Here is a 144,179-nt window from a genome sequence, read left to right on the forward strand (position 1 = left end):
TCTCAACTATACGCGTATTCACAGGGATTTCTCCATCAACATCAGTAGGGATTTCTCCCTCAACAATCTCATCACTACCCTATCCAGACTCTACATCTTCCCTTTAATTACTAGCAACATCCTCTTCCTTAACCTCTTCTCTCTCTCTACCCTCCCCAGTACCTTCAGCATCATCCCCCACATCACCCTCGTTACCCTCTGGTTCTTCATCCTCCACTCGCTACTCACCCTCCTCCTCAGACACTCTTTCTTCATTCTCCCCTCCTTCACTACCATGACTTCCCTTCTCATCCTCCTTATCATCCCCTTCTGCCTCCTCCATTTTTTCCTTGAGGGGGCTACCCACCTCGTCTGCATGTGGCAGAAAAAGGGCAGGGGTAGATGTAATGGTCTGGATTTCGGCATGGATTGCCGAGGAAGGGGATCTGTAACATGGCTAGGGTTTCGGTTAAGTTTTGGGTGTTTTCTTGGTGGAAAGATAGGGCTTGGGCTGTTGGTGTTTCTTGAAAAGTAGACTGTCGGGGTGGAATTTCAAGCGGGGTCAGGACGGTTTCCTCTCCTTTACATACCTCCGCCAAGCGAGCATAGATTGCACTTGCCTTTGCTCCACTGCCAAACTTTTGTAAGAACTCCTGAATGATTTGTTCCGGATCGGGCTCCTCAATCGGCTCTGTGGTGGCAACTGCGGCAGTAGTCGGTAGAGCGGTTGAAATCACCGGCGTTGGTTCTAGCCGTACTGCAGTTGGTTCTGGTCGTACTGAAGAAGTCGCCACCGCGTCTGGTTGAGGGACGACGGATGGCTCCTTGCTGGTGGGTTTGTCGGTGGCTTCGCCGAGGTTTCACCGGTTTTTGCTTTAGTGGGTTGGAGGTTTTTCCTTCTGGAGTTGTGTTTGGGTGGCTGATTCTTCATGACTTCGTGATCGGAAATTCGCGGTGGTTGGTGGCGGTTCCGTCGGGAACTGACTCAGAGAAAGTTAAGAATGGTGAGGTTAGGGTTTTCGAAAATTAAATGTGTGAGTTGTGAGAGAAAATAATTGTGAGGGAGAAGTTTTAATAAGGTGAGGGGACTTATTTTAGGAAATTTTAAAAGAAGGGAAGCAAAATAAAATAAGGAAATAAGGAATAAAAAATAAAAATAAAAGGAAAGGGGAGAGGGACTGTTGCATGATAATGCAAGCAACAGTATGCCTCCTCCTTAGAGGTTTGAATTTTGAATTTCAAAATCTGAAACTCCCCCCCCTATTTTGCCCGAAAATTTCACCCCCTCACATAACCGATGTTATCAAGTTTCCTTTCACAAAACAACACTTAAGAAAATTAGACAAAAAAAATGAGATACCAAACTCCCCGGTCAAGGGGATTTAAATCAGAAACAATTTCAATATCAATTGGTTTCCCGGGGTCGCTTGATGTTTGGATTTTTTTAGATTCATGAAACATATTCACATATTTACAAAAAGTGTTCAAGTATTCTTGGGAGTACCCTGGTTTAGTCCTCAGATTCAAAACTTCATGCCTATCTACCTGACCCAAGAATTCCCGAAGAATACCTGAACAATCTGACCAGATATGCGATAGTGGGGAGCTTGCGTAGTGGAATTTCTTCCACCACACACAGCTCTGAACTATCCCTAAACACCTTAACTCTGTGACCATTAACAAGGAAAGGGATAAAGTTAGAAGCGTTTCCCGGAATTTCCACAGCTCCGTTTGCTCTGAGGCCAACGATCGTGTAGGGTCCGATCCACTTAGACTTCAGCTTTCCGGGCATCAGCTTCAACCGTGATTGGAACAGGAGCACTTTCTAACCAACCTGCAACTCCTTGACCTGGAGGTTTTTGTCGTGCCACAACTTGGTTATTTCCTTGGTGAGGTTAGGGTTTTCGAAAATTATATGTGTGAGTTGTGAGAGAAAATAATTGTGAGGGAGAAGTTTTAATAAGGTGAGGGAACTTATTTTAGGAAATTTTAAAAGAAAGAAAGCAAAATAAAATAAGGAAATAAAGAATAAAAAATAAAAATAAAAGGAAAGGGGAGAGGGACGGTTGCATGATGATGCAAGCAACCGTACGCCTCCTCCTTAGAGGTTTGAATTTTGAATTTCAAAATCTGAGACTTCCTCTCCTATTTTGCCCGAAAATTTCTCCCCCTCACATAACCGTTGTTTTCAAGTTTCCTTTCACAAAACAACACTTAAGAAAATTAGACAAAAAAATGAGACACCAAACTCCCCGGTCAAGGGGATTTAAATCAGAAACATTTTCAATATCAATTGGTTTCCCGGGGTCGCTTGGTGTTTGGATTTTTTTAGATTCAAGAAACATATTCACATATTTACAAAAAGTGTTTAAGTATTCTTGAGAAGACCCTGGTTTAGTCCTCAGATTCAAAACTTCATGCATATCTACCTGACCTAAGAATTCCCGAAGAATACCTGAACAATCTGACCAGTTAGGCGATAGTGGGGAGCTTGCGTAGTGGAATTTCTTCCACCACACACAGCTCTCAACTATCCCTAAACACCTTAACTCTGTGACCATTAACAAGGAAAGGGATAAAGTTAGAAGCGTTTCCCTGAATTTCCACAGCTCCGTTTGCTCTGAGGCCAACGATCGTGTAGGGTCCGATCCACTTAGACTACAGCTTTCCGGGCATCAGCTTCAACCGTGATTGGAACAGGAGCACTTTCTAACCAACCTACAACTCCTTGACCCGGAGGTTTTTGTCGTGCCACAACTTGGTTATTTCCTTGGTGAGGTTAGGGTTTTTGAAAATTAAATGTGTGAGTTGTGAGAGAAAATAATTGTGAGGGAGAAGTTTTAATAAGGTGAGGGAACTTATTTTAGGAAAATTTAAAAGAAGGAAAGCAAAATAAAATAAGGAAATAAGGAATAAAAAATAAAAATAAAAAGAAAGGGGGAGAGGGACGGTTGCATGATGATGCAAGCAACCGTACGCATCCTCCTTAGAGGTTTTAATTTTGAATTTCAAAATCTGAAACTCCCCCCCCCCCTATTTTGCCCGAAAATTTCTCCCCCTCACATAACCGATGTTTTCAAGTTTCCTTTCACAAAACAATACTTAAGAAAATTAGACTAAAAAAATGAGACACCAAACACCCCGGTCAAGGGGATTTAAATCAGAAACATTTTCAATATCAATTGGTTTCCCGGGGTCGCTTGGTGTTTGGATTTTTTTAGATTCAAGAAACATATTCACATATTTACAAAAAGTGTTTAAGTGTTCTTGGGAAGACCCTGGTTTAGTCCTAAAATTCAAAACTTCATGCGTATCTACCTGACCCAAGAATTCCCGAAGAATACCTGAACAATCTGACCAGTTAGGCGATAGTGGGGAGCTTGCGTAGTGGAATTTCTTCCACCACACACAGCTCTGAACTATCCCTAAACACCTTAACTCTGTGACCATTAACAAGGAAAGGGATAAAGTTAGAAGTGTTTCCCTGAATTTCTACAGCTCCGTTTGCTCTGAGGCCAACGATCGTGTAGGGTCCGATCCACTTAGACTTCAGCTTTCCGGGCATCAGCTTCAACCGTGATTGGAACAGGAGCACTTTCTAACCAACCTGCAACTCCTTGACCTGGAGGTTTTTGTCATGCCACAACTTGGTTATTTCCATGGTGAGGTTAGGGTTTTCGAAAATTAAATGTGTGAGTTATGAGAGAAAATAATTGTGAGGGAGAAGTTTTAATAAGGTGAGGGAACTTATTTTAGGAATTTTTAAAAGAAGGAAAGCAAAATAAAATAAGGAAATAAGGAATAAAAAATAAAAATAAAAGGAAAGGGGAGAGGGACGGTTGCATGATGATGCAAGCAATCGTACGCCTCCTCCTTAGAGGTTTGAATTTTGAATTTCAAAATGTGAAACTTCCCCCCCTATTTTGCTCGATAATTTCTCCCCCTCACATAACCGATGTTTTCAAGTTTCCTTTCACAAAACAACACTTAAGAAAATTAGACAAAAAAATGAGACACCAAACTCCCCGGTCAAGGGGATTTAAATCAGAAATATTTTCAATATCAATTGTTTTCCCGGGGTAGCTTGGTGTTTGGATTTTTTTAGATTCAAGAAACATATTCACATATTTACAAAAAGTGTTTAAGTATTCTTGGGAAGACCCTGGTTTAGTCCTCAGATTCAAAACTTCATGCCTAACTACCTGACCCAAGAATTCCCGAAGAATACCTGAACAATCTGACCAGTTAGGCGATAGTGGGGAGCATGCGTAGTGGAATTTCTTCCACCACACACAGCTCTGAACTATCCCTAAACACCTTAACTATGTGACCATTAACAAGGAAAGGGATAAAGTTAGAAGCGCTTCCGTGAATTTCCACAGCTCCGTTTGCTCTGAGGCCAACGATCGTGTAGGGTCCGATCCACTTAGACTTCAGCTTTCCGGGCATCAGCTTCAACCGTGATCGGAACAGGAGCACTTTCTAACCAACCTGCAACTCCTTGACCCAGAGGTTTTTGTCGTGCCACAACTTGGTTATTTCCTTGGTGAGGTTAGGGTTTTAGAAAATTAAATGTTTGAGTTGTGAGAGAAAATAATTGTGAGGGAGAAGTTTTATTAAGGTGAGGGAACTTATTTTAGGAATTTTTAAAAGAAGGAAAGCAAAATAAAATAAGGAAATAAGGAATAAAAAATAAAAATAAAAGGAAAGGGGAGAGGAGAGGGACGGTTGCATGATGAGGCAAGCAACCGTACGCCTCCTCCTTAGAGGTTTGAATTTTGAATTTCAAAATCTGAAACTTCCCCCCCCCCCCCTATTTTGCCCGAAAATTTCTCCCCCTCACATAACTAATGTTTTCAAGTTTCCTTTCACAAAACAACACTTAAGAAATTAGACTAAAATAATGAGACACCAAACACCCCGGTCAAGGGGATTTAAATCAGAAACATTTTCAATATCAATTGGTTTCCCGGGGTCGCTTGGTGTTTGGATTTTTTTAGATTCAAGAAACATATTCACATATTTACAAAAAGTGTTTAAGTGTTCTTGGGAATACCCTGGTTTAGTCCTCAGATTCAAAACTTCATGCCTATCTACCTGAACCAAGAATTCCCGAAGAATACATGAACAATCTGACCAGTTAGGCGATAGTGGGGAGCATGCGTAGTGGAATTTCATCCACCACACACTGCTCTGAACTATCCCTAAACACCTTAACTCTGTGACCATTAACAAGGAAAGGGATAGAGTTAGAAGCGCTTCCCTGAATATCCACATCTCCGTTTGCTCTGAGGCCAACAATCGTGTAGGGTTCGATCCACTTAGACTTTAGCTTTCTGGGCATCAGCTTCAACCGTGATTGGAACAGGAGCACTTTCTAACCAACCTGCAACTCCTTGACCTGGAGGTTTTTGTCGTGCCACAACTTGGTTATTTCTTTGATGAGGTTAGGGTTTTCGAAAATTAAATGTGTGAGTTGTGAGAGAAAATAATTGTGAGGGAGAAGTTTTAATAAGGTGAGGGAACTTATTTTAAGAAATTTTAAAAGAAGGAAAGCAAAATAAAATAAGTAAATAAGGAATAAAAAATAAAAATAAAAGGAAAGGGGAGAGGGACGGTTTCATGATGATGCAAGCAACCGTACGCCTCCTCCTTAGAGGTTTGAATTTTGAATTTCAAAATCTGAAACTCCCCCCCACCCCTATTTTGCCCGAAAATTTCTCCCCCTCACATAACCGATGTTTTCAAGTTTCCTTTCACAAAACAACACTTAAGAAAATTAGACTAAAAATATGAGACACCAAACACCCCGGTCAAGGGGATTTAAATCAGAAACATTTTCAATATCAATTGGTTTCCCGGGGTCGCTTGGTGTTTGGATTTTTTTAGATTCAAGAAACATATTCACATATTTACAAAAAGTGTTTAAGCGTTCTTGGGAATACCCTGGTTTAGTCCTCAGATTCAAACTTCATGCCTATCTACCTGACTCAAGAATTCCCGAAGAATACCTGAACAATCTGACCAGTTAGCCGATAGTGGGGAGCATGCGTAGTGGAATTTCTTCCACCACACATAGCTCTGAACTATCCCTAAACCCCTTAACTCTGTGACCATTAACAAGGAAATGGATAGAGTTAGAAGCGCTTCCCTAAATTTCCACAGCTCCGTTTGCTTTGAGGCCAACGATCGTGTAGGGTCCGGTCCACTTAGACTTCAGCTTTCCGGGCATCAGCTTCAACCGTGATTGGAACAGGAGCACTTTCTATCCTACCTGCAACTCCTTGACCCGAAGGTTTTTGTCGTGCCACAACTTGGTTATTTCCTTGGTGAGGTTAGGGTTTTCGAAAATTAAATGTGTGAGTTGTGAGAGAAAATAATTGGGAGAGAAAAGTTTGAATAAGGTGGGGGAACTTATTTTAGGAAATTTTAAAAGAAGGAAAGAAAAATAAAATAAGGAAATAAGGAACTAAAAATAAAAATAAAAGGAAAGGGGAGAGGGAGAGGGACGGTTGCATGATGATGCAAGCAACCGTACGCCTCCTCCTTAGAGGTTTGAATTTTGAATTTCAAAATCTGAAACTTCACCCCCTATTTTGCCCAAAAATTTCTCCCCCTCACATAACCGAAGTTTTCAAATTTCCTTTCACAAAACAACACTTTAGAAAATTAGACTAAAAAAATGAGACACCAAACTCCCCGGTCAAGGGGATTTAAATCAGAAACATTTTCAATATCAATTGGTTTCGCGGGGTCGCTTGGTGTTTGGATTTTTTTAGATTCAAGAAACATAATCACATATTTACAAAAAGTGTTTACGTATTCTTGGGAATACCCTGGTTTAGTCCTCAGCTTCAAAACTTCATGCCTATCTACCTGACCCAAGAATTCCCGAAGAATACATGAACAATCTGACCAGTTAGGCGATAGTGGGGAGCATGCGTAGTGGAATTTCTTCCACCACACACAGCTCTGAACTATCCCTAAACACCTTAACTCTGTGACCATTAACAAGGAAAGGGATAGAGTTAGAAGCGCTTCCCTGAATTTCCACATCTCCGTTTGCTCTGAGGCCAACAATCGTGTAGGGTTCGATCCACTTAGACTTCAGCTTTCTGGGCATCAGCTTCAACCGTGATTGGAACAGGAGCACTTTCTAACCAACCTGCAACTCCTTGACCCGGAGGTTTTTATCGTGCCACAACTTGGTTATTTCCTTGGTGAGGTTAGGGTTTTCGAAAATTAAATGTGTGAGTTGTGAGAGAAAATAATTGTAAGGGAGAGGTTTTAATAAGGTGGGGGAACTTTTTTTAGGAAATTTTAAAAGAAGGAAAGCAAAATAAAATAAGGAAATAAGGAATAAAAAATAAAAATAAAAGGAAAGGGGAGAGGGACGGTTGCGTGATGATGCAAGCAACCGTACGCCTCCTCCTTAGAGGTTTGAATTTTGAATTTCAAAATCTGAAACTTCCCCCCCCCTATTTTGCCCGAAAATTTCTCCCCCTCACATAACCGATGTTTTCAAATTTCCTTTCACAAAACAACACTTAAGAAAATTAGACTAAAAAAATGAGACACCAAACACCCCGTTCAAGGGGATTTAAATCAGAAACATATTCAATATCAATTGGTTTCCCGGGGTCGCTTGGTGTTTGGATTTTTTTGGATTCAAGAAACATATTCACATATTTACAAAAAGTGTTCAAGTGTTCTTGGGAATACCCTGGTTTAGTCCTCAGATTCAAAACTTCATGCTTATCTACCTGACCCAAGAATTCCCGAAGAATACCTGAACAATCTAACCAGTTAGGCGATAGTGGGGAGCATGCGTAGTGAAATTTCTTCCACCACACATAGCTCTGAACTATCCCTAAACCCCTTAACTCTACGACCATTAACAAGGAAAGGGATAGAGTTAGAAGCGCTTCCCTGAATTTCCACAGCTCCGTTTGCTCTGAGGCCAACGATCGTGTAGGGTTTGGTCCACTTAGACTTCAGCTTTCCGGGCATCAGCTTCAACCGTGATTGGAACAGGAGCACTTTCTAACCAACCTGCAACTCCTTGACCCGGAGGTTTTTGTCGTGCCACAAATTGGTTATTTCCTTGGTGAGGTTAGGGTTTTCGAAAATTAAATGTGTGAGTTGTGAGAGAAAATAATTGTGAGAGAGAAGTTTTAATAAGGTGGGGGAACTTATTTTAGGAAATTTTAAAAGAAGGAAAGCAAAATAAAATAAGAAAATAAGGAATAAAAAATAAAAATAAAAGGAAAGGGGAGAGGGACGGTTGCATGATGATGCAAGCAACCGTACGCCTCCTCCTTAGAGGTTTGAATTATTAATTTCAAAATCTGAAACTTCCCTCCCCCCCTATTTTGCCCGAAAATTTCTCCCCCTCACATAACCGATGTTTTCTAGTTTCCTTTCACAAAACAATACTTAAGAAAATTAGACTAAACAAATGAGACACCAAACACCCCGGTCAAGGGGATTTAAATCAAAAACATTTTCAATATCAATTGGTTTCCCGGGGTCGCTTGGTGTTTGGATTTTTTTAGATTCAAGAAACATATTCACATATTTACAAAAAGTGTTTAAGTGTTTTTGGGAATACCCTGGTTTAGTCCTCAGATTCAAAACTTCATGCCTAACTACCTGACCCAAGAATTCCCGAAGAATACCTGAACAATCTGACCAGTTAGGCGATAGTGGGGAGCATGCGTAGTGGAATTTCTTCCACTACACACAGCTCTGAACTATCCCTAAACCCCTTAACTCTGTGACCATTAACAAGGAAATGGATAGAGTTAGAAGCGCTTCCCTGAATTTCCACAGCTCCATTTGCTCTGAGGCCAACTATCGTGTAGGGTTCGGTCCACTTAGACTTCAGCTTTCCGGGCATCAGCTTCAACCGTGATTGGAACAGGAGCACTTTCTAACCAACCTGCAACTCCTTGACCCGGAGGTTTTTGTCGTGCCACAACTTGGTTATTTCCTTGGTGAGGTTAGGGTTTTCGAAAATTAAATGTGCGAGTTGTGAGAGAAAATAATTGTGAGGGAGAAGTTTTAATAAGGTGGGGGAACTTATTATAGGAAATTTTAAAAGAAGGAAAACAAAATAAAATAAGGAAATAAGGAATAAAAAATAAAAATAAAAGGAAAGGGGAGAGGGACGGTTGCATGATGATGCAAGCAATCGTACGCCTCCTCCTTAGAGGTTTGAATTTTGAATTTCAAAATTTGAAACTTCCCCCCCTATTTTGCTCGAAAATGTCTCCTCCTCACATAACCGATGTTTTCAAGTTTCCTTTCACAAAACAACACTTAAGAAAATTAGACAAAAAAATGAGACACCAAACTCCCCGGTCAAGGTGATTTAAATCAGAAATATTTTCAATATCCATTGGTTTCCCGGGGTCGCTTGGTGTTTGGATTTTTTTAGATTCAAGAAACATATTCACATATTTACAAAAAGTGTTTAAGTATTCTTGGGAAGACCCTGGTTTAGTCCTCAGATTCAAAACTTCATGCCTATCTACCTGACCCAAGAATTCCCGAAGAATACCTGAACAATCTGACCAGTTAGGCGATAGTGGGGAGCATGCGTAGTGGAATTTCTTCCACCACACACAGCTCTGAACTATCCCTAAACCCCTTAACACTGTGACCATTAACAAGGAAAGGGATAGAGTTAGAAGCGCTTCCCTGAATTTCCACAGCTCCATTTGCTCTGAGGCCAACGATCGTGTAGGGTTCGGTCGACTTAGACTTCAGCTTTCCGGGCATCAGCTTCAACCGTGATTGGAACAGGAGCACTTTCTAACCAACCTGCAACTCCTTGACCCGGAGGTTTTTGTCGTGCCACAACTTGGTTATTTCCTTGGTGAGGTTAGGGTTTTCGAAAATTAAATGTGCGAGTTGTGAGAGAAAATAATTGTGAGGGAGAAGTTTTAATAAGGTGGGGGAACTTATTATAGGAAATTTTAAAAGAAGGAAAGCAAAATAAAATAAGGAAATAAGGAATAAAAAATAAAAATAAAAGGAAAGGGGAGAGGGACGGTTGCATGATGATGCAAGCAACCGTACGCCTCCTCCTTAGAGGTTTGAATTTTGAATTTCAAAATTTGAAACTTCCCCCCCTATTTTGCTCGAAAATTTCTCCCCGTCACATAACCGATGTTTTCAAGTTTCCTTTCACAAAACAACACTTAAGAAAATTAGACAAAAAAATGAGACACCAAACTCCCTGGTCAAGGGGATTTAAATCAGAAATATTTTCAATATCAATTAGTTTCCCGGGGTCGCTTGGTGTTTGGATTTTTTTAGATTCAAGAAACATATTCACATATTTACAAAAAGTGTTTAAGTATTGTTGGGAAGACCCTAGTTTAGTCCTCAGATTCAAAACTTCATGCCTAACTACCTGACCCAAGAATTCCCGAAGAATACCTGAACAATCCGACCAGTTAGGCGATAGTGGGGAGCATGCGTAGTGGAATTTCTTCCACCACACACAGCTCTGAACTATCCCTAAACACCTTAACTATGTGACCATTAACAAGGAATGGGATAGAGTTAGAAGCGCTTCCCTGAATTTCCACAGCTCCGTTTGCTCTGAGGCCAACGATCGTGTAGGGTCCGATCCACTTAGACTTCAGCTTTCCGGGCATCAGCTTTAACCGTGATTGGAACAGGAGCACTTTCTCACTAACCTGCAACTCCTTGACCTGGAGGTTTTTGTCGTGCAACAACTTGGTTATTTCCTTGGTGAGGTTAGGGTTTTCGAAAATTAAATGTGCGAGTTGTGAGAGAAAATAATTGTGAGGGAGAAGTTTTAATAAGGTGGGGGAACTTATTTTAGGAAATTTTAAAAGAAGGAAAGCAAAATAAAATAAAGAAATAAGGAATAAAAAATAAAAATAAAAGGAAAGGGGAGAGGGACGGTTGCATGATGATGCAAGCAACCGTACGCCTCCTCCTTAGAGGTTTGAATTTTGAATTTCAAAATTTGAAACTTCCCCCCCTATTTTGCTCGAAAATTTCTCCCCGTCACATAACCGATGTTTTCAAGTTTCCTTTCACAAAACAACACTTAAGAAAATTAGACAAAAAAATGAGACACCAAACTCCCCGGTCAAGGGGATTTAAATCAGAAATATTTTCAATATCAATTAGTTTCCCGGGGTCGCTTGGTGTTTGGATTTTTTTAGATTCAAGAAACATATTCACATATTTACAAAAAGTGTTTAAGTGTTTTTGGGAATACCCTGGTTTAGTCCTCAGATTCAAAACTTCATGCCTAACTACCTGACCCAAGAATTCCCGAAGAATACCTGAACAATCTGACCAGTTAGGCGATAGTGGGGAGCATGCGTAGTGGAATTTCTTCCACCACACACAGCTCTGAACTATCCCTAAACCCCTTAACTCTGTGACCATTAACAAGGAAAGGGATAGAGTTAGAAGCGCTTCCCTGAATTTCCACAGCTCCATTTGCTCTGAGGCCAACGATCGTGTAGGGTTCGGTCCACTTAGACTTCAGCTTTCCGGGCATCAGCTTCAACCGTGATTGGAACAGGAGCACTTTCTAACCAACCTGCAACTCCTTGACCCGGAGGTTTTTGTCGTGCCACAACTTGGTTATTTCCTTGGTGAGGTTAGGGTTTTCGAAAATTAAATGTGCGAGTTGTGAGAGAAAATAATTGTGAGGGAGAAGTTTTAATAAGGTGGGGGAACTTATTATAGGAAATTTTAAAAGAAGGAAAACAAAATAAAATAAGGAAATAAGGAATAAAAAATAAAAATAAAAGGAAAGGGGAGAGGGACGGTTGCATGATGATGCAAGCAACCGTACGCCTCCTCCTTAGAGGTTTGAATTTTGAATTTCAAAATTTGAAACTTCCCCCCCTATTTTGCTCGAAAATGTCTCCTCCTCACATAACCGATGTTTTCAAGTTTCCTTTCACAAAACAACACTTAAGAAAATTAGACAAAAAAATGAGACACCAAACTCCCCGGTCAAGGGGATTTAAATCAGAAATATTTTCAATATCAATTGGTTTCCCGGGGTCGCTTGGTGTTTGGATTTTTTTAGATTCAAGAAACATATTCACATATTTACAAAAAGTGTTTAAGTATTCTTGGGAAGACCCTGGTTTAGTCCTCAGATTCAAAACTTCATGCCTATCTACCTGACCCAAGAATTCCCGAAGAATACCTGAACAATCTGACCAGTTAGGCGATAGTGGGGAGCATGCGTAGTGGAATTTCTTCCACCACACACAGCTCTGAACTATCCCTAAACCCCTTAACACTGTGACCATTAACAAGGAAAGGGATAGAGTTAGAAGCGCTTCCCTGAATTTCCACAGCTCCATTTGCTCTGAGGCCAACGATCGTGTAGGGTTCGGTTGACTTAGACTTCAGCTTTCCGGGCATCAGCTTCAACCGTGATTGGAACAGGAGCACTTTCTAACCAACCTGCAACTCCTTGACCCGGAGGTTTTTGTCGTGCCACAACTTGGTTATTTCCTTGGTGAGGTTAGGGTTTTCGAAAATTAAATGTGCGAGTTGTGAGAGAAAATAATTGTGAGGGAGAAGTTTTAATAAGGTGGGGGAACTTATTATAGGAAATTTTAAAAGAAGGAAAGCAAAATAAAATAAGGAAATAAGGAATAAAAAATAAAAATAAAAGGAAAGGGGAGAGGGACGGTTGCATGATGATGCAAGCAACCGTACGCCTCCTCCTTAGAGGTTTGAATTTTGAATTTCAAAATTTGAAACTTCCCCCCCTATTTTGCTCGAAAATTTCTCCCCGTCACATAACCGATGTTTTCAAGTTTCCTTTCACAAAACAACACTTAAGAAAATTAGACAAAAAAATGAGACACCAAACTCCCTGGTCAAGGGGATTTAAATCAGAAATATTTTCAATATCAATTAGTTTCCCGGGGTCGCTTGGTGTTTGGATTTTTTTAGATTCAAGAAACATATTCACATATTTACAAAAAGTGTTTAAGTATTGTTGGGAAGACCCTAGTTTAGTCCTCAGATTCAAAACTTCATGCCTAACTACCTGACCCAAGAATTCCCGAAGAATACCTGAACAATCCGACCAGTTAGGCGATAGTGGGGAGCATGCGTAGTGGAATTTCTTCCACCACACACAGCTCTGAACTATCCCTAAACACCTTAACTATGTGACCATTAACAAGGAATGGGATAGAGTTAGAAGCGCTTCCCTGAATTTCCACAGCTCCGTTTGCTCTGAGGCCAACGATCGTGTAGGGTCCGATCCACTTAGACTTCAGCTTTCCGGGCATCAGCTTTAACCGTGATTGGAACAGGAGCACTTTCTCACTAACCTGCAACTCCTTGACCTGGAGGTTTTTGTCGTGCAACAACTTGGTTATTTCCTTGGTGAGGTTAGGGTTTTCGAAAATTAAATGTGCGAGTTGTGAGAGAAAATAATTGTGAGGGAGAAGTTTTAATAAGGTGGGGGAACTTATTTTAGGAAATTTTAAAAGAAGGAAAGCAAAATAAAATAAAGAAATAAGGAATAAAAAATAAAAATAAAAGGAAAGGGGAGAGGGACGGTTGCATGATGATGCAAGCAACCGTACGCCTCCTCCTTAGAGGTTTGAATTTTGAATTTCAAAATTTGAAACTTCCCCCCCTATTTTGCTCGAAAATTTCTCCCCGTCACATAACCGATGTTTTCAAGTTTCCTTTCACAAAACAACACTTAAGAAAATTAGACAAAAAAATGAGACACCAAACTCCCCGGTCAAGGGGATTTAAATCAGAAATATTTTCAATATCAATTAGTTTCCCGGGGTCGCTTGGTGTTTGGATTTTTTTAGATTCAAGAAACATATTCACATATTTACAAAAAGTGTTTAAGTATTCTTGGGAAGACCCTAGTTTAGTCCTCAGATTCAAAACTTCATGCCTAACTACCTGACCCAAGAATTCCCGAAGAATACCTGAACAATCTGACCAGTTAGGCGATAGTGGGGAGCATGCGTAGTGGAATTTCTTCCACCACACACAGCTCTGAACTATCCCTAAACCCCTTAAATCTGTGACCATTAACAAGGAAAGGGATAGAGTTAGAAGCGCTTCCCTGAATTTCCACAGCTCCATTTGCTCTGAGGCCAACGATCGTGTAGGGTTCGGTCCACTTAGACTTCAGCTTTCCGGGCATCAGCTTCAACCGTGATTGGAACAGGAGCACTTTCTAACCAACCTGCAACTCCTTGACCCGGAGGTTTTTGTCGTGCAACAACTTGGTTATTTCCTTGGTGAGGTTAGGGTTTTCGAAAATTAAATGTGCGAGTTGTGAGAGAAAATAATTGTGAGGGAGAAGTTTTAATAAGGTGGGGGAACTTATTTTAGGAAATTTTAAAAGAAGGAAAGCAAAATAAAATAAGAAAATAAGGAATAAAAAATAAAAATAAAAGGAAAGGGGAGAGGGAAGGTTGCATGATGATGCAAGCAACCGTACACCTCCTCCTTAGAGGTCTGAATTTTGAATTTCCAAATCTGAAACTTCCCCCCTATTTTGCCCAAAAATTTCTTCCCCTCACATAACCGATGTTTTCAAGTCCTTTCACAAAACAACACTTAAGAAAATTAGACTAAAAAAATGAGACACCAAACTCCCCGGTCAAGGGGATTTAAATCAGAAACATTTTCAATATCAATTGGTTTCTTGGGGTCGGTTTGTGTTTGAATTTTTTTAGATTCAAGAAATATATTCACATATTTACAAAAAGTGTTTAAGTATTCTTGGGAATACCCTGGTTTAGTCTTCAGATTCAAAACTTCATGCCTATCTACCTGACCCAAGAATTCCCGAAGAATACATGAACAATCTGGCCAGTTAGGCGATAGTGGGGAGCATGCGTAGTGGAATTTCTTCCACCACACACAGCTCTGAACTATCCCTAAACCCCTTAACTCTGTGACCATTAACAAGGAAAGGGATAGAGTTAGAAGCGCTTCCCTGAATTTCCACAGCTCCATTTGCTCTGAGGCCAACGATCGTGTAGGGTTCGGTTGACTTAGACTTCAGCTTTCCGGGCATCAGCTTCAACCGTGATTGGAACAGGAGCACTTTCTAACCAACCTGCAACTCCTTGACCCGGAGGTTTTTGTCGTGCCACAACTTGGTTATTTCCTTGGTGAGGTTAGGGTTTTCGAAAATTAAATGTGCGAGTTGTGAGAGAAAATAATTGTGAGGGAGAAGTTTTAATAAGGTGGGGGAACTTATTATAGGAAATTTTAAAAGAAGGAAAGCAAAATAAAATAAGGAAATAAGGAATAAAAAATAAAAATAAAAGGAAAGGGGAGAGGGACGGTTGCATGATGATGCAAGCAACCGTACGCCTCCTCCTTAGAGGTTTGAATTTTGAATTTCAAAATTTGAAACTTCCCCCCCTATTTTGCTCGAAAATTTCTCCCCGTCACATAACCGATGTTTTCAAGTTTCCTTTCACAAAACAACACTTAAGAAAATTAGACAAAAAAATGAGACACCAAACTCCCTGGTCAAGGGGATTTAAATCAGAAATATTTTCAATATCAATTAGTTTCCCGGGGTCGCTTGGTGTTTGGATTTTTTTAGATTCAAGAAACATATTCACATATTTACAAAAAGTGTTTAAGTATTGTTGGGAAGACCCTAGTTTAGTCCTCAGATTCAAAACTTCATGCCTAACTACCTGACCCAAGAATTCCCGAAGAATACCTGAACAATCCGACCAGTTAGGCGATAGTGGGGAGCATGCGTAGTGGAATTTCTTCCACCACACACAGCTCTGAACTATCCCTAAACACCTTAACTATGTGACCATTAACAAGGAATGGGATAGAGTTAGAAGCGCTTCCCTGAATTTCCACAGCTCCGTTTGCTCTGAGGCCAACGATCGTGTAGGGTCCGATCCACTTAGACTTCAGCTTTCCGGGCATCAGCTTTAACCGTGATTGGAACAGGAGCACTTTCTCACTAACCTGCAACTCCTTGACCTGGAGGTTTTTGTCGTGCAACAACTTGGTTATTTCCTTGGTGAGGTTAGGGTTTTCGAAAATTAAATGTGCGAGTTGTGAGAGAAAATAATTGTGAGGGAGAAGTTTTAATAAGGTGGGGGAACTTATTTTAGGAAATTTTAAAAGAAGGAAAGCAAAATAAAATAAAGAAATAAGGAATAAAAAATAAAAATAAAAGGAAAGGGGAGAGGGACGGTTGCATGATGATGCAAGCAACCGTACGCCTCCTCCTTAGAGGTTTGAATTTTGAATTTCAAAATTTGAAACTTCCCCCCCTATTTTGCTCGAAAATTTCTCCCCGTCACATAACCGATGTTTTCAAGTTTCCTTTCACAAAACAACACTTAAGAAAATTAGACAAAAAAATGAGACACCAAACTCCCCGGTCAAGGGGATTTAAATCAGAAATATTTTCAATATCAATTAGTTTCCCGGGGTCGCTTGGTGTTTGGATTTTTTTAGATTCAAGAAACATATTCACATATTTACAAAAAGTGTTTAAGTATTCTTGGGAAGACCCTAGTTTAGTCCTCAGATTCAAAACTTCATGCCTAACTACCTGACCCAAGAATTCCCGAAGAATACCTGAACAATCTGACCAGTTAGGCGATAGTGGGGAGCATGCGTAGTGGAATTTCTTCCACCACACACAGCTCTGAACTATCCCTAAACCCCTTAAATCTGTGACCATTAACAAGGAAAGGGATAGAGTTAGAAGCGCTTCCCTGAATTTCCACAGCTCCATTTGCTCTGAGGCCAACGATCGTGTAGGGTTCGGTCCACTTAGACTTCAGCTTTCCGGGCATCAGCTTCAACCGTGATTGGAACAGGAGCACTTTCTAACCAACCTGCAACTCCTTGACCCGGAGGTTTTTGTCGTGCAACAACTTGGTTATTTCCTTGGTGAGGTTAGGGTTTTCGAAAATTAAATGTGCGAGTTGTGAGAGAAAATAATTGTGAGGGAGAAGTTTTAATAAGGTGGGGGAACTTATTTTAGGAAATTTTAAAAGAAGGAAAGCAAAATAAAATAAGAAAATAAGGAATAAAAAATAAAAATAAAAGGAAAGGGGAGAGGGAAGGTTGCATGATGATGCAAGCAACCGTACACCTCCTCCTTAGAGGTCTGAATTTTGAATTTCCAAATCTGAAACTTCCCCCCTATTTTGCCCAAAAATTTCTTCCCCTCACATAACCGATGTTTTCAAGTCCTTTCACAAAACAACACTTAAGAAAATTAGACTAAAAAAATGAGACACCAAACTCCCCGGTCAAGGGGATTTAAATCAGAAACATTTTCAATATCAATTGGTTTCTTGGGGTCGGTTTGTGTTTGAATTTTTTTAGATTCAAGAAATATATTCACATATTTACAAAAAGTGTTTAAGTATTCTTGGGAATACCCTGGTTTAGTCTTCAGATTCAAAACTTCATGCCTATCTACCTGACCCAAGAATTCCCGAAGAATACATGAACAATCTGGCCAGTTAGGCGATAGTGGGGAGCATGCGTAGTGGAATTTCTTCCACCACACACAGCTCTGAACTATCCCTAAACCCCTTAACTCTGTGACCATTAACAAGGAAAGGGATAGAGTTAGAAGCGCTTCCCTGAATTTCCACAGCTCCATTTGCTCTGAGGCCAACGATCGTGTAGGGTTCGGTCCACTTAGACTTCAGCTTTCCGGGCATCAGCTTCAACCGTGATTGGAACAGGAGCACTTTCTAACCAACCTGCAACTCCTTGACCCGGAGGTTTTTGTCGTGCAACAACTTGGTTATTTCCTTGGTGAGGTTAGGGTTTTCGAAAATTAAATGTGCGAGTTGTGAGAGAAAATAATTGTGAGGGAGAAGTTTTAATAAGGTGGGGGAACTTATTTTAGGAAATTTTAAAAGAAGGAAAGCAAAATAAAATAAGAAAATAAGGAATAAAAAATAAAAATAAAAGGAAAGGGGAGAGGGAAGGTTGCATGATGATGCAAGCAACCGTACACCTCCTCCTTAGAGGTCTGAATTTTGAATTTCCAAATCTGAAACTTCCCCCCTATTTTGCCCAAAAATTTCTTCCCCTCACATAACCGATGTTTTCAAGTCCTTTCACAAAACAACACTTAAGAAAATTAGACTAAAAAAATGAGACACCAAACTCCCCGGTCAAGGGGATTTAAATCAGAAACATTTTCAATATCAATTGGTTTCCTGTGGTCGGTTTGTGTTTCGATTTTTTTAGATTCAAGAAATATATTCACATATTTACAAAAAGTGTTTAAGTATTCTTGGGAATACCCTGGTTTAGTCTTCGGATTCAAAACTTCATGCCTATCTACCTGACCCAAGAATTCCCGAAGAATACATGAACAATCTGACCAGTTAGGCGATAGTGGGGAGCATGCGTAGTGGAATTTCTTCCACCACACACAGCTCTGAACTATCCCTAAACCCCTTAACTCTGTGACCATTAACAAGGAAAGGGATAGAGTTAGAAGCGCTTCCCTGAATTTCCACAGCTCCATTTGCTCTGAGGCCAACGATCGTGTAGGGTTCGGTCCACTTAGACTTCAGCTTTCCGGGCATCAGCTTCAACCGTGATTGGAACAGGAGCACTTTCTAACCAACCTGCAACTCCTTGACCCGGAGGTTTTTGTCGTGCAACAACTTGGTTATTTCCTTGGTGAGGTTAGGGTTTTCGAAAATTAAATGTGCGAGTTGTGAGAGAAAATAATTGTGAGGGAGAAGTTTTAATAAGGTGGGGGAACTTATTTTAGGAAATTTTAAAAGAAGGAACGCAAAATAAAATAAGAAAATAAGAAATAAAAAATAAAAATAAAAGGAAAGGGGAGAGGGAAGGTTGCATGATGATGCAAGCAACCATACGCCTCCTCCTTAGAGGTCTGAATTTTGAATTTCCAAATCTGAAACTTCCCCCTCATTTTGCCCAAAAATTTCTTCCCCTCACATAACCGATGTTTTCAAGTCCTTTCACAAAACAACACTTAAGAAAATTAGACTAAAAAAATGAGACACCAAACTCCCCGGTCAAGGGGATTTAAATCAGAAACATTTTCAATATCAATTGGTTTCCTGTGGTCGGTTTGTGTTTGGATTTTTTTAGATTCAAGAAATATATTCACATATTTACAAAAAGTGTTTAAGTATTCTTGGGAATACCCTGGTTTAGTCTTCAGATTCAAAACTTCATGCCTATCTACCTGACCCAAGAATTCCCGAAGAATACATGAACAATCTGACCAGTTAGGCGATAGTGGGGAGCATGCGTAGTGGAATTTCTTCCACCACACACAGCTCTGAACTATCCCTAAACCCCTTAACTCTGTGACCATTAACAAGGAAAGGGATAGAGTTAGAAGCGCTTCCCTGAATTTCCACAGCTCCATTTGCTCTGAGGCCAACGATCGTGTAGGGTTCGGTCCACTTAGACTTCAGCTTTCCGGGCATCAGCTTCAACCGTGATTGGAACAGGAGCACTTTCTAAACAACCTGCAACTCCTTGACCCGGAGGTTTTTGTCGTGCAACAACTTGGTTATTTCCTTGGTGAGGTTAGGGTTTTCGAAAATTAAATGTGCGAGTTGTGAGAGAAAATAATTGTGAGGGAGAAGTTTTAATAAGGTGGGGGAACTTATTTTAGGAAATTTTAAAAGAAGGAAAGCAAAATAAAATAAGAAAATAAGAAATAAAAAATAAAAATAAAAGGAAAGGGGAGAGGGAAGGTTGCATGATGATGCAAGCAACCGTACGCCTCCTCCTTAGAGGTTTGAATTTTGAATTTCCAAATCTGTAACTTCCCCCCTATTTTGCCCAAAAATTTCTTCCCCTCACATAACCGATGTTTTCAAGTCCTTTCACAAAACAACACTTAAGAAAATTAGACTAAAAAAATGAGACACCAAACTCCCCGGTCAAGGGGATTTAAATCAGAAACATTTTCAATATCAATTGGTTTCCTGTGGTCGGTTTGTGTTTGGATTTTTTTAGATTCAAGAAATATATTCACATATTTACAAAAAGTGTTTAAGTATTCTTGGGAATACCCTGGTTTAGTCTTCAGATTCAAAACTTCATGCCTATCTACCTGACCCAAGAATTCCCGAAGAATACATGAACAATCTGACCAGTTAGGCGATAGTGGGGAGCATGCGTAGTGGAATTTCTTCCACCACACACAGCTCTGAACTATCCCTAAACCCCTTAACTCTGTGACCATTAACAAGGAAAGGGATAGAGTTAGAAGCGCTTCCCTGAATTTCCACAGCTCCATTTGCTCTGAGGCCAACGATCGTGTAGGGTTCGGTCCACTTAGACTTCAGCTTTCCGGGCATCAGCTTCAACCGTGATTGGAACAGGAGCACTTTCTAACCAACCTGCAACTCCTTGACCCGGAGGTTTTTGTCGTGCAACAACTTGGTTATTTCCTTGGTGAGGTTAGGGTTTTCGAAAATTAAATGTGCGAGTTGTGAGAGAAAATAATTGTGAGGGAGAAGTTTTAATAAGGTGGGGGAACTTATTTTAGGAAATTTTAAAAGAAGGAAAGCAAAATAAAATAAGAAAATAAGAAATAAAAAATAAAAATAAAAGGAAAGGGGAGAGAGAAGGTTGCATGATGATGCAAGCAACCGTACGCCTCCTCCTTAGAGGTTGGAATTTTGAATTTCCAAATCTGAAACTTCCCCCCTATTTTGCCCAAAAATTTCTTCCTCTCACATAACCGATGTTTTCAAGTCCTTTCACAAAACAACACTTAAGAAAATTAGACTAAAAAAATGAGACACCAAATTCCCCGGTCAAGGGGATTTAAATCAGAAACATTTTCAATATCAATTGGTTTCCTGGGGTCGGTTTGTGTTTGGATTTTTTTAGATTCAAGAAATATATTCACATATTTACAAAAAGTGTTTAAGTATTCTTGGGAATACCCTGGTTTAGTCTTCAGATTCAAAACTTCATGCCTATCTACCTGACCCAAGAATTCCCGAAGAATACATGAACAATCTGACCAGTTAGGCGATAGTGGGGAGCATGCGTAGTGGAATTTCTTCCACCACACACAGCTCTGAACTATCCCTAAACCCCTTAACTCTGTGACCATTAACAAGGAAAGGGATAGAGTTAGAAGCGCTTCCCTGAATTTCCACAGCTCCATTTGCTCTGAGGCCAACGATCGTGTAGGGTTCGGTCCACTTAGACTTCAGCTTTCCGGGCATCAGCTTCAACCGTGATTGGAACAGGAGCACTTTCTAACCAACCTGCAACTCCTTGACCCGGAGGTTTTTGTCGTGCAACAACTTGGTTATTTCCTTGGTGAGGTTAGGGTTTTCGAAAATTAAATGTGCGAGTTGTGAGAGAATAATAATTGTGAGGGAGAAGTTTTAATAAGGTGGGGGAACTTATTTTAGGAAATTTTAAAAGAAGGAAAGCAAAATAAAATAAGAAAATAAGAAATAAAAAATAAAAATAAAAGGAAAGGGGAGAGGGAAGGTTGCATGATGATGCAAGCAACCGTACGCCTCCTCCTTAGAGGTTTGAATTTTGAATTTCCAAATCTGTAACTTCCCCCCTATTTTGCCCAAAAATTTCTTCCCCTCACATAACCGATGTTTTCAAGTCCTTTCACAAAACAACACTTAAGAAAATTAGACTAAAAAAATGAGACACCAAACTCCCCGGTCAAGGGGATTTAAATCAGAAACATTTTCAATATCAATTGGTTTCCTGTGGTCGGTTTGTGTTTGGATTTTTTTAGATTCAAGAAATATATTCACATATTTACAAAAAGTGTTTAAGTATTCTTGGGAATACCCTGGTTTAGTCTTCAGATTCAAAACTTCATGCCTATCTACCTGACCCAAGAATTCCCGAAGAATACATGAACAATCTGACCAGTTAGGCGATAGTGGGGAGCATGCGTAGTGGAATTTCTTCCACCACACACAGCTCTGAACTATCCCTAAACCCCTTAACTCTGTGACCATTAACAAGGAAAGGGATAGAGTTAGAAGCGCTTCCCTGAATTTCCACAGCTCCATTTGCTCTGAGGCCAACGATCGTGTAGGGTTCGGTCCACTTAGACTTCAGCTTTCCGGGCATCAGCTTCAACCGTGATTGGAACAGGAGCACTTTCTAACCAACCTGCAACTCCTTGACCCGGAGGTTTTTGTCGTGCAACAACTTGGTTATTTCCTTGGTGAGGTTAGGGTTTTCGAAAATTAAATGTGCGAGTTGTGAGAGAAAATAATTGTGAGGGAGAAGTTTTAATAAGGTGGGGGAACTTATTTTAGGAAATTTTAAAAGAAGGAAAGCAAAATAAAATAAGAAAATAAGAAATAAAAAATAAAAATAAAAGGAAAGGGGAGAGAGAAGGTTGCATGATGATGCAAGCAACCGTACGCCTCCTCCTTAGAGGTTTGAATTTTGAATTTCCAAATCTGAAACTTCCCCCCTATTTTGCCCAAAAATTTCTTCCTCTCACATAACCGATGTTTTCAAGTCCTTTCACAAAACAACACTTAAGAAAATTAGACTAAAAAAATGAGACACCAAATTCCCCGGTCAAGGGGATTTAAATCAGAAACATTTTCAATATCAATTGGTTTCCTGGGGTCGGTTTGTGTTTTGATTTTTTTAGATTCAAGAAATATATTCACATATTTACAAAAAGTGTTTAAGTATTCTTGGGAATACCCTGGTTTAGTCTTCAGATTCAAAACTTCATGCCTATCTACCTGACCCAAGAATTCCCGAAGAATACATGAACAATCTGACCAGTTAGGCGATAGTGGGGAGCATGCGTAGTGGAATTTCTTCCACCACACACAGCTCTGAACTATCCCTAAACCCCTTAACTCTGTGACCATTAACAAGGAAAGGGATAGAGTTAGAAGCGCTTCCCTGAATTTCCACAGCTCCATTTGCTCTGAGGCCAACGATCGTGTAGGGTTCGGTCCACTTAGACTTCAGCTTTCCGGGCATCAGCTTCAACCGTGATTGGAACAGGAGCACTTTCTAACCAACCTGCAACTCCTTGACCCGGAGGTTTTTGTCGTGCAACAACTTGGTTATTTCCTTGGTGAGGTTAGGGTTTTCGAAAATTAAATGTGCGAGTTGTGAGAGAAAATAATTGTGAGGGAGAAGTTTTAATAAGGTGGGGGAACTTATTTTAGGAAATTTTAAAAGAAGGAAAGCAAAATAAAATAAGAAAATAAGAAATAAAAAATAAAAATAAAAGGAAAGGGGAGAGGGAAGGTTGCATGATGATGCAAGCAACCATACGCCTCCTCCTTAGAGGTCTGAATTTTGAATTTCCAAATCTGAAACTTCCCCCTCATTTTGCCCAAAAATTTCTTCCCCTCACATAACCGATGTTTTCAAGTCCTTTCACAAAACAACACTTAAGAAAATTAGACTAAAAAAATGAGACACCAAACTCCCCGGTCAAGGGGATTTAAATCAGAAACATTTTCAATATCAATTGGTTTCCTGTGGTCGGTTTGTGTTTGGATTTTTTTAGATTCAAGAAATATATTCACATATTTACAAAAAGTGTTTAAGTATTCTTGGGAATACCCTGGTTTAGTCTTCAGATTCAAAACTTCATGCCTATCTACCTGACCCAAGAATTCCCGAAGAATACATGAACAATCTGACCAGTTAGGCGATAGTGGGGAGCATGCGTAGTGGAATTTCTTCCACCACACACAGCTCTGAACTATCCCTAAACCCCTTAACTCTGTGACCATTAACAAGGAAAGGGATAGAGTTAGAAGCGCTTCCCTGAATTTCCACAGCTCCATTTGCTCTGAGGCCAACGATCGTGTAGGGTTCGGTCCACTTAGACTTCAGCTTTCCGGGCATCAGCTTCAACCGTGATTGGAACAGGAGCACTTTCTAACCAACCTGCAACTCCTTGACCCGGAGGTTTTTGTCGTGCAACAACTTGGTTATTTCCTTGGTGAGGTTAGGGTTTTCGAAAATTAAATGTGCGAGTTGTGAGAGAAAATAATTGTGAGGGAGAAGTTTTAATAAGGTGGGGGAACTTATTTTAGGAAATTTTAAAAGAAGGAAAGCAAAATAAAATAAGAAAATAAGAAATAAAAAATAAAAATAAAAGGAAAGGGGAGAGGGAAGGTTGCATGATGATGCAAGCAACCATACGCCTCCTCCTTAGAGGTCTGAATTTTGAATTTCCAAATCTGAAACTTCCCCCTCATTTTGCCCAAAAATTTCTTCCCCTCACATAACCGATGTTTTCAAGTCCTTTCACAAAACAACACTTAAGAAAATTAGACTAAAAAAATGAGACACCAAACTCCCCGGTCAAGGGGATTTAAATCAGAAACATTTTCAATATCAATTGGTTTCCTGTGGTCGGTTTGTGTTTGGATTTTTTTAGATTCAAGAAATATATTCACATATTTACAAAAAGTGTTTAAGTATTCTTGGGAATACCCTGGTTTAGTCTTCAGATTCAAAACTTCATGCCTATCTACCTGACCCAAGAATTCCCGAAGAATACATGAACAATCTGACCAGTTAGGCGATAGTGGGGAGCATGCGTAGTGGAATTTCTTCCACCACACACAGCTCTGAACTATCCCTAAACCCCTTAACTCTGTGACCATTAACAAGGAAAGGGATAGAGTTAGAAGCGCTTCCCTGAATTTCCACAGCTCCATTTGCTCTGAGGCCAACGATCGTGTAGGGTTCGGTCCACTTAGACTTCAGCTTTCCGGGCATCAGCTTCAACCGTGATTGGAACAGGAGCACTTTCTAACCAACCTGCAACTCCTTGACCCGGAGGTTTTTGTCGTGCAACAACTTGGTTATTTCCTTGGTGAGGTTAGGGTTTTCGAAAATTAAATGTGCGAGTTGTGAGAGAAAATAATTGTGAGGGAGAAGTTTTAATAAGGTGGGGGAACTTATTTTAGGAAATTTTAAAAGAAGGAAAGCAAAATAAAATAAGAAAATAAGAAATAAAAAATAAAAATAAAAGGAAAGGGGAGAGGGAAGGTTGCATGATGATGCAAGCAACCGTACGCCTCCTCCTTAGAGGTTTGAATTTTGAATTTCCAAATCTGTAACTTCCCCCCTATTTTGCCCAAAAATTTCTTCCCCTCACATAACCGATGTTTTCAAGTCCTTTCACAAAACAACACTTAAGAAAATTAGACTAAAAAAATGAGACACCAAACTCCCCGGTCAAGGGGATTTAAATCAGAAACATTTTCAATATCAATTGGTTTCCTGTGGTCGGTTTGTGTTTGGATTTTTTTAGATTCAAGAAATATATTCACATATTTACAAAAAGTGTTTAAGTATTCTTGGGAATACCCTGGTTTAGTCTTCAGATTCAAAACTTCATGCCTATCTACCTGACCCAAGAATTCCCGAAGAATACATGAACAATCTGACCAGTTAGGCGATAGTGGGGAGCATGCGTAGTGGAATTTCTTCCACCACACACAGCTCTGAACTATCCCTAAACCCCTTAACTCTGTGACCATTAACAAGGAAAGGGATAGAGTTAGAAGCGCTTCCCTGAATTTCCACAGCTCCATTTGCTCTGAGGCCAACGATCGTGTAGGGTTCGGTCCACTTAGACTTCAGCTTTCCGGGCATCAGCTTCAACCGTGATTGGAACAGGAGCACTTTCTAACCAACCTGCAACTCCTTGACCCGGAGGTTTTTGTCGTGCAACAACTTGGTTATTTCCTTGGTGAGGTTAGGGTTTTCGAAAATTAAATGTGCGAGTTGTGAGAGAAAATAATTGTGAGGGAGAAGTTTTAATAAGGTGGGGGAACTTATTTTAGGAAATTTTAAAAGAAGGAAAGCAAAATAAAATAAGAAAATAAGAAATAAAAAATAAAAATAAAAGGAAAGGGGAGAGAGAAGGTTGCATGATGATGCAAGCAACCGTACGCCTCCTCCTTAGAGGTTTGAATTTTGAATTTCCAAATCTGAAACTTCCCCCCTATTTTGCCCAAAAATTTCTTCCTCTCACATAACCGATGTTTTCAAGTCCTTTCACAAAACAACACTTAAGAAAATTAGACTAAAAAAATGAGACACCAAATTCCCCGGTCAAGGGGATTTAAATCAGAAACATTTTCAATATCAATTGGTTTCCTGGGGTCGGTTTGTGTTTGGATTTTTTTAGATTCAAGAAATATATTCACATATTTACAAAAAGTGTTTAAGTATTCTTGGGAATACCCTGGTTTAGTCCTCAGATTCAAAACTTCATGCCTATCTACCTGACCCAAGAATTCCCGAAGAATACATGAACAATCTGACCAGTTAGGCGATAGTGGGGAGCATGCGTAGTGGAATTTCTTCCACCACACACAGCTCTGAACTATCCCTAAACCCCTTAACTCTGTGACCATTAACAAGGAAAGGGATAGAGTTAGAAGCGCTTCCCTGAATTTCCACAGCTCCATTTGCTCTGAGGCCAACGATCGTGTAGGGTTCGGTCCACTTAGACTTCAGCTTTCCGGGCATCAGCTTCAACCGTGATTGGAACAGGAGCACTTTCTAACCAACCTGCAACTCCTTGACCCGGAGGTTTTTGTCGTGCCACAACTTGGTTATTTCCTTGGTGAGGTTAGGGTTTTCGAAAATTAAATGTGCGAGTTGTGAGAGAAAATAATTGTGAGGGAGAAGTTTTAATAAGGTGGGGGAACTTATTATAGGAAATTTTAAAAGAAGGAAAGCAAAATAAAATAAGGAAATAAGGAATAAAAAATAAAAATAAAAGGAAAGGGGAGAGGGACGGTTGCATGATGATGCAAGCAACCGTACGCATCCTCCTTAGAGGTTTGAATTTTGAATTTCAAAATCTGAAACTAACCCCTCTATTTTGCTCGAAAATTTCTCCCCCTCACATAACCGATGTTTTCAAGTTTCCTTTCACAAAACAACACTTAAGAAAATTAGACAAAAAAATGAGACACCAAATTCCCCGGTCAAGGGGATTTAAATCAGAAATATTTTCAATATCAATTGGTTTCCCGGGGTCGCTTGGTGTTTGGATTTTTTTAGATTCAAGAAACATATTCACATATTTACAAAAAGTGTTTAAGTATTCTTGGGAAGACCCTGGTTTAGTCCTCAGATTCAAAACTTCATGCCTAACTACCTGACCCAAGAATTCCCGAAGAATACCTGAACAATCTGACCAGTTAGGCGATAGTGGGGAGCATGCGTAGTGGAATTTCTTCCACCACACACAGCTCTGAACTATCCCTAAACCCCTTAACTCTGTGACCATTAACAAGGAAAGGGATAGAGTTAGAAGCGCTTCCCTGAATTTCCACAGCTCCATTTGCTCTGAGGCCAACGATCGTGTAGGGTTCGGTCGACTTAGACTTCAGCTTTCCGGGCATCAGCTTCAACCGTGATTGGAACAGGAGCACTTTCTAACCAACCTGCAACTCCTTAACCCGGAGGTTTTTGTCGTGCAACAACTTGGTTATTTCCTTGGTGAGGTTAGGGTTTTCGAAAATTAAATGTGCGAGTTGTGAGAGAAAATAATTGTGAGGGAGAAGTTTTAATAAGGTGGGGGAACTTATTTTAGGAAATTTTAAAAGAAGGAAAGCAAAATAAAATAAGAAAATAAGAAATAAAAAATAAAAGGAAAGGGGAGAGGGAAGGTTGCATGATGATGCAAGCAACCGTACGCCTCCTCCTTAGAGGTCTGAATTTTGAATTTCCAAATCTGAAACTTCCCCCTCATTTTGCCCAAAAATTTCTTCCCCTCACATAACCGATGTTTTCAAGTCCTTTCACAAAACAACACTTAAGAAAATTAGACTAAAAAAATGAGACACCAAACTCCCCGGTCAAGGGGATTTAAATCAGAAACATTTTCAATATCAATTGGTTTCCTGTGGTCGGTTTGTGTTTGGATTTTTTTAGATTCAAGAAATATATTCACATATTTACAAAAAGTGTTTAAGTATTCTTGGGAATACCCTGGTTTAGTCTTCAGATTCAAAACTTCATGCCTATCTACCTGACCCAAGAATTCCCGAAGAATACATGAACAATCTGACCAGTTAGGCGATAGTGGGGAGCAAGCGTAGTGGAATTTCTTCCACCACACACAGCTCTGAACTATCCCTAAACCCCTTAACTCTGTGACCATTAACAAGGAAAGGGATAGAGTTAGAAGCGCTTCCCTGAATTTCCACAGCTCCATTTGCTCTGAGGCCAACGATCGTGTAGGGTTCGGTCCACTTAGACTTCAGCTTTCCGGGCATCAGCTTCAACCGTGATTGGAACAGGAGCACTTTCTAACCAACCTGCAACTCCTTGACCCGGAGGTTTTTGTCGTGCAACAACTTGGTTATTTCCTTGGTGAGGTTAGGGTTTTCGAAAATTAAATGTGCGAGTTGTGAGAGAAAATAATTGTGAGGGAGAAGTTTTAATAAGGTGGGGGAACTTATTTTAGGAAATTTTAAAAGAAGGAAAGCAAAATAAAATAAGAAAAAAAGAAATAAAAAATAAAAATAAAAGGAAAGGGGAGAGGGAAGGTTGCATGATGATGCAAGCAACCGTATGCCTCCTCCTTAGAGGTTTGAATTTTGAATTTCCAAATCTGAAACTTCCCCCCTATTTTGCCCAAAAATTTCGTCCCCTCACATAACCGATGTTTTCAAGTCCTTTCACAAAACAACACTTAAGAAAATTAGACTAAAAAAATGAGACACCAAATTCCCCGGTCAAGGGGATTTAAATCAGAAACATTTTCAATATCAATTGGTTTCCTGGGGTCGGTTTGTGTTTGGATTTTTTTAGATTCAAGAAATATATTCACATATTTACAAAAAGTGTTTAAGTATTCTTGGGAATACCCTGGTTTAGTCCTCAGATTCAAAACTTCATGCCTATCTACCTGACCCAAGAATTCCCGAAGAATACATGAACAATCTGACCAGTTAGGCGATAGTGGGGAGCATGCGTAGTGGAATTTCTTCCACCACACACAGCTCTGAACTATCCCTAAACCCCTTAACTCTGTGACCATTAACAAGGAAAGGGATAGAGTTAGAAGCGCTTCCCTGAATTTCCACAGCTCCATTTGCTCTTAGGCCAACGATCGTGTAGGGTTCGGTCCACTTAGACTTCAGCTTTCCGGGCATCAGCTTCAACCGTGATTGGAACAGGAGCACTTTCTAACCAACCTGCAACTCCTTGACCCGGAGGTTTTTGTCGTGCCACAACTTGGTTATTTCCTTGGTGAGGTTAGGGTTTTCGAAAATTAAATGTGCGAGTTGTGAGAGAAAATAATTGTGAGGGAGAAGTTTTAATAAGGTGGGGGAACTTATTATAGGAAATTTTAAAAGAAGGAAAGCAAAATAAAATAAGGAAATAAGGAATAAAAAATAAAAATAAAAGGAAAGGGGAGAGGGACGGTTGCATGATGATGCAAGCAACCGTACGCATCCTCCTTAGAGGTTTGAATTTTGAATTTCAAAATCTGAAACTAACCCCCCTATTTTGCTCGAAAATTTCTCCCCCTCACATAAGCGATGTTTTCAAGGTTCCTTTCACAAAACAACACTTAAGAAAATTAGATAAAAAAATGAGACACCAAACTCCCCGGTCAAGGGGATTTAAATCAGAAATATTTCAATATCAATTGGTTTCCCGGGGTCGCTTGGTTTTTGGATTTTTTTAGATTCAAGAAACATATTCACATATTTACAAAAAGTGTTTAAGTATTCTTGGGAAGACCCTGGTTTAGTCCTCAGATTCAAAACTTCATGCCTAACTACCTGACCCAAGAATTCCCGAAGAATACCTGAACAATCTGACCAGTTAGGCGATAGTGGGGAGCATGCGTAGTGGAATTTCTTCCACCACACACAGCTCTGAACTATCCCTAAACCCCTTAACTCTGTGACCATTAACAAGGAAAGGAATAGAGTTAGAAGAGCTTCCCTGAATTTCCACAGCTCCATTTGCTCTGAGGCCAACGATCGTGTAGGGTTCGGTCCACTTAGACTTCAGCTTTCCGGGCATCAGCTTCAACCGTGATTGGAACAGGAGCACTTTCTAACCAACCTGCAACTCCTTGACCCGGAGGTTTTTGTCGTGCAACAATTTGGTTATTTCCTTGGTGAGGTTAGGGTTTTCGAAAATTAAATGTGCGAGTTGTGAGAGAAAATAATTGTGAGGGAGAAGTTTTAATAAGGTGGGGGAACTTATTTTAGGAAATTTTAAAAGAAGGAAAGCAAAATAAAATAAGAAAATAAGAAATAAAAAATAAAAATAAAAGGAAAGGGGAGAGGGAAGGTTGCATGATGATGCAAGCAACCGTACGCCTCCTCCTTAGATGTTTGAATTTTGAATTTCCAAATCTGAAACTTCCCCCCTATTTTGCCCAAAAATTTCTTCCCCTCACATAACCGATGTTTTCAAGTCCTTTCACAAAACAACACTTAAGAAAATTAGACTAAAAAAATGAGACACCAAACTCCCCGGTCAAGGGGATTTAAATCAGAAACATTTTCAATATCAATTGGTTTCCCGGGGTCGGTTTGTGTTTGGATTTTTTTAGATTCAAGAAATATATTCACATATTTACAAAAAGTGTTTAAGTATTTTTGGGAATACCCTGGTTTAGTCCTCAGATTCAAAACTTCATGCCTATCTACCTGACACAAGAATTCCCGAAGAATACATGAACAATCTAACCAGTTAGGCGATAGTGGGGAGCATGCGTAGTGGAATTTCTTCCACCACACACAGCTCTGAACTATCCCTAAACCCCTTAACTCTGTGACCATTAACAAGGAAAGGGATAGAGTTAGAAGCGCTTCCCTGAATTTCCACAGCTCCATTTGCTCTGAGGCCAACGATCGTGTAGGGTTCGGTCCACTTAGACTTCAGCTTTCCGGGCATCAGCTTCAACCGTGATTGGAACATGAGCACTTTCTAACCAACCTGCAACTCCTTGACCCGGAGGTTTTTGTCGTGCAACAACTTGGTTATTTCCTTGGTGAGGTTAGGGTTTTCGAAAATTAAATGTGCGAGTTGTGAGAGAAAATAATTGTGAGGGAGAAGTTTTAATAAGGTGGGGGAACTTATTTTAGGAAATTTTAAAAGAAGGAAAGCAAAATAAAATAAGAAAATAAGGAATAAAAAATAAAAATAAAAGGAAAGGGGAGAGGGAAGGTTGCATGATGATGCAAGCAACCGTACACCTCCTCCTTAGAGGTCTGAATTTTGAATTTCCAAATCTGAAACTTCCCCCCTATTTTGCCCAAAAATTTCTTCCCCTCACATAACCGATGTTTTCAAGTCCTTTCACAAAACAACACTTAAGAAAATTAGACTAAAAAAATGAGACACCAAACTCCCCGGTCAAGGGGATTTAAATCAGAAACATTTTCAATATCAATTGGTTTCTTGGGGTCGGTTTGTGTTTGGATTTTTTTAGATTCAAGAAATATATTCACATATTTACAAAAAAGTGTTTAAGTATTCTTGGGAATACCCTGGTTTAGTCCTCAGATTCAAAACTTCATGCCTATCTACCTGACCCAAGAATTCCCGAAGAATACATGAACAATCTGACCAGTTAGGCGATAGTGGGGAGCATGCGTAGTGGAATTTCTTCCACCACACACAGCTCTGAACTATCCCTAAACCCCTTAACTCTGTGACCATTAACAAGGAAAGGGATAGAGTTAGAAGCGCTTCCCTGAATTTCCACAGCTCCATTTGCTCTGAGGCCAACGATCGTGTAGGGTTCGGTCCACTTAGACTTCAGCTTTCCGGGCATCAGCTTCAACCGTGATTGGAACAGGAGCACTTTCTAACCGACCTGCAACTCCTTGACCCGGAGGTTTTTGTCGTGCCACAACTTGGTTATTTCCTTGGTGAGGTTAGGGTTTTCGAAAATTAAATATGCGAGTTGTGAGAGAAAATAATTGTGAGGGAGAAGTTTTAATAAGGTGGGGGAACTTATTATAGGAAATTTTAAAAGAAGGAAAGCAAAATAAAATAAGGAAATAAGGAATAAAAAATAAAAATAAAAGGAAAGGGGAGAGGGACGGTTGCATTATGATGCAAGCAACCGTACGCATCCTCCTTAGAGGTTTGAATTTTGAATTTCAAAATCTGAAACTAACCCCCCTATTTTGCTCGAAAATTTCTCCCCCTCACATAACCGATGTTTTCAAGTTTCATTTCACAAAACAACACTTAAGAAAATTAGACAAAAAAATGAGACACCAAACTCCCCGGTCAAGGGGATTTAAATCAGAAGTATTTTCAATATCAATTGGTTTCCCGGGGTCGCTTGGTGTTTGGATTTTTTTAGATTCAAGAAACATATTCACATATTTACAAAAAGTGTTTAAGTATTCTTGGGAAGACCCTGGTTTAGTCCTCAGATTCAAAACTTCATGCCTAACTACCTGACCCAAGAATTCCCGAAGAATACCTGAACAATCTGACCAGTTAGGCGATAGTGGGGAGCATGCGTAGTGGAATTTCTTCCACCACACACAGCTCTGAACTATCCCTAAACCCCTTAACTCTGTGACCATTAACAAGGAAAGGGATAGAGTTAGAAGCGCTTCCCTGAATTTCCACAGCTCCATTTGCTCTGAGGCCAACGATCGTGTAGGGTTCGGTCCACTTAGACTTTAGCTTTCCGGGCATCAGCTTCAACCGTGATTGGAACAGGAGCACTTTCTAACCAACCTGCAACTCCTTGACCCGGAGGTTTTTGTCGTGCAACAACTTGGTTATTTCCTTGGTGAGGTTAGGGTTTTCAAAAATTAAATGTGCGAGTTGTGAGAGAAAATAATTGTGAGGGAGAAATTTTAATAAGGTGGGGGAACTTATTTTAGGAAATTTTAAAAGAAGGAAAGCAAAATAAAATAAGAAAATAAGGAATAAAAAATAAAAATAAAAGGAAAGGGGAGAGGGAAGGTTGCATGATGATGCAAGCAACCGTACGCCTCCTCCTTAGAGGTTTGAATTTTGAATTTCCAAATCTGAAACTTCCCCCCTATTTTGCCCAAAAATTTCTTCCCCTCACATAACCGATGTTTTCAAGTCCTTTCACAAAACAACACATAAGAAAATTAGACTAAAAAAATGAGACACCAAACTCCCCGGTCAAGGGGATTTAAATCAGAAACATTTTCAATATCAATTGGTTTCCCGGGGTCGGTTTGTGTTTGGATTTTTTTAGATTCAAGAAACATATTCACATATTTACAAAAAGTGTTTAAGTATTCTTGGGAATACCCTGGTTTAGTCCTCAGATTCAAAACTTCATGCCTATCTACCTGACACAAGAATTCCCGAAGAATACATGAACAATCTGACCAGTTAGGCGATAGTGGGGAGCATGCGTAGTGGAATTTCTTCCACCACACACAGCTCTGAACTATTCCTAAACCCCTTAACTCTGTGACCATTAACAAGGAAAGGGATAGAGTTAGAAGCGCTTCCCTGAATTTCCACAGCTCCATTTGCTCTGAGGCCAACGATCGTGTAGGGTTCGGTCCACTTAGACTTCAGCTTTCCGGGCATCAGCTTCAACCGTGATTGGAACAGGAGCACTTTCTAACCAACCTGCAACTCCTTGACTCGGAGGTTTTTGTCGTGCAACAACTTGGTTATTTCCTTGGTGAGGTTAGGGTTTTCGAAAATTAAATGTGCGAGTTGTGAGAGAAAATAATTGTGAGGGAGAAGTTTTAATAAGGTGGAGGAACTTATTTTAGGAAATTTTAAAAGAAGGAAAGCAAAATAAAATAAGGAAATAAGGAATAAAAAATAAAAATAAAAGGAAAGGGGAGAGGGAAGGTTGCATGATGATGCAAGCAACCGTACGCCTCCTCCTTTGAGGTTTGAATTTTGAATTTCCAAATCTGAAACTTCCCCCCTATTTTGCTCAAAAATTTCTTCCCCTCACATAACCGATGTTTTCAAGTCCTTTCACAAAACAACACTTAAGAAAATTAGACTAAAAAATGAGACACCAAACTCCCCGGTCAAGGGGATTTAAATTATAATCATTTTCAATATCAATTGGTTTCCCGGGGTCGGTTTGTGTTTGGATTTTTTTCGATTCAAGAAACATATTCACATATTTACAAAAAGTGTTTAAGTATTCTTGGGAATACCCTGGTTTAGTCCTCAGATTCAAAACTTCATGCCTATCTACCTGACCCAAGAATTCCCGAAGAATACATGAACAATCTGACCAGTTAGGCGATAGTGGGGAGCATGCGTAGTGGAATTTCTTCCACCACACACAGCTCTGAACTATCCCTAAACCCCTTAACTCTGTGACCATTAACAAGGAAAGGGATAGAGTTAGAAGCGCTTCCCTGAATTTCCACAGCTCCATTTGCTCTGACGCCAACGATCGTGTAGGGTTCGGTCCACTTAAACTTCAGCTTTCCGGGCATCAGCTTCAACCGTGATTGGAACAGGAGCACTTTCTAACCAACCTGCAACTCCTTGACCCGGAGGTTTTTGTCGTGCCACAACTTGGTTATTCCTTGGTGAGGTTAGGGTTTTCGAAAATTAAATGTGCGAGTTGTGAGAGAAAATAATTGTGAGGGAGAAGTTTTAATAAGGTGTGGGAACTTATTATAGGAAATTTTAAAAGAAGGAAAGCAAAATAAAATAAGGAAATAAGGAATAAAAAATAAAAATAAAAGGAAAGGGGAGAGGGACGGTTGCATGATGATGCAAGCAACCGTACGCCTCCTCCTTAGAGGTTTGAATTTTGTATTTCAAAATCTGAAACTAACCCCCCTATTTTGCTCGAAAATTTCTCCCCCTTACATAACCGATGTTTTCAAGTTTCCTTTCACAAAACAACACTTAAGAAAATTAGACAAAAAAATGAGACACCAAACTCCCCGGTCAAGGGGATTTAAATCAGAAATATTTTCAATATCAATTGGTTTCCCGGGGTCGCTTGGTGTTTGGATTTTTTTAGATTCAAGAAACATATTCACATATTTACAAAAAGTGTTTAAGTATTCTTGGGAAGACCCTGGTTTAGTCCTCAGATTCAAAACTTCATGCCTAACTACCTGACCCAAGAATTCCCGAAGAATACCTGAACAATTTGACCAGTTAGGCGATAGTAGGGAGCATGCGTAGTGGAATTTCTTCCACCACACACAGCTCTGAACTATCCCTAAACACCTTAACTCTGTGACCATTAACAAGGAAAGGGATAGAGTTAGAAGCGCTTCCTTGAATTTCCACAGCTCCGTTTGCTCTGAGGCCAACGATCGTGTAGGGTCCGATCCACTTAGACTTCAGCTTTCCGGGCATCAGCTTTAACCGTGATTGGAACAGGAGCACTTTCTAACTAACCTGCAACTCCTTGACCTGGAGGTTTTTGTCGTGCAACAACTTGGTTATTTCCTTGGTGAGGTTAGGGTTTTCGAAAATTAAATGTGCGAGTTGTGAGAGAAAATAATTGTGAGGAAGAAATTTTAATAAGGTGGGGGAACTTATTTTAGGAAATTTTAAAAGAAGGAAAGCAAAATAAAATAAGGAAATAAGGAATAAAAATAAAAATAAAAGGAAAGGGGAGAGGAACGGTTGCATGATGATGCAAGCAACCGTACGCCTCCTCCTTAGAGGTTTGAATTTTGAATTTCAAAATCTGAAACTTCCCCCCCTATTTTGCCCAAAAATTTCTCCCCCTCACATAACCGATGTTTTCAAGTTCCCTTTCACAAAACAACACTTAAGAAAATTAGACAAAAAAAATGAGACACCAAACTCCCCGGTCAAGGGGATTTAAATCAGAAACATTTTCAATATCAATTGGTTTCCCGGGGTCGCTTGGTGTTTGGATTTTTTTAGATTCAAGAAACATATTCACATATTTACAAAAAGTGTTTGAGTATTCTTGGGAATACCCTGGTTTAGTCCTCAGATTCAAAACTTCATGCCTATCTACCTGACCCAAGAATTCCCGTAGAATACCTGAACAATCTGACCAGTTAGGCGATAGTGGGGAGCATGCGTAGTGGAATTTCTTCCACCACACACAGCTCTGAACTATCCCTAAACACCTTAACTCTGTGACCATTAACTAGGAAAGGGATAGAGTTAGAAGCGCTTCCCTGAATTTCCACGTCTCCGTTTGCTCTGAGGCCAACGATCGTGTAGGGTCCGATCCACTTAGACTTCAGCTTTCCGGGCATCAGCTTTAACCGTGATAAGAACAGGAGCACTTTCTAACCAACCTGCAACTCCTTGACCCGGAGGTTTATGTCGTGCCACAACTTGGTTATTTCCTTCTACCACACCGCAGCATCTTATGACTCAAGCCTGAATTCCTCCAGCTCTTGCAGTTGGAGCTTCCTCTCCTCCTCACAGGTCTGGGGCTTCATATTCATCTCCCTGACTGCCCAGTACGCCTTATGTTCTACACCGACCGGGAGATAGCACATCTTGCCAAAAACTAGCCTGTAGGGCGACATTCCAATGGGAGTTTTAAACGCAGTCTGGTAGGCCCAGAGTGCATCATCCAACCGTCTGCTCCAAACTTTCCTCAACGGGTTAACTGTTTTTTCCTGAATACTTTTTATCTCCCGGCTGGAAACTTCTGCCTGCTCGTTGCTTTGTGGGTGATACGGAGTAGAAAGTCGGTGGTGTACTCCGTATTTTTTCTTAAGGGCCTCCATGGTTCGGTTACAGAAATGTATTACCTGGTCTGAAATGACTGCCCCCGACACTCTATGGAAAAAGAAAAGACTTAAACTCCTAGACCTAGACGCAAAAACACTTTGACATGAAAACAGAACAGACACACAAGAACAAACAAGACACAGAAAACAGAAACAAACACAGTTGTATAAAGTGGTTCAAGTTCTAGCAGTCGTCCCCACAAGTTTAAGGTCAATCCAATCGTCTACAGTCTCAGATTCCTCCCCCTCCCTTCTTCCATCGGGACAGTTTGTCAGTTCGTCAAGACATCCTCTATTTTCACTAAGTTGTTGGATTCACTTGGTCACTCATTCATCACCAGAAACGTTAGGACCATTCACTCATTTATTTTTGTCATACCACTGATGCCTTGTTCTATTGACACAGGTAAAGTTCCTTAAGGTCTTTGCATTTGGTTGTAACGGGGCTAGGGGATTGTTGTGTAAGTAGGTGGGAATCCTAAGGGGTCTAAATTCTGAATTTGGAAGTTAAAGCATATGAAGGACATGTGAACTCAGGGACAAAAAGATGGAAATAACCTCCCTTGTTACAATCTAAACTTCCCAACTTGGAGCTGTTCCCTGGCCATTTTGGCCTTATTCCTCTATCCCTTTCATCTATCGGGTCAGGTTATAAAATTTTCCTACCCTGAAATTTTCCTAACACTTTTTCCCTTTTTTTCTTAGGTCAGGTTACAACTTTTCCTGCCCATTTTTCTTTTCTTTTTTTTTCGGGTCAGGTTACAGAATTTTCCTGCCCATTTCCTTTTCTACTTCCTACTATTCCCTTGTTCACAACCTATTCCCTACCCCAATTTCGGGAGCTGCCCCACTCCTGCCCTCTTGTTCACATGGTATGCAAGATGAGGTTTCAACAGGAAGGTCAATACCACAAAGGTTCAACTTTGCTAACTAAGGGGTGCCCTTACAATGAGGCTGGTCCAGCAAGTTCGAAAGAAATAAGCTCAACTGGTTTCTCCTATTGCCTTTAGTCCTTACACCCCTATGTCATTTCTCCCTAAGCATCAAGTGGCAGCCTCTCTTTTTTTTAGTAGAAAGTGTTCTACTCTTAAGCTTTTAACTCACTTTATAAAGGGTTTCACAACAAGATCAAATTAAGTCCTTTCTATCGTTCTTACTTCACTCAAACTGATTTTGATTTATTAAGGAAAGAGGTCTCAAAATTGACATGTATCATCTCTTCAATTACTCTCACTAAGGGAATCTTGCCTTCTATTTCGCCAGTTTATACTTAACACAAAAATCCTAAAAAAAACTGACTCCTAGACCTGGCAAAATATATACATGCTCGACACTAATTGCACTAACTGCTCTCCCCCTCCCACTTCCCTCATGCTTGTCCCTAAGCAGTCCTGATGAAATCGAAACATGGCAGTTGGTGAACACATGAACAACAGAGACCAACTTAAACACAGGTAACATAATCTTCTCACACTTAGACCGAGAATTGGGCTAAGTGGGTGAGAACACAAAACAATAAAACCAACAGAGCGCAGAAAACAACAAATACCAACACATGCCATATTAACATAAACTTCTCACACTTAGACCAAGGATTGGGCTAAGTGGGAGAAGCACACAAAACACATATACAAAGACACGGCAAACATGCAGACATAGACACTCAATAAAAGAAAATAAAAACTCAAATGTAAAATTACTTGGTCACTGGGGGTTGAATTCTGTTTCTGGCTCCCTTGGGAGCCAGGATTCTGGGACACTTGCTTCGGACGGGCGGTCTTCACTTTCTTAGGAATCGATGGTGTGGGTTCCTCTGCTTCATTCACTGCTGGCTTCGGTATGGGTTTGTTCACTGACACGGTTGTTGTGGGCTTGGTAGTTCTCTCCTTTCTCTTCTTAGATGGGGTAGCAGTAGGATTAACTGGCGCTTGCTTACTGGAGGGTTTTCCTGGGGGCTGAGGGTCTGATCTCTCCACTGGACCCAGGAGGAATAAACTGTTGGGCCTGCGAATTCCTCTGTTTGACTGAGGCAACCATCCGCATCATCAGGGTAAGGGCCTCAGTCATCTTCTCTGTATGCACCTCTAGTGATTCCTTCAGTCCCAGTACGACAGATGTTTTCATGCCCATTCCACCCCTGATTTCTCTGATCTCGCTCCTAACATCCCCCATCTCCTTCGCCATTCCACCGTCGCAGCATTTGTCACTCTACCGCCTTCTATTTTCACAGTCGCCTCGATCTTCCCCACTTCATAAAAGAAGACCCCTCCATCCACCATGTGCAGAAGACCCTTGTTGAAGAAAAAGTCGAGGTTGAACTGCTCTGGAGGATCGTACATTCCAAGGGTAGGCACCGATTTCGCTATCTTCATAATTACATTACTCTGGAGGTAGGCGCCAAGGAGGTGACAAGTGTAGAGGTGGCGGGATGTGTGGGTAGTCATCAAGTGGCAAGCTTGGGCCAGCAAGTATTCGAGGTGGACTTTCACACCCTTCAGCATACACCATGTGAAGTAGAGTTCTGGTGTAGTGATGGTGGAGCTTACCTGACCCATGAGGTTATATCCGATAAAGACCTGGGCAAAGCGGAGGAGGTGGTTGGTGATGTGGACTCCCTTTGAGAGGCTTGTCTTGAAGTTCCCACCACGCTTGTGGGTGATGAGCTCCCAAGCTTCTGAGTGTCAAACCCAGGGGTTTTCCTCGTGGGTCCGATTACTCTCTCATTTGGAGGGTTTTGGGAGGGGTTGGCTGCTACCACCCAACAAGTGGGTCAAGAATTTTAAACTATTGGGTCATAAGAATTAAAAGCGCTTTAAGTACTAGACCTAAGAACAAAGAAACACAAACGCATTCATGATTCGAAACTTGAAATTGACTGCAGAGGGTTTATCAAACTACTGGATCAAGTAAAAAAGTTTCCTAAAACAGTGAGACAACAAAGCAAGAAAAAACAACATAACAGATTTCCCGAATTAGCTAGCAACAGAAAAGTTGCAAAAAGCAAACAAACAACGGATTTGGGTCTAACTACCAACGATCTTCATCTTCTTCAGCAAATAAACATGAACGTGAACAAAACAGAGCATCAAAAGCAGAGTAAACATGGATCAGATTTCAGACATTATGATTAAACAGAAAACTATCAGATCTAAGCTACCAGGTCAAGTAAATCGAAAGCAACAGACATAGTCATGCAGATCCAACAAGTATGTATCAGATTCATCTCTCGAAACCACAATCTACTCCAGATCCAACCGATCCAAACTCAACAACATTCAGATTCATCTCCTTCAACTCCGATTCAAACAATTCCTCAACAAACAAACTCAGATTCAACCAATCTCAACTCCAATTCAACAGTCAATTGCGAAAAGCATCCTAAATCAGTAAAACCTACATCAAACATCAGAAATCAAAGTAAAATAGAAAATAGAAATTGCCATAACCACAGAAATAAGGTTCAAACACAAAAGCAGTCGCCGATCTTCCGGCAAAGAAATTCATGGCGAGAAATAAATGACAGAAATTAAAAAAATGTCACGACCGCCCTTACTAAGGATAGTAAAGACGGGGAAATCGTGACACGCCCCCTCACGTTTGGGCTGGAATGACACATCGGACTCCCATCACGTGGGTAGTCAGAGAGAAGAGATAAAGAGATAAACTCCATCATCGACTTGAGCCTGCTCTGATACCATATGGATTTTATCTCTTTATCTCTTCTCTCTGCCTACCCACGTGATGGAACTCCGATGTGTTATTCCAGCCCACACGTGAGGGGCGTGTTAAAAACTCTTAAATCTTGTCCCATATCGACTCGGTGATATCCTAGCTTCTCTATATAAGTGTGGATAACCCTCCCCTTATAAGGCCTTTTAAGGGTGAGTGACTCATTTCTAATATAGCTAGTAGTTTAAAAACCAATTTCAAAGTTAAAAATGCCAAATTGTAGTTTCAAAAACCAATTTCAAAGTTTAAAATGCCAAATTTAAGAGAGAGTTTTTTATTTTTGGAGTCAAAATTCCTTTTAATAACCAATTTTGTAGTTTACTAAAGATACCGAGTAGTTCCCTAAATTCATGATATTAACAAGAAATGAATTGTTCGTTTTTCTTTCTTTTTTGAGAAAGATTCTGTATACACTTTGTCGAATTTGAAGTCCAAATAATACTTTAATTTCAGTGAGAATTAAATGCCTCGATTGGATTAAACTCTTAGTTAGATTAATTAAACACAATAATTCTCGCAATTAAATGACCCCTTAGAGCATCAACAATGGCGGACGTCCACGCGGAATTCCCACCGGCGTGCGGGAATTCCATGGCGGACGTCCGCCATTGCGCGTCCCAGGCACGGATACGGAATTCCGCTAAGGAACTCGAAGTTTCGTGGTGTTCCACGGAATTCCGTGTGGACGTCCTCCATTGCATTGACGCCCGCGGAATTTTGTTTTTTTCATTAAATGTTTTTTTTCCGGTTCCTATATATAAATCCTGTTGAACTTCATTTCATTTGCACCACTTGTATAAACAAGTATCTCTCTCTCTCTAAAAAATACTTTTCTTTCGAATCAACAATGGAGCACAACGAGAGCGATTCCCCCGCCTCGAGCGAGTCACTGGCGCCCCATTTTCCCATCGGCGGGAGTACGCCGATGTCTGCTGCGATGCCTCAAATGCCGGGGATGATGCCCCAAATGCATGGGTCGCCTGTCGCTGCGAGGGGGAGTAGGGAGGGGGTCCCCCAATCGCCGGTGGACAACGTACCTCCCACATAATTTCTGAAACATAATGTCCCCCACTCTCACGTACACAGCCTCTTATCAATCATCATTCACCCCTCCTAGTCAGTAGAGTACCATCTTAAATTCTTGCCTAGTTAGAATCTCAACTCAAAGCGTGGTAGCTAACCAACCCTTCCAGAATATCACCTCAATTACCAAAGCGCATTCATCTCTGTGGGATTCGACCCTTACATCCATTATACTAGTCAGTAGAAATGGGTTGAGGAATTATTGATAGCTAATTAGCTGGGATTTTCTATCCTGATCAGTAGGATACATCCCTTGCTTGACGCGACACCTGCACAAACCTGCTCTTTCAAATGGCGCCTTTGCCGGGGATGAATGTCGTTATTAACTGTTATTGTGTGTGATACTTTGGCGTATATATTGTTCATAACTTTTTCCCTTTCTTTTTCTTTCAGTTTATGAGAAGCAGCTCGGCTCCTGACCATTGGAGACCGAAAATACTCCAACGAGGGACTATACTTGTGACCACTCGCTTTGGCCTGTCGACGGCCCTGTCTGACCTAGGCACGAGTAGTGACAAAGAGCAAGCCACCATAGAAGGAGAAACACCAGAACAGGTGCTACAGTTGGAGGGTAACCCAAGGAGAATGGCTGCCCAATGAGATGATGATCCAGAGATCGGGACGCTGAACGCGCATACTGAAGGAGAACCACCACAAGCTATAGTAGTCACCCCGGGGCAGACAGCTGGTGATGTGAAGCCCCATGTTATTGCTATTCTGCCCAAGTACTGCGGGAAAAGCTATGAAGGCCCCTACGAATTCCTTCATGAGTTATGTAAGATTTGTAGGGCACAGAGATGGCCAACAGGGGCGACAGAGGATGACTACAGATTGAAGGCTTTTCCGTTCGTTCTAAAAGGGGAGGCTAACACCTGGTTCACGCGATTGCCCCCCAATTCCATTGAGAGTTGGACAGATTTCAAGTCAGCCTTTTTAGGCGAATTTTTTCCGTCATCTAAGACGAGTGCACTGAAGAGAGAGATAACCAGTGTGAAGCAAGGTTACGATGAACCCTTGAGTGATTATTGGGCAAAGTATATGAGCCTTTTGGATGCATGTCCGAACCATCGTATGGCGGATATAGAAATACATCACACCTTTTATGAGGGGATGAACAAGGAGACAAAGGATCTGGCAAACTCCTCGTCAGGAGGAAGTTTCACGCAGTTAAGGGTCAGTGAAGCTAAGAGGGTCCTAGGGAAACTCTTGAGTGCAAAGAAGGAGTACGACAATTCAAGAGATGGTTACAGCAGAGAAAGGATTGCAAGTGCCTTGTCTACTGACCAGGAGCATAAGATAGAGCAGAAGATGGATTTGAAGATGGACGAATTGAAGAAGACACTCCTGAGCGCGATCGAGAAGAACGCACCACCAACTTCCCCAGCTGGGAACTACAAGGGTGCGGAACAGGGAAACCAAGGACCGAACTATGATCAGCCTAATAACTTCGAGAATATGGAGCAAGTCAATGCTGCCGGGTACTACAATTCTAGTGGGCATTGGATCCAGGGGAGACAACGGGACGCACCATGGAGGGACCATCCGAATTTTCGATGGGGAGATGGGGACCAAAATCAAAACCAAGGTCCAGGTCAGAATCAATACCACCCTCACTCAAACCAAAATTTCAACCGTGGCCCAGAAAATCCCAACAACCAGTTCAACTGGTCAGGAAGAAACCAACAACCCCACAGTCAACAACCTCAAAACCAACCCCCACAAAACCAGAACCCAAACCCTGTCTATGTACCACCCCACCAGAGAAACTTCTAACATTACCCGAATCAGCCTAATCAAGGTTCCCAACATAAGCAGAACCAGAACCAGTTCCAAAACCAGGCCCAGTATCAAAACCAAAACCAAAATCAATATCACCAAGACCAGTACAACACTCATGGCCAGTATAACCATTACACACATAACCAGAACCAGCAAAACTTCCAAAATTTCCAGCCCAACCAGAACCCCCAGTATAACCAGCACCAAGGGCCAAATCAGTCCCAATATCCTAACAGGTCAAGACGATCTATGGAGGACATGATGGGAGAACTGCTCGCTTCACAGCAGAGTATCAAGGGTGAATTGCAATCCAACAATGAAGTGGTGCAGGGGATGCAGAGTGCCCAGAAGGAACATAAGGCGAATATTGATATGATGAATAGGCAGTTGGCCCAGCTGGCCAGTTCGATGGGTGAAATGAAAGGGAATTCCAGGAAACTCCCATCTACAGTCCATGTACCTGAAAAGGCAAACGTGAGCAAGGTCACATTACGGTCCGGTACAACCTATGAAGGACCCCAACCGAAGAAGTCCAGTGGAGAACCTAGTGGGACGAAGGTGCTGAGAAACGTTGTCTCGGAAGAAGAGCTACGCAGACCTCTACCCCAAATACAGGATCCATTTTTCTTGGATGAGGAACCAGCGAGAAACGGTGAAACCGGAGGCATGCAGCCCAAGGTGGACTCGCCTAAGGAAAAGGGACCGACGAGACTCCAGCCCAGAATGTACCCAAGGAAAACTCCGGAAAGGCTGTTGAAGGACTGGTTGAAGAGGAGAAAGGAAAGAAACCGTTCCCTTACCGTTTCGTGACCAAAAGGAAGAAAGAGAACCCAGTGGATTATATGCCGATTTTCAGGAAGCTGGATGTTACCATACCATTCCTCTAGGCCGTGAAGCTACCCCCACTTGGGAAATTCATTAAAGAGTTCATAGCCGGGAAAGCCCAGGAGGGGGGAAAGATCATGGTGGAAGGGATAGCATCAGCAATTGTGCAGGAAAGCTACCACCCAAGAGAGTCGATCCAGGTATGTTTACTTTGCCTATAACTATAGGAGATGTAAAAGTCGAGCATGCAATGTGTAACCTGGGAGCTTCTATTAATGTTATGCCTTTGTCAATCTATAACCGGCTGAAGGGAGTGACGTTGTCAAACACTAGGGTGTTGATCCAACTGGCTGATAGATCATGCATAAGTCCTGAGGGTGTATTAGAAAATGTGTTGGTGAGAGTACATGATTTTACTTATCCTGCTGACTTTTACGTGATCAAGATGGGTGAGTCTGAAGCTAGGGAGTCAAGCGGTATATTGTTAGGAAGGCCATTTCTTAGGACAGCCAAGACGATTGTAGATATGGCTGAGGGAACAATTTGCATTGATTTTCATGGAGAGAAGTTTACCTTTGATATCAATGAGGCCATGAAAAAGCCTATCGATTCTGAAAATCTATGCTATGTTGATGTAATTGACCTCTTAGTCCAAGATTTTCTTGAGACTGAATTATTGCAGGAGAAACTCCAAGCTTTAGATGTATATAGGCAGACTGATGTGGAAGCGGCTGCATGGTGCGATCTGATCAGTAGCCAAGGGTTAACTGACGAAGAGATAGAAGGAACAATTAAGGATTTTTGCCAGAAATCGGAATTTATTGGAGCCGCAGGGGCTCAGCTACCAGTCAGTACAGATGAAGTTTCAGATGAAGAGTTGGAAAATGAGGGGGATGCTACAAGAAGCATTTTGCTGGCTGACATACTTACCCAACAAGTTGAATTGAAGAAGCTGCCGCCGAATCTGAAGTATGCCTTCCTAGGGGACGAAAACTCGTACCCGGTGATCATTAGCAGCAGCCTGACGAAAGAACAAGAAGCAAGGCTACTGACCGTCCTAGGCAGGAACAAAAAAGCAATTGGATGGAGCCTTACAGATTTGGTGGGAATAAGCCCCGACGTCTGCATGCATAATATTAGGCTAGAAGAGGGGGCGAAAGCACATCGTGACTCGCAGAGGAAGGTGAATCCCAACATGCGGGAGGAAATATTAAAGGAAATCTTAAAGTTGCTGTCATTGGGGATTATCTACTCGGTGCCCAATAGCGAGTGGGTCAGCCCTGTACACATGGTTCCCAAGAAGTCCGGGATTCAGGTGGTTCAAAATGAGAGGAATGAGCTGAACGCCGCAACCAGGAAAGACCACTTCCCCCTACCGTTCCCTACCGTTCATCGATCAGATGTTGGAGCGACTGGCTGGGAAGAAGTACTTTTGTTTTTTGGATGGGTACAGCGGGTATTTTCATATCTACGTGGACCCTGAAGACCAGGATAAAACTACCTTCACCTGCCCATTTGGAACCTATGCGTACAGACGCATGCCGTTCGGTCTTTGCAACGCTCCGGGAACATTTCACAGATGCATGATGAGCATATTCTCCGATCTAATTGAGGAGTGCATAGAGATATTCATGGAAGACTTCACAGTCTACGGGGACTCTTTTGACTCATGCCTTCATCATTTGGATATAGTCTTTGAGATGTGTCAAGCGAAGAGCCTAGTCTTGAATTTTGAGAAGTGTCATTTTATGGTCACGGAAGGGATCGTCCTAGGACACGTGGTGTCAGAGAGAGGTATCCAGGTGGATCAAGACAAGGTGGTCGTCATTTCCAAACTGCCTTTCCCTACTGACCAGAAGGGGATAAGGGGTTTCTGGGGCATGCAGGATTTTATCGACGATTTATAAAAGACTTCCCTAAAATCGCCCAGCCCCTTACCAGACTTCTTCAAAACGAAGTGGAATTCAATTTTGATGAACAGTGCAAGACTGCTTTCAACCTCTTCAAAGAGAAGCTGGTATCTGCACCAATTATTCGGGCTCCTGACTGGGATCATCCGTTCGAAGTGATGTGTGATGCCAGCGATTACGCGGTGGGAGCTGTGCTGGGTCAGAAGATCGAGGGAAAAAGGTATGTGATCTTTTATGCATCAAAGACATTGAATCAAGCTCAAAGGAATTATGATACCACGGAGAAGGAGATGCTAGTCGTGGTATATTCATTCGAGAAGTTTCGGCAGTACTTGTTGGGATCCAAGGTCATCGTGTATACTGACCATGCGGCCATTAAGTACCTGATTTCCAAGAAAGAATCAAAACTCCGCTTGATCCGATGGGTACTCCTGTTGCAAGAGTTCGATTGGGAGGTGGAAGACAAGAAAGGGGTTGAGAATAAAGTTGTGGATCATTTGAGCAGGATAATGCAGGATGGGAATAGCGAGGAGGTGTGAGATCAATTCCCGGAATAGCACTTGTGTGAAGTGATTTTCGCCGCCAGAAAAATTGACTGGGAAGAAGTGATGAAGCTTACTGGCCAGGATGTGACAGAGAAAGGAAAGGAAAAAGTAGGGCAGGAGCCATGGTATGCGGACCTAGCCAACTACTTAGTTTGGAGGAGAGCTTCCAGAAGTTCCGAACGTCACTAAGGCTCAAAGAATGAAGATCAAGAGTGAGGCAAAATACTACTTTTGGAATGACCCGTATCTCTGGAGGGTAGGAGCAGATCAAGTGATACGAAGGTGCGTTCCTGACTGAGAGCAGAGAGACGTATTGACACATTGCCACTCTTTGGCATGTGGAGGACACTTCGGTCCCAAGAAAATGGCAAGAAAGATTCTGGATAGCGGATTTTATTGGCCAACCCTCAACAAAGATGCCTACGAGTTTTGTAGAAGTTGTGAGCGTTGTCAACTGACCGGTGGAATATCAGCACGAGATGAAATGCCACAAGTCTCGATCATTGTTTGTGAGTTGTTCGACATATGGGGGATGGATTTCATGGGGCCTTTTTGTAACACCCCACTTTTTGAACCCTAATTTTCGAACCCTAAAGCACTTGCATTTAATGCTTTTAATGCTGCGAAGTCCGTGGATTAATTGTCAAGTGGAATTGTTGTTGGATACTTTTCATCACCTAATTTTGAGTTGGAATTTTGACTGAATCAGTTTTGTTGAAATTGTGATGTGACTGCTTTGAATAATTGATGTGGGGTGAAATTAAATGTTTGTGAATAATTGAAAATTTATTATTAGAGCTAGAAATTGTGAAGTAAATCACAATGCGAATTTAAATAATTCCTTTCCGTGAGGAATATTTATTGGACTCAATCCGCGAGTTGGATCGAATAAATTGAATAAATAATATAAAAATTCAGTCCGTGACAAATAAATTGTGGAGTGCACAATTTAAATAAAATACAAAGGACCTTGAATTAAACTAATCTAATTAATTTCGACATGTTGACTTGGTCACTAAGCTGCATTAATTCAGGTTTTAATTAAAGTTTCTGTAGAGATTTTCCTCCTCCGTAATGAGATTTTTCTCCTCCGTAATCTGCAAATAAAATACAAATAAATCCAAATTAAATTAAAATCACATAAAAAAAGGGGGATGGAAATTCGAATTTCCTCCTATTTCCCATGACTCAAAACCGTTTCTCCCCTCTCTCCCATGATTCTCTCCCCACTCCTTAAATCTCTCCCACACCGAAACCAAATCTTCTCATCTCTATAACATACGTTTTCACCAACCATTTTTTTTTCTCACGGCAGACTTCGAAGGCTTCGAAGGGTGCCGAATTCTTAATTCAGTCCTAACTGTGGTAACAATTTCTCTATCAATTTGTATTTAAATTGCTCCTATTTCAGAACCTAACATCAGCAATTGCTATCAACAGAAATGAAATTCTTCAGCTTCAAGAACCTCCTTTTTCAGCCTTGTAAACTCCACAATCAAGTCCTACTCACAGAGGTATAAATTTTTACTCAATTCTAAAGCATGAAATTTTAGCAATTGTTTTACAACATATCATCATACACCACCAATAGAACTCCCCTCTAATCTTACAAACTTAAAACGCAAAAAAAAGTTGGATTTCGATTTGGACACAGAAACGAAACTGAACTGAAATTCGTAAAACTTACCTTGGGTGTTCGGGTTGGTTTTGTGGCTGCGTGGTGTCGTTTCGGGGCTAGTTTCAGGGACTACGGCGGTGTGTGCGGGCGATGAATTGGAGCCGAGGTGCTGCGTGACAGAGAGAGAAAAACCGAGGAGGTATGACGCCGACGGGATTAGAGATTTCATAGCGAGACATGATTTAATTTTGGGAATCTCATTTTCGATGTTTTGTGAGAGAATGGGGCCGACAAGAGCTTGAGGGAGGGAGCTCTAATTTCTGTTCAGTTTTTGTGTTTTGATTTTTGATCAATTTTTGTGTTTTGATTTTTGAGAGGGCCGATAAATTTCTGTATGATTGAGTTCAATTTGAGTGTTCTTGAAGAAATGCGACGGAGGAGAAAGGAAACGGTAGGTGTAAATAAATCTGGGAATGGGAGTTTTTAGGTGTAAATAAAGTGAAGTGGAGGGTGCACGTGTTGTTTTGAAATAGGAATATAAAAATGTTTTTTTTTTTTTTTTAAATTTCTTGTTTTTAAATAAAGACTTGGGGTCTTTAATTATTTTGTTTTGGGCCTACGGGGATTTCAAGTATTTGGGGAAAGGAATGGAGCTAATTAAATTCTAGTGGATCGTTTTATCTCTTCGCAAGATCTGTTGGGGGACGTGAGCGGCCGCCGTTGTCGGCGCGACGTTTTGGGCGACCGAAATTAATCGAAACAACCAAGTTTCTAATTGGGAAAAAATCATAATCTTGACCGAGAAAATAACTTCGCTTAGGATGCATGCATTTTTTTTTATTTATTGGAAAAGTGTGTTGATTTATGTATTATCTAAATGTTAAAGGTGAATCATCGCAAGTGAAACGTGATACTAAGGGGAAGAAAGTGCTTGTGAATTAAGCAGTCGAGGTGGGCTTTCTTTTAAATACGGACAACGTCCTAAATATTTTATCGATGAGAATGAAACTGTATTTATCATGCCGTGATTTGATTTTTAGCGTGCCTATCTGATGTGGCTTTATGCCATTATTATATAAATCGAATTCGGGTCCTCGTAGGGCCGCAAACCCTACTTGGATTAGTGTACACCTATGGTAGATCGTGTGCTAGCGTACGGGCTGGCCGGTCTAGTGGCTTGGTCTGTGGCCACATTCCAAGTCATGTATTGGCAGATATGGCGAACGTCTATGGGAAAATGACTGATCAGTCGACTTTTACAATGGGAAATGATTTTGAGTGCCTCGGGCCTTTCTAAAGCTAAACCCCGATGGATACTTATGTATGGCATGATAAATAATATTTTTATTGAAAATGTTTCCGGCAAGAGCCCACTGAGTATATTTTATAGTACTCAGCCCTGCATGTGTTTTCCCTATGTGCAGGTTGAGCGGCGACGAGCAATTGGTGGTGTTGAGCAATCTAAAATTGAAGTATTGTTTGGTTAGTTGTGAACTACGAGTGTCGTTGTGTCTCCATACATGACGTCACTCTTTCTCTTGAACGCTTCCGCTGAGACATTGTTTTTACTCATCATTCATTTAGCTTTGAACCTAATTATTTGGATAATGTCAACCTCTTGGCCTTTTTTATTTAAATATTAATTGTTGGTCAAACTCTTTATTGAAACCCTAGTTCCCTTCGTCTGTTTATTAATTCCTTTTAATCACGATCGCCCGTATTTATTAACCCTAAAGGGCGGTCGTGACACTTTTCCTTCGTCGTATGGGAACTTGTATATCTTAGTTGCAATTGACTACGTCTCCAAGTGGGTAGAAGCCAAGGCCACAAGTACGTGTGAGGCGAAGGAGGTAGCCAAGTTTCTCAAGTGTAACATTTTCAGTCGGTTTGGAGTACCAAGGGCCATCATATCCGATCAGGGAACCCATTTCTGTAACCGCACTATCGAAGCCTTAATGAAAAAGTACGGTGTGCACCATAGGTTATCTAGCCCCTACCACCCGCAAGCAAACGGTCAAGCGGAGATCTCTAACCGAGAGATAAAGAAGATTCTGGAGAAAACGGTCAACCCTTCTAGGAAGGACTGGAGCATGAGGTTAGAGGATGCTCTATGGGCATATCGGACAGCCTATAAAACTCCAATAGGAATGTCATAAAGAATCGTTTTTGGAAAGATGTGCCACTTACCCGTTGGAATTGAGCACCGAGCATACTGGGCAGTACAGCAAGTAATGTGGATGCTACAGCCTGTGAAGAGGAAAGAAAGCTGCAGTTGCAGGAGTTAGAGGGACTTAGATTGGAGTCGTTCGACTCAGCCATGTGGTACAAAGAGAGAACTAAATTATGGCACGACAGAAATCTGAGGACCAAGGATCTCCATGTTGGCCAGAAAGTACTACTCTTCCAGTCAAGATTGAAGCTCATGCCTGGAAAACTCAAGTCGAAGTGGACAGGGCCTTATGTCATCATTGCACTCCGTTCTAATGGAGCAGTGGAGATTTCAGGGAGTCTTCCTAACTCTGAACCTTTTATCGTTAATGGACATAGGCTAAAAGTATTTAGGGACAACAGTGATGTGGCTGTGGTGGATGAGATTCCACTGCAACCACATACTCAGGTTTAATACTGACCGGTAGGATAGGGATTGGAATTCCACTAGGCTAGCTCCTTTTAGTGTGATTTACATATGCAGGCACAGTAGAATTCCAATTTTCCTAAAGGAGATGTAAATATGGTAAATATGTGGTAGTTAATTAATTTAAACCGTTGCATGCAAGTTAATTTTAAGAAAACCCAAAAATATTTTCCGGACCTCAAATATTAATTGAGAGTACGTACTGACCACCAACATACCCATTTGGTGAAACTCTCAATTTTATTTAAGTGTTTATTTCACTTTGTTTCTAATCTAGGAAAATATAGGGGGAAATCATTAAGGGACGAAGTTTGAATTTGGGGGTTTGTTGCAGCTTTGCAGGGGGGCAGCGACTAGGAAGGCGCGTGTGCAGAGAAAGAGAGACGACGTCCAATCAGGGGGCAGAGCTCTCAACCGTCTCCCATAAGAATCGGCGTGACCTGGAAAATGCCTGCAGCCGGTTACAAACCCTCAACTGCCTTTTCCACCCTCATAATCAAACCGTCTCTCCCATTTCACTTAACAAACCCTTACCTCCATCCCTCTCTCCAGAAATTTCCACCATTCTCTCCACAAAAGCCAACACCCGCATTACCACCAGAAATTCACCGAATTAAGACATGGGAAAGAAGAAATGGGCAAAGAAAATAACCAGCGAGAAACCTACTTCAAACCGTAGAGAAGAAACCCCAGAATCGCAGCCGACAATGGAAGAGCATCAACCGAACCCGCAACCACCGGAGCCGACTCCTCAGGCTCCGACGATGGTTTCTTTGGACGTAATGACGGAGTTCCTTCGACAGCAGGACCCAAGTCGAGATTGGGCGGCTGAGTTGGCCAGTTTTAGCCGAATCGGGGCAAATGGAGCATGACCGGAGAAACCCCAGCAGTACATGCATCAGAACCGAATGTGCAACCCACAGCACAACCACCCACTTCCATTCCGACTTCATCAACAATTGCGCCAGAAAGGGAACCTCCCTCGGCGACCGAACCCTCAGAATCTACCCAAACTCCCCAACGAAGCGACTCAATGGATGTTGACCCCATCTCTGCCTATTACGACTCCGAACCAGAGGAAAGGGAGGCGAGAAGAAGAAAGGAGGAGAAGAGCCAGAAGGGAGGCGATGAACCAGAGAAAACGCCGACAGCGGAGCCCATTCCTCAAGAAACGGTGGGGGAAGAGATAGATTTAAATGAGACTGCTAGAAAGCAGGGCCTAATGACTGATGAAGAATTTCAGGCTCTTCTGGATGAGGTAAATCGGATGGAAGATGGTACCGCCACGATGGCTGAGGGTCTAGACCTCACATCAAGGGCAGTAGAAAAGGGTGAGAAAGGCGATGGAGAGAACAACTCAGAAGGCCTAGCCGAACGGCCAGTAGACGAAGTGGTGGGAGGCCAGACTAGAGAAGAAGGGACAGAGTCAACAACTCCCCAGACAGAGGCGAGGAAGAGTGATGTGCATATTGAGGAGGAGGAAACAGTAGCAAGAATAGAGGTACCCGGACCAGTGGCACCGCCAGTGATAAAACCAAAGGCTATCAAGAGGAAGTTGGTGTTGAAGGGCGACCCTAGGGCAGAACAGCTGAAGCTGAAGAGGGTGTCGCAAAGATACTTAGGGAAGTGGGCATCAAGTAAAGCAAAGGTAAACACGGCGGCAGATCCGGTGGAGATTTTAAGTGAAGAGGAAGGGACCACTCCCACAAAACCTGGGGAGGGATCCTTACCCACTACTGATTTGGAGGATACTGCGGTGGCAACCGAAGCGGTCTCCCAAACGCCGATTGACCAGGGCGAAGAGACGACGCAGATGGTTGAGGGCTCGGACCTCACATCTGCACCAGCCGGTCACGTCGAGCTGAGAACTGAAGGTACTCGTATCAGTACTGAGACCCGACCCTCTGCCCTAGACCAGCTTTCAACACACGCTGAGAAGGAACCGGAAGACGAGCAAGATAGTGATGAGGACAGACACCGTGCAGAGAGAAAACGGAAGAGGAAGGCCCCTATGAAGAAGAAGCCCAGCAACAAGAAGCCACGTACAGTGAACACTGGCATAGTCATTACTGAGTCAGTTCAGCGAGCCCAAGAACACCGGAGGGAACAGAGTGATAGCGAATACGCTATCAGTGAAGAGTCAGAATCGGACAGCGACATTTCCCTGGAGAATGAGGAGTACAGTGAGCAACAGCTCACGCACGATCATCGGGAGCTAGTACATCCCCCGGTAGAGAGACTGAGATACCGGCGCTGGACAGTGGACCTTACTGATGATCTGGTGGAGGAGATAAAGTTATTCGACTCTAAGAAGCTACAAAAGGTTTTCGATAGCAAGGATGAAGGGAGTAAGCAAGTGAAGAGCGGAAAGGTACTTCATATTCCTTCTTTAGATAAGTTGGGTGCCCGCGAGCAGTTTCTCTCTTATTTGCATACGTTAGGATTCGAATGGTTATTGGAGAATGGGAACCCGAATATCAGTGTTAGGCTAGCAAGGGAGTTCTTTACTACATTCAGATTTAGGGTCACCACAGATTTGGACGAGGTTTCTATTAGCTTTCGGTTGTTTGGAGGGGAGATAAGCATGAATCTGATTGAATAGACAGTACGTTTGGGGATGTGTAGTCTGGAGGAGGCAATAGGATCGGAGTGGCGGAGCAGAGAATGGGAAATTCCCCGTAGACTTCGAGCCCCAGGAGGCATGGGAGGAATTAACTCACCCGGCCGCTGGGAAGTTTGCATCCACTCTCTCTCGCTCCATCCATTTCAATAACCCAATCCTACGCCTAGTACAACTCCACTTGGACTTCAATTTGCTGGGCAGTCGAACTCCACTGTACGAACGTCAATGACAGAGTTATACCTTCTTTGGTGCGCCAAGCGCGGAAGGAAGTTACATCTGGGTTTTTGGACTGTTTACCAATGCCATCTGATTGCCACCTATCCAGCGAGAAATCTCACCCTCTGCCATATCTTGGGAGTGTTCGTCAGAAACAACATCATCATCACAGAGGCTGAAGGCTTATCCCCCCAAATCATGGTAGATCCCCCTGGGTTGTTTGATACCTCATTCTTCGTCCGAATGAATGCTGTTTACATGAGGCAAGGAGTACCGCGTTTTTACGCGATGGGTGAGGAAGATATACCGACTGGGAGAACTACAGCAAGCCAGGGAACACAAGATCAAGAACAGAGGCATGAGAGATTAGAGAAGGCAATGGAAGAGTTGGCGGAAGAGAATCGGCAAGCTAGGACGGAGTTAGCTCGCCTGACAAATGTGATGGAAGGGATTCTGAAAGAATTAGCGGAAGGAAAGTTAGTACGAGAAGCTGGACCAAGTGGCCATGAAGGCCAGGATGATGAACCCTGGGTGCCGGAGACAGAGGTAGCAGAACGAGAGGAAGAACCATCCGGGAATGAGGAAGAGGATCTGGCAGAGCCACCTACACCAAGCCATGCTCCGCGGAGGAGTAGGAGGAACATGTGACCACCACCCCCCTTGACAAGTTAGTTTTTCTTTTCCTTTTTCAGTTTTAGTTTTTCGTATTTCGTATTTTATGTGTTTTTTTAGGTAGTATAATTTGTGTAGTATGTGAGCAAACCCCTTTCATAACACTTAGCCTATACAATAGTCTAAGTGTGAGAAGTAAAGGGTTTGCTATTTTTGGCGCATGTGTTTCTGTTTATGTGTTTTTATTTTTGGGTGCATGTTAGCTCACACTTAGTCCACTGCGTAGCCTGAGTGTGAGGAGTTTTTGTATATATGTGCGTGTGTTTGTTGGGTTCTGTTTAGGTTTTAAAATTCTCCCACTTAGCCTATTATATAGTCTAAGTGTGAGAAGTTTTTAGTAGAAGCATGTGTTGCTTGTTTGGTATGTCTGTGTGTCAGCCATACTTGCCATTACCTTTTTCCACTTCACAGCCTTATCTGAGGGCAGACACTTGTGGAGCGGGAGTGGGGATGCAATGGCTATGACATGTATATATGTGTGGTCTGTGTTATTGTTTGTCTAGGTCTAGTTTTTTTTATATACGTGTTGATTGGGCTTAAAACTCAACTGCCTCGAACTGACGGTGAGGGGAATTGAGGGAGATAAGACATGCTGGACAATGGAAACCACCCCCCTTAGTATCTCCTAGTCACTGTAGATGATGCAAGTATGAGAGAAAAACCCATCATTAGAGTCGAACACAAAAGCCCTCTTAAATGTGAGTTAAAAGCCTAAAGTGGAACCACTTTCCACTCATCCAGAAAAGAAAAGAGTGGCTGCCACAAGATGCCTAGGGTAAAGTGACCGCGTGTAGCATACACCGAAGGCAGTAGGAAACCCCCCCAAAAAAACCCTTAGAACCCCACTTTCGAGCCATATATACCCAGATATAACCCATCAGCAACTGGGACTGTGTGGGTGCAAGGCATAAGGCAAGGAGGCAACTGGCCAGAAGGACATGCAAGAAAGAAACCAACTGGAGCGAGAAATGGAGAAGCAAGGAGAAAATCGACCAGGAAGTCATTCCAGGTCCCAAAAAAATAATAAGGAATAAGGGTGGCGAAGCCACAAAAAGGAAAGAAGAAGAATGTGAAGAAAATGGTCAAAAATACTTGACCACAAAAAAATTGAGAAGGAACAAGGGTGTCGAAGCCACAAGACGCTACTGACCAGTTGGGAAGCAACATTAGAAAAGGTCCAGCCAAGCAGAGTTAACAGCCAAGAGCCTGAGCCCACACAGTTTCCCCACATCGAAATAAATTAGAGATTTTTTAGCCTAGAGCCTCAGGAACAACCAACCCAAACACTACAAGCAAATAGCCCTGTTACAAGCTTTAAAGATCTTCGGTAGCCGCACGTGAGATCTAAGTCCAAAGCATCTGTGGTTCAGCGCTATGAGAGAATACAGTCCTAATATCCCCGGTGAGGAATGAGTGACTGAGCGAATCTGGTGTTTGGCCGAGAGTTTGGGTGATCTTGACGAGCGGATATACTGACTGGAAGGAAAAGGGGGGCGGCGGAAGTTCAAGGCTGTCTAAGGCTGGATTGCACCTGACCCAAAGGGGAGGGATGGTTGAAAATATAGCTCGATTGACGTGTTTAAGTGTTTCTTTTGTCTTTTATGTGTGTTTGTCTTGTTTATGTGTTTTTCTTTGAATCATAGTTTAGAGTCTAGGTTAGGATAGAGTCGGTCAGGGGTGTAACCAGGCTAGAATTCGACTTATTGCTTTTTGTTTGTTCTTCACGCTTGAGTACAAGCATGTGGTAAGTGTGAGCAGTTTGATAAGTCGTATTCTAGGCATTGGTTACTGGTCAGTATAATGTGCATAATTGGAATATATCTGCAAAACAGTTGCTAAAGTGTGCAGGGAAAGTGTTCTAGCCAGTATGGGAATTTTCGGATAATTCATGTGAAAAGGGCGTCAGTAGGGTGCAATACTGACCAGGATGCATGCCAAAAAGGCTCGAGATGGAGAAGGAGGATAGCTAGGAAGATCAGCCGCAAGCAAGGGGCAAAAGAGTCATTTCATGAAGAGAGTCTACCCTAAAAATCAAGGGAGGCCTCCCTATAAAAGGAAGCCACTTGGAGAGAGAATGATGATCAATTAGTTCAAAACCTTCACACTTAGTTAGAATTCTCTCTCTGTAGATCAATTCCTACAGCCTCGTCCTTCATATGCTCATTCCTCGCCACAGCCATGGTCACCTGAAGCTCATCAGTTCGCCAGAGTTCCACATCATTTCGTTCCAGTCAACGTGTTTCGTAGTGTTAACAGTTTCATTGCCCGGAGTAGCAAAACAATCTTTAATTGCTTTCTTAGTTAATCGCACTTTGTTTTCTTACGTTGGATATGTAGCATTTTCAATATTTGCTTATTTTGAAGTCTTGGTTGTGATCCAAACGTTTATGATATGAAGTTGTTTTTATGCATCGGTTCCTGTTTGATTCTGTTTCTTTCTGCCTAGATAGCTTAGATCTAGTTGTTACGGTAATTTCCAAGTATTGCGAGCATGTTTTCATTTCCGAATTGATAGATCTGAGTTCATGAGTTTAGATAGCTGTTAGATTTTAGATCTGAAATGGTTAGGTGTGAAAACCTAGTTTACGTGATTTCTGCCAACTTGCATGTCACCCAATAAGAGTAATTTCAGTTTCGTTAGTTTAATCTTTTGATTTGGAGTTTAGATTGTAGATCTGTTCTTGTGGAGTTTGTTAATCTGAAATTCTCGTTCATGGAATTTGAGTTGTTTGATTTGTGTTCATACTTGTTGGAGAAGACAATGTCCACATCCAAATTTGGGACCACTTTTACTTTTTAGTTACTTTTTGCTTTTGTCCTTTACTTTTCTCTACTTTTTCTGCTAGTACCCTACAGATCTGTCAGCCTAGTCACCTAACTACCACTTATTCTCTGATATGTCGTTTCACCTTTTATAGTAATCCCGTACCTCCCACATAATTTCTGAAACATAATGTCCCCCACTCTCACGTACACAGCCGCTTATCAATCATCATTCACCCCTCCTAGTCAGTAGAGTACCATCTTAAATTCTTGCCTAGTTAGAATCTCAACCCAAAGCGTGGTAGCTAACCAACCTTTCCAGAATATCACCACAATTACCAAAGCGCATTCATGTCTATGGGATTCGACCCTTACATCCACTATACTAGTCAGTAGAAGTGGATTGAGGAATTATTGATAGCCAGGTTCAGGATTAGCTGGGATTTCAATCCTGATCAGTAGGATACATCCCTTGCTTGACGCGACACCTGCACAAACCTGCTCTTTCATTCCCCGACGCTGAGAAGGGCTTCGGGGAATTCAAGTATTGGTCGGTGTTTCTTGTGGTGCAGTCTTCGCCCAAGTTCACTGCGGGTGTTGAATCTGGCTGCCCGAAGCGGACGAAGACCAGCGCCTCCGGAGAGTACAGTAGCAGTGCTGGTTTCGCGGAACTCCCCCCTGCTGAGGCAGAGTTCCCCATACCCACATCGTCGGGCCGCCGCCGTCACCTGGTTAGGTAAAAATCTGCGGTGCGGATGTCGAGGGGAAGCACCAACGGATCCGTCGAGGCTCAATCGGCAGCAACCCCCCAAAACGATCCCGAGAACCCCTCATTCGCCCGCATCGCCGCACATGAAACCTTTTTACGTGCGATGGTTGAATGGCGCCAAGCGATCGACCCTCGTTACAAGCGGAAGCTTAAGCCCCTCCTCGACAGTATGCGCCGTGATTTGGGGTTCGACGGGATGTCGGACGGTGACGGTGAGGGGGGCGGGGGCGACGACGGCGAGAAGACTGGCAACGAGGAATCCAAGGAGTGAGTAGCCGGTTTTTATTTTTATAATAATGTACTTTTTTTAGTAATTATGTATTTTTTTTAATGAAGTATGGTTTTTTTTTAAATAAAGTGGTTGCATTTTCTCCGTATTCGCGTCGAAATTTTAATTCCGTAAATTGTTTAATTCCGAAAATTGTTTAATTTGTGAATTTGTGAATTTTTTTTAATGTGGGAATTCCGCAGGGAATTCCGCTACTGTGCAGTGGGAATTCCGTATGACGTGGCATGGCAGTAGGAAATCCGTATAACGTGGCAGGAGGTGTTTTTGGGAATTCCGCCGGGAATTCCGCTCCACTGCTGATGCTCTTAAGGGTGTCCACTATGGGACCGCCGCGCCTATAGTCCCGGCGGGGGCGATCCCGGGGCGACTTATAGTGCAGGCGACGTCCGCCCCGGGGCTGACGTGCGAAAGGGGGCGGATGGTCATGTGGCGAAACCGGGGCGAGGACGTACCGGTCGGCCTTTCGTCGCGCCTATAGGCGCTCCGGCGCCCCTCGAATTTTTATTTTTTTAATCTTTTTTAAATTAACTCTATAAATATCACTCCTCCACCACCGATTTTTTCACCATTTTCACACACTCTCCCTTCATTCACTATCTACACTTTCACTCTCTAAAAATGCACGGTTGAGACGACGAATCACCCTGCTCGCAGGAATCGGGCTATGGCGGCAATCCTTCACAGCCGTCGGGATATGGCGGCTATCCTTCTCAGCCCTCGGGATATGGAGGGTCTCCGTCCCCCGCCGTGGGCATCGAGTCCAAACCTTCGTCCATCTCAGTCGTGGAGGTCTTCTCCAACGCCCCAACCTTTTCAGCCTAATCTAAGTCGCTCGGAGTCTGGAGATTTCAGACCTAACCTCGACGCGCTTAACCAGCCACGTCCGGAGTCCCCTTTCCTATCCAGTCAATCTCCTTACACCGAAGCAGATCAAGACGCTCTGGATACCATGATGGGTCTGCTTAGTTCCGGCATCCCGGATATGCCTGCAACACGGGTGGAAACGCCCGTTCCGACCCGAAGCAGTGCCGGGGGCGGTGGCGGTAGGGGCGGCGGCCGCGGTGGCGGTGGCTCGGGCAGCACCGGTGGCGGCTCGAGCAGCGGCGTTGGTAGTGGCGGTGGCGAGGGCTCCAAACGGGGCAAGCTCTACACCAAAGCGGAGTTCATTGCCGTGGCAAGGGCGTGGGATGCCATCACATCGGACCCCATAGTGGGCACCGATCAGATCGAGAGGAGCTTTTGGAGGCGCGTCCTAATGGCATACAACGAGTTCAAACCTGCCGGCGCCCGAGAGCGCGACCCAGAACAAATCCGCAAAAAGTGGTCTAGGATTCTGCCGGTTACCAAGCGGTTCGCGAACATATACCAGAACAACCTTCTCAACGCTGAGAGTGGCAGAAGCGAAGCAGACGTGAAGGCCCTGTCGATGGGCCAATACAACACGGAGGGCTGGCCGAAGTTTACAATGTAGGAGGTGTATCTAGTCCTCGCGGATTGTCCGAAATTCAAGGACATCTGCGCGCAAGAGGTCACTGGAGCTCCTGGGCCGAAGCGTACAAGACACAACCTTGCCGGGGACTACAGTAGCGGAATCGGCTCGCACTCGTTCTAGCAGAACGACGAGCAAGTCGAAGAGCCGCCCGCCGCTACACACACTAGGCGAAGACGGCCCCCGGGACAACAGGCCTCTATCCGCAGCGCTAGAGTGGCTAGAAGTGCCTCCCGCATATCTCGACCGCATCTGGATCGCGCATCCCGCAGCCCGCCCCAATCCCACAGCCCATGGTTCCTGGTCCCCACGAGGTCTTGAGGGAGAACCTCGATGTGCAGTTGAGGCAACAACTGCAGGACGTCTGCAGCAAATGCCTAGCCACCGATGACCTGTACATCAGGAATATATACCAGAAGATAATCACTCGGATTGAGTGTCGTCTAGGGTTGGCTGATGATGCTCCTGGGGCAACCGCGGCCGGCGGCAGCGAAGGAGAAGGAGGAGAAGAAGAAGAAGAAGAAGAAGAAGAAGAAGAAGACTAGGAAGCCGACTCCGACACCGAGTAGACGGTGGCGGAGTTTTTATTTGTATTTTATTTTAAATATTCGTCGTATAATTTTACCATTTTCAATACAACGAATATTCGGTCTCAATTATCTCGTTTTCTAATTATTTACATTGCGATGATTTTAATTATACTTGATTGAAACTAAAAATATTTTAAAATAAAAATTGATTATAAAATTTGGGGACTATTTGAAGTGTCAATCATAGTGGCGGAAACAAATTTTAAGGACTTTGGACAATAAAATTGGGGCTGTTGACAAAAAAAAAGAGGGGGCTATTAGAGTGTCCATCTTATAGCCCAAATCTCGCTATTAAATGAGAATTAATAAATTGATTAATCAAGCTTTCTCATTTATTGAGATCTTCTTTCTCTCTCACACTCACTCAGTCACTCACTCACTCACTCACACACACTCTCTCTCTCTCCTTCTACACACACAGCTGCAATTTTCACACTCTGCAACAAAAAAGGCCTCAATTCGAGCAGGGTTTCCAACAATTAGCTGAGTCAAGTCACCTCCACTGCTTGATTTTGCCCCTAATTTTACTATGAGAAGGTGTGGAGCAAGATGAAATGGGCGTGGCTAACAAGGCGTGGAGGTGCGGCGGCGGCGACGGAGGCGGGGTTCTCGTGAATAATATCATTTTGCCGCAACAGAAGCAGAAGCAGAAGCTGCAGCAGTCCCCGCACCATTATTGGACTTATCTGCACCTCGGGCGGCGGCAGGCGGTGCCATGGACGGTCGTGTGCGGGCTACTGCTCTTCTCCGTTGCCCTAATCTCTCTCTTCACCGGCCACGTCGCGTCTGATCTCGAGTGGTACTCTAATCGCTTCGTGAAGCCGACTTGGTACAAGAAGGTAAGGGAGATTTTGAGTTTTAACCCTCAATGTGTGTTTCTGTGTGGAATTCGATTGTTTCATTCCTCATTTTCATGCCTTAATTGGAATGTAGATACATTTTATTTAGCAATGCGTTGTTGAATTGGACACTTAATTTTGACTTTCACCATTTAGTTGAACTTAATTTTGACCGATTCGAGCTGTCGAAGTGGAACAGTATTTTCTTCTGTTGAGATGTTATGGTGTTTCTATCTTTGATCTTCTCTTCTTTCTGATTGCTATCCAACTTTGCTCTTTGATCAGTTTTATTTATCTTATCTTCATTTTTACGTTTTTTCAGGCTGATTTTACTTTTGGGAAAAAATTCTTCTCTCGAATGCTGATCTTTCTGAGTTTTAGTTACTTTATTCTTAACCATGGAATTAAATGCAGCCTAGTGTGGACACATTTCTGGTTCTGCATAAATCCATGCCTTCTCTTTGTTTGCTAATATGAGAGGTGAGGGGCTGCAAGATGGACGAAAACCTTCAGCATTCTAAATTTAGTGACAAGGAGAGACCTTTAGTGATATTATATGTGTTTCAAAGAAAATTCTTTAAACTAAGGGAACTATGATGGTGCAGTAATTTAATTATGTCTTCTCCTTATACTTAAATCCATTGCTTTTCACAATGTAGAGAATTATAAATGTAAGACAAGGTTATATTATTTGCAAAGCAACACCAGTTAGCAGCACTAGGGCTGGGGGAAAATATCGAAAAAATGATATATCGCTCGTATCGTATTGAAAAATATTGAAAAATTATCGAATTTTCGATATATCGTAATTTTCGATACGATACGATACCGTATCGTAAGTTTTCGATACGATAACGATATGAATTTCCTTGTATCGCGATATATCGTTTTATATCGAATATACGATATATATCGTATATATCGAAACATATTGAAATTCAATGCATATTAAAATTTAAAATTATAAATATATATAAATCCATTTAATTGTACTTGGTTGTGTTGTATTTTGATTATGGAGATAAGAACACTATTAATTTTATTGTGTTGAAGTTTTATTAATTTTTGTATGAATTTTAAGTTTTGAAATTATAATTTCGATATACAGGTATTCGATACGATATCGATACTGATATTATCCATATCGAAAGTTCGATATATCGAAACTTTCGATACGATAACGATATGAAATTCTTTCATATCGATATTTTTTTCTTACAGTCAAAACATAATTCAAGCTACTATGATGATTATTGTCTTGATTTATAGTATGCCATTCCTGCACTGCAGAGCATGGATGTTCATAGTAATTTTTTTCTGCTTGTATATCAGAAAATTAGTGACCGAAATGTGATAAAAAGGAATATTTTACTTAGTATAGACAAATCATGACTATGTAAAAAGTCTGCTTTTTGGTTTATTTTACTGTTGATATATAACATTGTAGGTCCGGAAATAAAGTGCATGGTTTAAATAGAAGAAGACTTATTAAATTTCATGGAATTAGCTATCATTTATTGACATCTCTTATTTATCAGGCAGTTGAATAAGTTTGATTAGTTGGTTTGTTCTCTTATGCATATTAACATTGTTAGTCATTGTTTTTGCAAACATAAAGACATGAAACAGAGGAGAAGCTACGGTTGATTCAAATGACATTGATTTTTTTCATTTTAATCTATGGTTGGTCTCTATGAACTGTTTGATGATTTCATTTATTCTTATCCCTAAGACATGCCACTAAACTGAATTGCAGTGGGTGCAGTAATTAAGTATATATTCTGATTGCATGTGTACAATACTTCTTCCCCTGTATAAGATTGCTTTTACCATTATTTGAGTATATAAATTGTGACGAAACTCTAGCTGCAGTAGTTAAGCATATTTTACAATACTTCTTCTCCTCTGTTTCATTTGTTCTTATCCCTAAGACATGCCACTATGATAAATTGAATGTAGGATAAAAGTTATCAGGTTCCAGTTGATATATGGAAATCCAAGTTTTCAAACTTTTATTATGGTTGCAGTGAAAGAGGCCCCCGCTTTGCACGTAAGTTTGTCAGAGTTTTCTATATATTTTAAGATGGGTTATCTTTGCCATTAGTATGAAGCTATTTCTTTGTTTGCACACTATTGCTATTGGTTAAAGCATTAAAGATATAAAATTTACAATTCTGTCTGAATGTTGTAGCTCTTTTTGATATGGGGTGTTGATGTTTGCATTTGATTAAAAGTTGTTCAGTTGAGTTTTTGGTAATTATAAGTAATCAAGACTCGATGCTTAGGATGGTTATAAAAGCTTTTGGAGATAGTGGGCCATCTGGTATTATAAAATAAATATTTTGGTTTCTTCTTTAAATAAAGTGGTGCTTCACCTTTTTTTAACATATCAAGTTATTTCACTTTGGGTTTTAAGAATATCAATTATCATGAACCAGATAAATTTTAGCTGGGTTTAAGATATGATAACAAAATTTGATTCCTTTGCCAGCTTCAGCCTTTTCCCTTACATCTCTTTATATATTTATATATATATATATAGGGGATGTATACATCCCCTATATAGGGATATATATATATATATATATATATATAATTATTTTTATTGTTGTTATCGTTTACCCTTTGTTTAATGATGATCAATAATAGCTCATGTACGGGAACGGTTTTCAAATGGATACTTACTTATCGCAACTAGTGGGGGGCTGAACCAACAAAGAACAGGAGTAAGTTGCCTCATATTTTTTATTGTTATGCATGTATCTAATTTAGAGTATGATTTTTTTCGTTCTTATTTCTTTGTTCTTTCAATTACCTAATTTTGTCCTGTCCACTTTGCATTTGTTTTAGTCGTGCTGTTAAATGCCTATAATTTAATATTTTCTTTTGATCTACAGATAACCGATGCTGTGGTTGTTGCGAAGATTTTAAACGCTACTTTAGTTGTGCCAGAATTGGATCATAATTCGTTCTGGAAGGATGAAAGGTTGGTTGAGATGAAAACTGACTTATTTAAGTAGAGAAATGAACTTCAGTCATCCGGGCATTATAATTTGCAATCTATTCTTAAGTGCTGGTGCTAAACAGTTCCTTTTCCTATTGGATTTCATTGTTCCTGTAATCTAGGTATGGTAGTTATTAACCCCTTTTAGAAATGCCAATTGGCAATACTTACAGTATAAATAATGTAAGATATCAAATTTAGTTTCATCTGACAACCTCCTTTGTTTAAGAGATTCAAATCCTGTTAGGTAAGATCCCTAACCTCACTTCTGGTACTAAGAGTAGTTTCTTTTCTTTTGACTTAACTACTGAATCCCTGTCTCATCCAGATATTACTTTGTTATGCAGTGATTTTGCCAACATTTTTGATGTTGATTGGTTCATCTCTTTCCTTGCAAAGGATGTACCTATTGTGAAAAGAGTTCCAGAAAAGGTGATGAGGTCAATGGATAAACCACCATATACAATGCGTGTTCCTCGAAAATCAGAACCTGACTATTATCTGGAGCAAGTATTGCCCATTTTATTGAGAAGACGTGTAAGAGGACAAATTTATTCAATTACAATTGATTAATTTTATAATTGCTGCTTCTGAAATCCGATGCCTACATAGTAAAATCTAGCCACTGTCATGTGCTTGACGTGAGTATCTCTTAGAGCTTTGGTAGAGCAAAAGTTCCACAATTGTCTATATGCTGAAGCATTGAGCAAATAAGAGTATTTTATAAGTTTCCCCCTGGGAGTCGGCACATGTCCCTTTTACCTCTCTCCTTTCCTCACCATCAAACAGGCCACTATTAGCCCTTCATCCCAACATTATCAATGAGGCACACAAGAGGCTGTACTATGTAGTATCTAGACCGGACCAATTGGATACTTGGATATCTGGGATGCACAAAGTTCCACGATTGTCTATATGCTGAAGAATTGAGCAAATAAAAGTGTTTTAATAAGTTTCCCCCTTCTTATTCTTAGGCAGTAGGCACATGTCCCTTTTAGCTCCTCTCGCCTTTCCTCACCATCAAATAGGTCACTATTAGCCCAGCCCATCATCCAAACAGAATCAATGAGGCACACAACATTTAGAGGTTGTACTATGTAGACAGGACTAGTTGGATACTTGGATATCAGGGATGCACAGTGCACTCCGGTAACCATGTACTATATTTACTCTATATCAAGTATGATAATCCAACCAACGTTTCTTGATTTATCAGTCATCATAACTAAGGTTGAGAATTTCTCATCCTTAATTCAACTTTGTGTCAAAGACTGCTACCAAGAAATTCAGAAGCATTGCTTAGATAAATAATGGTAATGACTTCAAACATCTGAATCTTTTAAATTAGCATGGAAGTACGGATGCCGTGACAATGTTGTATTTTGACAGACTGGCTCGCTTACAGATTTTGCAATTTCATTTCCAACTCGAAAATCGCAAATGAGTGTCTGTTTCCTATAAATGTAGGAGTATATTCTTTCTTAAATTGGCAACTTTTTGAAAAAAGAGCATATTGTGAAAAATTAAATGTACATAGAACTAAACCCTAAACGTTATCATCTCTCACTTGAATCACATGTGATTTGAATATGATCCATATGGGATACTAGATTTTTTAAAATTTTATCTAACTTATTGTTTTATAACGTTGTACCTCCAAACAAAATGGCTAAGTTATCACCTTTTGCTTTAAAACAATCTCTTGGAAATATCTAGTGTGAGCCAGACTTGGTTAATATATAAACCTATTAAGTTTTTCTGCAGGTTGTTCAGTTGACAAAGTTCGATTATAGGCTTGCTAACGACCTTGATGAAGAGCTACAGAAACTACGTTGCCGGGTGAACTATCATGCATTAAGATTTACTAAACCTATAAGGAGTCTAGGCCAGAAAGTTGTCACACGCATGCGAAAGATGACAGCACGTTTTATAGCTGTACACTTGAGGTTTGAGATCCTTACTAAGCTATGAATACTCTTAATGCTCATGAACTTTTTATTTGCAAGCACTGGAAGCAGACTGTAAATGTGTATATTACCTTGATTAGTTGTTGAGATTGATATCCAAGTTATTACTTATGCAAGTCTTTTAATAGTAATCCTAACGCCCCTTTGGACTTCAAAAGGTCAAGGTGGTCCTTTAAACGCTTCAGAATTGATTTTTGCATATTATGGCCAATGTTGTGAAAAGTGTGCCTTGGGCACGGGGCGCACGAGGTGAGGCTGGAATCACTCCTGTATGGCTGGGGCAAGCAGGATCAGGGGGCACGGGTGGGGCGAGGCTGGGGGCTCTGTGACAGATAGTGAAGTACACATGCATACCTTTTACGCTCTTTATATTTAAACCTCCCCATCTCTCCCTCTCCTTCATTACTGTGTCACACTATGGGGACCCTAAACTCATATTTACCTCTGCGCCCTACTTTATATTGATCCTCCCAATATTTCCTCTATCCATTTCTAACTGGTTGACAATATAGGTGTCATTACTCCTTAAAATGTGCTTTACTCCATTTTCGCCATTTATGTGTCAAAGCATGAGGACCCTATATTCATTTATACCTTTGCAGTTTGGACCCTCACTAATGTGTGCTATACTCATTTATATACACACAAATTCGAACCATTAACACATACTGTTGTTCTTCAACAAATTGCATTAGTGCGCCTCGGTTTGTGGGGCGTGCCCTCATATTTTACCTATTCACCCAGACCCGAAGTGCCCCGCACTCCCAACATCACTGATTACGGCTGCATTTGAATTGCAGCAGTCAGATTGAATGACAGAATTTTATATGCTTTCATCTTTTATTGAATTGAAAGAAGCTTTTTATGTAAGTAAATGAGTAACATCAGAAGCTCTTCTCTAGTTAACTCTTTATTCATCAATGGAATGTAAATATTCCATGCTTGACCGTCAGTAGCTTCTGATTATTTCTACTTCCATTGGCTTTTAGTTAATGATTTGTAATATATATAAGTGGGACCCACGTTCCACTAACTTTATCCACCCACTTTCTCGCACCGAGTCAAATCTGGACTTCAAATCGCGGAGCAAGGGAGTATTGTTTATTTAGTTGTTATCTTATAGTGTGAGAGTCTAATGATTATCTTTTGAGTTAAGAGTCTTTATTGAGTAGGAGTGTTCATTTGTCTTGAAAATGAATTCTGTGTGAATCTGACGTGGTGGGAATGAGTAATGGATAGCTGTTCATTTTGAATTTCTGTGTTATTGATTATTTATTCACCTCGGAATATCAGATATGGTTATATTGTGAAATGTAAATTGCCATCGTAGTGTGGCTTGCTTGCATCATTATACGGAATTCCTGGAAAAGTTTTCACCTTTTTATTTCCATATTCCTAAATGCTGGGAACTTAGTGTACTGGATATTGGCTAATGCTTCATTTCTTGTGCATCAATGAAGTTGTATTACTGTATATAATCTGATATGAATTGTAGGTTCGAACCTGATATGCTTGCATTTTCTGGATGTTACTATGGCGGGGGTGACAAAGAAAGACAAGAACTAAGTGATATAAGAAAGCGATGGGAGACGCTACCTGTATGTTATTGGAATTATTTTATTCTCATATTTCTTTGAAGTGTGATGCTTTAACTGAAGCCTATTTATTTTATGACATATAACAACGATCTGCGATTTGCTTCCTCAGGAATTAAGCGCAGATGAAGAGCGAACACGAGGGAAGTGCCCTTTGACCCCTCATGAGGTGGGATTGTTGCTGCGGGGCCTTGACTTTGATAATAACACATATCTATATGTTGCATCTGGAGAGATATATGGCGGAGAAGAAACTCTGAGGCCGCTTAAAGAGTTGTTTCCAAATTTCTATACAAAAGAGATGCTGGCCAGTGAAGAGTTAAAATCACTTCTTCCGTTTTCATCTCGATTGGCTGCCATTGACTACACTGTATGTGATGAAAGTGATGTCTTTGTCACTAATAACAATGGGAATATGGCAAAAATCCTAGCCGGTCGAAGGTAAGTATTGAGGAAGATAAGCATATTTCACTTCAGCATACAAGTTTAGATTTATGCTATGATTTTTCTTACGTTAACAGCTTTGTGAAGCATAACAACTTTAGATGAGGCAGAACTAAGATATATTCATGCAATTAGATTGACTTCTAGGGCAACACTAGAAACTAGAGGCCAACTCAAAATAAAAAAGAGGGGCCCATTAGATAAATGTTCAAACTAAAATGTTAGCTGTACTCAGACCAATCTGGGTAACTGATCGAATACATCCTTCATATGTATGTCTAAATACTCCATGTTTCAACCGCAGTACAGTTGATGGAGATCGATTGTTCCCTGCATATCCTTGCAGATGAGCTTTAAGTTATCTTTAGTTGTTATTCTTTATTACTTTTTTAATGTTTTAACGAGTCTGGTTGTTAGAGACGTTTTATTCTTTTAGAGTTAGAATTGAATTAAGAGTGTTCTTCTGTGTAGAAGTTGCCTGTCAGTAGTTAGTTACCATAGTTCAAATTTTTATTCAGTTTCTATCGAGTTGTTCTGTTCGTTCTTTTTTGTTCTTACTGTTCGTTTACAGTTATCCTCCGCCTTTAACAAAATTTTCTAATTCAATATGCAAATTAAGAACATTTTCTCAAAAAAGTTCCATTCACACCGCCACGTGCAGGGTTGGAGTGAAATGGTTTGGAAATTGCATAAATTGATGTTCTGGTGCAACACGAGAGTTGGCCTTATAGTCGTTATAAAATGTTCTGTTTGGTCTTTAAGTGCATCAGTTTTAGTAGTTTAACTTATTTGAATCCTTCGTCTCATTTTTTCTTGTTAAAGGAGGTATATGGGTCACAAGAGAACAATCAGACCGAATGCCAAAAGGCTCAGCGCTCTGTTCGCTGCACGCGACAAAATGGACTGGAGTTCTTTCTCAAGAAAGGTGAAACTATGCCAACGCGGGTTTATGGGAGAACCCGAAGAGATGAGACCTGGAAGAGGAGAGTTTCATGAATACCCATCCACTTGCATCTGCCAAAAACCATCAAAATATCTTGCTGCAATGAAAGATGGAACTACTTTTCTCAATGTTTCCGCAAGTGATGCTAGAGATGATAACATTGTCAGAGGACAGAGTGCTCTGAGACGTGAAACGGTGCAGCAGCAGAAATACCACCATCTTTCTGTCTAAGCAGAGCTTGTTTATCGATGCGAAACAGTGTAGCTGCTGAAATAACACCATTTTTCCGTCTAAACAGAGCTTGCTCATCGACATTTCCTCCACCCGAACCTGGGTTGCCAGTAGTGTTATGCGACCCACCGGTACTGCTGCTCTGCTGCAAGGAAGAAACAGCACTCATGCTTCAACCTATGTAAGAATCAGTAAACACTGCTGGGATTCATGTATAGCCTCATCTGTAGCATGTGATCTTCACCTAATTGTTCATATTTCTTTATAATTGTGTCCCTTTTTTCAACTGTTGCTTTCATCTTTCAATTACGAAATGTAACCAACAAAATGACAACGTAGTTTTATATCATTGTATTTTTTTCACAAATGCAGAGAAGCTTAAATATTCTTGATGATTATTTCTTTGTTTCTTTTTAGAAAAGTGTAAGCTTTACTAATATTTTAGAGTAGATTACGTAACCAAATTAGGACATCAATCTAATTTAAAGAGTGATTAGCTTATTTAAAATACCCATTTTTACAACTTGCTTATAAAAAATTGTCAATTTTTATGAACATATGTAAATCACTAATGCCTGTTACATAATTGTATTTTTAAAACAAAGTGATACACTTTTCGACACGTTTCATGTTTTTTTTTAAATCTTTTGGTTTGAGAAATTGCATCGTTGACCGAAATGAGGAAGATTATTCCCTTTGAATATTCAACGCACATACAAAACAAAACACATAGTAGTTCATATATACTTTAAACTTGAGTATATGAACATGGGATAGAAATTCATTCAAAGTAAAAGTTAATTTTACGAATACTAAATCAATCAAATTGATGGGCAATTCAAATAGTCTCATTGCATAGAGCAAATAGATGCCAATTATTTTGAAATGAAGAATGAGTTGATACTTGATACAAATGTTACAGCAACAGATTTATGGCTGATGAGCTACAAAAGACCTAAATTTTCACCTAAATGAATTTTCGGAGGTAAGTAACACTAGGAAGTTTAATGTTGGTTCTACTTTTATCAACCTCAAATAACTCAATTTCAGCAAATCAAAAACTTGTAAAGCATGAGAACTATGGAGAGACCTATTGAGAGAGTGTCCAACTCATGGATTCGCCAAAAGAGAACCAAGTGTGTATTTTCTATAATGATTGTAATCTTGTCTTGGAATAAAAGGGCATGTAACCGGAGGATTTCTTTTGAATATAGGATACGAGGCAACAATCAAGCTAGATGGGGATATTGGTACCTAAAACCACAAATTTTGACTCAATTTTGTTATATCCCTCCAATGTTAAAGCTAGAATGGGAATTGAAGTACAAATTTTACATTGTGTTATTTCCCAACCCGAATATGTGATTTTAGGCGAAAACCTATTCTACACAAGAAACCTTGAAATGTTTGTAATATTTTAGGCCACTTTTAAAGTTTGGGACAAGTAGAATAAAAAAGTCACATACGCATGTCAGATATGAATGGCTATGACCAACAATGGAAAATAACACAAAATATAAAATTTGGGATGTTATTAGACCACTTAATAGTTCGAGGGATATATTATAACTGAGTCGACGTTCATGGTTTTAGGGATAAATCTGTTAAATGGCTAAGAAGAAGAAGGATTTTGGTAAAAGGCTTGATTATTTTCTTCAACAATATGACACCCTTATATAGGGCATTACAAAGCTTGTGCTACAAGTATTCTTTGGCACCAAGCTAATATATTCTTGGGCACCAAGCTCATGTATTTCTTAGCCTCTAAGCTAATGTATTTCTTAGCCTCCAAGCTAATACAAAGCTTATCCTACAAGCTTATACCTTTCTTTTTCTAACACTCCCCCTCAAATTGAGTAGTGGGATCCCCGATACTCAATTTGTCAAGAACTCCTTCAAGGCTCCTTGAGCTAACTGCCTTGGTCAGTATATCTGCTAGTTGATCTTCAGAACGTACAAAAGGGAATTCGACCACTCCTTGTTCAATTTTTTCCTTGATGAAGTGTCTATCCACCTCAACGTGCTTTGTTCGGTCATGTTGGATTGGATTCTCTGAAATGCTTATGGCGGCTTTGTTGTCGCAGTATAACTGACTCTTACTTGGAATATAATCAATCTCTGTCATCAATTTCCTCAACCACATGATCTCGGTCAGACCACTCTTAATTCCTCTGAATTCTGCCTCTGCACTAGACAGGGCTACCACCTTCTGCTTCTTACTCTTCCACGTTACCAAGTTTCCTCCAACGAATGTAAAGTAGCCTGAAGTCGACCTTCTATCCACTGGATTACCTGCCCAATCTGCATCAGTATACCCATGGATGTCTAAGTCTCCATTTTTCTTAAACATTATTCCGTGTCCGACGGTTCCCTTCAAATATCGAACTATTCTTAGTGCAGCTTCTAAGTGTTCGGCCTGGGGTTGATGCATAAATTGACTTACAACCCCTACAGCATAAGTGATGTCAGGTCTAGTGTGAGATAAATAGATGAGTCTCCCAACTAGTCGCTGATATTGCCCTCGATCTGCGGCCTCAGCTCCATCTTGTATCTTCAAGCCATGGTTTTGTACAACTGGGGTCTCGGCTGGCTTACACTCTAGTAGGTCTGTCTCTGCTAAGATGTCCAAGATGTACTTCTTCTGTCTCAAGAATATCCCCCGTGGTGAGCGAAGGACTTCAATTCCCAAGAAGTACTTGAGATCACCTAAATCCTTCATCTCAAATTCTTTGAAAAGCTTCTCCTTCAAATTCTCAATTTCCTTTACATCATCGCCTGTAATAATCATGTCATCAACGTACACAATTAAACAGGTAGTCTTTCCCTCGTGCCTTTTCAGGAACAGTGTATAATCTGAATTGCTTTGCCTGTATCCATAACTCTTCATTGCGTCTGCAAATCTACCAAACCTGACTCTCGGTGACTGCTATAGCCCATACAGAGTCTTCCTCAATCGACATCCTTCACCTGCCTTGAACTCATCAGAGAAGCCTGGTGGCGCCTCCATATATATTTCCTTTTTCAACTCCCCATGAAGAAAGGCGTTAGTGACGTCGAACTGGTACAGTGGCCAATCTCGATTGGCGGCAATGGAAAGTAGTACTCGGACTGTATCCATCTTAGCTACAGGAGAGAACGTTTCTGAGTAGTATATTCCATAAGTCTGAGTGTACCCTTTAGCCACCAGTCGAGCTTTATACCGCTCGATACTTCCATCCGGTCTCCGCTTAATGGTGAACACCCATCTGCACCCAACTGGTTTCTTTCCTTCGGGGAGTATACACTTGTCCCAGGTGTGGTTACGCATTAAAACATCTATCTCTTTTTTCATAGCTTCTCTCCAATGCTTGTTCCTCATCGCTTCATCGGCTGACTGTGGGATTTCCTCCTCGTCGTAGAGTGCTTCCTCGAATGCCTGAGCCATCTCAGTCAGGTGCCCTTTTGCCAAGTTAGCAACAGAGTATCTTGCCTTTCTGTTGATTCTTCTGGACTGTACCTCTTTGGTGGTACTCCCCTGTTTGCCCTTGGAGGTAGTATATATCTCCCAGTGTCAGGATCGACTCCCTCAACTTCATCCATTTCAACTTCTTTAGGTTGATCACTATTCTCCCCCTGAGTCTCATCCACAACACTAGTTCCAGTAATCTCATTGACAGGGGCAAGAGTACTTACATTCGATATCAGGAGCGGAGAGTCACTACTAGGACTTGTGTCACCTGCCGCTTCAGTCTGCACCACGTCAGAGACTTGTCCAGCGGAGTTGCGTACTGCTTCCTTTGGTAGGTCCACTTCTGGTACACTTGGCATTGACACCCAGCTTAGTGGGTCACTATTAGGTGTCCTAATATCACCCTCCCCCTGACCGCTAAGGTGGGTATAGAAGTACTCTGATTCAAGAAAGTCACAATTCATGGTCGTGTACATACGATTAGATTTAGGATCAAAGCATCTATAACCCTTTTGGTTCACCCCGTAACCCACAAATACACATTTAATAGCACATGGGGATAATTTTGTTCGTTCATGTTTTGGTATATGGACAAACACGGAGCAGCCAAAGATCCGAGGTTTTAGGGAAAGATGTTGAGGAATGGTCGTGTATAGGGCTAGGGTATCGACTGGCGTTTGAAACTTTAGGATATGGGTAGGTAGCCGATTTAGAAGGTAAGCGGAAGTGGCGAGGGCTTCAGGCCAGAAGGCCTTTGGGACTTGTGATTCAATGAGTATGGCACGGGTCATTTCTAGTAGGATTCTGTTTTTTCTTTCGGCTACCCCATTTTGTTCTGGAGTGTGGGCACAGGTGGTTTGGTGTATCATTCCCTTTTCTAAGATGAACTGTTTCATTTTGGAATTGACAAACTCCCCCCCATTATCAGATCGAAGGGTTTTGATGGGTTTTTGGTATTGTGTTTGGACAAGATTATAGAAGTGGACAAAGTTTTCGAAAACTTCAGATTTATGCTTCATAAAGTATACCCAAGTCATACGGGTACAATCGTCAACAAAGATAAGAAAGTATCTAAAGCCTTGTCCCCCAACTACTGGTGCGGGCCCCCAAACATCATAATGTATTAAATCAAAAATAGATTTAGTACGAGAATTACTCAACGGATAGGGGTTTCTATGGCTTTTAGCTAAAACACAAGTTTCACAATACATGCTCGATTTTTAAATAACCCGGAGAAGGAAGTCCTAGGCGTCGGTGCCAAAGCCAAGCTTCCCTATCAGCAGACCCGTGAGTTAGCATGGCAGCTCCTTTTTGGGCTATCTCATCCACGTAGTACAGCCCGTTACTTTCAGTGCCACGCCCAATAATCTCTCTGGTCCTGATATCCTGCAGTAGACAGAAATTCGGTTGCATTAGCAGTGTGCAATTTAATTCCCGAGTCACATGACTGATTGACAGTAGTTTATGGGAAAGTGAGGGAACATGCAAACAATTAGATAATTCTAAAGTTGGAGAAATCTTCACAGTCCCTGCCCCCTTTACAACCGTAAAATCCCCACTAGCAGTCTGAATATCAGATAGGTGAGGCTTGTGAGTTTTAGAAATATCTGACTCATCATAAGTCATCGTGTCAGTGGCCCCGCAATCAAAAATCCACCTATTGATTTGTCCAATACCTGCAGACATAGCACATGCTGTCCCAAAATTTTCTAGGACTTGAAACCTATTTTTACATTCAATGGGGGCTGATTTATAGCTTTCGAGCATGTTGGGGTTTATTTTAGAATTTTGGAATTTTATTGGGGCCAAATCAAACATATTTTCAGCATGAGGTATATTTTGTAAAGGTAATGAAGACCGAGGGTTAGGTTGCAAACCTAACCCTAATACCGCGTTACCTCCCGCCGTCTCCCTCATTTCCTCTTCGTCGGATTTGGTTCCTCCAGCGGCGAACTGCGCGATTCCGGCTGTTCTCGGTGGTGCGCCGATCAACTGCTCGTTGCCCCGGGTATGAGTAGTCGTGTCACGGCTGCCCTCGGTGGTGGCGAGGGTTGTGATTCCTCCATCCGTTCCAACAGCCGCGGCGGCGTGGATTTTGCTCCACGGTGGCCGAGTAGCCGCCGATTTGTGCTTCAACTCCCACCATTCCGGATACCCCACCAATTCAAAGCATTGTTCTCTTGTGTGCTTGCGTTTTCCACAATTGGTACAAACCAATTTGGATCTATCATCATCCGTTCTTCGCTCCTCGGATGTCCGTTGGTTCTATCCCCCATTTCCGCTACTGCCACCACGGCGTGGAGCGGTGGAGTGATTTGGCCTCCTCGCCTTGAATAGCCCTGCTCCGATTTCGTCTCCTGGGGGTTTTCCGTCTGTAGGACGGAGAATTTCCGATCGGGCATCTTCCCGCTTCGCTATGTTGTACGCTTGCTCGGCTGAGGGAAGTGGTTCCATTTTTAACACCTCTCTCTTTACGATTTCATACTTGTCATCCAATGCCGTAAGAAACTGATATAGTCTGTTTTGTTCAGTTTCTTCATTGTGGATCTGTATATCATCTGGGCATTTCATCCGGTTGGGCCTCTTTTGGTCAATTGTTGTCCAGATCTCATTGAGATCGTTCCACACTTCCTCCAGTGTGGTGTTCCCATGTTTTAGAGTGCTTGCCCTACGGTGTAGATCGTATATCTGTAACGAATCTCCACCGCTTTTGTATGTTACGGCCAGGCTGTCCCATATGTGCTTCGCCGTCGGTTGTTGAGCCACTCGGCTGACCAATTTGGTCTCGATATTTTGAACTAGCCACGTAAATACACAATGGTCGGCTTCCTGCCATTGTGTAAACGTTGGATCTGTTCTTGCTGGCGGGGATGGGACTCTAGTGATGTGAGATACCATCCCCCTTCCGCTAATCGCATTGTGCATCAGGATGGACCATACCGGATAGTTCTCTCCGTTGAGTTTAAACCCTACTGTCAAGGGTTGAGAATCGGTCCTGTATATTGGTTTTTCTGGTTTGTCGGGATTTTCTGGTGGTTGGTTTTGCATGAGGCTTTTTCGCATGAAATTTGAAAAGAGACGTGCAAACTCATCCGCTTCGGATGAGTTCAGGTCGCCGGTGATCACCTTTTCAGTTTCTGACATTTCTGCCTTTTACAGGTTCTTGGCCAAGAGGTTGGGAGAGGTTTAAGAGCGATGATGAGATTGATTCTGAGCTCCAAGAATCGTTGCTGGCTCTGATGCCATGTTAAATGGCTAAGAAGAAGAAGGATTTTGGTAAAAGGCTTGATTATTTTCTTCAACAATATAACACCCTTATATAGGGCATTACAAAGCTTGTGCTACAAGTATTCTTGGGCACCAAGCTAATATATTCTTGGGCACCAAGCTCATGTATTTCTTAGCCTCCAAGCTAATGTATTTCTTAGCCTCCAAGCTAATACAAAGCTTATCCTACAAGCTTATACCTTTCTTTTTCTAACAAAATATCCCTTCGAAGATATACCAAGCTTGGAAAAATGAAACGCAGATTATAATCGAGTCAAAATGAAAATGATTGTTGTTTTATAAGGAGATATATATAAGATAAAAATTTAAAAAGTAAAAAAATTTAGCTCAAACATCAAACGTGGTAGCATTGATTAGTCTGGTATTGGCAGAAACAAAGGGAAATGTAAAATAAACTTCATGAGTCATGATAGTAGCAAACATTCAAATTTGGTTAAATTAGACTTCTCTGCAAACATTTACGGCAAGCTAAGGCATGTTCCATATACATCAATCTATTCGCGCGCAATGGATAGTCGAAACCTATTTTCTGTATGCCAACTAAAACACCGATATTGACATCTACGGCCTAAATTTTACATCTGCAACAAAGGAAACTGAGCATTTGCATCCTCAATTATTCATGACAAATAAATCTACAGAGAGAGCAATTACACGAGGACAATTCGGCCATTTAGCAGCCACAAAGGAGTTGTCGTGATAATATGTCGCTGTCAGCCACGATTGTTATTCCCTAGCAAGAACCAAAAAAAATGATATTCTTCTCTAGAGATGTAAAGATGATAACTTATCAGTAGAATGTGGCAAGCCTCTAAGTATTTCTTACCTCTGACTCTGCCTTTGGTGTGACTCCTGTGCCCCTTGTCATGTGAAGACGATGGTATTTTTGAGATTATCAGCGAACTTTGCAAGCCTTCCAACAGCTGATTAAGAAAAGGCTAAACTGATCAGCTTGCGATGAAAAAAATAATTACAAGCAAAAAAAAAGAGTGCGCTACCCGTGACGTTGGCTGAATTCGGCGATTCGATCGGCGGGGTTCAGAGGCTTCAGATATTAACTTTTCAGTTGCTTCATCTTTTGCTATTTTCCTGCTAGCAGGGGCAAGTTTCCCTTGGTTGAGACGTTCAGATTTAGTATTCCTCACTGCTTTCTTACGGTTTTCTTGAGAAGGAGCTTGAGAAGAGAATACCATAGCTCCTTCAGTGGCCTCATCAACTTCAGCAAGGTTTTGTTCAGATGATTCATTCTCATCATTACTCATGGACTCTTTTGATATACGATCTGATGATGTAGTACGTGCATTAGATCGTGTAGAGGTAGAGTCATCTCTTCGTACTAAAGTTCTACTTGGTACACTTGGTGGTTTCCCAGACTTAGGTGGTCTTATTTTAGAATCAGCCACTTGTTTTTCCTTGGAAGTACCTTTGAATCCCCGAGATCCTGATCCTTGAGGCATCAGAAACTTGGATAACTTCGCCGAATCATTAGGCACATTAGTCTTGGAGATTCTATCAGAAACATAATGCTTGCTTACTTCCATGAATTTTCTCTTCTTCCCAGGCTTAGGGACACCAAATACAACTTTGGATCCTTCTTTCTCCAAACCAGACCTCATTGTCCGAGCCATGTTCAATTTGTTCTCCTCCTTTGTACTACCAATAGTAAAAACCTTTTCATTAGAAGACAAAGGCAATTTCAGTTCTTCATTTCCCCCAACTTCTGCAAAATCAATGTTTTTAACCATCTTAGCTTTCCCTTTCGCCTCAATACTGGTGCTTCCCAGTTTTGGTCGCTTCTCAGCTGGTGTATCTCCCTGAATATAAGATGTACATCTGAGGTTTAGGACAGAAAGAAACAGGGAAGGAATGCTAATTACATGCAGAAAACAAAATATAGGACCTTTTGACTGTCATCGCGCTCTGCTTTGTGCCATTCAGTCCATTCGCCTTCACTCCAAACTAAAGATGGTCGAAGATGCCACAATTTGACTGGTAATGTCTCTCCTTGAGCTGTAGAAACGATGAAAGGGCATATTGCAGAAATTTGAAGTTCCAATCATAAATCAAAGAAGTGAGTATAGACAATTATTTGCATCTGTAGTAAGTATTGGAATTATGTGTAATTTAGTAGTATTAGGTTTATATTAGCTTTCCTAGAAATGTTAGGATTCCTGATCATATATGTGTTAGAACTCTTGTATAATGTATACTAATACCAGTATAAAGAAAATACCTGGAAAATGGACACTGAATGAAGTCGCATCTCTCTTGTTCTTTTCTGCGATAATGCCTTCACGCCAGCTGAAGTTATGTATATGATCAAGAATTCCAGATTCAGACAGTTTCCAGTAAAGAAAAAAAAAATACATACGTAACCAAATATAGAAGATTATGACGTATTAGATGCATTCAAAAGAAAAGTAAAGCATCACATTATTCTTTTAGTGCATAATATCTGGCTAAAAGGTCTTTCAACAACAATATTGTATATGCAAAAAGGAGACCATTGAGTATCACATAATAAGAACCAACCAAAGTGAAACAGAAATTCTAGTTTGGAGTTTGGTTTTGTTCCACTAGCAAATATACACACACACATAGATACTATTTGCGTCTTTTAAGTATCTTCTGTCGATAAGATGTGAATGAAACAAGTACCAGCCATTTTCCCCTGTAGCATAAATATTCCACTACCAGGACAGAAAATGAAGTCACCAAACCCACAAGAACAACAAACAAGACAAGCACTACGGAGGTGTTTAGAATTACATGAAGTTCTAATAGATAACAAAAAAATTCAAGGTTTAATTAGATGCTATCTTAGTGCATATAAGCTTGTCAAAACAAAAGCTAGTTCACTTACCAATCTTGCAACCATACGTCAACTTGGTCTCCAACAGACCAGGTGTAGTTTTTTACAGCAGAACGGCGCCTCTTCCTTGTTCCTTCAAGTTGCACACTAGTCATAACATGAGGAACACGTATTTTAGGAGCATGACCATCTTTAGCTTCTATCATTATCCACTCCTTGAGTTGCTCAGATCCTAAAAAATAACATACTCATTAATGCAAACTGAAAAAACAAAAACAAAACTCAATATATATATATACTCCATCTGTCCCAATTATATAGGCCTGTTTTCCTTTTCCAGATGTCCAAAATGTATAGGCTTGTTGCCATAAAAGGTAATTTTTTTAACTAATCCCCATTTACTTCTTTGAATAACTCTCTAGCAGATCATCAAAATAAATACAAGCATATTACGAAGTTTATTGTATAATTTCTTCCCCAATGATTTTATTATTAAGAAGTTTATTGTATAATTTTATTTTCCAGTGATTTTTTCCCAATAAGTGTTCCCATTTTTTCATCTTAGTTTGTCCCTCAAATGTGTTCTCATTCTACTTTTAAAAACTACCAATCAAATTTGTTGGAAAGGTATTAGAGTCGGACTTTATCTGTTAAGACTTACTCCCTCCATCCGCGAATAGGAGTCCCATTTTTCCATTTTGATCCATCTATGAATAGGAGTCCCGGTTCATAATTACTATAAATGGTAAAGAGGCCCCACATTCAACTAACTAATATCATTTAAAACTAATATATACAAGTGGGACCCAACACCCATATTCCACTAACTTTCTTCCACCCACTTTTCTTAATATTTCTTAAAACCCGTGCCAGAAATAAATGGGACTCCTATTCGCGGATGGAGGGAGTAAGACTTAAAGAGTTTATCAGTAGTTTATTCAGATTAGGAATCAGTGGTTCATTTAGGGTAGGAGTCAGGCCTGTTTTGCATGGATTTTAGAGATTAGGGTTATATTATATAGCTCCTCAATAAGTGAGAGGCATGTCTTTTCTCTTTGCGATTTGTGGAGGGATTATTCCATAAGCCTCGTTTGAGGATTTCTATACAGGTTCTTTTAATTTATTTAGATTATATTATGTTCCAGTCGACTTTACTCCATCAGCAGTAGCTATGTATTTCCTTACTACGAATACAAACATCAGTAACTGACCTTCATCCGATTGCAGTGTATCATAACAAACAAGCGCTTCAGCATCCTTCAAACTCAGTACACGGGCTGAGAACCAGGCCTTCGCTGAATCACCACGATCTTTAAGAACCTGCAGTATCAAAACAGATGATATTCTTTATTGATTATGAACTAGAATTCACGCACAATGAAATCACAAATTTTGATACATTACTACATTTATCATTTGAAATAGAACAAGCTGTGAAACAACTGTTCAGCATTAAGACCCTAATATATGTTCAAAGGAACTAAAAGGAATTATTAGATAATTTAACAAAAGCAAGATCTGAAACCTCAACAAGAGAACCCTCTCTCATGCTTGTGGATGAAATGTTTGATCTTGACTCGATATCTGGATCGCGAACAACAAGCACAGTTTTAGTTGAGTCTAATAATGTTCTTTCATCATGGGGTTTAATATTTGCAACCAGTGTGACACGATCACTAGTGTCTTTTGATGACCCTCTTTCAGTAGGAGACATATTATGACTTGTACCCCATAAATCCTTATCAAGTTCTTTCTGTTGACTATTAACACCAGGCACTTCCGCAGCATTTGTACTAATAGATTTACCATTATTCAAGTCATTTGATTTAGAACCAGTGATACCGACCACCTGTGGGCCTTTCCAATAATTGCTTGGCCCTGCCTCTGCTAGAGCAGTCAAAGAGAAAGGATCACCCATGGCAACAACTTTTCCAGCATGTGCAACAGCTTCTGCAGCCAATTCAGCTGCCTTCAGAATGGAATCAAGATTCTCTGCATGCCTGGTTGCAGCTGAAGCAGCCTCAATTCTCTTCCTAGCAGCTTCTCTAGCAGCAGATATCATTAAACTGGGAGTATTATTTCGATCCCCACCCTTTGAAATGGAAGTAGGTGATGCATTTACCAAATTTATGGAATTAGAATTATATTCAGTGGAAGTGGACGTTCCAGACTTGGTTAATACTTCATCAGCCATTTGTTTAGCTTGCACTGCAGCATCTGCTGCAATCTTAGCAGCTGCAGCTGCTGCCTTTGCAACAGACGCAGCAGCTGCTATAGCAGCAGCAGCAGAAGCCAATTTAGACTCAGCATCTAATGTCAAGCCAGAACTTTTTTGCAGTTCCAACTGGCTCCAAACATCACAATGAGTTATGGCAGTAGCAGCATGAGCAGCAGCCTCCTGTGCTTGCAACTTTGCCTCCTCAACTTTTCTAAAACCCTCAGCACTGAAAGCCCTCTTATCCATATTTATATCGCCTTTACTGAGATGACCACTTGGAATTGAAGGTGTCGCCACAGGAAAAGCCTGGTTGGAGGGAGGGCCTTTAGGCGCAAAGCTTGAAGGTGTTGAGACGGCAACAGATGTAGAATAGTAACTTCCAACAACAGGTCTCGGAAATAATCCTACTTGATTCTGAGCTATAAAAGATACCCGACTAAGATCTTCGACTGTAGGAGCCTTGTTAGATATCTGGCTAGGTACTGAATGAGCAGAGACAGCATCTGATAGAGGAGCAGTGGCAGTAACCTGTACAACATCCTCAGAACCAGAAGACTTCTTCCTCTTTCTAGTTTTCGTCTCACAAGTCTGTCCAGATGATGCTTTAACCTTTTTCAAGTCAAGTGGAGAAGCCGCAACTAACACAGCGGTTGCTCCAGTATTAGTTGTAGGAATAGGAGGACCATGCTTCAGGCCAGAGGTAATAGGCAAAGGTGATTCTTTAACTGCTGTCAGTTTTACTGGTTCCGTACTTTGGAATGCAGGATAGCTAGTACTGATTTCAAAAGGAGAACTTTGTGAAGAAGCAAGCCACGGCACAGGGAAGGGAGCAGGAGGGGCTTGCGCTGGCCAAGTAGAATGCGCCACATAATTCCGCAAAGGTGGTGTCTGGTAAGGATTCAAAGGAGATACAGCCTGATAATCAATCAAAGCACTTCTAGACATGCTACCGGGAGGCAGAGCTTCCCCGGATGGAGTAGATACATTCCACAAGGGAGACGAGAGAGGGATTGCTGAGTGAACTGGAGAAGGGATAGCTTTGATACTTGGCCGAGCAGCTGTTGAGGAAAGAACGTCACTTTGAGGGAAACCTTGTCTATTATTTTGATCTGGAGATTTAGCACCTACATCTTTAACTACAATTCATGATCAGCCAAAGTTAAATATTACAACACAAATACCTGGGAGCAGGATAACATACCAGAACGCGAGGGTACAGGAGTTCCAGTATTATTTCCCTGGGATTTTTTACCATGAAATCTTTCTACACACGCACGCCAAGACCGCTCCCAAGAGCTCCTACCTCCATCTTCTCCCATGGAAAAAACGCAGAATATTCAGCAGTAGTAACAAACCTACCAACCACAGAGTTGGAGGGAGAGGGAGAAGAAATGTGCAACTAACCAGACATACCAAAGGCTGAAACCATACAAGCTTCATCAGGTGCAGCTCCTTGTCTACATCAAAATAAATTTTAAATTTAAATATTACCAAAAAAAAACACATTTCACATATTCGCAAAAAAAGGTAGACTTGCGAAGGATAACTTCATAACTCATGCACTCTCGCAAATATATGTTGACAGAAAACACAATCCACTAAACAATTATTTCCAGTTTCGTAATGCAAAGCAAACAAAACTTCAGAAAGAATAAGTAGACTCACATAAGAGATCCGTAAACAAAGATTTGTGCTCGAAGTTGCACTTGTTGCAAATCTGTAAAAGGCTGCTGAAAGAACGAAGATGATGGAGCAGAGGTGTTAAGATCAGGCATGCTGGATGTAGGAATTGTAACATGCCCTCTCGACTTCACACCACTTTCAAACACCATGAGTTTACCAGCTGCTGATGGACTCATAAACGAAGATGATTTCTCCCCCTTTTCAGTCTGCTTCAGAGCAGATGTTTCTTTTGCTAGATTTCCCTTTTTTAAACTTCCCTTTCCAGATCTACTGCCGCCACGTCTTGATTTACGCTCAGAGGTAGCTCCAACACCTCCAGATGGAGGGCAAACACCAGGTGTTGAAGAACCAACATGAGAAGTTTCCTTCACAACGATTGGATCCGTCTGGCTGCAAACAGCAGCTTCAGGCAATCCTTCGCCCTTCAGCAAATCCCATGGCAAGAGTGTAGAATATTAGTTATATAGATGAAAACAAAATAGTAAATGGGAAAAATTAAAGGTCAATGATCAGAACATGGGCAGAGAGTGAGGGTGGAGAGTGAAGGTACCGGCATTTTACAAGCTTGAAGTGCCGGAAATGATTGCATACTCTTGTCAGCATCTTCAGTAGATCGACTTTCCAAAGGCCTGGTGTCGAAAGTAAAGGTCTCATCTTCTTTGCACGGCTCGTTAACTCCTGAAGTCTGAGATCTATTTGATAAATTGCCAGAATTTTCAACATTGATCTTCTTAGGAGAAGCATGCTCGTTTACTTCAATTTGTGTAAGGTCAGTACAACTAGCACCGGGGGCAGGGACATCATCCTTGTTAGATATATCAATTTCTACAGTACTGCTGGTTACTGCAATTATACAATATAAGAACTTTTTTTAGTTATTATTAGAAATCCAGGCTGTTATAATTCGTTAATTACTTGATTGATGAGGTGTTTTTTATAATTAAGACTGCAAAGAGGACTTAGGATGTCAACTTATCGTAGGAAACACAATAGACTAACATCCTCCAAGATGGCAATCTGTATAGCACCTTCAATGGACAAGAAACACAACAGCTAGAGTGGGGTCTAGGTCCTCATTGAATATGATTTCATGACATAAGAGATGAATCACCTGACAATTTTGAAGAATTATCTGTGATGTCTCTTTCTGATTCTGCTATCTTTTGTTCTTTAGAAGGTGTGGCTTCAATTCCATCATTTTGAGCTACTAAAGAATTGACAGGATCATCCATTAGTTTATTTAACTCCTTGGAGGCTTCATCAGGAATGTTTTCACTGGAAATCTCTAAGAGGGAAATAGATTGATGGCTTGTCTTTATTTCTCCTGTTGCAGAAGCAGCAATTGTATCGTTCTCAATTTCAGTAGCAGGGAAAAGCTCATTATTTTCTAGTGCCTCCTTTGGATCTGAATGACTTGGTTGTTTAAGAGCTACAGAATCGGTTTCTCTACTTTGATCCTTGTGCTCCGTATCAGATAGTGGTGGGATATGCTCGCGAGAGTAAGCGAACTGATCTCCTTCAACAGGTGATGCTGCCAAGTTTTTACCTTCAACTTCAGAATGCAATGCTACAAGGAAGTTCACAGAGAGCGAAAATCAAGATTGCATAGTGATAAAGTAGCAGAGTACAAATCATAATCCTAGTTCATACTGACATATACAAGATGAGGAACATAAAATGGAATTTTGGGATAAAATACCTGGATCATTCCCAATTGGACTATCAGGTTTTGATCCAGTAGGTTTCTGGACTTCAACTGCCTCTGCAGGACAACTGGATCCAGCTTCTTTTTCAACATCATCAAGGACCATCTCATGTGAATCAAGAGGCAACTTTTCACTTTCTTCCTCAGGGGCAGAACCATTTACAGCACTTTCATGAGCATCAATCTGCATAGAGACAATATCTTTCTTGGATGGCGATATGCTCTCACCCTGTAATGGAGGGTTCACACTATCCTCTTCCTCTTTTGGTGGTGCAGGAATGTTTTGAGAATCTTCCATACCATCATTGACTGATTTCTCAGAACATTCTCTGGAAACTATTGAACCTATTGATTTACCAGATTCACCTACTGTGTCATCAGTTTTGTGGTCATTGTCTTTCTCAGAAGGATTATCTAATACGTCATGTAATATAGTGGGCTCATACGCAGCAGATGGAGCAGGAGAGCTGTTACTTTCAGCAGAGACATCTTCCTTTCCAACAAGTGTTTTGTGCCTTTCTGATGATCGAATAACAGTATCCTGCTTCATTTCATTACCGCCATTAAATGCCGGGGTGGCAGCATCATTACCTCCTATACCAAGATCCTGAATACCTTCTTCCGGGAGCACTATAGATGACCTCTCATGTAACATGATACAACTTTCAGACAGCTGCTTAGTCTCTGGGCCTGAGACATCACCATGTTGACTTGCTGCAGGTTCAACAACTAATGCAACCTTATTGCACACATTATCTCTGGATGATGAGTCGTCTATTGTATGCCTTTTGGATACTTCCAACATACTAGCAATGCAAGTATCAACTCCATGCTCTTGTTTGTGGGACTGTGCACTTGAAGTGGTTTCACGAGAACACTGATTCTCAATATGCTCGATTTCAAGAGAAATCCCATTCAATCTTGTTTCAGTTTCATTGCATCCTATGTCTTGCTCATCGACAGGATTAAAAGTACTTTTTGCTGTACAACTTGAACTAAAATTGGCACTGCTAGTCTTATCCTGTTCCACATATTCCCTAGCATTAACATCAAAATTCATAGAAGAGCTATTAGAATTGTCAATCTCTTTTCCGTGAACTGGTAGGACTTCTTGCATTTGATGGGGCAGAGACTCATCCACCAAACCACAAGTTTCCCCTTGATTATTGTCAGCCCTCTTCACTGCAATGCTCAAGTTTTCTGCCACAGTTAAACTACTATCTTTGTTATCAATACCTACTGCATAAGAGGAAAGTTTTGTCTCCTGGACCTGTAAAGTACATTCAGTCTGATTGATTTCAACTCCTGAAGATTGATTTGAACTAAAAGAAAATTCAACAACTTCAGCTGGGGGTAATGAAGGAATCCCATCATTGACATCATCAACTTTATAAGCATCCCTCGAATCGTTCTCTGCTACTCTTGTTGAGCTACCCAGCTGATCACCTGGATCCGATTCCTCAACCATCTTTTCACCATGTACCATTTCTTCCTGTCCAACTGCCTTTAACAACATTTCAACAGATTCAGATGATGTTGCCTCAGACCAGACATTGATATGCCTACGCAAAGCACAAGATTCTGTTGCACTGGAGCTGAACTCTATTCCATTACCTCCCCGAGAGAAATCTTCTATCCAATGGTTGTCTTCCTGACTTGGAATACCAAGAAAAACTTCGTTTTCAACTAAACTGTCAAATCTCAAATGCCCGTGAAGACTGTCATCAAAATCAAACTTTGGTAGAGCAAAGGGTCTCAAAACAGAAATTTTAGAACTCTCTTCACCAGCTAAGTCAAGATTCTGGCCTTCATAGTCATTGTCATTATAGTCCATCTGTTTATCCCTAAAAGAAATTTTAAAATCAGGTGCACATGAAAACCAATATAAAAAACAATTCAGCTTCACAGGAGGCAATAGAAAGAGTAGTAAACACATAGTATTTAAATTAAATCGAGCATCTAAAGCACAATTACACTAAAAAGCTAGGTCATAATGAAATTGGTACAACGTCGTACATTTTAATACTTATTTACTATATCAACCTGCAGATAAAATCTCCAGAAAAGGGAACCTTTCAACTGTAAACATCACAAAGTTCCAATAAGAGAATTTTTTTTTCTTTTCCCTGAATCTATCCCTGACAAGATTTTTAAATTTTAAAAGTTATAATTAAAAATTATCAAATGAATGAAACTATTATTTTCCAAGACTATGGATACATGAAAAGTCCTCACTGACAAAGCTTATATATTGCGATAACAATTGTGAAACTAGCTACCATTTTACGCTTGCGCAGAGTTCATTCTTGCCATTGCCAGAGGTTAACACTCTCCCACTGTTCATATTGTAACTTAACATTACTTGAAGAAGTCTGCCATAATAAAATTTCCAGCATAATGTTGAATAGGATACTTTTTATCTACCAGAACAGCATTGCAGAGTGTGGTCCCAAATTTTTAGTCAACAATAAAGCAGGCGATCTCAATAAACCCTTACATATATCAATGTTAAAAGTATCTAAATACTTATTCAAATATGTCCTACAAAATGCACTCCAATTTCAATCAAAACAAGGAAGAAAGACAGAAAATTACATACATTTTGCAAACCCTAATCCAGTTGTTCAAGGTTTGAAATAAACCCAAACAATAACCCTAATGAATACCAACAATGATTCCAGGTTTGAAACTCAAAATCGAAAACCCTAGAAATGCTCTAAAATAGCTGAGATGTTAGAAATTCCCTTCATTTCTTCAACAAAACCCAGCGGAAAGCGACAAATTTCACTAATTTTCAACCAATATAACTTCAGCATAACCCACTCCTCCTCTCACAAGCTCCCTGACAGCAGCTAACAATGACCCCCACCATAACTAACTTCCACCTACAACTAGGTTTTCTCTAAAAGTAAATCAATAAATTCCAAAGCCTCGGAAAATAAGGAAAGAAAAGAGAACCTAAACAAAAAAAAAAAGAGGAAATGAAGAGTACCAGAAGAAGTAAGTGTAGAGACGCTACCTCCCTCCATCCGAAGACGAAATCCTCACCGTTGATTCCCCTCAAATCAACCCTAATCGGACGGCCACGCTCTCCTTCATAACCCTAGGCCACGAACACTCTGAAATCTCCGGAGTCGGAAACCGTAAAAACAACACAAAACTGGTAAAAACTTCACACCGTACAGAAGCAGAGCTGCACGTATACGTACATGTACAGACAAAGGCGCGCAGAGAGAAGGAGAGTGAGGTAAAGTGGTATGTGAACTGCGTCTGTTTATATCTGATGCACACCAAATCGGGGGTCTCTCTTACCGCCTGTGACGAAGCTTGTGTCAATGTTACTGTGATCTCGACACGTGTATGAGAGGAGGGGTGGATCTGTAATTCCAAAGCTTCTTTGGAGTTGCGATAGAATGAAATTCTATGCCGCGACTGGGGTCCAAATAAAGAAATAAATTTCAAATGAAACAAATAAGTGCCTGATCTACACATCTATAAGAGAAGTTTTGGGAAATTAATCATAATGTCACAATAATAATAAAATCAATAAATATATTATTTATTATTTACAGTATATAATTAAATTTTAATTTAAAGTTTTTACTTTTTTATTTGATTTTTCATTTTCTTGTAACCACTAGCATTCGCAATAGCGGACGTCGCGACGGACGAGCGACCGACTAGCGGCTCGTCCGTCGCGGACGTCCGCTATTGGAGCCGGCGAGCGGACGACGAACAAGAGGTTGTCCGTCGTGGGAGGCGTTCGTCCGTCGCGAGCATTTTTCGATTTTTTTTTCAAACTCTATATATACGACTCATTGCAATTCATTTCATTTGCACCACTTGTCGAAATTTTAATTTCGTATTTGTGAATTTGTTTTATTATTGGATGTCCTAGTGCTAGGCTATTATTGTGTAGTTAGATGTCCTAATGATGTGGCAGTGCAGTGGGATGTCCTAGAGGCGTGGTAGGATGTGTTTTTGGGATGTTCTAGTGCTAGGCTATTGGGATGTTCGTGCTATTGTGGATGCTCTTTGTTTAATGGTTGTTCGATAATTTTATGATTTTATATATCTTTAATTTGTGTCTATAAAACGCATGAGGTGTAGATGGATATCACAACTAAAATCATTTATTTAATATCCTCAATTGTATAAGAATAAAGGTCAATTTTGATTCTAAACATATCAACAAAATATGAATTTGGTTCAAAACATTCACTTTTTGAAAAACAAGTCTATAATAAATGAAATCATTGTCGGAGTAGTCATTTTTTTACGGTTCCGTAAAAAAACTAACGGTCATGTCACTGTGCAACTAGCGTGGACCGTTAGTTTTTTGACAAACCGTCAAAAAAGAGGCTACTTCGTCGACATTTTCATTTTGTTATGGACTTGTTTTAAAAAATTGAATGTTTTGGACCAAATTCATATTTTGATCATATGTTTAGGATCAAAAATAACCTTTAGTTTTTATATAATTATATTATACTAACATTTTAGCATTGAGTCAACTTTCGTTTTTATATTTTGTTTCATTTCATTTATTTTGCTCTCCATTTATAATTAATCTTTGCGAAAAAGATGTGTCATATTCAATATCCCCATCGTGAAAGAAATTTATAGATCGAAGGCAACTCGTGGCAGAGGAAGCCAAGCAGGCAGCCATGGTAATTTGGGCTGACGGTGGTGGTAGATTTCTGTATGGGAAGGACAATGGAAGAAATGAAGGTAGTTGGTAGGTAGATAGATTTTTTTTTGTTTAGCTTATTTTTTTTATTTCATTTTTCTTGTAATAAGTGATAAACGGATAGTTTATGTTCGATTTAAATTTATTAGTAAATGGTTTACGTTGATGATAATAATTAATTAATAATAGTATCATTTTTCATTTAATGAATTAAATTAATCCATCTATATATAAATAAAAGGAGAATTTTAGAGAAATAATAAAAAATGTGCATACTTTTGAATACATACAATATGAGATTATAAATTGAATATTCATTTCATAGAGTAGAGACATAATAAAAATAGATCTTTCAATTTATTGAGGAAAGTGAATAGACTTTAAATGAAAGGACGTGAAAAAGTTTTGGAGTTATACCTATTGAAATTATAATTAAATTATAATTATAATTATAATAAATTGCATGTACATATGAGATTATACATTAAAATTATAATCGACTAGTTTCTTAATTTTTTTACATGTTTATACGTATTTGTTTGAATGATAAGAATTTTATATAAAAGAAGTACATAAATATTCAAAAATTTAAAAAGAATGTACATAAATATTCAAAAATTACAAGTTTGGTCCTCAAATTAAACTAAATGGACAAATATACCCCTCAAGGACTAAAGGGTAGAATAGTAAAAATTGGGACTGAATTTGGGATTTATGAAACTTTTTTACTGAAAATGTGATTTTGTAAATGTTGTGTACTAAAAATGTGCAAATCCTATTTTTTGGATACTAGTTTCGTAGTTCACTCTTTTATTTTAGTTGATTCTAATATTTCTTCAATTATTTTGACATTAAATTAATATTATAATGGATAATGGATAATTGGATTCTTTCGTTTACTATACTTTAATAGTTTAATTTCCCCCCACTTTAACTACTCCATCTATGATGAATGATGTGTTGTGCGGTTTTATATGAGCGCTACCTAAGCGACTGCTGACATGGCACTGACATAAACATTTTTTTGTTTTACTTCATATTAATTTCTTTCGTTTTCTCCCACAAGGCCATAAACACGAATTCTGTTCTTCCGCCATGGACATACCAAAATTTCATTCTAATTGAGATGTTCATCCTCCTGTGCAAAACATCTAAATTCATAAGTCATTTCGTTCCGATGAGTTTTCGCCAAAACGATATCTGCAAATTTTGCATCCTAGTACAGTAGTACTCTTCTTCTCCTTTCTCTGCAAATTCTCCATTTCCTATGCAATAAAAAAGCAATATTTCTTTCATTCTTGTTTAAAAAGAATGAGAAACCAATTATTATGATAAATGGGTGATTGAAAATTTTCATTTTGGTAGTGAAAAATAATTGCAGAAATTTTAGGAATGATTCAATATCATCGTACTCATTCCTTTTATTTTTCTTCAATGAATTTCTCTCCTCAATTAAAAGATATCACTATAATATTCCTGCGCAATTCTCTCTCTTCTTTAATTTTCTTCTTCGCAATTCTTTACCACAATAAAGAATACACCAAGAATGATAAAACATTCTACAATTTTCAATTTTCTGACCACAATTTCACTCTTGATTTTTCTCAACCTTTCTCTTTCTAGATGATAATTATCGTCAGCAGCTATCATCCTTTGACAGAAATCAGAAAGTTGCTAAATGTAACCATGGCTTCTGACTGTGATTTAAAAAATACTAAGAATTAGGTGGAGAAAATTGTGGAAGGGAGATAGGAAGAAGATTAGAAAATTGCTGAATGTATCTATAGCTAATGACTGATAAAAAACAAGAATTAGGCGGTGAAAATTGTGGAAGATAGGTAGAGATCAGATTTTCTTTTTCAATTTTACAAAGAGGTGTAGGTATTCGAAGCAGAGAGGAGAGAGAAATTCAGAAGAAAAATAAAAGGAAGGAGTGCGTGAGTAGTGATCTGGCATTGTCGCTCAAGAGTCGCACATGAAGAGTCGCTGAGCAGATCAAGACTCCTGCATTTATTATTATTTTTCCAAAACACATGCGGAAAAAATATGTCAATGAAATAGGACAGAGGGAGTGCATTTTTGTTTATAATTTCCATATAATGATATTGTTTCTAATCACATTTAATTAATTTATAATCTAAGTCAATGTTTTGAAAATATCTTAGTTCGTGCAAGGCACATGTGCAGTACTAGTATTTTATCTCAAAACCTATTCTTTCCATCCAAGATTAAATGTGGAATTTTATTAAATGAAAAAAAGTGATTGGAAAGAATTAATAAAACGTGAATAAAATTAGTAAGCGGAACATGAGAATTTATTTTCCAAAAAATTATAGTCCAAAATTGGTCATAAACATATGTTTCTTTAATGATTTTGATGTAGAATATTATGTTTGGTATCGTGTCTAACTAATGAAATTGGTCCATTTTTGCCAAATTTTGACGGAACCGTAAAAAACTAACAGTCAACACGTTTTTTACAGACTTAGAATACCAATCCGCCTAATTAGACACAAACATCCCTAACTAATTATTTTATTTTTATATTTGAAAAATGAAAATTTTGAATTCTTCTTCTATATCTCCACATCGTCAAACTTCATTCCCTCTCATTTCAAAGATATAGAGAGGACTTGAACATTTCAATGATAATCAAATATAGTCCTAAACATTTTGAAGGTGAGCAAATTAGTCCATTGCCCGACGACAACGGATGCTTAGATGGTTCAACTTGTAAAATTCCACGAAAGGACCTCTTCGGCATAGAATTACATTGCCTCAAGATATGTGTCCTAAGACACATATGAAGAAACATGAGGATGAGACAAGTATTATATGCTTCTATCGTTGGAAGTCTTAGACATGACATGATATGCACTATTCCCAATATTTGCTTTGTTTTAGACATAGTAGTCAAATATTAGTATGATTTTGTTAAAGAAAATACTTGAGTACTTGAAAAGGCATAAGAGAGATTATATGTATCCTAAGACACAATGGAGTTGTGATTTATGAGTTAGGTTATGTCGATTCAACTTTTCGTATTGATCTAGATTAGAGGAAATTTACCTTATGTTATGTTTCTACCTTGAGTGGCAGACCCTAACTACAGTGTAGTGACTAGCTCTAAGGAACCAGTGGCCCATAACTCATAAGGCTACAAATAAATAGAAATAAGGTACTGATAAGGCTCATTTCATGCATCGGTTATGTGGTTAAAATTATGTGATTTCAGTGAACTAATAAGTGTTTGTAAGTTCAGGTGTGTGAAAAATCGGCCACACCCAAGAAATGCAGGCAAATCAACCGGGCAGACAAAAATGAGGAAAAGTGAAGTGAAAAGCATTAGCAATTTACCTGACCGAGGAAATGACGAAAACGCTAGTAGGAAGCAAAAGTGGAACAAGGAGCAAATTCTAAAGGATAATTTTTCGAGGGCAAAAATGACAAATTATGTAGAAGGAGAGCCCTAGGGATTCGTGCCTCAACTATATAAAGGGACAACCACTTTGAAGAGGCAGCACGGGGCACCAGCTTCAACACTCTCCTAGTTTCACTTAGTTTTAGCTCACTTCACACATATCTCACGCACTTGGTTTTCGATGGGGTAATTCTGGGATATTTGCGGTGATTTAGCTTAGTCTGTGGTGTAACACCGTCCCCACGGGGGCGAAGATACAATCATTTTACATTTCTACTGTTTTGTTTCGTCGTGAACTTCCTCAATATTAACCCAAGCACAACACAAAAATAAATAAAGTATAGCAAAAACTCAGGAAGTTAGACTCAACTTATAAATTTTTAACCATTTCAAGACAAAGATAAAGAGATAGACTCTATCCCTATACAACTAGCATTTCAAACCACCAATAATAGGGAGATAGACTCAATCCCTATATTTTCAACATGTTCCAACACAACTCACTCCAGAAAATTAGCCATTAAACCATTCAAGACAATATACTCAATTCGTTGAAGTAATAATTGTAGAATTGTATAATTGTTTGATATATTATTCACAATGAGATTGTACATCATATATAGGCTAAGGGGAGCTATACACGGTAAGATATTCTCATTCAAATCTTCCTAATTAATCAGCTATAATCTTCCTCCAATCTTTTCCTGATTTTGTGTTATCTTCTTTATTTGCAGAATATTCTTGATCTCCAACAGTCCCCCTCAAGTTAAGTGACGGGATTTCCGAAGCTTAACTTGCCCAAAACTTCTTGAAAGTTCTTCGCAGAAACGGCTTTGGTTAAGATGTCTGCTAGTTGATCCTCGGACTTCACATATAGAATTTCCACTATCTTCTCTTCAAGATTCTCTTTTATGAAATATCGATCAATCTCGACGTGTTTGGTTCTGTTATGTTGCACCGGATTTTCTGAGATACTGATCGTTGCCTTATTATCACAAAGTAACTTGCAAGTTTTCCGTGACTCCAAGTTTAGCTCATTCATCACTCTCCTAAGCCAAAGGATTTCAGTCAGGCCACTTTTGATGACTCGGAATTCGGCTTCTGCACTCGAGAGAGCCACTACCTTTTGTTTCTTGCTCCTCCAAGAGACCAAGTTGCCACCCACAAAGGTGAAGTACCTCCTGTAGAACGCCTATCAACCGGGTTCCCTGCCCAATCTGCATCAGTATATCCATGAATGTCAAGGTGCCCATTTTTCCAGAACAATACTCCATGTCTGGCGGTCCCCTTCAAGTAGCGGACCACTCTAAGCGCTGCCTCCCAATGTTCATCATGTGGGCTATGCATAAATTGACTAAGCACTCCAACTGCATATGCAATATCAGGCCTGGTGTGGGATAGGTAAATGAGTTTCCCAATAAGCCTTTGGTATCTTCCCCGATTAGTTGAAGCCGCTCCTTTGATGATTTGAAGCCCGTGATTCTGAACCATTGGAGTGTCTGCAGGTTTGCAATCGAGCATTCATATTTCTGTCAGGAGGTCGAGAACATACTTTCGTTGACTAATGAAGATTTCCTTTCAGGATCTGAGCACTTCGATCCCGAGGAAATATTTGAGATGCTCAAGATTCTTCATCTCAAACTATGTAGCCAAATGACCCTTGAGATCCTTTATCTCCTTTGCATCATCCCCTGTAATAATCATGTCATCTACATAAATTATCGAGCAAGTGATCTTCTCTCCCCTTCGTTTGATGAAGAGGGTGTGGTCGGAGTTACTCTGCCGATAGCCATATCTTTTCATTACCTCCGCAAATCTTCCGAACCAGGCTCTCGGAGATTGCTTCAACCCGTATGGTGTTTTCTTCAGCTTGCATACCTTGCCTTGTCCAAATTCCTCTGTGAAGCCCGATGGAGCCTCCATATAGATAGGATCCTTCAATTCTCCATGAAGGAATGCATTGGTGACATCATACTGATGAAGCGGTCAGTCTTTGTTTGCCGCGATGGAGAGCAGAACTCTTACAGTATTCATTTTTGCGATAGGAGAGAACGTCTATGAATAATCAACTCCTTGAGTCTGTGTGTACCCCTTTGCCACCAATCGAGCTTTGTATCGCTCAATGCTTCCATATGGTCTCCGTTTAATCGTAAAGACCCATATGCAGCCCACTGTATGTTTCCCATCGGGCAATGGGCTAACCTCCCAAGTGTCTTTTCATTTCAGTGCTTTCATTTCGACTAGCATTGCCTCCCTCCAGTGTTTGATTTTGATGGCTTCTTCGAATGTTCTCGGTATCTCCTCTTTACACAATGTTGTATGGAATGCCCTCTCCATTTTAGACATATTGGCTTCAACAAAGTTTGCCACCGAATATCTATTTTTTCTCCCTATTCTTTTAGGAGAGTATCTCTTGGGGGGAACTCCTCTCGTACTTTGTGGAGGAAGCATGTACTGCCCTGTATCCGGATCAATGGTAGTATCTTCTTCTCCTTCTTCTTCTGTACCAAGTGGGTCAGAAATAGTATCTGGACTTTCAGGATTCAGACTAGATATTACCTCGGATTCCGTTAAGGTTAGATCAGAGGAACGCGGCAGAAGCGTTGTTTGGCTCGATTCTGTAGATGGGATCGGCTCATGGATAGTGCCAGCTTGCTCTGTTGGTTCTGAATCAAAGTTACTTGGCACATACCAACGAAAGGGAGTCGCTCTCTTAGGTCTCCCCATGTCTCACACTTTCCCCCTAAGTCCCAAGGTGGTAAAAGAATTTTGTTTCAAGGAAGTTGCAGTTCATGGTAGTAATTACCCATTTGATCTTGGGGTCATAACATCTATAGCCCTTTTGGTTGATCTCATACCCCATAAAAACGCACTTAATTGCACACGGGGAAAACTTATTCCTTTCATGTTTTGGGACATGTACGTAAACAGAACAGTCAAAGGTTTTAGGTGGTAAGGATAAGGCTGAAGGAATTTGGGTTAAGGTGGAAAGATGATCTAGAGTGTTTTTTCGGTTTAGTATTTTAGTGGGAGGCGGTTGAGGAGGTAAACGGAGGTGGCTACGACTTCAGGACAAAAGGATGGTGGAACTTTCGAGTCAAATAAGAGGGCTCGAATCATTTCAAGGATGATTTAGTTTTTTTCGTTCTGCTACCCCGTTTTGTTCTGGTGTGTGGGGACATGAAGTTTGGTGAATTAACCCATTATCGCCTTAGTCATGGAACTATTTAAAAATTCCCCCCATTATCGGACCGTAGGATCTTAACGGATGTTTGAAATTGGGTTTGAACCATTTTGTAAAACAACATGAATTTGTCACATACTTCAGATTTATGTTTCAAGAAATATACCCAAGTAGTTCTACTACAGTTATCAACAAATATCACGAAGTATTTAAAACCAAGGCTAGTCCCTATAGGCGCATGGCCACACACATCAGAATGAACTAAGGAAAAAACAGTGTCAACACGAGTATCATTTGGTTTAAAAGAGTTTCGGTGGCTCTTGGCCAAAACACAAGCTTCACATGAGAAGTTTCTAGGAACAAAAAGTTTAGGAAATAAAGATTTCAAATAACCCGGAGAGCTATGGCCCATCCGTTGGTGCCAAAGCCAAGTATCTTGATTAGTGAATCCGTGAGCAAGCATCGCCACACCATCTTGTCGAGCAATCTCATCCACAAAATAGAGCCCACGACGTTCATTGCCACATCCAATAATCTTCCCCGTCCGGATATCCTGTAACATACAGAAGTTTGGATGCATCAGCAGAGTACAATTTAAATCCTTAGTCACATGACTAATCGATATCAACTGCTGAGATAATTTAGGAAAATAGAGGCAATTAGATATTTGCACATTAGGAAAAATCTCTGTAGTCCCTGCCCATTCAACTGGTGTTACCCCTCCATTTGCAGTTTGGATATGTGACTTAGGGGTTTTATGAAATTCTACAAAATCACTTTTATCATAAGTCATTGGTATCGGTGGCCCCACAGTCAAAAATCCATCCCGTATCATCAACTTATCACAATCCCTGGCCTCAAACGCATACGATAAATTTTCCAAGGGTACAAAGGAGTTTTTGCATATAATGGGGTCAATTTTGCAATCATTCCTAGGTTGGGGGCGAGATTCACAAATATTGCTCAGATGGGGTAATTTTGCATAATATTTAGGAATTGAGGACTTAATAGAAATAGAGGTTTTATTTGGGTTAGGGTTTTCGACCCCCAACCCTTTACCTCCATCCTCGCCGCCGCCATCCAATCGGAGAGACGCTACCATCGCCTCGGCCATCTTCCCCCCACCGCCGGTTTGGAGATCTCCGGTGTCCGGTCTCCTCTCCTGGAACCCTGTCGCCTCTTGGTTCCCTTCGGGCTGATTCTTCCCTCCGCCCTCTACTCCGATGGTGATTTTTGCCTTCCCGGCTTTCTCCTCTTCCCACCACTCAGGATATCCTACCAATTGGAAGCACGTTTCCTTTGTGTGTTTGGGCATTCCACAGTGGGAGCACCAGAGCTTGGATTTATCCGGCTTGTCGTTTCCCCGGCGGTTGGCGGCGGAGCGTGGCATCGGTGGCTGACCCATGTTCTGCGGCTGTGATGGGCGGTATTCTCGAGCTCCAAATCCAAATCTGACCCCCGATGATGTGTCATTACCGACGACGGTGGAGGTCGAATCGGATGCCGGCGACATGATCTTGAGTCGAGCTGCCTCCCGTTTCACCCATCCATACGCTAAGTCGGATGAGGGGTATGGATCCTCCTTGAGGATCTCGCATCTGACCCAGTCATACTTCTCGTTCAATCCGGTGAGAAATTTGAATAGTCGTAGTTCCAATTTAATTTCCCGGTATTGTGCTACTCCTTTGTCATAGCAATTGACCGTCTTGTGTGGGCATCGGTCAATGTCGATCTATAATCCGTGAAGCCTGCTCCAGTAGGCCTCTAAAGTTGAGTCTCCTTGTAAAATTCTGCTTGCCTTGTCTCGCAGGTCGTATATGAGATACGAGTCCGCCGAACTTGCATAAGTCACGGCGAGGGTATCCCACAGTGACTTTGTCGTTTGGTGATGTGCGAAGTCGGCTATGAGATTGGTTTCCATATTATCAATGATCCAAGAGAAGACTATCAAGTCTATCTCTTCCCAATAGGTATATCCGTTCTCCTCCGGCTGTGGTGGAGACGGAACTCCAAAGATATGGCGGTAGACTCCTCGGCCGCCGATGGACACCTTCATCAATCGTGCCTATAGTGAATAATTTGAGCCATTCAATTTGAAGGCTACGGTAACACTCTTACTTGATCTGATTTTCTCGGCAATAGGTTCAATTTCTAGTTTGTTTTCTGTCATTTTTGGCTGGACTGATTTCTTGCTGTTTCGGTCAAGAAAGGTATATATTGGGCTATGATGATATTTTCCTAAGCCTAATCTGCTCGGATGCCATGTAGAATTGTATAATTGTTTGATATATTATTCACAATGAGATTGTACACCATATATAGGCTAAGGGAGAGCTATACACGGTAAGATATTCTCAATCAAATCTTCCTAATTAATTAGCTATAATCTCCCTCCAATTTTTTCCTGGTTTTGTGCTATCTTCTTTATTTGCAGAATATTCTTGATCTCCAACAATAATATCCATCAAGACAACAAACTCATCAACACTTGAACTCAAAATTCAACAAATTCCTACATCCAAGGCCAAACCCACGTTTTATTATCATCAAACGTATAAGGAAATTAAGTAAATCAACCACCAATGCATGCACACCACATCTTTGATAAATTGCTCGAGAAATCTACCACAAATACAAGCTCTAGAAAGCAGGTGCTCAAACCCATTAACAAATTAACCAAGTAATAATACAATAATCGGGAAGAATGAAAAAAGAAAACATATCTTGGTTGTTTAAAATTAGCACAAAGATGAATTTCTCCTCCTTTGATGTTCCTTAGTGAACAAACTCACAATTTCAAAAAAACAATCGTTGAATCTTTGCTAAATAGCTAGACTAAGGAATGGCTAAGAAGAATTTGTAATTCAACATATGCGAGTCGCTAGCTCTGTTCGGCCCCTTTTGACGACACGCCCGATGAGTCATTGAGTTCGCGCATGTTGCGAACTCGGCCAGTAGCCGGGTTTGTTCGGCTTTTTAGATTTTTTTATATTTTCCCCCTTTTTGGGCTTTTCTTGCACTTCGACTTCCTCCTAACACCTATTCAATCACAAAACAAAAACCAAGAAAAAACAAAACGACACCAAACGACACCAAAACAAAACTAAAACAAAAAAAATTAAAAATTCATCTCATACCTCTTTCCCATATACTCACCATAGCCACTACACGCTCCACACCGAAAGCTTTGTGGTGTATGTGGTCACTTTTAGGAGTGAGAGGCCTTTGAGTTCGGGACTTTTTGAAGATGGTGACCTTCTCACGGATAGATGTCATATCCCCCATGATATTATTCAAGTCTTTGCAAAAGGCATTTTGACCGGCATCCATTCGGACTTGGATCTCCTTAAAGTCGCTCTTTAGTTCGTGCTTGAAGTCTGCTATCATTTTGACCATCATGTCCATAAAATCATTTCCGGCCATAGATTCATTTCCTTGTTGGTTCTCCACCTCTCGTAACCTCCATTGCCTTAATGTCTTGGCTTAATGGTGGTTTAAGATTTTAAGTCCATCATCCCTCATATCTCCATCTTAAACCTATAAATAGGTGAATAGCTTGGCAGAGAAAAATACACCAACACAAAGCATTTTCCATTCACTCTCTAACTCTCTACATTTTAGTGTGCATTTTAGGAGTATTACAGTGCTCAATTCTGGGAACTCCATCAAGTTCGTAGATGCCTAGCAGGTTTGAGGTGCTTCTACACGTAAGGAGCAAGTCGTTTTATCTCTAAGGACAATACGTCAATCCAAGAGCACTAACTGAGCGTAGTTTATCTCGCGGAAAGATGGCTTTCCTCGACTCGATTTATATTTCGGTTTTTTTAATTATTTTTGCTGTAATTTTCATTTCACTTATTGTTGTTCTTTTCCTTTCGATTGTAATAATTAGAGTACCGCCTATGCACGGCTTCGTGATTTCATCCTGAATAACAAGAATATTGTTGACACAATATTCTATTCTAGGATAAGAGAATTGGCTAAAATGTTTACATCTGTGTGGACGAGTAGCTTAATTTCATTAGACTAAAATCCAAATTTGGTCTCTTACATTTGCTCTAAAAAACTTTTGGTCCTATGCATTAAGTGTGTTACTTTTGGTCCCAAACAAAATGTTTTGATCCAAAATTAACATTTTTCGTTAAATTTAACGGTCATATGTGTTTTGACCAAATTGGTGACTTGATTATGAATCTAATTATCCAGATCAACCTAACTAAATCAATATTATAAAATATTTTTACATATGATAAATGTAACATCCCAAAAATGACTCTAGGCGAATTCATGGTTCAGGTTAAGAAATCGACGACTCAGGGCTTTCGACGAATAAATCGATATTGGAAATAATGATAGTCGATAAAATATAGTTGATAATTTTTATAAAGGTGATGAGAATTATTTATTAGAAATAATATATGAGTTAGATTATAAACAAGATAAGGTTTGTGTTAAAATTGTCGATTTCGAATTATCGGTGGTTGATTCGATAACAAAAAAAGAGCCAAATAAATTAAAATAATTAGTAACAAAGATTAAGGACTAAAGTAGCATTAAAAGTAAGTATTAGAAGTATAATGAGGGTGAGAATGAGAAGAAAATCGGAGTTGAATCAGGAATCATAAATAGAATACGGTAGAAGGGCAAAATCGTCTTTTCACATGAAATAAAATAAAATATCTTGTTTAAATCATAGGGAACGAAATTTCCAGCATTTTGGACATGTTTGACTTCAAAATATGCCTTAAAGTTAATAGAAAATTCTAGAGAAAATAAAATAACTATGCATGATTTGAAGAATGCCACTTGTACACCAAAAATACCATGAAATTAATTAATAATTTGGGACACTTTTATAAACCAAAAATAACACTATTCATCCTCATTTTTCATCCCAAAAGTCGTGCCCTCCATAGCCAAGGAGTTCCAAGCTTTAATCTTCAAATTCTAGCCCCGTTTCTCAACGTATTGAATACCCGATCGCGCAATCGGTGTTAAATCAAGGTAGCTCTTCATTCTATGCTGTTTTTGAAGATTGAAAATATATATATCTTGGAATTTAAAACTACTAGGGATCCTCCTTGATAGGTGTTTGAACAAATGATGGTTTAATTCTTGTATTAGTGTTGAATATGTTACGTTTAGACTCCCTAAAGCATGTTTTGATCCTTGATTTTGAAGTTATGAAATATTTTTTTTAGAATTGCTAATGGAACTGAAAATATACCTTAAGTATATGATTTTGGGTGTTATATGTTCACAATAGATGAAATGAATTTTTAAAAGATGATTAAATATGAATTGAGATAAAATCTTGATAAGAATCAAACCCTCTGTTCTGCCGCCTCCTAGTTTGAATTATTAAACATGTTTATATATGTTAAAACTTTGGTTTAACAATTCCTATAATAACTATGATGCGTCTAGAGGATCCCTGAATTGTATGGAGAATTTAGGAGTTCGTTTACTATGTGTATAAATTGGTATAACAATACAGCTACGAACTGTCAAAATTCTGGTACTTTGTCATATTTTGGTATGTGTTATCCGAAATATTCAGGGCATTTAAGTTCGATGAAAACTTGATTGCATAATTTCTAAATTAACTATAAGGTGTTTAGTTGTTCTTTGAATTTTGTGATTAATTAAAGAGTACAAATATTATTTATAAAAATTGTGTAGAAACTATTGCCAGAAACTGCTCGATTTTGGTAGTCTGTGGTGAAAGGAGAATATCTCTCGACCCATTAGGTATTTTCGAGTGAATCTTGTTGCTTTGTAAACTAGACTTCCAAGGGTATTTGAAAATACTAGGTTGCGCCTCTAAAGCCTTTTAAATGATTACATAACATTAACGAGAAAACAGTCCAATGTAGTTGATATATTAAAAGTAAATTGGTAGATCATAGAATTACTTTCATCTAGGATATTAGATGAGGATAAAGGGGAGAGTTTAGCTTATAGTAATATTATTTCTCGATAAATTAATTTGTGTTATAATTCTATGAGGTAGCTACACCCAAATGTTAGCAAATGAAAGGAAAAAAGGATCGACGAAAGAAGAAATGTCGAATGGAAAGGTTTGGAAATAACGTCATCCAGGTAGCATGCTCAACACTTAAATGGCCTAAATCTCTTACGTGTTTTTCCATGATTATTACGTGACTTATTGTCTAAATAATTTATGATTAATTACGTGATAAAATATTCATGAAGTAAAATATAAGAATATGATGGATTGTTAATTGATTTGATAATGAAATATGTGAAAAGAGTATACGTTGTGGAGATGGAAATAAATGTAATTAAATGTGATGATGTCTGATCTATCTATCTGTGATGAGGTCTGATTTGTATTTCTGTGTTGATATATTATTATCTTAGTAGATTATGCGTAATTATGTGATAAAAGACTTATGAATTAAAACATGAGATTATTATGAATTATTGAATGATTGGTAAATATATATAAATAAGAATTTAAGTTGTATGATTATTGATTGTTAGAGAATTGTGGCTGAAGTGTTGAGTGTGCTACAGGTTAATTGGATCGGGGATTCCTTTGGATATTTCATTCGTTTCTTCGCCAGCACTGCATCCTCGGTGGGTCACTGATCACTGCTTGCGGCGTTTGTGTCCATTTATGTTAGATGTGTCATGTATAGTATTTGAATATTTGTAATAGCTTCCGCTGTGTTTGTAAATAGTGTTGGAACTTTTGCTGATAGGTTAATGAATTAAGTTTGGTTTTTAATTGACCATAATTTATGGCACCGTAATTGTGACATTTCCTATTCGACCGTTCGCCGATCGGGTAGGGGGTGTTACAATAAAAATTAAAATTCATAAAATATTTTTTTACAAGTAATAAAAATTATTAAAAGTTATAAAATATTCTTTACCTAAAATAAAAATTAAATTGAATTAAAATATGTAAAATATTTACAATATAAGTTTTTATTATAGGTATAAAAATACCGGTAAAATATTTTATCAATTTTAATTTTATTTAATTATAAAAAATTTAATTTTAATGTTAAATTAATTATGTTAATCTGACTAATTAGATTCATAATTAAGTCACTAATGTGGTTAGAACACGTTTGACCGTTAAATTTAACGAAAAATATTACTGGACCAACACATACTCCCAGCGTTCCATAGAGTTTGTCCCACTTTCTTTTTTTGCACTCGATTTGTAAAAGTAATAGTAATAAATAGTTAAAATGGAGAGAGATTAAAGTAAAATAGAGAATAATGCAGATAATAGTCTTACTTATATTATTCTTTCTCTTACCTTACTCTCTCTCAACTCTAACTATTTATTATTATTATTATTGTCAAACAAGTGCAAAAAATGAAGTTGGACAAACTTTATGGGATGAAGAGAGTAGTATTATTTAGGATAAAAAGGTAACACAGTTAATATATACTACCTAAAAATTCTTAGAATAAATGTATATAACCAAATTTTGAATTTTAGTCATCTTATTAATACCGAAATGTTATAGAAAACTAACTTTTACCAATGAGGTTTAAAAAGTACTTTTATTAAAGAGATATATTTGTACATGTTATTGTGTTTTTCTTTAAAATTGTTGTACTCATTTCATCTTATTAAAAGTGCATATTTTCTTAAAATGTCTGTTTTTAATTACTAATCTTTCAATTGTAAAATTTATCTTATTTTATTCTGACTTTACTTCATACATTAAATAACAATACATAAAATCGTATATCAATTCAGAGGGAGCATACGTTAACGTAAGTAAAAGAATAAGTTCCGATAGTGTATGCATAAGTTATAACTGAACTAGCTTTTTACCCCACGAAGATGTACATATAAGCTGAAAATTCAAGAACAATACTCCATTATTTTTTACTAATTGAATTGTATTAACAGATAGACCAATAAAGGTTTTGTAAAAAACAACACGACCAGAAATCTCAAGAAAATTGAAACAAAACAATTTGAAAGTGAAGAAGGAAAAGGGTGCTTACATAAGTTAAAAATATTTGGCGTGCGGGGACTTATGTTGTACTCCCTCCGTCCCATGTTACTTGCATGTACAGTTCTATTTCGGTTACACTATTTCTAGTTGAAGTTAGAATTAATGTATTTAATTAATATGTTAGATTAAGTTAAGAGTTCATTTATTAAGTGATGTCTCGTTACACTTCAAATTCTAATTTAATTATATTAAAAAATCAATCCCAAATTTACAGTCTAAAATGAAACGTGCAAATAATATGGAACGAAGGGAGTATAGAGGAACAAATTTGATGTCATGAATAACAAGAATGTTTAATGAAATCTTTTCATAAATTATTAAAGTAGTAGTATAACTATATAACTATTGAAGTGAGGAAAAAGTGTTTCAGGTTATCTAACTTATATAATCGATATCAATTTTCAAGAATGAAAGACCTTAATTAAATTGAAGGGACTAGGAGTGATTGTCCACATGGTTGTCCATAAAATAATGAAAAGTAAATTAAGCCTAGTCATCTACATAGTTAGTTTAACAAACCCAACCAAGAAGACTAACATAAATATACCATAGTTTTGAAATTCGTTTAACAAGAAAGTTGGAATGTATTTCTTGATTTCGTGTGGGCTATAACTTTCTTGTCTAATTTTCCACCGTTAAACCCATAATTACTTCATTTTGTTAGGCGTGGACAATATTAAAATTAGGTCACTTGCCAGTTTGTATTCAAATACTAAAAAATTACTTTTATCATTCATTAAAGAAGGAAATTAAAGATTAGAAGGAATAGGAGATGTGAAATCAAACTAAATAATACTCCTACTCACAATCTTACCAATCTTTTCATTAGAAAATTGGCATGTCTTAAACTGTATCACATGGAGTATAAAATTAACTCTCTATAATTTATGAGCCCATCATAATTACTTCCTATTAGCCAAAAAAATGAATTCTTCAGATTCGTGTAGGAGTAAGAAAATTAGTAATGGTAATCAACATATTTAAACTATCTGCATATTCCCAATACGAAAAAAGAATGTATAAATATAACTAAATTCATTTGTAATCTTTACTAGTACATAGTAGTAATTCTTTTTACTGATTTACTGAGAATACATTATTCAATCACTTCTAATTAATCTCATGACTTATAAAATTAACTAATTAAATCACAATATTTGTACATTTCTCAGTTGTCCTGTATAATTGAAATTTTAATGAAATTTGTTGTGACTCTTATACTTTTCGTTGTTATATGTTCACCAATTAATCAATAACCATCTAAAATCGACCATCTAGAACAATGGTAAATTTCTCCAGAAGTTACCAAAAAGTATGACTTAAATGATAAATTTCATCAAATTTTAATTGTGTGGAACAATTGAAAAGTGTGCAAAAGTTATGATTTAATTAGCTACTTTTTTTTAAGTTATGAGAGTCAACCTAAAATTATGATATAAATGGCAAATTTCCCCAAACTATATATTTGAATTTAGACATCTAGAATATTTATATAAATGAACACTCCATTTACTTGGATATAAATTTCAATGAAAATAGTAGTTGGCCAACTTGTCTATCAAATTTCCTAGGTCAAAGGTGGAAAAAAAGAACTCTATATAATTGCCAACCTCTGCCAAAATTTCCACAACAAACACAAACTAAAACACACAAAATCTTGCTATTCCAAAGCAAAATCCCAAACCAAAAAAATGGGAAAAGACAAGAAACAAGGTCCCAACTTGGTGAAGCTAGCCTACCACTACATGATCTCATACACTATGTACCTCCTCCTCTTCCCCTTACTCCAAATCCTCTCAACCCTACTACACAAACACAACCACCACCTCAAATCCAGCTACCTCCTCTCCCCGGCGGCGTGCTTGGCCCTAGCGGCCCTCCTCACCTCCCTCTACTTCACCACGCGGCCGAGGAGAGTCTACCTGGTCGACTTCGCGTGCTACAAGCCCAGGGAGGAGGCGATGTGCACCAAAGAGATGTTCATGGACCGGTCGAGACGAGCAAAGTGCTTCACCGAGGAGAATCTCGAGTTCCAGAGGAAGATCCTAGAGAGGTCGGGGCTCGGGGAGAAGACCTACTTCCCTGAAGCCCTGCTGAGGGTCCCGGCCGAGCCGTGCATGGCGGAGGCGAGGAAGGAGGCGGAGATGGTTATGTTTGGGGCGATTGATGAGGTCTTGGAGAAGAGCGGTGTGAGGGTGAAGGATATTGGGATACTTGTTGTGAATTGTAGTTTGTTTAATCCGACGCCGTCGTTGTCGGCCATGGTTGTGAATCGGTACAAGATGAGGGGGAATGTGTTGAGCTATAACCTTGGTGGGATGGGATGTAGTGCTGGATTGATCTCCATTGATCTTGCCAAACAACTTCTTCAGGTATGTATAAGCCCTAGCTAGCTTATATCTATATTATATGAATAATCCTAATGCATAACTAAATAAATAATCGTTTTAGTTCATTGTCATTTTAACATCATTTACATTTATAAGATCCTATTTCTCTTTTATGAACTAAAACGTTCTAAAAACGACTTGCATGTTGACTAAAATGTCCTTATGTGGGATTTAGTTATGCTTGTATCATGCCCCATATATATCCAATCGGAAAAGTGTTTTGCCATTTTGGGACGTCTAGCAATAAAAGACACATTTATATTTTTCCATTTTTGGCAAGGAGACCCTTTTACGCTTTATTAACTTATTACGTTTACATTCTATTAATATATAAAATAAAATCTACATTCCAATAATTTATTTATTAATTTGTTATTAAGTCAAATAATTTCTTGAAAGTATGTGTTGAGCCAAAACATCCCATTTATTCACATACTCTCTTCGTCCATCAATAATTGTCCTGTTTTGTCACTTTTGTCCTTCCACCAATAAATGTCTCATTTGCTTTTTCATTATTTTTTGTAATGGACCCCACATTCTATTAAATTTATCTCACTCACATTTTACTATAAACTCTTTCCAATAAAAACGAAACTTTTTCCTTTCTGAGTTGTCCAATTTAAAAATGAAACGTTTTCTAAAATAAAAATATCGTCATCTCTACTTTTTCCCTCTCTCATTAACTTAGCACAAAACAATTACCCTACCTAAAATCCCGTGCTGAAAACTGAAAAGTATGTTTCATATATAACCGGGACAGAGAGAATATATAAAAGTAGGACTCATTTTTCACTAACCATTTCCATCCACTTTAAACTAAATCTCTTAAAACACGTGTCCGGCCAAACAGGTGCACCCAAACTCATACGCCCTGGTAGTGAGCACGGAGAACATCACCCAAAACTGGTACTTCGGCAACAACCGCTCCATGCTCCTCTCCAACTGCATCTTCCGCATGGGCGGCGCCGCCGTCCTCCTCTCCAACCGCCCCTCCGACCGGCGCCGCGCCAAGTACCAGCTCCTCCACACTGTCCGCACCCACACTGGCTCGGACGACCGCAGCCACGCCTGCGTCTTCCAGCAGGAGGACGACGCCAAGCGCCTCGGCGTCGCACTCTCCAAGGACCTCATGGCCGTGGCGGCCTCCGCCCTCAGGACCAACATCACCGCCCTGGGCCCGCTCGTCCTCCCCGTCTCCGAGCAGCTCCTCTTCGTCCTCAGTTTGCTCGCCAGGAAGGTATTCAAGATCCAAATCAAGCCGTACGTGCCGGACTTCAAGACGGCGTTCGAGCACTTCTGCATCCACGCGGGCGGGCGGGCGGTGCTCGATGAGATGGAGAGGAGCCTCGGGTTGACAGAGTGGGAAATGGAGCCTTCTAGAATGACGCTGTATAGGTTCGGGAACACTTCGAGCAGCTCGCTGTGGTATGAGCTGGCGTATGCCGAGGCTAAGGGTCGGGTGCGGAAGGGGGACCGGACGTGGCAGATTGCGTTCGGGTCGGGCTTCAAGTGCAACAGCGCTGTGTGGAGGGCGATGAGGGACGTTGATCCGGCCGAGGAGAAGAATCCTTGGATGGATGAGATTGCTGATTTTCCGGTCAAGCTACCCTTCTAGAGTTGGTTGCTCTGATCGTTTGTATAGTAGCCATCACATTTCATGTCAATAGTATTTTTTTTGAAATAAATCCTTAGCATTAGTACATTTTTTAGGGGGATATATGTGGGATTTGTTGAGAGGATGTATTTAATTGGAAGGATTTGAAATTTGTTTTGGAAGTCTCTTAATTTGCCTGGTCTAATCCCACCAATGTAATTTTATACTCCCTCCGTATTTAAAAAATAGAAATATTTGAAACGACACGAGTTTTAATGCAAAATTAATAAAGTAAGAGAGAGTAAAAGAAAAATGAGTAAAGTAAGAGAGATGAAAGATAAAAAATAGTGAAAGTAGAGTTAGTGGATTGTGGGGTCCATGTCCTAAAATAGAAAAATTCTAAAGTTTTTATTTTTAAGTAACGGTCCAAAATGGAAATAGTTGCTATTTTAAAAAACGGAGGGAGTACTACACTATTTGTCCACAATTTAAAGATTTGTGTTGACATTTTAAATAAAGTGGATGAAAAAAAAAGTTAAACTACGTGAGTCTCACTTTTATGTAATGCAGTGTTTGATCCATATATCAAAAATGAAAAATAATAGATTCTTAAATTTTGGACGTTCTGAAATGACAAAATGATTCATTATTTCATAGATAGACAGAAACATATAACATTAAACGAACATGTTTTTGGGTGGAAAATGTAGCATAGTATTTGATAAGAAAAACAATTTTTCTATGGTTTTCGTACCAATGAGTTCAAAGAAGGTGTTTCTTTGATTCATGCCTATAGAAGAAAATGTGACTCTTGTTGGTGAAATCATTCATCAATCTCAAGTATGGCATTTGACATTTAAGTTATGGGCATCTCAATCGGAACAAATTGCAATTTTTGAAGAAAAAGAATATGGTGACTGGCATTTCCTGAGATTGAATAAAAAACTTAATTGTGGAAGAGGATGGGATGTATCTTTGAAAAATTGCATCGATATTCATTCTCGAACACTTCTTGAAGAGCAATTGCACCTCTCAAGGATTGAAGGGTAGAATAGCAAAAATTGTGACTGAATATAGTATTTATGAAACTTTTTTGACCAAAAATGTGATTTTCTAAACACTGGGTACTAAAAATGTGCAAACTCCATTTTCTGAGTACTAGTTTTGTAGTTCACTCAAAATATAATCCCTTTGTTCCATTAAAAATGAAACATTTTCCTCTTTGAGTTGTCCAATTAAAAATGAAATGCTTCTAGAAGAATGGAGACTGTTCGTGTCATTCTTGCGCTTACAGCACAACTTGAGCTTCAAGTATTTCAGCTAGAGGTCAATTCGACTTTTCTAAACGAAAATCTAGAGGAAGAGGTATTTATTGAACAACCTCAAGTTTTTGTGTTTAAGAAGAAGAAGCTAAGTGGTACAAGATGAAAAAAGCTCAATATGGGCTTAAACAAGCTCCAAGAGCTTGGAATAGCAAAATTAATAAATATTTTCTCAAAGATGGTTTTCTAAAAGTCTTACTGAGCCTTGTTTAGATGTGAAAAAGAAAGTCATGAAATAATGATTATTTGCATCTATATAGATTATCTTATCTACATGGGTACTTAAAATATAAAACTTACAAAATGTCAGATTAGAATTTCAATAATCATGAAAAAATAGGGTATACAATAATACATACATGTTTCCAGTAGCCTCAAAATACAACAGTCTTGTTTTTTATGTAAGGCAACACGCGCAGTTCACAATAGTACTTTATTGCTTTTGCAAGGCATTGCTTCTCCAAGTTCTCAGATTTATGCACAAAGCTTCGCAAATTGTCCCTATGAGAAACTCTGTCCACCTGACAATATTAGCACCAATTTCTAAAAAAACTTTGGCTGATGTACTTTCAGCTCAGTAATTCTTGGAACAATGATTTAAACTTTATTAGTACATGAAACTGAATGAAAACAAGCAAGAGTGGGGTTACCATTTGCTCAATGATGGGACCTTCATCAAGTTCTTCGGTCACAAAATGAGATGTTGCGCCAATCAGTTTAACACCAGCATCAAATGCCTGTGAATGTAGTTCAACATATTAATCAAATGACCGCAGACATAAGAGTAGGAGCATCCTGTGAGGATAAATGAAAAAAGTAACCTGTTTAGATGGATTCCCACCCTTGAAAGAGGGTAATAAACCGTGATGAATATTAATGATGTCCCTCCCATAGCTCTTTAAGAAATTTCCTGAGAGTATCTGCAACAATATGTTAAGTGCAGGGATCGATCAACACTCAAACACACAGACCAACAGTCTGAAGAAATAAACGGAGTATTATTCTCCACAAATTACCCTCTCAAACATCAAGGAGCATTTATAAGGAAAGACTCCTATTTTAGCAAATACTAAAACTACTATGAAATACTTAAAAATTAACATGAACTAAAGAACTAAGATAAACACAATCACTAAGACTCCTAAGTCTCTAAGAGATAAATTTTTCATTAACAAACTACTAACTAGACTCCATGAACTAGACTTCTGCATAAACCAATAACTATTAAAATAGTAACAAATAGATAATGCAGAGGATGGAAGTCTTCCATCAATAACTGGGCAGTCGAAACAGCCTTGTCCTCAAACTTATCATTTTAAAAACCACTGCTACCGCTTCTACTACTATTGCTGATGTCTTCACTAAACTGTTGAGGGAAAACATTTATCAGAGCTTTGTACCTAGGTGAACATGATTGATATATATGCTCCAACTAAAGGGGGAGTGTTATAGAATATAAGTATCTCATTTTGGTTATGACCTAGTCTCGCTTAGTCTCTTGTACTATATATATGTGTGCTTTGTGAAGTAATGAAATATATTTACTACATTTCTCTACTATGCCCATTTACTTTTCCACATATATCAACGTGTTATTGTTCTACAGATTATTATTTAATTTTCTGCCTTAACCAGAGCACAGATACTGCATATTGCATCTACATTTCATATAGGGCAGTCTGCTTACCTGCATGTATCTAGCAAGTACTAGAAAGTCTGTATCTTTAACCACATTCAAGATATCGCCTTCATTTTTGTCATCTATAGTTGTGTTGAGATAATGGTAAGGGACTTCATGCCTTTCAAGAAATCTCATTACATGTGAGTTTGCACATCTGTCATGATTGCTGTCAAACAAGAATTTCATATCTTAAAATCTAAATAGCTATTAAATTGACAAAACTCAAAGATCCAAGTTTACCTTATCACAGCTATAATATCAACAGGAAGTTTAGAGTCCTGCCACGCATGCAGCAAATCAACTAGGCAATGGTCCTGATATTAGAAAACAAGAAAACAATATATTTCAGATCGTATGAAAACAATTTTAATTTTTGCATTAGTCAAGTTAGCTATCACATATTTCCGTATTGGTTAGCTGACACACCTGCTTCGAAGCAAGGACTGCAATCTTATATTTTGGATCTAGGTTGGGCACCCGAACAACAGACCTCATTGCATTGAACATCTTCCCAAGCTTCGAGAAATCGTCATCCATTTGATCACGTGGCCATTTGGCAGGATCAAAGACAAACTCACTGAAATTGTAGCAAGGGTTTGACATATGAACACAGTCCATGCATCTGAATAACATATAACTACTAACTTCACATAAGCACATCCTGCCATTCATTTTGGTATTTCTTGTATGTGAAACAAGGGAAGTTAACACTCATGAATCATGATGATATGACTTATGCTCAACAATTAAGTAACTTACACATAGTAAGTACCATGCCAAACTAAAAATTCCATGTTGTGCCAAGTAAAAAAATGTGCCTTAATGAGGTGTTTTGTTTCTAGGTTCATCATGTAAGGAATTCTAGTACCTCTTGTACTAGCTTTTTATAATATTTTTCTCACTTTTCAAAATAAAATAAAATGTACCCTGGTATATTAAATGTGGTACAGTAACAAAAATAATTGCACTCAAAGAAAGTTTTAAAAGCCTAACACATTAAAAAATCAAATTAAGCTTTTCGTGCAACTACGAGAAGGGAAAAGTATCAAGTCAAAGTTAAGTAAACCACTATAACCACAAAGACCTCTATTTGTTACTCTAATATTCTGTAATGCAAAAGCTCATGTGAATGTTAGTTTAAAGATTCAAAATCAATAAGAACCTAGTCATATATATATATATAGGGGTGCGTTAAAATAATAACCATATTTATGGTGATAACCTAATAACAGATCATTTTATGGGTCAAAAATATTATTTTCTGAACAAGAGTGATGTGTTTTGTGAACAAGAGTGAAGTAAAATCAGAATAAGAGTGATGTGTTTTGTGAACAAGTGATGTGTTTTGTGAACAAGAGTGAAGTGTTTTCTGAACAAGAGTGATGTGTCTTTGATTTTTTGCTATATTGATTTTTTTTCTCATATCCATGAAGCTGCTGCAGCCGAAATAAGGTCTAAGATGCGAGATTGAAACACGATTGCAAAGGACACAGCAGAGGACACGACAAAACATGATTTGTAATTGAAACTATCATTTTATCATTTCAAACTATCATTTTATCCACTGAAACTATCATTTGAAACTATCATTTTACGCAAAAGTATCATTTTATCATTTGAAACTATCATTTTATCATTTAAAACTATCATTTTATCCCCTGAAAGCATCATTTTATTAAGTGCAACTATCATTTTACCTTCTGAAACTATCATTTTATCCCCTGAAACTATCATTTTATCAAGTGCAACTATCATTTTACCTTCTGAAACTATCATTTTATATGATACATTTTATTTTACTCACTCGTATACACATACACTCTCTATCTCTACACATACATTCATATACGGTGGCGACATGGCGGCTGAAGAGGTGGAGGCGGCGGTGACTCCAAGTCCAACCATACTTGCACTCCAACATATATGCCTTTTCAGGCGATGCTCTTATCAGTATATATATATTGCACTCCAAGTCCAACCATACTTGAATTCACTAAAAATCTACCATTAACCAAACTTTTCTCTCTCTCTCTCTCTTTCCCTCTCACACACACAAATCAAGGCTGTACTAAACCTTTTGAAGGTGCAGTAAACACTATATATGGAGGCCGATTTAAAGCCAACAACAAAGGTTGCTGAAGAAAGCACTCTTGATTGGAGAGGAAGGCCTTCCAACCCCCTCAAGCATGGTGGCATCAGAGCTGCTGCCTTTGTTCTTGGTATTACTATATGTATATAAAACTATAAAAGAGAATTAAATTATACTAATATTATTGTGATGCTGATATATTATGCAGGGCTTCAAGGATTTGAGATAATGGCAATAGCTGCAGTTGGGAATAATCTGATAACATGTCATAAATGAGATGCACTTTTCCCTCTCCAAATATGCAAACACAGTCACTAACTTTATTGGAACTATCTTCCTCCTCTCTCTCCTCGGTGGCTACCTTTCCGACTCTTTCCTCGGCTGCATACATTAATATACGGTGGCGACATGGCGGCTGAAGAGGCGGAGGCGGCGGTGGCGCTGATGGACTCGGACGGAAACGGGTTGTTGGGTTTGGAGGATTTCGTGAAGATAGTGGAGGGAGCGGGAGAGGAAGAGAGGCAGAGCGATTTGATAGGTCAAATTTTGATATATCCAAAATGACAATTTTGCCCTTATATAACCGAAATATGATAGTTTTATGTGATAAAATGATAGTTTTGTTAGATTAAATCTAGACCACATATTTTAAAAATGTGTGGTGGAGATTTAGTTATAGGGTTATACATAAATTGGGGTTATCATTATAATGCACCCCTATATATATATATATATATATATATATATATATATATATATATATCCAAATTCAAAAGTAACCAAATGAATGAAATGAAAAATGGCAGTGCTAGAGATGTACGTGATAGAAAGCCTGTGAAAAGGGGAGAGACCTTCTGCAATAAAAGACATTCTCCTTTTCAGGCACAAAAACATCAGCATTAAGAATGTTGCCACCTTTTGAGGCTATGCATTCTGATAATTTGGCGACAATTCCCACTTCATCCTGATAGTACAGAAAAAATGAAGTCTCATTCAGACATTCACATTAAATAGCATTATACATACACAATATCTCCCCTCTTCGTTTCATCCTTGTCATGTGTCCGAAAAAAGAATTTGAAATAAAAACACATTGAAGCTCCTATAACCATGTAAATACCAATATCTGCATAAGCATAAGGTCTCATCTCACATCCCATTTCATTCTCAGTTTCTCACTACTATGTAAATGATTCTATCAAAATGTAGCTAATATCTAATTGCCTAGTCTAAGCTCCCAACTTCCTATAATATGAGATGTGCAAGGTATGGTATTTAGATTCAACGTGTTTTTGGCTCTACTCAGCAAGTAGTCGGATTAAGGAATTAACCATTTTTTACTTGGAAATTGTAAAACCCTGGCTCTGCAGTGAGAACAACATACCAATATATCAATCAGATGCATCTTATTTCACAGTGCATAAATAAATATATACGCACATGAAAAGCACAATTTGTGCCAAAATATCATGGTTACTTAACACTTTTTTGTTAGAATTAGCTAGGTTATTCAACAATTCGGAGAAGCTCGGATAGCTGGTATTCAATAATCAAAATCCCTATCTCTCAATTCTTATCGAATAACAAAATTTATAGGAAAATAGTCTACAACATGTGCACATAGACATAAAAATAAAGAAATTGTGAGCTTACTGGGCAGTGGAAGACATGAATGCCATGGAGAAGAGCAGAGGGTGCAGTGAGCCTATCCGAAGGCAATTTTGGATGTGTAAACGACCTTTTTGCAAATTTGTTAAGTTGTGGGGAATATCTAATGCTGGCTCTTCGGAGGAGATCCATCTGAGTGACAAATCCACCAAAATTTGAGCCTTTTAAACACCCGAGTTTAGCTCCAGATTCATTGGTTTTTCATCTGACAATGTGATAGGTTGGTGAATGTGTAAGATGATCAAATTTTGGGATTTGGAATTTGCACTTCCAAATAAAGTTAATAATCCTCTTCATCTATAAAAAATAGATCATAGGTACATTCTCTCTCCGTTTGTTCTATCACTCGGGAAAGTGATATTGGTTTTACCACATTCAGTCTAGCCTACTCCTTAGGCACTCTATATTTTCAAGCATAGCTTAAAGTCTCATACTTCAACGTACATTCAATCATTACTTAAACGTTATTCATGCTCCATATGGCTTCTACGTTTGCAACAAAGTTAAAAATTTCACATTTCACTTTCATAGTGATTCCATACGATACCTGGTACTACCCGTGTATCAACAATTTCATACGATGCCTCATACTTCATCGATCATAAATTATCACCACATAAAACGTAACTAATAAATCGCGTAATTAAACATGTTTATCCATATAAACCATTTGCCGTTACATAGCATAACATCCATCGTATATTAACATATATAAAGAGTAACACACAGTCAATGCATCATCCATAAAATCACATTTCAAACCTCATGCAGTTCATGTCCATCTATATCACAATCACATAGTTACAACTACACACGCGTCATCCTTTGCTTTTGACAGTTTCATAATCATATAATTTCAACAACATATGCATAAAAATTTCTGCCGTTCAAGTAATCAACATGTATGTTCTTCAAGTTAAATTCGCAGTTCGAACATGTAATAACAACTCCACCTCAAGAAATACAATTCAGATTAATACTTCAATATCCATCACAATCAACACCATCATGCTTCATGGTTAAGTAAAAGTAATCCCAAACTAAAACAATTTCCAAAAATTTACACGTACTGCCTCACATTCCACTTTTAAACAAAACAATCCCAACTAAAATATTAAAGAATAATTAAACAAGAAAGCAAAGAATACTCCCATTCCACATCTGCGTATACTCCCTCATCTTTCTTACCCAATTTGCAGTTACTGTTTTTAAGAAGGAAATCCCAAAACCATCACTCTTTCTCTCGATTTCTCTTCCACTCTCCACAAATTGAACACCAATTAGGAAATTCAAGAAATCAAAAACAGCGCATACTCTCATCTCTCTCAAACGAAATCGAACGAAACAGGATCCAATTGAGAGAAACCCTTTTCTCCCGCCGTTGCCCCAACGAGTAGCTGCGATAGATAAGTTATAACTTTTCGATCTTTAAAAGTTTGTTCTTTAATTTCAGATTTTCGTTAGGGTTGTTTGGTCTAGCAATGTGCTATGCGAAGTAAGAATGGAATTTGGAGGTTGGGTTTTGAGATGTGTATACCTTCAAACGGCGGATTGTAAATGAAAAGGCGAACAGAGACAGAGGGGGGGGGGGATTATGCGTACGAAAATACCTTGGATTGAGAGTAGGAATTAGAATGTGGATTAGAACTCTTGTTCCGCCGAAGCAAGCCTGTGCCGACTTCCTTCTCAATTGGTAGCGTTTGAGAGTTTTCAATTGTGGAGTGTGTGTTGTATGCGAGCAGATTAGGGTATAAAACCGTTTTCTGGAATGGGTAATTTTTGGAAAATAAAGGTGAAAACTTGCAGATCATGGGAGTACGAGTACCGCTTGAAAGAGAGGACCAAGATTGATTCTGGCGTTGGAAGACATTTTTGGACTTAAAATTAATTTTTGGCACAACACCCTTTGTATTTTTTTTAAATAAATTGCATAGGAATTGGTGGTAAATTATCTTTTAAATTTTTAGATCCTAGACATTTCAACTTGAATCACATTAAATTAACTTTTAAATATTTTAATAAGTTATCATTTTTTTCGACTTAAAATTAATTTTTCCATTAAATTTTAAGATTTAATCAAATTAAACTTTTAAATATAACTACTAACTCCCTAATTATATTTAAATATTTTAATAAGTTATCATTAAAATATAAATCAAATAATAATTTCTCATTTTCTTCCCATCACTAACATCACCACCTTCCTCTCTGTACCCTCCCACCTCCCCCTCCCCCTCCCCCTCCCGCCACCGCCGCCCTCCTCCTCCACCTTCCTCCTCGGTTGGTTCTCCGCCCGCCGCAAAACCCCCTCGGCCCCTCTTTGAACGACTCCACCGCCTCCCTCTTTCTCTCCTCCTCCCCCCTCCTCGCAATTACCCCCAAAATTCATCCCTCTCTCTTTCCTCTTCTCTCTTTCTCCTAATCACCACGCCATTTCACGATCAGCTGATTCACACACACAAATATAAGGCGTTTTAGTGCAGAAGCGGCGCCTTCGATCCGAAAAGCTTGTCAATCGTCAACATCGGGCCCTCGTTTAGGTCGTAGTATGATTCGTTCAGCCCTAATTTGCAGCTTCTGATGATGAATAGCGATTTGAGGGGTCCGAATGCGATGGTGGAGGATGAAATTGATGAGAGTTTGGCCGGGAAGCGAGATCAATTGAGGAATCAGAAACAAAATAATAATAAGTTCTTATCTTCTTTTTTAATATTATTTATTTTGTATTTTAAATGATAACTTATTAAAATAATTAAAGATATAATTAGGGAGTTAGTAATCATATTTAACCGTTTTTCAGGATTAAAAACATTGACCGTTAAAATTTGACTAAAAAGTTAACTTTGGACCGATTGTGACCCGAATTAAAATGTTTGGGATCTAAAAATTTAAAAAATAATGTGTATGACCAAAATCGTAAAATGAACATATGTTCAGGACTAGTTTTGACTTTTAATCTGAATTGTATAACCCAAAATTTAGAGCATCAGCAGTGGCGCGGAGCTCCCGGCGGAATTCCCCGCGGAATTCCCAAAAACACCTCCTGCCACGTCATACGGACTTCCCACTGCACTGCCACGTCATACGGACTTCCCACTGCACAGTGGCGGAATTCCCCGCGGAATTCCCGACGGACTTCCCACAATTAAAAAAATTCACAAATTTATAAATTAAACAATTTCTGGAAGTAAAAAATTTACGGAATTAAATAGTCGACACGAATACGGAGAAAATGCAACCACTTTATTTAAAAAACATACTTCATTATAAAAAAAATACATAATTACTAAAAAAAATTACATTATTAAAATAAATGTTAGTTTAAAGATTCAAAACCAATAAGAACCCAGTCCTATATATATCCAAATTCAAAAGTAACCAAATGAATCAAATGAAAAATGGCAGTGCTAGAGATATACGTAATAGAAAGCCTCTGAAAAAGGGGAGCGACCTTCTGCAATAAAAGACATCCTCCTTTTCAGGTACAAAAACATCAGCATTAAGAATGTTGCCACCTTTTGAGGCCATGCATTCTGATAATTTGGAGAGAATTCCCACTTCATCCTGATAGTACAGAAAAAAAATGAAGTCTCATACATACATTCACATTAAATAGCATTATCTATACACAATATCTTCCCTCTTCACTTCATCCTTGTCACGTGTCCAAAAAAGAATTTGAACTAAAAACACATTGAAGCTCCTATAACCATGTAACCACGTATTAAAATGTTCTTTTGGATGCTTCTAAATAATGGGGTCCTCACCAACGAGGAGAGGAATAGGAGGCGACTATCGGAGATAGATTCTTGTAACATGTGTGGTTGTAGAACAGAGAGTAGTTTACACGTGTTACGAGACTGTACTGATGCTCTAAGAACATGGAATGGCATTATGAGATATGGTGGGGAGGAAAGATTCTTTGAGCAGTCGTTGAGCCTGACAGATTGGTTGATTCAGAATATTAGCTCTAAGAGTTTGATGGGGAATGGTCTTAGATGGAATTTAATTTTTGGAATATGATGTTGGCACATTTGGAAAAAGAGATGCCACTTTATTTTCAAAGGAATTAGGAGAGCCTGGAGTTGTTATGATGGAGACCATTAATATGGCCAAATGTGTGGTGGAGGCTCGGATAGTGGACGATAGAGCTCTAGGTATTTCTCGATCACCTATCTTAGTTAGTTGGCGACCACCGTTGAGTGATACCTTAAAGCTCAACACGGATGCCTCTCTAGAAGGAGGTTCAGGACGGACTTTTGGTGGAGGATTATTTCGTGATGATCTAGGCATTTGGAGATATGGATTTATTGTTAATGTTGGGAAGTGTTCCATTCTAACTGCAGAACTTTGGTGCATCTTATATGGTCTCCATCTGGCAAAGGATTCGGGTTTTAGAAAGTTGGAGGTGGAGAGTGACAGTTTTGTTGGAATATCAATGTTATTGGGACGTTATGATGTCTCTATAAGTTGTCGAGCCATTGTACAAAAGGTATGTTCTTTTATTCAAGATTTCGATTCAGTGGTCATCCATCATGTGCATAGAGAAGGGAATTTTGCTGCCAATTATTTGTCATATTTTGCTTATAGGTTTGGTAGAGGGCTCCACGCTCTAGAGACGGCACCACAAGGCATTCATAGTTGGCTTCTTCATGATAGATTATGTATTTCTTATATTCGTTAAGTTGTTTTAGGTGTTACCCGCTGTTTATTACCAAAAAAAAAAAGAAGTCTCATCTTTCACATCCCATTTCATTCTCAGTTTCTCACTATCAAAATTTAATACTCCTATGTAAATGATTCTATCAAAATGTAGCCAATCTCACTATCAAAATTTAATAGTCCTATGTAAATGATTCTATCAAAATGTAGCCAATATCCTAGTCTAAGCTCCCAACTTCCTGTAATTTGAGATGTGCAAGGTACGGTATTTAGATTCAACGTGTTTTTGGCTCTACTCAGCAAGCAATCGGATTAAGGAATTAATCATTTTTTACTTGGAAATTGTAAAAACATGGCTTTGCAGTGAGAACAACATACCAATATATCAATCAGATGCATCTTATTTCACAGTGCATAGTTCAGAACCAATCATTCAGATTTTCTCGCAGCAATCAATTCAATGGCAACGTTTGAGAGTCCAGAGCCTTTGACCTAGTGGCAAGAAGCTTAAACATTATTGTATGAAGTGTCGAGTTCGAGCCCTCTTGACATCAGTTGTAATTTTCTCCTTTCTATAGGAGTTTATTTATAATTTCCTCATTCTTTATTTTAAAAAAAATGTTTGAGAACCATTAATCAGTTGTAATTTTCTCCTTTCTATAGGAGTTTATTTATAATTTCCTCATTCTTTATTTTAAAAAAAAACATTTGAGAACCATTAATAAATATATACGCACATGAAAAAGCACAATTTATGCCAAAAATCGAATATCGTGGTTATTCAACACTTTTTTTGTTAGAATTAGCTAGGTTACGCACATGAAAAAGCACAATTTGTGCCAAAATATCAAATATCGTGGTTATTCAACACTTTTTTTGTTAGAATTAGCTAGGTTACGCACATGAAAAAGCACAATTTGTGCCAAAATATCGAATATCGTGGTTATTCAACACTTTTTTTTGTTAGAATTAGCTAGGTTATTCAACAATTCGGAGAAGCTTGGATAGCTGGTGCGAGTTTATTTATGATTTCCACATTCTTTATTTTTAAAAAAAACGTTTGAGAACCATTAATAAATATATACGCACATGAAAAAGCACAATTTGTGCCGAAATATCGAATATCGTGGTTATTCAACACTTTTTTTGTTAGAATTAGCTAGGTTATTCAACAATTCGAAGAAGCTTGGATAGCTGGTTGAAAGTGCACGGTTTCGCTCTCCTTCATTCTCAGCTTCTATTTATCGTTGTGGCTTGCTCGAGTTGGATTGTCAAGCTGATCAAGCTGGTCAGGGGAGTGCCTTCTACTTGCGAACACAAGTGAGTGGATCCAGTGGAGATTCAGACTGATCAACTTAACTTAATCCGCCTTGAGTGAGATGAACAGGGAGACGCAAAAGTGTTTTCAAAACCTTAACCCACAATACTATTAACTAGTATAGGGAAGTAAGGATCGATCCCACAGAAATGATGTGTTTAACATTTATTTACGGACACGAAATGAGGATGACTGCTGCCACGCTTCACTACGGTGGGTTAAGCTGGAACACTTGATTTGAAGGACTAAACTAACTAGACTGATCCACTCGCTAAACTAACTAAATGTACTTGATCAACTCATCATAAAATTCCCTGAAATAGACAAATAGAAATAAGCGATGACTGTCAGTCTCCTGCAAAATGTACGATAAAGTAAAACTTCCCCTACGACTTCATCTTCTTCACATAATCAACATGGAAAACAGAGTAAAGTAGATCTGAACGATTACGAGTAATAAAACATCATAAAAACTTGCAAACTTAAATCTACTCCTAAGAACTAAACTACGTTCACGTAAACAAGAAGCTAACCCATAATCATGCAGAAATCTAAACTCATCTATCACATCTAAACGTCCTAACACATTTCATCCATAATTCTCCTTCGCAATCAAACGAAACATAAATCGAAGATTCAGATACATCAGATCAAACCGCAGCAAATATTTGAGCTAAGACATACATCACAAATAGGAAATCAAACAGATCGGAGAGATTATGCATAACAACAGGGAATTCCAACGAGAAAATGAGATCATAATATTGAAATTACTGAATCTGAAAGTCATGAGTAGCAACAAAAACATAGACCGAAAGTAACTGAGAAAATAGGAAATTGTTTCATCGCTCCTTCTCGTAGCGGAATAGCCAAAATGACCGATTACAGCCACAAAAACTAACACCAATCACCTTCAAAACTAAACTAAAACAAAAACCAAGCGTGTATGCAGTGGAATTAGGAGTGCGTGATAAAAGTAGTATGGGTATGAAGGAATTGTATTATTTCTTGATAATTTCATTATACACATTACACCAATATATAATACTAGGAATCCCTATACATGGTAAACCTAATTAGCTTGATTACATTTGATTGCAATCTTCTATCTTTGGTAAGAGAATGATTCCCGTGTATCTTCCGTCTGATATTCCGCAATCTTCTCCAACACTCTCCCTCAAGTTAAGCAACGGGATTTCCGATGCTCAACTTGCACAACACTTCTTGAAATAGCTTCGAGTTTACCGCCTTTGTAAGAATATCTGCCAGCCGATCTTCAGATTTGACATGCGGCATCTCCACTATCTTTGCCTCAATGTTCTCCTTTATGAAGTGTCTGTCTACTTCCACGTATTTAGTCCGATCATGTTCGACAGGGTTCTCCAAAATGCTGATAGCCGCCTTGTTGTCACAAAATAACTTACACGTCCGAGACGAGTGCAAGTCTAATTCTCGTAGCAGTCTTCTCAGCCATAGTACTTATGTCAGTCCACTCTTAATCTCACGGAATTCAGCCTCCGCACTAGATAGTGCGACCACCTTCTGTTTCTTGCTTCTCTATGTCACAAGGTTCCCTCCAACAAAGGTAAAGTATCCTGCAGTAGACTTCCTATCGTTCAGATTACCAGCCCAATCTGCGTCAGTAAATCCATGTATTTCTAAGTGTCCATGTTTCTCGAACAGGAGTTCATGTTCTGTTGTACCCTTTAGGTATCGGACGATCCTTATCGCCGCTTCCCAGTGTTCCTCTTGCGGTGCATGTATGAATTGACTTACTATTCCCATGGCGTAGGCAATGTCTGGCCTTGTGTGAGATAAGTAAATTGATTTCCCCACAAGCCTTTGGTATCTCCCCCTGTCCGCCAGTTTCGCCTTTTCTCTCATCTGCAATCCATGGTTTTGGACCATAGGGGTGTCTACAGGCTTACAGTCTCTCATTCCAACTTCTGCCAAGAGGTCGAGTATGTATTTCCTCTGGTTTATGAAGATTCTCTTTTTCGACCTTAGCACTTCTATTCCCAGAAAGTACTTAAGGAGTCCTAGATCCTTCATCTCAAATTCATTGAACAAGTTTCTCCTGAGTTCAGTCATCTCCTCTGTATCATCTCCAGTGATAATCATGTCATCTACATATATAATCAGACACGTAATTTTACCTTCTTTCTTCTTGATGAATAGGGTGTGGTCAGAATTGCTCTGTTTGTATCAATACTTCTTCATTACCTCCGTGAACCTTCCAAACCATGCCCTCGGGGATTGCTTAAGTCCGTACAATGTCTTTTTCAGCTGGCATACCTCTCCAACCTGGAATTCATTGGTAAAACCGGGTGGAGGCTCCATAAAAACTGGTTTTGGCAGTTCCCCATGTAAGAAGGCATTGGTCACATCAAATTGATGAAGTGGCCAATCCTTGTTAGCAGCAATTGAGAACAACACCCTCACAATATTAATCTTTGCCACAGGTGAAAAAGTCTCATCATAGTCAATACCATAGGTCTGAGTGTATCCTTTTGCCACAAGTCTAGATTTGTACCTTTCAATCATGCCGTTCGGCCTTCGCTTTATAGTGAACACCCATTTGCATCCAACGGTCTTCACTCCTTCTGGCAACTTGCCCTTCACCCACGTATTGTTCCTCATTAGTGCCCTCATCTCTGTGATCATTGCATCTCCCCAATGTTTGTGTTTCATTGCGTCATGTGCCGACTGTGGAATTTCCTCTTCTTCATACAGTGCGGCTTCAAAGGCTCGAGCCATCTTTGCTAAGTTCCCTTGTATGAAGTTGGCTACTCCATAACGGCTCTTTCTCCCAACCTTTTCGGGAGAGTATCTCTTAGGTGGAATTCCTCTTGTAGTCCGATGGGGAAGAATATACTTTCACGTGTCACTATCCACAGTGTTATCTTCTTCCTCTGTACTTATAGAGTTAGGAGAAACTGAATCGTCAACAGGACTAGGTTCAGGTGTTACCTCGGATATCATTGGAGGAGGATCTGTGGGACGCGGATGAGATGACTCTTGCGGTGAGACTTGCTCGGCAGCAATGACAACTGGTTCTGTTAGATCCTCAATCGAAGAGTTTGGAAGTGGCACAACCCAACTTAGACAGTCCGACGAACTATTTGGTTCACTCTCCCCCTGATTACTAAGGTGGGTGTGGTAGAAGAACTCGGTTTCTAGGAAGTTACAATTCATGGTGGTGGTGATTTTTTTAGTGTGGGGGTCAAAACATCGGTACCCTTTCTGATTTATCCCATACCCAAGGAAGACGCATTTGGTTGCACAAGGCGATAGTTTGGTTCTCTCGTGTTTCGGGATATGGACATAGACGGTGCAGCCGAAGGCTTTTGGGGAGAGGTTAAGGTGTTGAGGAACCTTGGTTTTTGTGGCCAGGATGTCAAGGGGGGTTTTCTTGTTGAGTATTTTTGTAGGAAGTCGGTTCATGAGATAGACAGAAGTGGCTATGGCTTCGGGCCAGAAATATTTTGGTACTTTGGATTCGATCATTAAGTCTCGGGTGATTTCAAGGATCGTTCGGTTTTTTCTTTCGGCTACCCCATTTTGTTCTGGTGTGTAGGCACAGGATGTTTGGTAGATCATGCCTTTGTCTTTGCAAAACTGGGTCATCGAACTGTTAACGAACTCCCTCCCATTATCGGACCTAAGAGTTTGAATGGTGGTATGGAACTGTGTTTGGATCATTTATAGAAAAGGATAAATTTTTCGACAACCTCAGATTTATGTTTTAAGAAATATATCAACGTCATTCTAGTGCAATCATCCACAAATATCACAAAATATCGAAAATTCCCCCACCAATAATTGGTGCAGGGCCCCACACATCAGAATGTATCAAGGAAAAAATGGAATTCATACGAGTGTTTGTGGGTTTAAAGGACTGTCTGTGGCTCTTGGCCAACACACATGTTTCACATGAAAAATCAGTAGGTATTGAAATGTTCGGAAAAAGAAGTTTAAAGTAACCAGGGGAAGGGTGTCCTAGTCTTCGGTGCCACACCCAAATTTCTTGTTTCGTGGATCCGTGATCCAGCATCGCATTGCCATGTTGAGCTATCTCATCCACATAGTAGAGTCCTTGCCTCTTAGTGCCACGCCCAGTAATCCTCCTCGTCTGAATATCCTGTAATATGCAGAAAGTGGGATGCATCAGGAGAGTACAATTCAGGTCTCTAGTCACATGACTAATAGACAGCAATCTCTGAGATAATGTAGGAACATGTAAGCAATTTGACAAACGGAGAGTAGGAGATATATCAATGGTTCCCGACCCAACAACAGTAATTAATTCCCCATTTGCAGTTTTGATGTATGTATCAGTAACTGTCTCATAGCTACTAAAGTCATCTCTTTCTGGGGTCATAGTGTATGTGGCTCCACAATAAAAAATATCCATCCCTTATTCTTAGTTCTATCATTATTATAGACATGAAATGCAGCGGAAATATTTTCTAGTGGTGCAAAGGGATTTTTTGACACAAAACTACAAGTATGTGGGTATTTTCGAGTTTTAGTCAATGTCTGGGGTGGTAAATGATATTTCACAGAATCTGGGGGTCTAAACTCAATAGGGTGGGGTTTATTTTTGAAATATATGTTTTTCATGGGGGATAAGTCATATTTATGAAAATGGTTAGGGTTTGGTTTTAAACCAAACCCTTTACCTCCATTACAGCCGTCGCCGCCTCGCAGCTCCTCCGCCCTCTCGGCGAAGTTGTCGACCCCCCTCACGCCGCCGCCGCTGGTCGAAGCTCCCGGTGGTTTTCCTTGGTCAGCCACGGTCGGTTCTCTGTTTCCGGCCGCGAATTGCCCCTTTTCGTTGATGGTGACCGCCATCTTTGCCTGAGCCGCTCGCTCCTTCCGACGGGGCTGGCAGCGGAAGCGTGCGTTCAAAACGGATCACATGAATTTGATCTATTTAGCAGATTATTTAGACAAAATCTATTCGCGTAATTATCACATGTATCATGCTCATAACTTGAATTAAAAGATGCTTTAGCACATAAAATCCCTAAAACATGCTTACTACGGAATTAGCCAATTTACCTTGTTGATTCAATTTAGAATCGATGATGGCTTGCTCCGTCTCCACGTGAAGATCTTCAATACAAGACCTCGGATCTTCTGACTGGTGTCCCGGACTATACGCTGATATTTGTGTGGGCAAATCTCACCAACGTACTAGGACTCGAATAATGGAAGACAGAACTCAGCTCACGGAGGAGGCACAAATTTCGAGCTCTCTCTTTAGAGGGGGACGAAAATTTTGATAATAAATTGTTATGTTTTCCGTCTCCTTTATTCTCCTATTTATATAAGTCACATATTGGGCCCAGTCAGGGATCTAAGGAAGAATTTGGAACATGCCTCACCCAATTAGCTTTTTACTAATTAAATTGAACCCATAATTTAATATAAGCTTATATTGGAATATTACGAGCAGCCACTATAGAAGTAATATTGCACTGCCTTCCAAATCCGAAATTACAAGTATTCCGGGTTTCCTTTAATTGCATTTGATTCATTTCTCGCGCTTAAGATGGAAACATCCATTAATTAATTAATGTCTGCTATAGACTTAATTAATTAACATATTTCGAATTCCAAGAGTGGACTTAGCAAGAAACTCTTATTTATTATTCATAGAGTAATCAAACTCCAACTAGCTAGGTTCCGAATAATAAAATCTCGTTTCGAGCTCCTCTTGTGGATGTTATCAAACGAGACTCTCCTCGCGCACGTTTCAACATAATAGCAATCCTAGCACCTCTAGATAATGATCACCACTACCCAATATACCTGGATCGTTGGGTTACGAAAAACCTGCACCTTTGGTAAGTCAAAGTAGTGGATCCTCAATATCGTATGCTCAATGCTAACGTACCATGATTAAGAAATTAATTTTCAAGACCTCGTCTTTCAGTAGATAACATAAAGACTCGTCTTGCTGTTAGATCCATTCAGTGCTATACCACACCAACATCATCTTATTTCAATAAGGTTTAGAAATAATCGGACTGACATTGCAACCTTTCGCGATAGGTAGTCTAGGCCTATCTAGGTTGTGAAATTCTTGTTTTTCTTTATTTAGAACTGACCGTGTTACCTTAAATTGGACGACGCCCACAACCGGTCTACTAAAACAAAGACTTAGACTTTGTTACGTTTGCTCATACATTTAAATATGTAATAAACAACCATTAAATGTAAAACATAACAACATTATGACAAAAATAATCTATTGCATTTATTGGAAAATAACCATTAGAGTTTTACAGTATCCAATAACTCGAAAGGTGATTTCTAGTATACAAAACCCTAACAATCTCCCACTTATACTCAAAACAGCTTTCGAGTATACAAAATAGTAGTGCACACGTCTAAATTTCTCCCACTTATACTGAAAGCGAGTTGAGGTCTTGAATGAGTCGAACTCTCATCCCTTCAACGTGGCACTCGAACGGTTTTACCGCCAAAGCCTTTGTAAAAGGATCTGTCAGGTTGTTCTCTGACGCAATCTTGACCACTTTTATGTCTCCTCTCTGCACTATATCTCTAATGATATGATACTTCCGCTCTACGTGTTTGCTCGCTTTGTGAGCTCTTGGTTCTTTCGAGTTTGCCACAGCACCAGAATTGTCACAATAAATGGTGATGCTCTTGGGCAGATTTGAAACCACACCTAAATCCATAAGGAAGTTCTTGAACCATACAGCCTCTTTTGCAGCCTCCGAAGCGGCCACATACTCGGCTTCCATGGTCGAGTCCGCGATGCATTTTTGCTTCACACTCTTCCAAATTACGGCTCCACCTCCTAAGGTGAACACATATCCTGAAGTAGATTTTCTCGAGTCCTGATCAGCTTGAAAGTCTGAGTCAGTATATCCCAAAAGACAGAGCTCGGCTGCATTGTAAACTAGAGCATAGTCCTTAGTCCGTTTAAGGTACTTGAGTATGTTCTTGAGTATGTTCTTTACGGCAGTCCAATGTCCTTGGCCCGGATTCGACTGATATCTTGCCACCATACCAACAACAAAGCAAATATCTGGTCTAGTACAAAGCATAGCATACATGAGACTTCCAACTGCCGAAGCATATGGAATCCTTCTCATTGCTTGTATCTCAGACGGCGTTTTAGGGCACATCTCTTGAGATAAATGGATGCCATGTCTAAAAGGTAAGAAACCTTTCTTGGCGTCCTGCATGCTAAAACGACTAAGTACTGTTTCGATGTAAGATTCTTGAGATAAGCACAACATCTTCTTCTCTCGATTACGAAGAACCTTGATCCCGAGGATGTGTCCCGCGTCTCCCATATCCTTCATCTCGAACTGGTTTGATAACCATGTTCGAACTGATGACAACATCTTTTTATTGTTTCCAATTAGAAGAATGTCATCTACATATAAAACTAATAACACCACATTCCCCTTATCAACTTTCTTATACACGCAGCTTTCACTTGGACACTTTTCGAATCCAAACTTGCAAACAGTTTGATCGAAACATTGGTTCCACGATCTGGATGCTTGCTTGAGGCCATAAATGGCCTTCTTAAGCTTCCAAACCATGTGTTCTTTGCCCTTTATGGCATATCCTTCGGGTTGTTCCATGTAGATGGTCTCCTCAAGACTGTCGTTTAGAAACGCAGTCTTAACGTCCATCTACCATACACCCCAATCCATATAAGCTGCAATAGACAACAGTATCCGGATCGATTTGAGCATGGCCACTGGGGAGAAGGTCTCATCATAATCGATGCCTTCCTTTTGGGTATACCCCTTGGCCACTAGTCTTGCTTTGAAGACTTTAACTCGTCCATCGGGTCCACGTTTACGTTTATATATCCACTTGCTCCCAATGGAAGTACAACCTTCGGGTAGGACGGACAAATCATAGACGTCTTTGTCTATCATAGATTGTAGTTCTGAATCCATTGCTTTTACCCATTTGCAATGATCGACATCTGTCTGCGCCTCCGCAAAGTTCCAGGGATCTAATACATTGTTGTCCGAGGAGTGATCCATAGATTCTCCCAAACCAATGTATCTGTCGGGCTCATGTGAGACCCTCCCACTGCGGCGCGGCACTACAATATTTTGAGTAGAAGTTGAAGTTTCGGGAATTGTTTGTACACTTGGTACTTGTTCTTGGTTAATGGAACTTGTGACAGAAGTTAGCTCATCAAGAGCCACTTCACTGCTGGGTTTATGATTAATTACATAGTTTTCCTCTAAGAATGTCGCGTGAGTGCTCACAATGACTTTCTTATCTCGGAGACTAAAGAATTCATAACCTTTCGTTCCTTTGGGGTATCCTATAAACAAACATACCTCCGTCCTAGATCCTAGCTTAGTTGGATCATTTTCCAATACATGAGCCGGGCAACCCCAAACCTTGAGATGTGCTAGATTAGGCTTACGCCCAGTCCACAACTCATATGGAGTTTTAGGTACGGATTTTGATGGTAAATTGTCTAAAATGTGAATTGCGGAAAGCAAGGCATGTCCCCAAAACGAAATAGGCAGACGTGCATAACTCATCATCGATCGAACCATGTTTAATAAGGTCCTGTTCCTTCTTTCAGCCACGTCATTCTGCTGGGGCGTGCCCGGCGCAGTCAGTTGGGATTGAATTCCCACTTCCGATAAGTAGTCTAAAAATTCGGTACTGAGGTATTCGCCTCCACGATCAGATCGTAGGCATTTGATATTCTTCCCATGATACTTCTCCACAAGAGTCTTAAAGTCTTTAAACTTGTCAAAAGACTCTGACTTGTGACGCATCAAGTAGACATATCCAATTTTCGAGAAGTCATCAATAAATGTGATGAAGTATCGAAAACCACCTCTTGCCTCAGTTGACATTGGTCCACATACATCGGAATGAACGAGCTCAAGTACTTCCTTGGCCCTATTGCCCTTAGCCTTAAAAGGCCTCTTGGTCATCTTGCCTTCTAAGCATGACTCACACTTATGAAAAGGTTCCTCCTCTAGACCTTTGATAAGATCTTGTTGAACAAGAGAATGGATCCTCCTTTCATTGGCATGACCAAGTCTAAGGTGCCACAAGTACGTTTCGTTCATTAACTTGAAGGTTCCTTTCGTTTCTTTGAAATTTTCGATGTTGTATTGAGTTCTGATTTGCGATTTTTAAACTGTGTAGAAGTGATTGTGTACAGATTGTTTTCCATGATACCACGACATATATAAGAACCATCTTTCTTAATAACGCAATTGTCATTAAAAGAAATCGAATATCCATCATAAACCAATTTAGAAACTGAAATTAAATTTCTTCTAAAAGAAGGTATCAACAAAACATTCTTCAAAATCAAAAATCTATCACTACTAAAACGCAAATAAATGTCTCCCACTGCAACGGCTGCCACTTTGGTAGCGTCGCCCAGCTGGACTTCGATCTCACGATCATGTAGCCGTCTTGTTACCTGCATTAAGTCAGGATCAAAACAAATATGATCAGTGGCTCCTGTGTCAATAACCCAAGTGCAAATTGATGTCGAAGTCAAACAAGACTCGACAACTAGAGCCCGGTGCATACCTGTAGCCTTGCCCCGTTTAGGACAGTCTGGCTTCCAATGCCCCTTCTCTCCACACTTGAAACACTTCCCCGTGGACTTCTTGTTAGCCCTCTTCTTCTTGTTTCCCTTAGCTATCTTGGCCGGTCCTGAGTTCGGTGCCTGCCTTTTTCCTTTGCTAGGCTTTAAGCCAGAGGAACGAGGCGCCGAAATCATCATTGCCGCCTTAGCCTGGACCATAAGGTCCTCTGCCGACTGAAGTTCAGTCAACAGCTCTGCCAAGGAGTAATTCCTTTTGTTCATCTCGAAGTTGAGCTTGAATTGTTGGAAGCTAGGGGGAAGACTTTGAAGGATGATAGTCACTTGGGACTCGGGATCGATCGTCCCTCCCAAGACCTCAATTTGGTTGAGGTGGCCCATCATCTCGAGGACGTGGTCCCTCACAGACGAGCCTTCCTTCATTGTCTTCGACATGATACTCCGAAAGGCTTGAGACTTAGCCGTTCGATTCTGAGTATCAAAAAAATTCTTGAGATTCTGCATAATCTCGGCGGCAGTTTCCATAGCAGAATGCTGATGCTTGAGTACTGATGACATAGATGCCAACATGTAGCACTTAGCCATCTCATTCGCCTTATGCCACCGTCTATGTGCATCTCTGACTCCTGCCGCAGCGTTAGCCGCCGGTACTGGAGGTCGCGGGGTGGTGAGCACAAAGATGTAATCATCTGCTGTGAGAACGATGTCCAAATTTTGTTTCCATTCTATGTAATTTTGGCCCTCGAGTTTATTTTCTTTGAGAATTGCAGAAAGAGGATTGAACGACATATTGACGATTTGGATTGCACTGTAAAACAAAGTATTTTACTATTGTCATAAACTTATGTAAGAAGTTTGATTAGATTAACCATAAAACTTTTCAAAATCTTACAACTGTAAAATTAAAATTTTGTACCCTCCAGAGGAAGTCAATACGCATTAAAATCTTACAGTTTTACTGGTCACAACACCGACGAATAGTCCAGAGACCACAGAGTGGCATGGCCGCCAAATGTTGCCTAAGCAAGACCATCTCTTTAGCATTACAGAGTCTTGTTTCTACAACACACTCCCATAACAATGCTTATGTGCTGCTAACAAGATCAAGCTATCTCATAAATTCTGTGTGAACTTCTGAATCTCGTAGTTTCTTAGGATTATTGTCCCCATAGAGCAGGTGGCGATAATATTGGAAACCACATTCTAGTTCATACTATTTATATTTGAGAAGTCCGCCCTCATGAACTTTCTATTTTCTTAGGATTATTGTCCCCACAGAGCAGGTGGCGATAATATTAGAAAAATGCTTCATAAATTGCAGACCAATTGATGGAGACCATATACAAACGTTGAGTTCGTAATTATAGCTTAGATATTTCGGTTATGGTTTTTCTTTAATTATCCTTAGTCTTAGGGCAGAGAAAGATTTGGTCAAATTCTGTTGGTATTTAATCTACTGGATAATTAAATCTTTTATTAATTGGTATCTTCCTTTAGGGAACAATTATTCTAGAATATAATTCTTATTCATGTCTACTATAAGATTTGACTAAAATAAATGAATTATTTAATTCTTAATAAGACATGAAAAATTAAATTCAAATTAATTCCATGTTCAAGATTAGGAAGAGATATTTCATTATTTAATGTATTCATACATATCTATCCTTTTTAGGATCTTAGATATATAAATATTAGGACACTATTAAATTATTCTTATCCATATCATCTAGGAATCAAAATATTATTATTTATTTCCATAGATATAGAAAATAAAAAAAATATTCCTTAAATCTAGATAAATATTAGGAAACTATTAAATTATTCTCATCTATATCATCTAGGAATAAAATAATATTATTTATTTCCATAGATATAGATAATAATAAAAATATTCCTAAAATCTAAGTAAATCATCCAAAAAGATTTTATTTCCATTAAATAATAATATTTTAATGATATCTTTTAATAAAATAATTAAATAATCATTAAAATAATCTTTCATCGTTATCTCATCGTACGAGGTTCGCACGAACGATGAACGACGAAAATCTGACGAGTTCTTCGTCGGACCACGACGCACGAAGCGTCTCGGCCACCAGCGCGCAGATGGCGCGCCAGCGTCTCGGCCAGCGGCTCGTCGGGTGTCGCCAGCGTCTCGGCCAGGAGCGTGCGTGGAGGCGCGTCTCCTCTCGGCCAGCGGCGACCACCTGTCACGGCGTCTCGGCTCGTCGGGTACCGACGCTTCTCAGCCAGGCGCGCACGCGGCGGCGTGCGCCTCTTGGCCAGCGTCTCGGCACCCGTCTCGGACATCCGAGCCGTCGGGTGGCGCGAGCTCTCGGCCAGCGGCGCGCACGGTGGCTCGCCCGCTCTCGGCCAGCTCCAACCTTCCGTCTAGGGTTCGGCCTGGCGTCTCGGCACCTCGGCACGTTCTTGGTTGAACTGTCGTGCCACTCCATCAGCCGCGTCGACCCGGGTTCCGTCTGGTGCGTGTGGTCTCGGCCGGCGGTGCGCACGAGCCCTACTCGTCTGCGCGTCGCCCCGTGATCACGGCTCCCGACTCCCACTGTCTCGACATCCCTAACTCGATCGCACGTGGTGCGTTCGAGCAATTCAAGTTCTTTGATTCGATAGTTCTTGAGTTCATCATGCATAAAATTAAACAAAAACACCAAGAACATGCTTCGCAATCAAATAACACATGCATACATGAATTTCGCGAAATTTAAATCCAAATAATCAGAGCCAAAGACTGGCTCTGATACTAACTGACGGGGCTGGCAGTGGAAGCGTGCGTTCAAAACGGATCACATGAATTTGATCTATTTAGCAGATTATTTAGACAAAATCTATTTGCGTAATTATCACATGTATCACTCATAACTTGAATTAAAACATGCTTTAGCACATAAAATCCCTAAAACATGCTTACTATGGAATTAGCCAATTTACCTTGTTGATTCAATCAAGAATCGATGATGGCTTGCTCTGTCTCCACGTGAAGATCTTCAATACAAGACCTCGGATCTTCTGACTGGTGTCCCGGACTATACGCTGATATTTGTGTGGGCAAATCTCACCAACGTACTAGGACTCGAATAATGGAAGACAGAACTCAGCTCACGGAAGAGGAGCTCTCTCTTTATAGGGGGACGAAAATTTTGATAATAAATTGTTATGTTTTCTGTCTCATTTATTCTCCTATTTATATAAGTCACATATTGGGCCCAGTCAGGGATCTAAGGAAGAATTTGGAACAGGCCTCACCCAATTAGCTTTTTACTAATTAAATTGAACCCACAATTTAATATAAGCTTATATTGGAATATTACGAGCAGCCACTACAGAAGTAATATTGCACTGCCTTCCAAATCCGAAATTACAAGTATTCCGGGTTTCCTTTAATTGCATTTGATTCATTTCCCGCGCTTAAGATGGAAACATCCATTAATTAATTAATGTCTGCTATAGACTTAATTAATTAACATATTTCGAATTCTAAGAGTGGACTTAGCAAGAAACTCTTATTTATTATTCATAGAGTAATCAAACTCCAACTAGCTAGGTTCCGAATAATAAAACCTCGTTTCGAGCTCCTCTTGTGGATGTTATCAAACGAGACTCTCCTCGCGCACGTTTCAACATAATAGCAATCCTAGCACCTCTAGATAATGATCACCACTACCCAATATACCTGGATCGTTGGGTTACGAAAAACCCGCACCTTTGGTAAGTCAAAGTAGTGGATCCTCAATATCGTATGCTCAATGCTAACGTACATTGATTAAGAAATTAATTTTCAAGACCTCGTCTTTCAGTAGATTGCATAAAGACTCGTCTTGCTGTTAGATCCATTCAGTGCTATACCACACCAACATCATCTTATTTCAATAAGGTTTAGAAATAATCGGACTGACATTGTAACCTTTCGCGATAGGTAGTCTAGGCCTATCTAGGTTGTGAAATTCTTATTTTTCTTTATTTAGAACTGACCGTGTTACCTTAAATTGGACGACGCCCACAACCGGTCTATTAAAACAAAGACTTAGACATTGTTACGTTTGCTCATACATTTAAATATGTAATAAACAACCATTAAATGTAAAACATAACAACATTATGACAAAAATAATCTATTGCATTTATTGGAAAATAACCATTAGAGTTTTACAGTATCCAATCACTCGAAAGGTGATTTCTAGTATACAAAACCCTAACACCTTCTGCTTCTCCTCCCACCACTCTGGATATCCGATTAAGAGGAAGCACTCCTCCCGGGTATGTCTCGGTTTCCCGCAGTGAGAACAAACCAATCGGGATTTATCCGGCTTGCTTCTCGGTCGGTAGGTGGCTGTGGTGGGTCGTGGTGGTCAGCGGGAGGTCGGGCGGTTGCTCTGGGCAGCAAGGCCGAACCCGATTCCTCCAGCCTGCGAGTCGGTTGTTTTGCTGTCGTCGTCTACGGCGGGTGGAGAGGTTGTGTTGATGCTCCTCCGGGCAGCCACCCTTTTCACCCAGCCGTAGGCTTCTTTGAGTGACATCTCTGGTCCATCCTTGAGGATGTCTCTTCTGATTGAATCATATTCTTGATTCAACCGACCCTGTTAGGAATTTGATTAGCCGCTTGCTGTTGGAGAATTCTCGGAATTGGTCGACGCCCTTGTCGCAACATGTGATTGGTTGTTTCTGGCAGCGATCAATATTGATCCACAGCCAATTTATTTTCTGGTAGTATGTTTCTAGATCGAGATTTCCTTTCCTGATGTTAATCGCTTTTTCCTACAGGTCGTAGATGAGATACGGATCCGCCTTGCTCTCATAAGTCACCCTCAGGCTGTCCCATAATGCCTTCGAGGTTTGATGATGTGCAAAATCGGCGATAATATCGTCTTCGATATTGTCGACGATCCATGAAAAGACGACCAGATCGTCTTCCTCCCAGTCCTCATACCCCTTGCTTGCGGGTTCAGGGGGCTCATTCCTGATGTACGAGTAGGCCCATCGGCCTCCGATCTTGACCTTCATCAATCTGGACCAGATCGGGTAGTTTTTCCCGTTCAATTTGAACACAACAGTAACGTTCTTACTGTCCCTCAACTCTGTTGATGCTTTCGAATTCGTTTTCGTATCCTTCTCGGTGTCTGACATTGTTTCTGATGTAGGATTTGATTTCTGTGTTTGATTTTGGCTATGGGTCGAGAATTTGGTATGGTATTGCTATGATGATATTGTTCTGAGCAAAGATTGAACCTGCTCTGAGGCCATGATAAAAGTAGTACCCTAGAATTGTATTATTTCTTGATAATTTCATTATACACATTACACCAATATATAATACTAGGAATCCCTATACATGGTAAACCTAATTAGCTTGATTACATTTGATTGCAGTCTTCTATCTTTGGTAAGAGAATGATTCTCGTGTATCTTCCGTCTGATATTCCGCAATCTTCGCCAACAGTGCGGAGTGTTGGGAACTCTCATTTCAGCTCTGGAAGAGCTGGAAGAGAAATGATGAGCGCCGTCTCTTCCCCGCTCTCCTTTCTCATTCTCTATTTCCATTTATAGGAAGGCGTGAGGTTTTGATCCTTAGGGCATTTGTTCTCTGAAAAGTCTGCTTTACCCTTTGCCCTTGGGGATCTTTCTTGTGTGACGCTTTAGTCTTCTAACCAGGTGCTCCCGCTGCATGCTATTTGATCCAACTTGATCCATTTGCGCAGCGAATTTAACTCTTCTCCTAATCCATTCGTCTGCCAAGTTGATCAACTTGTTTTCTGAAAATGGCGGACTTTCATACACATCTGGCTCAAAATTATACGTTAATTCACATAATTTGATGTAATTTTATAATAGAACACATGCGTGAAACAAGCCTCATCACTGGTATATTCAATAATCATAATTTAAATCTCTCAATTCTAATCTAATAACACAATTTATAGAAAAATAATTTACAACACGCGGAAATAGAGATAAAAATAAAGGAATGATGAGCTTACTGGGCAGTGGAAGACATGAATGCCACGGAGAAGAGCAGAGGGTGCGGTGAGCTTATCCGAAGTCAATTTTAGAGGTGTAAACCACCTTTTTGCAAATTTGTTAAGTTGTGGGGAATATCTAACGCAGGCTCTGCGGAGGAGATCCATCTGAGTGACAATCCACTAAAATTTGAGCCTTTTAAACACCTGAGTTTGGCTCCAGATTCATTGGTTTTTTTTTAAGGGTCATCTAAAACTGACAATCAACGTCAATCGAGTCACTTTTGAGTTGATTGGTTTATTAGAGAAATGATATGCTACCCGACTTACGTGAGCACCGATCTTGTATGACACGCATTTAACGTTGTTCATTTTGATTTATATATTTAGCTTGATTCTAATACATTCAGAAATATTACTGAAATTTTTAATTTTACAAAATTCATAAACAATCAAAGCTTGATTTGTTATTTTATTAATTTATTTGAAATTATAGAGAAAATGAACAAATCGAGCTTTGATTTTTATGAAATCTGATCAATTAAAAATTTCAATAATAATTTTTAATGTGTTGGAATCAAACTAAATTTATAAATCGAAACGAAAACACTAAACATGCGTCAAATGAGAGCGGTGCTCACATAACATAGGTATATAGTATATCATACTTCTAGTTTATTAATCCATGATTAATTAACAACTTAAGCAATAACTAACTTTTTTCTAAATTCTTTAAAATAGAAATTAGATTAATAAATAAAAGGAAATAGGAAATTCAAAAAAATTAAACAAAACTCGATCGTTTCTCTCTCGTCTCTCACACTCTACTATACTATGCCGCTGTGGACTCCAATTCCGACATCACCCTCCTCCTCGACCCCGCCCATGAATTCACCCCCCACAAGAAAGTCGTCGTCATCAAACTAGACTCGGATAATTCAGCTACGAACTTGAAACAAGCTTTAATTTTGTCCCTCTTCACCACTCTCTCATCGTTTGAAGCTTCTATTTGCAATTTCAAGCGGTGCATCGTTAAGGATGACAAAGCAATCGAATTAAGGAAGAAATTGGATAGAATCAGGGACGCAAATAGCGAATTGATTCGGAAATTGGTTTGTTTTCAGAATTGACGTGGAAATTGAGCTGTTTATTTATTAATCTAATTTATGTTTTGAAATATTTAGGAAAAAAAATTAATTAATGTTTATGTTGCTAATTAATCATGGATTAGTAAACTAATCAAGTCAAAATTGACTTAATTGGTGTTGTCCGTCAGTTATACGGAATCGTATAAAATATGGTTGCCATAGTATGTAAAAAGTGTGCGTGTACACTGGACATGGAATACACAACATCTAGCCAACTGTGCCGATATCAAGCTATGTTGAGCAGATCGATATACTATATACTCTCTCCTTCCCATTTACTTAAGAACATCTCCAATGGCGGACGTCCGGTCGGACATCCGCGACGGGCGACCGGGACGTCCGCCATTGTGGCGTTTCAACTCGGATACGGACGTCCCGTAAGGACGTCGGATGTCCTCGGACGTGGGGGCGACGGGCGGGCGGACGTCCGCCATTGTGGCGTGGGTCGGACGTCCGGTATTTAAATTTTTTTTTTAAACTCTATATATACGGCTCGTTGAACTTCATTTCATTCGCATCACTTGTGTTAACAAGTTTCTCTCTCTACATCTCTATTTTCAAGTATATCTAGAATGACTAGTGACAGTGATAGCGAGGATGAATTGGAGGTCGCTGTGGAAGGTGCGATAGATAGGCTGCTACACCAGAGGGAGCAGTGGCGGCAGCAGGCGGCGGTACATCGGCTGATCCGTCGTCGAACTACAATACCTCGTGACCACATTGCTGCACATATTCGGTTGTATCAGGGCTACTTCGCTCCGCAGCCGCGTTTTGGGGATGCCTTATTCCGGCGACGTTTTAGGATGCATCGTCCGTTGTTTATGCATATCGTGGGTGCTTTAGAGAGAAGATACCTGTATTTTAGGATCAGGGAGGATGCAGTTGGCAAACCCGGACTCACGCCTTTACAGAAGTGCACTGTCGCAATCAGACAATTGGCGTACGGAGGCGCGGCCGACATGTTCGATGAGTACCTCCACATTGGCGAGTCGACAGCCGTCGAGTGTCTGCAGAATTTTTGCGCGGGCATGAGAGCGATATTCGGGGAGCGGTATCTTCGGAGTCCGAGCCCCGAAGACTGCCAGAGGCTGATAGATATGCATGGGTCGGTGCACGGGTTCCCTGGGATGTTGGGCAGCATAGATTGTATGCATTGGGAGTGGAAGAACTACCCCGCCGCCTGGAAGGGGATGTACACTACCGGCTTCAAAGCCAAGCATCCCACGATGATCCTTGAAGCTGTAGCTGACTACCGGCTGTGGATATGGCATGCTTATTTTGGAGTCGCCGGGTCGAATAACGACATCAACGTTCTCCAGTCGTCGCCCCTGTTCAACGCTCAGTGCAATGGCGTTGGTCCCGCCATCAGTTTCGTCGCCAACGGTAACCAGCACAATATAGGATACTATTTGGCGGATGGGATATACCCAAACTGGCCCGTCTTTGTGAAGACAATCAAGCATCCGCTCGGACAAAAGAAGTCATACTTTGCGAGCCGTCAGGAAGCAGCGCGCAAGGATGTGGAGCGGGCATTTGGTGTGCTCCAGAGTCGATGGGCGGTAGTAAAGGGTCCTGCACGGCAGTGGTATATTCCCAACATCGGCGATGTCATGTACGCATGTATCATAATGCACAACATGATTGTCGAAAATGAAGCTGCGGAACTGACTCAATGGACCAATGAAGATGATACGGGTGCAGGTCCAAGTCACGGCGTGGCCACCGCGAATGTGAATATGGGGGTACCTCATGGAGAGGTCGAGCGGATGCGTGCATTTGCCGACATGCGGCAAACAGATGCCCATGTTCGACTTCAGCACGATATTATCGAAGAGGTTTGGACGCGGAAGGGTTGACGTTGATGTTATTACTTTTTTTGTTTTATTACTATGTAATTTTTTTTCAAATCATGTATGTTTTTTTTAATGAAGTTGATAATTTTTCCCGTTCGTATTCGTGCTGAAATTTTATTTCCGTAAACGTAAATTGCTTTATTTGTGAATTTGTGATTTTTTTTATTGCGGGAAGTCCTAGTGGGAAGGGCGATGAGAAGGGCGGATTGTGAAGGGGATGTCCTAGTGACGTGGCAGTGGGATGGAAAGTCCTAGTGACGTGGCAGGAGGTGTTTTTGGGAAGTCCTAGTGGATGTCCGAATGGGACATCCGTGCATTGAAGATGCTCTAAGTCATTTCTTTTTTACACTCATTTTGGAAAAATGTAGTCAGAGATATAATAATTTAGACAAGAATCTTGTTGTGCATATTCTCTTTCTTATTTTACTTTATCTCCATTTTAACTATTTATTATAATTTTTTTTCAAAATGAGTGCAAAAAAGAAGTGTCTCAAGTAACATGAGACATAAGGAGGATATACTAAAAATTTGAATGGCGAGGGCCCATAGGTTCCTCAGACTCCAATGTAGCTTCGTCCCTGGTTTTGAAAGTTCTTGTACAATTAAATTTTATTGAGTCAATAACAAATGATCATCTTGAATGGCCGAACGTAGATCTTATACCGAACCTTTTCTTATTCATTATTTATTGAGTGTGATTTACATTTTCCTTTTCTTGTATTACAAAATTTTGCATCTAATCTAAATTCATTTCATACATGCCAATTGAACTAAAATGATCACTAATAAGAGTGTCCACTATGGACTCGGCTCGGCGGACGGCGTGAAGGAGGGCGGAGCGAGGCGGGAGGCGCGGCGGTCATAGTGGGTGGGGTGACCGCCGCGAGGGAGGACGCGGCTGGTGGGGGGGAGGGGGGCGGAAGCGGCATCGCCGCGTGCGGGGCGAGGACGCGCCGGGTGTGGGATAGGCGCGCCTATAGGCGCGGCGGTTGACGTTGAATTTTTTTTTTTTTCCTTTTTCCTCTATAAATACAACACTTCCCCCCTTATTTTTACCATTTCCACAACAATCATTCAACATCTCATCTCTCTAAAAAATGCACTGAGGAGACGACGAATATTCGGCCCTAATTACCTCGTTTTCTATTTATTTTACACTGCAATTATTTAAATTACACTTCATTAAAACAAAAATATTTTAAAATGAAAATTGATTATAAAATTTGGGGGCTATTGGAGGTGTCCACTATAATGGTGGAAATAGAATTTTGGGGCTATGGAAAAAAATCTGGGGCTATGGACACAAAATTGGGGCGGGGCTATTGGGCGTGTCCACCTTATAGTAGACACCCTAAAGAAGAAAAAACTCAATTGAAAAGGAGGAATTATAACTGGGTGCTTCGGCCTGACGTAATATCTCTCAACCTCTACAATTTTTTATCTAATTTTCTCTCTCTACTCCTATTTCTCTCTCCTCAAATTCCAGTTGGTGCTTTGCTCAGACGCAATATTTCTCCGCGGCCGGCAGCTGCGATCGGGATCTCAACACTTTCATCCCACAGTTCATCAACAATGCCCGTAAGTTCCTCCATTTCTCCTGTCTACGTCACGATTGATCGATTTGAATACGCATATACTCAGATCCGAGGTTGAACCCTACTTATTCCGTGGAATTCTTCCAATTCACACGCCAATGTCGATTCTCCGCGCTTAATTTCCGTGGAAGTCTGATGTGATCGATTAATTTGGTGATTCTGTGGATGCAGTTTAGGAAAGCCGTGGAGTTGGAGGTGGAGCCTCCGAGCGTAGTTAGGTATTTGATCGGAGCGGCGATAATGATGCTTGGAGTGGTGTTGCCGGTTGGCTACATGATGTTTCGTAACAAAAGAGTTCCTTCCTCTTCCTCCTACTCCAAACAGACGTAGGTCTGCCTGCCTTCTCGTATCGTTGTTCCGACTCTTTCCCCTTCCTTCCATTTTTTAGGAGGATTATAATAGAAAACTGTTTTTTCTGATTTTGTTTCTGGATTCTTGGTTTTGTTTGTCTCCGATTGAATTAACTGATTCATCTGGTTGAATTAAGCTTTTAGCTAAAAATGCAATAAGGCTTGTGCCTTTAGTTAGTTGGAAATTTGTGTTTCTGGTTGCAGGATTAGTCCTTAGTGTCGAACTAGTCCGTAATTCTGTGCGGATTTTGATTGTGCCTGATGTGCTTATCCACATATGATCGCTTATGTAAGAGTTTAGTGGTAAGATACTTGATATTTATAGGCCAATTAATGTTTTTCTTGCAGGAACAAGGTTTTGATATAGAGGTGTGTTCTGGATGCCTGGAATTAATATTTCAGTCACGGGCAAGGTGGTACAGTTTGAAGAAAAGGTGGAGAATGGATTTTGATTTTTGGTAACACTGCGAATTGACTGTACATGTTAGAAAGTCTACTGGTTTTGACATATTGAGCTGTTAGTTTTGACACCTGCCATATATATGGTCAATTGTGGTTTGTGAAGATGTATGGTTCGACTGCATTCATCCTAATTTGTGGACAGCTCATTTGGCATTGTTGTTGGTTATCCAAACTATCACTTGACGTTTTTCTGTTTTTCCTAGAACTTGTATATTCTTGAAATTGACATTATGTGTCCCATGTTTGCCTGTTTGGTTGTTTTGGTCTGAGTATCACTTCTCTTGCATAAGAAAATTGATGCATTGACTGATTGCCCTATTTATGTATCTATGTAATATTGCTTTATCTGAGTTTATCTTTCCTTCAGAGTAGAAACGGAATGGTCACGACATCACATATAGGTTAATTGCCTTGATAGTATGACTTCTATATCAATGTTTGGATGCAGTTTAGTCTCCCTTCCCACTGTTGTGTGCAACAATAAATGCATTCATGAAATTTTGCAACAGAATCACTCTTCTTGGTTAAAACATCTTAAAGTGTCTTATGAGACTAACGATGCATTGGGAAGCACAGCGTAAATTCATAACTTGAGTAAGTTATAGATAATAAAGGTAGTCTATTTCCTGGCCATTGTAAAGTTGTAGGTTCAGTTCAATTTTTGAGGTTGATGGTTTATATTTTTATGGTGGTTATGATCCTCTGTCATTTGTAAAATTTTGGCAAATTGAAGGTTTCTTTTTCCAATATCTGCAATTTGGATATATTTCCTATGTTAGCACTTGTTATCTTTACTTCAACAGCTATGTGATGTATATTCTTTTCACCATTAACGTTTGAAACCAGTTGCTTAGGTTTGACATTCTTAATATTCAATCCTCTCCTGGTCATACAGGATCATGTGTACCTTTTTATCTGGTATGACATCATAATGAATCGGTGATATTCTGTTTCTATAGGTTAAGTTTGAAGTTTGTATACATTTTAAACTGCCTTCTGTTCATTTTAATGACTTGTAAAGTTGTACAAATACATCCTTTATTTTCTGCTTAATCTGTGTTGGGATGTCACTATTGGTTTTTGGCTTCTCCATTGTTGTTTCTGCCCTCGGGGTGCTTGCATCATCTTCAGCTGTTCATGTGATCAGTACTTAATAGACGACTCAGTTTTGAAGGAAATATGGAGTGTCTACAAGGAGAGATGTCTTATGCATCTAGCTGGGCTTTGTCATGTCCAAGACTGGCTGCGCTAAACCATGCTCGCGCATGTGTGTTGATTCTTTGAGATTGTTTAGCTATTTGTGACTATTAGGCGCCCAAGGATTAATGCCCAATGCTGCCATTTGATCAGAGGATAACTCGAGCTTCTTATTCGTTGGATACTTGAAAGTATAAATGCAAATAAAAATAGCTGTTTATATTAAAAGCTACCGTTGAAAAAATCAGTTTTTCTTTCCCAAACCAAGATATTCCAATCTAGGTTGAAAGAACTGAACATTAAATCCTGGGATGGATGAATGAACAAACAACCTAACACCTAACGCTTTAGATGAATGTTCAAGAGAATACCCTCCAGCCTTTAAGATTGATTCCACCTACCCAGTGGTTCTCCCATACGGATTCTATCGCCTCTCTTGATACAAAATCTGAAGTCGGACGAGCTTTCTTTGATGATACCAGATTGGGAAATAGGAGCTTGGAAGACTAACACCACGGTTGATCCCATGTTAAAAGCAGCTACCTGTTTTTAATAAAGACAATATCCAGTGCCAGAGCATGAATAATAGAATGAAGAAAATGAGACAACATCCAGATCCAGAGCATAAACACTAGAATAAAGAAAGCAAGACACCGCATTATAAATGTTTCCTAGTTAAGATAAATGAGCTCAATGCCTCATACCTCATCTCCTTTCCTTAGTGGCACTCCTGTGCCTTCGGGTTCATATAATCGTTCATCTGGCGGCAATGAATGTATCAGTTTCTCTTGGGGGTTATTTGTCTTCAGAGTTGGCTCGATGAAAAGCTATCATTACGTGCATACAGTGTTAGTATGCAGTAGTACTATATCATGTGAGAATGAACATGGCTAAAAGAAGTAATGTACTGGAACTTAGACCAAACAAATATAAATCAGAGTTGTCATAGAAATGTGCACTTCAAATTTGGTATATGAATACTCAATAGACGGTTCTTCTATTATTGATAGCTATTCAAGGATTAAAGACATAATTTCTCAATTCCGACTCCTATGTGTCATCCATCTGAGAATCTGAGATATCACTTTGTAAAGACATGGGTGCATCAAGAAAATCCTAGTGTTTAAATGTCATATTAAGTAACAAATGGTATATATTTCCCAAGCCTAGTGTCTAAACATACTTAACTTCAAAGTGAACTTATGGGAAGGAAAAGAAAACCCTACTGACACCTAATTCTCACACTATTTTTACTGAACCTATTCATCAGAATTCAGAATCCAAGATGAAACATGATCAATCTCCGTACTATGTAGGGACAAACAACTATGAAATTAAGACAACCAAGGAAGTCAGAACCTCAATGGAACCGATATTTGTTGCACCAATTGCTGCCATAGCCATATAGCCTTGTTTCCACTGACCTTCAAGCACTACCTGGTTATCAAGATCAGATGTCAGCATATTTGGTTGAAGAATATAAGCTAATACTGTGTAAGCATTTTTTAAGGACTATACCGCCTGCTTCAATTAATA

At 39.8% G+C, this 144,179-nt stretch overlaps 6 protein-coding genes and 3 long non-coding RNA genes across 21 annotated transcripts in view; 4 read left to right on the plus strand and 5 right to left on the minus strand.

Annotated features, from left to right (window-relative positions):
* Positions 1-36,353: 36,353 nt before the first annotated feature.
* LOC121800930 lies at positions 36,354-36,722 on the minus strand. Its single transcript, XM_042200418.1, has one exon. The coding sequence runs from the start codon at positions 36,720-36,722 to the stop codon at positions 36,354-36,356; it is 369 nt and encodes a 122-aa protein (XP_042056352.1).
* A 10,753-nt stretch (positions 36,723-47,475) lies between these two features.
* Positions 47,476-48,703, minus strand: LOC121799679. The gene is made up of 2 exons (XR_006050354.1): positions 48,284-48,703; positions 47,476-47,693 (listed from the first exon to the last, which is right to left on the minus strand). It is a non-coding gene; the product is annotated as an uncharacterized LOC121799679 (long non-coding RNA).
* LOC121799678 lies at positions 47,739-49,698 on the plus strand. The gene is made up of 4 exons (XR_006050353.1): positions 47,739-47,961; positions 48,037-48,110; positions 49,101-49,165; positions 49,639-49,698. It is a non-coding gene; the product is annotated as an uncharacterized LOC121799678 (long non-coding RNA).
* Positions 49,699-60,584: 10,886 nt separating this feature from the next.
* Positions 60,585-69,681, plus strand: LOC121799342 (O-fucosyltransferase 29-like). Its single transcript, XM_042198668.1, has 9 exons — positions 60,585-61,099; positions 63,059-63,149; positions 63,749-63,825; positions 63,997-64,085; positions 64,451-64,640; positions 65,868-66,049; positions 67,566-67,668; positions 67,778-68,106; positions 68,932-69,681. The coding sequence occupies exons 1-9, from the start codon at positions 60,815-60,817 to the stop codon at positions 69,281-69,283; spliced, it is 1,698 nt and encodes a 565-aa protein (XP_042054602.1). The 5' UTR covers positions 60,585-60,814; the 3' UTR covers positions 69,284-69,681.
* A 6,702-nt stretch (positions 69,682-76,383) lies between these two features.
* Positions 76,384-87,687, minus strand: LOC121799344. Of its 10 annotated transcripts, none has more exons than XM_042198671.1 (15): positions 87,457-87,687; positions 84,432-86,281; positions 83,844-84,299; positions 83,283-83,575; positions 82,715-83,154; positions 82,454-82,506; positions 82,251-82,358; positions 80,357-82,185; positions 80,043-80,151; positions 78,883-79,063; positions 78,253-78,320; positions 77,920-78,029; positions 77,018-77,833; positions 76,846-76,942; positions 76,384-76,752 (listed from the first exon to the last, which is right to left on the minus strand). In XM_042198671.1, exons 2-15 carry the CDS (start codon positions 86,269-86,271, stop codon positions 76,733-76,735), a joined length of 6,420 nt encoding a protein of 2,139 aa, XP_042054605.1. In that variant the 5' UTR covers positions 86,272-86,281; positions 87,457-87,687; the 3' UTR covers positions 76,384-76,732. The 10 variants fall into 10 exon arrangements, with proteins under 10 accessions (XP_042054605.1, XP_042054606.1, XP_042054613.1 ...); XM_042198672.1 differs by having other exon boundaries at positions 84,432-86,271; positions 87,430-87,687; XM_042198679.1 differs by having other exon boundaries at positions 80,357-82,107; positions 82,463-82,506; positions 87,430-87,687.
* Positions 87,688-100,598: 12,911 nt separating this feature from the next.
* Positions 100,599-102,486, plus strand: LOC121797947. The gene is made up of 3 exons (XR_006049994.1): positions 100,599-100,736; positions 101,746-101,834; positions 102,273-102,486. It is a non-coding gene; the product is annotated as an uncharacterized LOC121797947 (long non-coding RNA).
* Positions 102,487-105,390: 2,904 nt separating this feature from the next.
* On the plus strand, positions 105,391-107,896 carry LOC121797658 (3-ketoacyl-CoA synthase 2-like). Its single transcript, XM_042196300.1, has 2 exons — positions 105,391-106,116; positions 106,985-107,896. Exons 1-2 carry the CDS (start codon positions 105,436-105,438, stop codon positions 107,747-107,749), a joined length of 1,446 nt encoding a protein of 481 aa, XP_042052234.1. The 5' UTR covers positions 105,391-105,435; the 3' UTR covers positions 107,750-107,896.
* Positions 107,897-109,346: 1,450 nt separating this feature from the next.
* On the minus strand, positions 109,347-116,366 carry LOC121799346 (formyltetrahydrofolate deformylase 1, mitochondrial-like). 3 transcript variants are annotated; one of them, XM_042198681.1, is made up of 9 exons: positions 116,099-116,366; positions 114,474-114,693; positions 113,672-113,784; positions 111,158-111,308; positions 110,972-111,045; positions 110,738-110,897; positions 109,872-109,970; positions 109,701-109,787; positions 109,347-109,571 (listed from the first exon to the last, which is right to left on the minus strand). In XM_042198681.1, exons 2-9 carry the CDS (start codon positions 114,618-114,620, stop codon positions 109,425-109,427), a joined length of 978 nt encoding a protein of 325 aa, XP_042054615.1. In that variant the 5' UTR covers positions 114,621-114,693; positions 116,099-116,366; the 3' UTR covers positions 109,347-109,424. The 3 variants fall into 3 exon arrangements, with proteins under 3 accessions (XP_042054615.1, XP_042054616.1, XP_042054617.1); XM_042198682.1 differs by having other exon boundaries at positions 109,347-109,563; positions 116,099-116,365; XM_042198683.1 differs by lacking the exons at positions 114,474-114,693; positions 116,099-116,366 and having other exon boundaries at positions 113,641-113,776.
* A 26,475-nt stretch (positions 116,367-142,841) lies between these two features.
* LOC121799347 (phosphatidylserine decarboxylase proenzyme 1, mitochondrial-like) overlaps positions 142,842-144,179 on the minus strand; it is a 5,022-nt gene continuing 3,684 nt past the window's right edge. For both annotated transcript variants that reach the window (XM_042198685.1, XM_042198684.1), the window contains 3 exons: positions 144,003-144,080; positions 143,348-143,470; positions 142,842-143,186 (listed from right to left, as the gene is read on the minus strand). In XM_042198685.1, coding sequence (XP_042054619.1) covers positions 143,025-143,186; positions 143,348-143,470; positions 144,003-144,080 — 363 coding nt within the window. In that variant the 3' untranslated portion in view covers positions 142,842-143,024. The remainder of the gene's footprint in view (positions 143,187-143,347; positions 143,471-144,002; positions 144,081-144,179) is intronic.

The sequence above is a fragment of the Salvia splendens genome, chromosome 4, assembly GCF_004379255.2.
Source record: "Salvia splendens isolate huo1 chromosome 4, SspV2, whole genome shotgun sequence".
In the NCBI taxonomy this organism is placed as follows: Eukaryota; Viridiplantae; Streptophyta; class Magnoliopsida; order Lamiales; family Lamiaceae; genus Salvia; species Salvia splendens.

Bases quoted from the DNA above. Each gene is read 5' to 3' on its own strand.
- LOC121800930 (XM_042200418.1), bottom strand. From the start codon at position 36,722: ATGGAGGCCCTTAAGAAAAAATACGGAGTACACCACCGACTTTCTACT.
- LOC121799342 (XM_042198668.1), top strand. From the start codon at position 60,815: ATGGGCGTGGCTAACAAGGCGTGGAGGTGCGGCGGCGGCGACGGAGGC. The intron at 63,826-63,996 runs GTAAGTTGCCTC...TTTGATCTACAG, and splicing joins TGAACCAACAAAGAACAGGA to ATAACCGATGCTGTGGTTGT. The intron at 68,107-68,931 runs GTAAGTATTGAG...TTCTTGTTAAAG, and splicing joins AAAATCCTAGCCGGTCGAAG to GAGGTATATGGGTCACAAGA.
- LOC121799344 (XM_042198671.1), bottom strand. From the start codon at position 86,271: ATGGACTATAATGACAATGACTATGAAGGCCAGAATCTTGACTTAGCT. The intron at 79,064-80,042 runs GTCAGTTACTGA...GTTATTTTTTAG, and splicing joins TACACTGCAATCGGATGAAG to GATCTGAGCAACTCAAGGAG. The intron at 78,321-78,882 runs GTAAGTGAACTA...ACATAACTTCAG, and splicing joins GACGTATGGTTGCAAGATTG to CTGGCGTGAAGGCATTATCG.
- LOC121797658 (XM_042196300.1), top strand. From the start codon at position 105,436: ATGGGAAAAGACAAGAAACAAGGTCCCAACTTGGTGAAGCTAGCCTAC. The intron at 106,117-106,984 runs GTATGTATAAGC...CCGGCCAAACAG, and splicing joins TTGCCAAACAACTTCTTCAG to GTGCACCCAAACTCATACGC.
- LOC121799346 (XM_042198681.1), bottom strand. From the start codon at position 114,620: ATGGATCTCCTCCGAAGAGCCAGCATTAGATATTCCCCACAACTTAAC. The intron at 111,309-113,671 runs GTCTCTCCCCTT...CTACAATTTCAG, and splicing joins AATGTCTTTTATTGCAGAAG to TGAGTTTGTCTTTGATCCTG. The intron at 110,898-110,971 runs GTAAACTTGGAT...CTTGTTTGACAG, and splicing joins GATATTATAGCTGTGATAAG to CAATCATGACAGATGTGCAA.